Source organism: Onychostoma macrolepis, chromosome 14 (genome assembly GCF_012432095.1).
Source record: "Onychostoma macrolepis isolate SWU-2019 chromosome 14, ASM1243209v1, whole genome shotgun sequence".
Taxonomy (NCBI): Eukaryota; Metazoa; Chordata; class Actinopteri; order Cypriniformes; family Cyprinidae; genus Onychostoma; species Onychostoma macrolepis.
In genome coordinates, this window is record NC_081168.1 from 5,040,602 (window position 1) to 5,183,552 (window position 142,951).

Genomic DNA, 142,951 nt, shown 5'->3' on the forward strand with positions numbered 1-142,951 from the left:
AGCTGGGATGCCTTAAAGTCAGTTTCTCAATAGCATCAGTACTGCACAACAAACACAATGAAATGTAGTTGTTGCTGTCATAAAGCAGTCTGCTCTTTTCCTGGCTTTTGGGAAAGTGTCAAAAAAGAGCCAAGAGTCCGGGACTAATCTTGAAATGGGACGGGTTCAGGAAAGGACCTTGAGGCAGGATTCAAACTCTTGTAACCTCTACCCTTCCCATCATGATTAATGCACTAATGTGATTAATGATGAGCGATGCACTAATGTGATGCAGTGGCTAAATGAAGCCAATTCAGTTACTGATAAATAAAATATTTTGTTTAAATTTTTGTCTTAATTAACATTCAAATCAATAACAGTTTTCTGTATTATATTTTTCCCAGTGAATATGTAATGCTACACTAGTTATTTTCTTGTTATTTTCCTTTGTGCCATAGCTCTTAAATCTCATTTGCACAGCTGTGTCAGTGATGTCAGCGATGCAAAATGCCCAAATAACCAAAAGTTTAAATGTATGCAAATACTAATGAGATTTGAGAGCGGCAGTGGAGGGAAGTTGCTTAGACTGCTTATATGGTACTTTATTCTCTTTTTTTTTTTTTTTAGCTTGATTTCCCCTGGTCCCTTTATGGTTATGTTTTATGGAGCAAAGTGCACAAAATATTTTGCTTTCCACAGAAGAACATCAGTTAAGGCTGGAATAAACTACATGACTTTTAAAGCCCTATAGGCATCGTTCATACACTTTATGTATGACTTTAGACTTTAAAGTTGTTCTAAATACAACAAACTCATACAGAAACATGCACCTCATCGCTTAGAGACACATGAAAACAATATGAGTTCTAAAATTGGCTCAAAATATCAAACATGTTTGATATTCTCCAAATAGATAGAATAAGAGTCTAAAGCTAAAAAAAAAAAAAACACTTGAATCCCTGCCCATTAAACACTACGCAATTTTCTGTGAAATCTGTAAACTCCAGCTGTCTAAAATGTGGCTCTGACTTACAAATTGTATTGAAAATCAAAATATAATTTGAAATAATTTGACAACAGTGAAGATTTGTGCATTGATTACTTTACTTTCTTATGCCGATATACATGTTTTCCCCAGAATATGGTCAGCTGTAAAACATCAGCCAGGTTTGTTCTCCTCCTGTAAACATTGTTTGCATTCCTGATTATTCAGGCTGTCTTTCAAGAGTTGCACAGCCCTCAATCCAGATGTCCAGGTGGAATACCAACCACAGCAGATTTCCCCCGAGAGCAAGACTAGCCATGTTCTTCATTTTTAATAATTGCTGAACCCAGATGTGACATCACTTGTAAAACTTTCCTGACATGTGAAATGTGCCGTTTACTAAAAAGCACATATACACGCTTATCTCTGAAGTTAGGAGCCCTCAGCAGTACGTGAACAGCATAGGGTATTGTTATGGATAACAATGTTATTTTTACAGTTTTAATGAAACCTAACAGACAGAATTCTCAGTGGGACTTCTATGTTTTATTTGCCCTTTGAAAACGCGGAGGTTTTGCGAGGCCTTGAGGCTTACACCATGCCTGGGGTCGGAGGGGGAGCAATGGAAAGAATGTTATCTCCTGGCAGACTGAGAGCTTGCGTCTGGTTTTTTTAAGAGCTTTGTGGCACAAAGCACGTTCATAAAGCTTTGTGGCACATACTACTCCTGGCTGGCAGACTACATGCATGCAGAAAATCACACCCAACAATATTAGAAATGGAGAAATATACTACAGTATGTGAACTCAAATAAATTAACTTAAAGCAACTCCATGTATGTTTGCACATTTAAATATCAATTCAAAATCCATTCTGATGGTACAATAACTTCTAATAAGGCGAAAGGTCACATTCCCCCTAAACATCTGTTCTGGGAGTATATAAATGGCAGATTGCTTTGCACCAGTATTAAATGCATGTGTACAACAATCTATGGGATCCCGTTTTCGCTGGAAAAAAGAGGGTAATTGTGACTTTTTATTTCATAATTCTGACTTTTTTCTTGCAATTCTGAGGAAAAAGTCAGAATTGTGAGAGATGAACACAATTTTAAGAAACAAAGTCAGAATTGTGAGATAAAAAGTTGCAATTACCTTTTTTTCTGTGGTGGGAGACTATCTATCCACTGTAATTATGATAGTGATATATTTACAACAGTAAATTCCACTCAATTAACTGTGGGGGGCTCCAAAGTCACAAAACTACATACAGTTGCTTTAAAGGGATAGTTCACCCAAAAAGAAAATCCTGTAACCATTTACTCACGCTGTTCCCAAACCCATAAACCAGAACACAAAAGAAGATATTTTGAAGAATGTCGGTAACCAAACAGTTGACGGCAGCCATTGATTTCCACAGTATGGATAAAAAAAATACTATGGAAGTCTGTCAACTGTCAACATTTATCAGAATATCTTCTTTTGTGTTCAACAGAAGAAAGAATCTCATTTAGGTTCGAAACGTCATTTTTAAATTCCCATAGTCACAAAATACAAACCAAAAATCACTATTGTCCAAAAATGGTACCAAAACAATTCAGAATTCATGAAGGGAAATGTGTCCTGACGAGTGTTAAGGAAAACGGCTCGATTTATTATTCTCCCTTCAAACCCTGACCTCATGTGTGATAAGCCTGTTAACTTTGGCAAATCCTATGTTAAATCCAAACATACTGTTTAGTGCGATTGCTGTGTTTTTGTTCCTGTAGATAACCGGAGAGCTGATCTAGCAGACGGCTCACTTTAGTATTGCCACTACTAAACTGCCGAGTCCCTGCAGCTGCCTGTCAATGGAAAGTCTGTCATGACGCACACTTCTCAGCAACAACTGCTCTATCGTTTTTATGACAGATTAGAGACCCTACTATAAATAGACAAAAAGGAAAGTCTCAAATTACCCAGAAGATCTAAAGTCGCTGTATCATATTAACGCTTAATATATACCAAACAAGAGAGCCAAGAGGCCAAAGATAGATGCATCTCTGACACACTACTGTATGCACCATATAGAGCAGTGAATGTGATGAGCTCAGATGTGATGTTATGTTACAATAGGCAGTGACAGAATGCTAGAAAGGTTTAAATATCCATTTAAATTTACACTTAGTGTTTAACTCATTTGTCATTAAAATGACACTGGTGATGAAATCATAACTAGCAGCCAGTATAAACCTTGTAATGTTTACATTCAGCATGTGCATCCACATACCTCACCGCTGACTATGGATCACTGCTGTTTTGACAGTTTCTCTAAACAGAATTCCTCTACAGCTGCGGGATGACAATATGGCCGCTTAAAATACGTTACAACTTACGATTCACTCTGTTGACCTGTGAGACTCACATATTTACTCCTCATTCAAACCAGCTGGATAATATGGCCATTTTACTGTCAGAATTCATTTTAATTTAAAGAGAGCTGACTTAGGGAAAGAAACTAATGCTAAATTTGCTCATTGCAATGTTTTTCTAGCTGACCAGATAGTAACGATCTGTCTGTACGGCCTATAGTCTAGAATTAACCCTCAAACATCAAACTTTCCTTTTTAACCTTATTTTTTTATACAAGATACTTAAACTGTGATATTAACTGTAATGCACTGTGTCCATTACTTCAATGTGTTTGAACTACCATGTGACCTGTAACTATGGCCTCCTTATGGCATAAACATAAATTAAACTTTGTCAGTGAAAGTGGTTTATCAATAAATACCTAGATCCATACAAGCATAGGCTACATATATACAGGCATACATAAATAAATTTAAAAATATATATTTTAAAAGTACAAGTATATAAATAGATTTCAAAACATATATAAATATTTTGAAAAACTTCCATTAATGTTTTTTAATTGACATATTCATTTCCATAACTATAAATAATGTAACTCTTTATGTCTATTCCAAAATAAAAATATGATGCATTTTGATTAACAATGTATAATATTCATATTTCATAAATAAATATTTTGTTAATATTTCTATAAAATGTTAAATTAATAAACAATTGCTTTATTTAATAAAGACTTAATTTAACTGTATTATATTTAGGGACATACTTTTTATTTTATTTTATTTTATTAAGCACTTGCTCAGGAAATTTATTTATTTATTTATTGCCATTTATTGTTTGGAATTTGCTTGGTGAGCTCATCAACAATGATAACATACATTAAATACACAAGTACATACACATACATAAATCCAACTATACATATATGTCCTATCAGTTATAAGGAGTGAAATGCAGATGCATAGAGGAATTAAGAGCATAAGTACTGTTCAGAAAACGTGTAGACTTTTAATTGCCCTAAGGCGTCTGCCTGAAGGAAGAGGCGTAAAGAGGTGTCTGGCTGGATGTAAGGGGTCTTTTGGGATTGTTAAACCTTTTTTCTGCAAACGGGAGACATAGAGCTCATCAATAGTGGCAAGATCACAACCAATCATTTTTGAAGCAGCCTGAGTGATATTACAAATCTACTGTGGAGCAACCAAACCATACTATAAGTGAGAAAGTCAGCACACTTTCAATGACAGCTCTATAAAAATTGAACATACCAACTTTAGACACAACAAACTTTTCAAGCTGTCTTAAGAAAAAAAGCCTTTGATGAAATACAAATGTGACCCTGGACCACAAAACCAGTCTTAAGTCGCTGGGGTATATTTGTAGCAATAACCAAAAAATACATTGTATGGGTCAGAATTATCGATTTTTCTTTTATGCCAAAAATCATTAGGATATTAAGTAAAGATCATGTTCCATGAAGATATTTTGTAAATGTATTACCGTAAATATATCAAAACTTCATTTTTGATTAGTAATATGCATTGCTAAGAACTTCATTTGTACAACTTTAAAGGTGATTTTCTTAATATTTAGATTTTTTTGCACCCTCAGATTCCAGATTTTCAAATAGTTGTATCTCAGCCAAATATTGTCCGAACCTAACAAACATCAATGTCATACATCAATGTAAAGCTTATTTATTAAGCTTTCAGATAATGTATAGACCTCAATTTCCAAAAATTGACACTTAAGACAAATGTGAAAAAAAGCATACGCCAAGAAAAAGAGCCAAGGGTTCAAGGATGGCAATTAAAATTCAAAAGAGAGAGAAAAATACATTAAATAGAAAGAAAGAAAGAAAGAAATGAGGGGGGAAAGTGAAATAAACAAGCAGATCACATAACAATAAACATAATATTTAGGGACACTATTGCATTGACCAAAAACAAAACTTTTTTTTTTTTTTGCATTCGAGGAAGCTGCGGTGTGCATCAGTTTACGCAGCTGTGCACAGATTCACCAATTTCCCGCTTGTCTCGGCTTAAATTGTTCATGTAAATGCGGCCTGCGCTTTTGGAACGCCGCCCTGACTCTGCAGTTCCCGCCCCTCTGTTCAGTCTCAGCCTATTCGACAATGAGGGTCAATGAGAGCTCAGCTCATATTTGAACTGCTGCACACAACCAAAAACGTACCAGCGACACGGGGTAAAATACAGAGGCAGAGCAGAGGAGCATGGGTTGTCACAACAGCAAAGTTTGTGGTCGGGTCTCCCGGAAAAAGGTGGGTCGTTTTAAAAACCTTCTCAGGATGTTTACAATTAATGCAAACTTACAATGAGAGCCGCAGCAGCGAGAAATGTTGCAAATAAGACATATGTAAATGTGTCTGTATTATGAGAGCCCCTCTTGTTTTGTTCTCTCAGATCACTTGTTACTTCCTCTCTAACGCGCTAGTCAATGCGAAACTCTCATGTTAGTTTGTCGACTTGTGAAAGTTTTAATTAGAAACAGATGCCGGGTTGAACAGATGAGGTCTACTGTTGTTTAAATGTGCTGCTGATATCCGTTATGACAAATTAAAGGCTTGTTATCCAGCATAAGTGTGATCACTTTGTGCTCGCTTTTAAATCGTTCCGCATTTCGGTCAATGACAAATCAGGATATACGAGGTGAATAAAAAGGTGAAATCCTTTTAAATGTAGTTTTTTAGACACGAGACCTCTTGTATAGCTACCTGTTGGTTTTAGACGTTTTGGAAATCATTTGTTACACTATCTGTAAGTGTTATAATTTAGTGGTTTTAATGAAACCACTTTAGTGTTTTTTTTTTGGTACACAGGCTTGTAAATATAATTAACTTTTAGTCATAGCAAATTTTTTTTTTTTTTTTCTTAGGGTTACTCCAGTTGAACGTTTTCATAAGTGACGTGATATGTAAAAAAAGGAAAGAAAAGAAAAGGAAATCAATATTTAATGACCTGGTTATGTCTGTTTTATGTAGATTGCCAGAGTATTTATGGAAACTTAGTTTGGATATTTATGGGAACTTTTTTTTTTTTTTTTAAATTTAAGAATTTCAGTATTTTAATTGGACCTTTTTTATTTAGTATCATGTGTGTGTTTTTTTTAACCTAGTTATTTTGACTGTGAATTGCATTTTTTTATGTATTTCTGAATGTATTAAAGGGGAAAAACATGGCTCATACTTTTCAGTATAGAATATTTTTTTACAGATATTTTTTATTCTTGAGTACAAAGGCGTTTGCTTAGGGTTATACTATTTTACCTGAGGAAAACGTGATGTATTTTAACTGGCCTTAACACGCATGCGTGAGGGTCTGCAGAGGTCTTGTCTGTTTTATGTTGATTGTCAAACTACTTATTTAAATATTTGTTTTTCAAGAATTTCAGCATTTTAATTGTAATTTTCCACCTAACTCTGGGCAGTCGCACCACATAGTCATATTGAAAATGTTCATCATAAAAGAGGCATATATAGCCATTTATTTTAATAAATTGCATTTTAATGTTTGTTTGTTTGGTTTTTTTCATGCATGCATTAAAAGGAAAACCACTAGACCATCATTGGCACTTTAGATTTGACATTTTTAATGTAAATGCATGAGAAAAATCAATGCATTCCTGGGGCCTTCAAACATACAAGGAAATCTGGCTTTGATAGTAACAGGGTCAAGCTTTCATTAGCCCAGATTGCTGAAGGATTTAGATTCACTGGGCTTGGATGTGACAGACACAGGGTCCAGAGTTTCTCACTGCAAGTTTTAATGTGCCCTATAAACAGCCAGAGTTCATTTGGTCCTGTTAATCACATAGCCATGTGTCAGTATACTTGACATGGACAACTGGAGAAGTGTGAAAAGTCTCTGAAGACCAAACAGAGAAAGCCTTACACTCACTATTACAGCCTCTATTGGAGTTGCATCAAAAGCACATAGCCACATGACGGCGAAGTACAATAAAGCCACGGGTTCATTAAAGTTCCAGAACATTTGGTTCCCTGCCACAGAGAGCCGGCAAATGCATAATAGCGCTGTTGTGGATTAAACCGAATTATGAGATGGAAGCAGTTCCTGTTCTGGGTTTTTATTGCTGATTAATTTTTGAAAAGTAAGCCTAGCCTACTAAATTGTTTCACTATTAGAAAGTTGTAGACCTTTAAAATGCTATTCATAGTTTTCGGCCACATGACTGGCATGGAGACCTGGAGGGCAAAACATCCATTGAACTGCTGCACAACCCTGTCAATTTTCCATCTGTTTCAAGCCACACATTTAGATCACCTCTCAAAAGAAGAAAAACTAAGATATGTGAACAAACTGCAAGTTTTGGCCACTTTGCAATCCATATAAAACACCTGCTGCAGTATTTTAATGACTAAAAACAATGGCTAATTCTGTAAAAAAAAAAAAAAAATGCTTGATGTGTCCTAAGTAATATTGAATTCAGCATAAATCTTACTGATGATGCAAACTATATATAAGCAAGCGACTGAGCTCAAAATATGAATGCATTAATGCATTTAGGCATATTAAGTATTTTCTTTATGGAAAATGCTTATGTGCAAATTTAGCAAGCTGAATTCATATTCTGGCTGCATCTTTTCGTCTATACATAGTTTTCATTATTAATAAGGTGTATACTGAGTTTGCTCTTTTAATATCACTGTCTTAGTACATTAGTTCCTAATATAAACCTGGTAAAAATAAGTGGCATCCAGCAGAGGGAAGCTGAATGCCCTCCAGGTGGGCGTTTCTATACATGTGTACATGGGCAGGATGACATAATCTGTTGCTTGCATGAAGCTTAAGTGTCATGTTTTGGTTGGCTTGTGTCCCACCCAGACACTTAACCACACACGTCTTGTCATTTCTCTTTTAAACGGTCTCAAGTGACAGTGAGAATCTCAGTAGTTATTAACCAGGATGATTTGACATGGTTTGACTCTTTTTGTTCTTGAATGAGGGTGTTGGCTTCAAAGTGGAGTTGAAGAGAAGGGGCCATCAAGCCCCAAAAATCATGATGATAGAAGTTGAAAGTCCTACTAAGTGTGAAATTTAAGTCACTGATAGTCTTTGCTACAGCTCTCAAATCTTAACTGAGCTGTGAAAATTTGTTTTGTGTTGAGAAACACTTCTCTTACCTGAAGTAAACAGGAGATTTTGCTCTCAAAGGAGATACATTTTGAGGCTGTGTGTAGGCTATATCTCTGCAGACATTTGGCATGTAAGCTTCAAAACGTTAAATCACCTGTGAACGTTGCCGTCCTTGAGCTCCATCTTCAAACGTTCACACTGGAATGCTACATTCTTGACTCCCTATGAATGTATGAAAGCATTCTTCCTCAATTTCAGGGCTTGATGATAAACTGAACAACAAATGTATTAATGTTTTGAGCAGGAAGACCATCCGTTGGAGAAGTTAGAATGTTTGTCTTTAACTTTAGCTTCGCACTTTAATAACCCATAATAGGGGCGCTTTAAAGGTGCTGTATTTTCTTTTCTTTTTTTTTTGACTGTACTAAAGCATAAAAATACCTCAGTATATTTAGGAAACATGCTAAGTTCACATACTTGTTTCTCTGAAAAGCAATGTTACAGTCAGTTATTCTACTTTTAAATGTGTGTTCGGTGTCAGAATGTCTGTTTTTGTTTTGGTCTGTGTGACTCCGCCCACTGCGGTATATCGGTTCATACTGAATACCGGTGTTTATTTTTCTTATGATATGAATTTTTAAAATGCTGCAATACCTGTGTCATTTAAATAACGTTCAGAATGCGACACTGTTTGAGAGGGGTCTCTTTTCACTGTTGCATTGTGGCGAGGACACAGCTGTGTTTGTTACTAAGCGTGAGAGTTCTGATGCTGTAGAACTACTCATCCACAATATCCACCACCCTCACACGCACGAGTGCAACTTTAGCACTATATTTAGCAACTTTCAGACCATTTTAGTGGCTTTTTTCCATAGAATATACAAACTGACAAACCTAGCGACATTTTTGGATAAACCTGAGCTATGGTTCAGTTGGAAGCTGGCCGTACCGCAGCAGACTCCTCCGTAAATGAGTACAAAACAGGGTTTCCAAGCACCTGCCACTAACTGACTGTTTGGAATTATAAATATGAGCATAGTTCGTCTGTTAATATTATGCACTTTTTTTTTTTTTTTTTTTTAGTTTGTTACTCCGAAGCAGGCAGTGCGCTACATGAGATAAAGTAATATAGCCAAAACCACCGCATAGCCGCTCTTTAGTGTAATGTTGATTTTTATCAGACAATGTCGCGATTATAAGAGAGTGACTCCTGGTTAACATGTATTAATGAGTCGTGTTTAGTCACTACTTAGTGTGTAATTTTTTTACAATATTCGCTCATCATGACAGTAAAATAGGGCATTCTAAGTCAATCTACTGCAGTTTTTCCTCCCTCAATCAGTAGAAAATATGGTTAACACCCGGTCATGCATGAAAAAAATAAATACCGTCATATACCGTGAAACCGGTATAATTACCGAGAAATACAACTAAAGTTTTCAAAGTGTGCTGTACTACTGCAAGTGGTTTTTCAATGATCTCATGGTTGTGCAATCTCGAGCGCATATCTCACCGGTAATGTCAGACTGCTTTGGAATGCAACAAATATCAATTTATATAACACTTCTGTGAAATGTTAAAGTTGTGCATGTAGATTGAGTTTGTCAGCTAGTTTTTGAAATGATTGATCCTGTGTCTCCAATGTCTTTCAGAAAAAAAATAAAGCACAAGGAGCTGAGAAGCACATAAAGGACATCAAACTTGAAGATGGAAGTGGTAAGTGGTTTCTCTCGATCATGTCGTGTGAACGTGTGCAGATGTTCTTTAGATAAACGGAAAATGCATTGTGATTGAAAAGCTTGTTTTGAACTTCTAGATCGTGATGCTTGTGTGCTACGGTTATTATCTGTTAATGTGTCTTTTCAATGTCCCACGATTCCATTGTGAAGCGTGTTGTTCTTGGCAGAGTGCAGGGTTTGGTAGCGCTGATGTTGGGTTGCAGGGACCTGTTAATACTCTTGTGTTGCTGGCCGTGGGCGATCCTGGCTTAAGCTCATGGAGATATTGTTTCAGATGTACCACAGAGCAAACAGTGTAATGTTCAATTGCTCTCCCCCAGGTACACGCTCATCTGAGGAGAATCTGTTGGGGACTTATGAGTGTCAGCTAAAGATACTACATGTGGTTTTGGCGGCTTCAGGAGACCAGGAGAGAGACCAGCTCCTCAAGGACCATCCTGGAGACATCTGCACTTTAGTCCACAGCATTATAGAGAAGGTAGAGTTTGAAAGCTCTTCGTATTCACAGCCCTTTCTTTTTGTCTTGTGCATGGAATACATTGCAAGTACATGTAGCTTCATGTAGGCATTCAAGAATGACTAGTATTCTGATCCCAGATTATGTCAGCGGGTTATACGTTATGAAGCTGTCAGCGGCAATAAACAAGACATGCTTTTCCATTACAGCATAATTGGGAACAAGGCCGATTCTGTGCGCTGTTGTTCTGGTGTCTGTACAGGCTTTGGGAACGTATGCTGTGGTACATCTGTCCTTGTGCTAACCTCTGACCAACAAAGCTAAACCTGTTTGCAGGGAGGGATGTTATTCATTGTCCAGTAAAGAGGGCTGGTTTGTGTGTTTAAACACAGTAGATCACTGCTTGTTTTAACAAGAGAGAGCAAAGATGGCTTTTTTTCCCTTTTTTTTTTTTTTTTGTTTAGAACTTTGCAGACTAATTTATTATGTAAAATTATTAACCGTTAAACACAATTATATAGCAATATAATTGGGAACATTTCATAAAACATTCCATTGTTTGAATAAAAATCTATGTGTACATGATATAACCTATCCCTACTGGAAACTGTACAAAAAAAAATATTTTTTCATTTATTTAAATTGTTTTCTTGTTTACTTTTTAATAGTGTTTTTACAAGTAAATAATTCCCCAAAAGGAGGTTTTTGTCAGAAATCCAGCTCTGGCCATTATCTAAACATACTTTTATAAGGTGCCCATATATGCTAGGCACTTCTTCACTATAATGAGCTGTACTGGATAGTAAAGGAAAAGAAGTATTGTAAATTTATACTGTATTATTATTATTTTTTTTTTCTTCCAGATTAATTTTTTTTAATGAGAACTGTCAGGTTTGCTTATTAGTTTTATTGGTAGTTTGACACGTACAGATTTATTTTTCATTTTATAATTTTATTTATGCAATTTATTTTAATTCATCGTATAGTTAATTTTATAACTTATTTATTTATTGTTAATTTATTGCATATTATTTATCGATTTATTTTATTTATCCAAATTTCTGTATCATGTCTTAAATGGATTTATTTAAATTTCGTTAATGGATTTTTTTTTTTTGGGGGTAAATTTCTATCAAACTGAAAGATCTTATGTATATATATATATATATATATATATATATATATATATATATATATATATATATATATATATATATATATATATATATATTTTTTTTTTTTAAAGTTTAGAAGTTACATTTAACAAACACAAATGCAAAAACAGTAACCAACATAGGATAACAAAATACACATATTTACACCCACACAAACAACTGGACTGCCTCAATTAACAAATATATACAACATAGTTATTGAAAAGAATAAAAAAATTATATATATAATAAACATACATGACAATATTCACAATTGTTTTATAAATACAATACTTCAGAAATGTATATTTATTAATAAAAAAAAAAAGGGGAAGTTTACAGAATACAGAAATTAAATTTTCAAGAGTCTTAAGATAGGTCCCCATGTGGCTTCAAATCTTTTCTGTGAGGACAGCTCACCAAAACGTAACTGTTCCATTTGGATAATGTAGAGCATCTTATTCAACCATCTCTGAAAACAAGGGGCTTGTGGAGATTTCCAATTGAGTAATATCACTTTTTTGGCTGCAATCATGCCTATCATTAGAGCCTGTTGATGAGTGTGGGGAAGAGCATCCATTACATCAGAATAGCCAAAAATAGCCAGACTTTTCTACTACATCACCAAGAAAATAGCCTTTGCAGCTGATATGGTGTTAAATAATAAATAAATGCATCATGTCTTGTGCTAACAGGTAAAGACCGAGATAACCGCTGATCTAGATGATCTTCATGAAAAACAGATGAGGAGCACCTTAGAGCAGCATCAGAGCGCAACACAAGGTCAGAGCACAGCAGCACTGCAATACTAACCACAGCTGACAAATGCAGAAATCTGAAGTATCTTTGGCAAACACATTTTCTAAGAGCGTGTGTGTGTGTGTGTGGAGAGAGAGAATCTTTTGGTAAATAGTAATATTCAATAAATGTTTACTTCGCAGAGCTACAGCAATTACACAATGAAGAGAAGAATGTTTTAAATGAGTCTCATGCAGCAGCTGAGAATGCGCTGAAGGTAAAACACATCAATTTGTAACATCACTGCTCTGATTTGCCTTAATACATTTGATTGAGAGCTGATCTAATATACTTCCCACGTCAAGCTAGACATACCAGACTTGATTTTGAAGTGATTGTTCTGAACTTCCTATGAACTCAGGATCAGATTGAAGGGCTGACATCAGAGCTGAAGCTGTTCAACGAGTTAAAGCGCAGAGCGGAGGAGTCCATGCTCAAGAGAGACCTTCAGAGAAATATTGAGGTTTGTTATGAGAGTGGAGATCTGTTGGCAAAGCGTGCTTCAGATAGCTGCAGTATTGTATCTGTCTTTTTCGTCCCAGACTCATGGCAGCCCTGGTGCGTTCTGGGAGCAGGAGCAGGAGAGTCTGTTATTTGTCATCGAAATGAAGCGTGAGCGTTTACAGGACCAGGGGAACAAGCTGCTGCAGATGGAAACACTGGTATGAACTTCTATTGGCAGTTATTGTGGGCCAATAACTCGTGATCTTCAGATGAGCGGTCACTCAATATGTATTTTTCAGTGGCAGATTCTTACATTTGGTCCCTCCATCTAAAAAAATTACTGGTTATATCCACTTTGTTAAACAAGTCATCTGCTTTATACTCCATCACTGAGAACTAATGCGCTGAAATAAGAGCAGGTGCATTATTTGTGTATTCATGTTTATTTGAATGTGGCAAATTGACCTATTTGTTTGCATAAAGAAATCCACAAGTCACCAACTCAAACCAAAACACATTTTTTCCCCAATGTGTCAGCTATTTTGATAACCTTCTGCTTCTTGTGGTGTTGTGATTGTCAGGTGGAGAAGAATCTGTCGCTGGAGGATCAGCTTCTGCAGGCTCTCCAGCAGAGCGAGGACTACAGTGTGCGGATAGACAACTACCAAAGCCTCATACAGTAAGTGCTTACTTCAATCTGCAAACTAAGTGTTTTAAAATAGTGAAACCAAGTGTGCACTTCTTTCTGGGTGAAAAAGTTTGTCATCTTTCTCCTCTCAGCTTAATATGCATTTTTAGGGGTTGATCCTCTCAAAATGTGGAAACACCGTGACTGTGCTTTTGTAGTGCTATCAAAACTTTGCTCTGCTCATTGTGTTTGGGGCAGGACTATTTGTTTGTCCAGCTAATGGCAGGAATTACAGGAATAATAGTAAGATATTTTTAAGGGAACTGTTTATTGACCCTTTAGATAAAACATTTTTAGTCCTAAAAAAACACATGCAAACCTTTTTTAAAATCATATATCATACTAAAGCCTGATGTATCAAATAAGTGAATATGGAGCTCATACTAAAGCAAGAATATGTAATTTTGTGCAGGTGTTAAAAAGTAAGATAAAATTCAGATTTTTATAACAATATAGTGGACTCCTTGCATAAAATGCATACAAATACTAGTTGTCACTTTATATTTCTAAGTAATATGTTTTATGATTAAAGCTTTGATGGCAAAACGTAATGGCATGCAATACAACGAGGATAAAGAAATAAATAAATGTTCCTCAAAAGCCTGATGCATCATATGCAAAATAATTATAAAAAAGCAAGTGTTTATCTTGAAAAATGACTAATAATATAACAGTTACTCTTACGTTTACTTCATAAAAAAACAGAAATCAGCAAAGTTTTGATCATGTTGATTATTGAGAGGCCTGATATGATACAGTAGGCTTTCACTTGCTAGTCTCTAACTTGCTGTAGTCCAAATATAATAAGCTTTTTATATTTAATTTTGAAATCATGTTTTCCTGGTGTCATTTTATTCTTGCACTGATAGTGTCAGAGTGAAGGTTTGTTAGCTCAAATGCTTGTATGTGGCGCCACCTGGTGTTTTAGATGCTGTTACTAACAGTTCCATTGCTATTTCCAGGATTGCCCAGTTATGGGTTTGAAATTTTAATAAACTGAATGTATGTGTCTACATAATTAATATGTATATATATATATGTATGTATGACTTTTTTTTTTTTTTTCTTGATATATTATTTTCCACTTTTCCATGAACTCTTGTCATCCTCTTTCAGACAACTGTCGAAGGAGCAGAAAGAGCTGCAGGAGGCGCTAGAGAAGCAGTCTGTGCAGAACCAGAAGCTCAGCCAGGAGAAAGAGGAGCTGCTCTTTAAACTCATACACCGCAGAGACTCATGCTCCTCCTTCCACCTTCCTTCTGTTATACCCACACAAGCGTCTCCCAGCTGACTGCAAGCATCCACCCTCATCACTGTATCCTGCCTGGCCTCGGTGCCTTCGCAGCGGGTTTTTTTTTTTTTTAATGCCAGTTTATTATGGAGTGCTGTGAACATGCAGTGGTGATATGGACTTACACACTGCATTTATCATTTTAACTGGCCAAACAAATATTTTTGTACATTTTGTTTGAAGAGACGTTTCTTATTAGAAATTTTTGGTTGCTTTTTAAAATAGCTGTGGATCTATGCAGTAGTAGTTACTCATGTTAACTCTTTTTGTTATCGTACAAGGTGTAGTAGCAGTTCTTGCCAATTTTTGATATTGGTTGTATTATCATTTTTATTTCTTTCCAGGAAACAGCAGGTATTGTTAGCAAAAAAAAAAAAAAAAAAAAAGTTATATTTTTGCCTTAAGACATTGGAGCCAGAGCACTTGGATGTGTAGCATGAATATCTGGGATCTTTTCAGATGCACTTGCACTTTTATCAGCGTTTTATTTGTTGGAGAGATAATGGGCTTTTGGTGTTTACCAATATGCTTTCACCTTACACTTTGCACACCGTATTTCCACTTTTTAATCCTTCTGCTTTTCAGTGGTAGGTAAAGTACTGGGGTCCTATTAGATAAAATTTTGTAATTTTAGCTCAGGCAAACACAGTGTTGGCTCAAACAGCACACATGTATTTCAAGAAGAGACTAGCCATCTTCTGTTTTGTCACTCTGGCAAATCCAAACTTTAAAATAATAATCTGAAAATTCTGAACAATGCCAGTATGCTGCTTAAAGTTATTGGATAGGAATAGTTCGCACAGAAGTTAAGAGAAATGTAGAGAAATTTTAGCATTGCATCACTTGCTCACCAGTGGATCCTCTGCAGTGAATGGGTGCCGTCAGATTAAGAGTCCAAACAGCTGATAAAAACATCACAATAATCCACACCACTCCAGTCCATCAGTTAACATCTTGTGAAATTAAAATCTGTGTGTTTAAAATAAACAAAAATCCATCATTAATGCATTTTAACTTTAAACTTAAGAGGAAACGCTTATGCATTATCAACTTATATTTTGGCTGAAAGCAACAGTTTATTGTTGTGGTGTTTTTATCAGCTGTTTGGACTCTCATTCTGACGGCATCCATACACTGCAGAGGATTCATTGGTGAGCAAGTGATGTAAAGCTAAATCTGTTCTCATGACGAAATCTACATAATTTACATCTTGGATGACCTGAGGCCCGAGTACATTTTCAGCAAATTTTCATTTTTGGGTTTCATTTTCTTCTAATTGCAGTTATTTGATTTTCCGTTTTTAAAAGCATGAGTGGTAAATATGTTGCCTTTGTGCCCATATTTTTTAATCTCCCCTTTTTAAGCTATTGTGAATTATTGTAAATGTTCTGCCATATATGTTTACTTCTGAATCAGTGCCTTTGGTTTAAGGTGTTTCCTGGAAAAATCAAGCAATAAATGCTATAGCAGAGGGACTGTAAGTGAAATTCTGTACAGTTATTCCAGAACAAAATTGTTCAACCAAAGAGCTGCTTTGGGAAAATCCCACACAAATTACTCCAGAAATGACAACATAAGTATCCAGCAGGGTAATGTTTGATTAGAGTGGTGGTCATGGGAGATCACATGTTTTTCCATTTTACAGTCTTGTTTTTACTACAGCAAATGAATATTAGGCTTTCAAGATTAATGAAATGAATGCAATTCAAACATCCCAAAAGATTTTGCACAGATTTTGACCCTAGGGGGCGCAAGGAATCTAGATTAAAACAGGCGTGAGAATTGTTGTTGTTGCTCTGACAAGTTTGGGTGTTTCACTTTGGCTTGTCAATATGATTTGAATAACAGCTGCATGCAAGTCATTCTTCATTCAGCAATTCTTTAAAAATATTGGTTTACTATTATGTCAGTGTGCCTGGTCCAGACTGAAGCCATTTAAATAGCTAAATTATTGTATTAAAGTATTGTTTTTTTAACATTTCCCTTTGCTTTTTGGCCTATAACTGACTTTGCCTCTCATGTATAAGGTCACTCACCCCACAACTTTCACTGTTGCATGTAATGAGACACTGATTGGTGGGTGTCTCTCATGACAAATAAGAGCATAAAGCCTGTCTGATTGACAGACTGAGACGTTTGCCCCGTGGTGCCCCCCTATTAGACTACACAGCACTTAACGTGGAGAAGACCACAGCTCTTTTTGCCGCTTGAGCGGATGTTAGGTTCACTGCTTCCCTGACTGTTTGACATGTTTGGACAATACCTGCCTAGCCACTAAGATAAGCACAGGTCAGCCCCCTGTCGTGATGTCAGGAGGTTCCCAGAGCATTTAACAGCCACCTGGAGAATCTCAAGTGTTTTCAGCCCAAGTCAACATCCGACTCAAGTCAGGGTGTCAATAAAACAACTTTTTCCATTCAATCATTGTAAAGCAACTCTAGTAAGCATTTTTATATATTTGCAGCAAAATGACTTGGGTAGCCTATTTATTTTAATAATGCTATGTTGGTGAATGTGCGTTTAAGAAGGCTAGTGACTGACTACTTTATTAAATACAAAAGATAGCATATTTGTCAGAAATAACGCATATCAACCGAGGTTGCGAGGAATAATTGTATGGTCCGCTGGCCTTTTTTCTTTCAGCGAAAGCATGCAGCTTTATGTTTCTTCGCGAAAAATCAAATATGGCGTCTATGGTGATGAGGGTCCACGCTAACGAAAATTTATGAAATCTTATTACTCGTGCTAAATCTTTTTGTTATTGCACAAGGTGTAGTAGCGTGTAGTTTGCCAATTTTTGTTTTTATTATTATTTTTTGTTTCGTTTCAGGAAACTGTTGTGAAGCAGGTTTGTTGTCAAAAACCGGTTATGTTTTTACCTTAAGACATTATTAAAGCTAGAGCACTTGTACGCGTAGCATGAATATTAAGGATTTTTTAAGATACACTTGCACTTTTATCAGTGTTATATTTGTCAAAGAGATAAGGGCTTTTGGAGATTATATTAGGCCTATTGTAGCTAATAGGTTATAAATATCATAAACGTGCTGCATATACAAATTACCTACATTGTCTAATTTAATCAGCTGATTGTCTAATAATAACAACAATAACAATCCGAAACTAAACGGATAGTTCCGATCCTTGATTCTGATTGGTTGAGCCACGTTCGAAGCTGTTGTAAATTACACTACAAACCTACACCTTTCTTTACTTTGTGTGTTGCTTGGCAACCATTTTGTTCCAACCACAACTATTTCTGAGGAATTACATTGTTTTTATTGATATCATTACACTTATTTGCTCTGTTTTATTTTGTGAAACCTTTAGTATATGGAATAACGGTTTTATAAAAGCCCAGTGAAGCCGTGGTTTACAGTGAATTTATAACAGCACGACGCGAAGCGGTTATAAATTCACTGTAAACCACGGCTTCTTGGGGCTTATTGCTTTATTCGATAACACATTGTACCCTATTTAAAAAATGCTTGCCTAGTCCAGCAGATCAAGGTTACTTAACTTATTTAGTTATTTTTCATATAGCCTAATGCAGCAATGCTTGTTAACCTAAATGTTACCAACAATCCAATAGATATTGTCGCCTAATTGTCCCATTTTAAGAATGTAGGAATGTTTAGGCTTCAAACGGGTACAAATAGCCTAATTATAATTTTTAGGACTGAAAAAATAGGTAAATAATTGTTTAAATACTATATATAATTTTCATCATATTTTATATCAACTAAAACTTGCGTAAGAAAGCCGCCTTTTTAAAAGAGTAAATCTGTAATTCCTTCCTCCTCTGATTTGGCGGGAAGGCGCGCGGGTTTTGTCGTGTAGCCGTGCACCTGAGTTCACGCGCTGTCCCTCAGTGACATCAACCATCAGCCACATGAATGTAATACAATACCTGTCTTTCATTCCATTATCTGCTAATTGCCCAGCAGAAGCGTCCCCATATGCATTAACAGTGCGGAAAATAATGTGTTGCTATTAACTTACATCTGCTCTCGTGCACTGCCTTTGATAATGTGCGAAACGGGCGCGCATTCGAACGGTTTATTTATTACAATTTCAGTTTATTACAGCAAAGGTAACCTTTAAATTGTCAGGGGTTAGAGGCAGACACGAATTTTCTCAAATAAGATGATTGCTATTTGGGGCTGCTGAGTTGTTCCTTATCACTTTGACTTAGAACAAAAAAGGTGAAAATTGCACCCCGGGGAAAACAGCTTTGATTAAAAGGTGTGGGGCTGGTTATCACCCCACTTTTTTACACACCATAATCAGCTTTATTTCCTAAACTCCTGTTTCACTGCAGCAGTATAATATTTTAAACATGACATGGGTAGACAGATGGGATTTAAACCAGTGGATCATTTCACAAACAACAGTTAACGATATTAACTGAATTAGACATAACCAAGGCTTCATGCACTAATGCATAAATAGAGTTGCATGGAGATTTGCGTTTTAGCTAAAACTGGGTTTTGTCTGATGTCGGACCACTTTACACGATGCTTCCTTGTGTTTTACAGTGTATGTGTCAACGACGTGATATTAATTATAATAATTTGTTCAGATTTATTTTTGCAAATGCATAAAATTCATACAAAATAGCCTAACTACCTTTTCTATGATTAGCATGTTTGTAGGTTTTGAATTAAAATTCATTTTGATATTTTTTTTAAATACTGAAGACAAAAAAGTCTGTGGTTTAACTGTCTGGAGGTAAAACGAAAAAAAAAAAAAAGTCTGATTAAAAGGCTGAAATTATTGAGAGGGAGAAAATGTTTGCATAATTAATGATTTTTTTATAATTCTTTTTAAAACTTTTTTTTTTTACAATTAAAGACATTTTTTCTACTTAAGACATCGTAGATCTAAGTCTATATATATATGTGTGTGTATATATATAGCTATAAAGCATATCGTCGTGTATACGTTTCTGGGTTACACCACTTGACATCTTTAGAGTTAGGCTATTAAATGATGATTAGCCCTACATTTTTTTACCCAAACATGAATACAAAGATTTTATTTCTATAAACGTGGTACGTGTTTAAAAGTAGCCTAGATTATTAGAATATTTCTGCCTTATTTGTAGCCTATTTGATCCGTGCTTCACAGGACTTTACATCTTCACATTTCCGAGGGACTTAAAAATTACAAATAACCTCCCCGGAAAAAAAAAATCAGCAAAAAAGGGATTTGTTCTCACACATAACAAGCGGAATCGCCTGTCTTGTATACATGTTCCTCTTTCACAGGCTTGTGAAGAGCTGAGCGTCTCGTTGGAGCGTAATGCCATTAATCACCACGAGAGCGCGCTGTGCTGCAGTCACGCGCGCTCCTCCCAACGTTGGCTCCATTCCTAATTCAAATCAGATAAGATACAACATGTTTGCACTGACTACTCGTTGTAATTTGTCGAGATGATAGCGCCATGTGTCTGGCTGGTTAATAAATCACTAGATTTGAAGGGTAGAGCTGATCATTGAAGCGATATCACCTTTATTGTCAGGTAAAAAATGGTAAATTCCACAAAGACTTCAGACTTAGCTTATCTTCTTTACATTTTTATTCAAATGTGCGAATTATTTAAATGTGGAGGCTTTATTATGAGGTAATAAAAGTAGTGTAATGCGCTAGTTTAACTTTATTAGCCTATTATTATTTACGTCTGTGGTAGAAAGTTTGGTTTCTATTTGTAGCCTAGATATACTTTTCCTTTCTTTTAACCTTCAAACAAATTCATTATGGTTACCAATAATTAGATTTCCAAATGTCCCTCATTTAGACGGATAGATAAACTGACAGCTTCGATGAGGTAGTGAATGAGTTGTTTCTGTCACTTTGAAATATGTGCTCAAGGTCTTCAGAAACCCCTTCATATGTCTTCAGTTGCCCAGAGATATGGTGAGTTATGGCATTTTTTGCATAGCTCTCATACAGGTGAAAACATGCAGAAGAGATTCAGTTTAGTTAATGGTACACCACCCCTGAAGCAAAGTGTCCCCAGGAACAAAACCTAAATTATCGTCTAAAAGCTGACTATTATTACCTTTACTGCTAGACAAAGTCGGACATGAAAACGACACCAAATTGCATGGATTAAACGGCTTGCTTTTGCACACTATCACATAATTGTGCTAAATGCTCACAGTATAGACTGCAGTATTTCCCTTATGGGGTCAAGGACACTGGTGTGCACTTCAAAGGTGACTCCCTAATGAGTCTATATAGGTGTTCTCGGCTGATACAGGCAGACTAATTACTTAAAGCAGGAAGTCTGTGCGCTTTATGAAACTGCCACCAGGGATCTTCCTCATGAGGTTTGTTTTTTTGGAGGCACAATAGACCAGTGTGTTTAAAGTTGCAGAGCGCTGTGGTAGCGATCACTGAACGTTCCCTGCAAATTGGACTGTTGTTTAACGACACACATGGACGCTCACCTGTCCAAATCCCCGATTTATTATTTATATTAACAATATTTTTCAGGATTAGTGGCTTGTTGTTGTAAGCTTAGTCCTTCATCTGTGGGCATCAGGCATCTCTAAACCTGTCAGATGTGGTATTGGGTGAGGATCGCCCTGCGGCCAGGCTGAGAGCAGGAAGGAGCGTGACTGACATGTGCCTTACATCAGCGGTGGATGATGGACAAGAGATGCAGCTTAACCACATTCCTGCCATACACGAGTCCACTCTCTCTCTCTCTTGCTCAGTGGTATGTGGCATGTCAATTTATATCATATTTGCAGGAAGAAACAAATTTGAGTCAATCATCAGCGAGGATGCGTTTCAAAGTCAGTCCTCTGAGCAAACGTTTCCTGCCATAATCCATCAACCTGTTAGCGCTTTAGCTGAGTCATTCAGAGTCATTTAGTTGGAAAAAAGCCTCATACTTGAGAAAGAATTATACTTGTGCATAATGTTTGCTTTAGTTAATTCACCAAATGCCCAAAAAATTAAACCCTTGACATGATTTACTGGCTTATTATGTCTTTTAAAACCTGTATGGTTTTGTGGAATATAAAAGAAGTAGTGCTGTCAAGCGATTAATCGCATCCAAAATAAAAGTTTTTGTTTACATAATGTGTGTGTGTGTACTGTGTATATTATGTATGTATAAAGACACACACATACAGCATATATTTATGAAAATATTTACATGTATTTGCATGTATATATTTATATTCATATAAATTATATATATAAATATATTTAATATATAAACGTAAAATATTTTTCTTAAATATATACATGCATGTGTGTGTATTTATATGTACATAATAAATGTACACAGTACACATACATATATTATGTAAACAAAAACTTTTATTTTGGATGTGATTAATCACGAACTAAGAAAAAGATATTCTGAGGAACGTCTCAGTGTATTTATTTCAGTACAATTAAAGACAATAGGGTTTATTGTTGTTGTGCAAAAAATAAACTGACTCAAAAATGTTGCCAAAAACTAATTCCCAATTGACCGTTCACAAAGAGCTTGATTGACAGGCGAGCTGACCAATCGTAACGCTGAATCCGCCGTCTTGCCCGACAAACAAATCAGACAGGAGAGTATATAAACCCTGGTGGATTTAAACTTGAAAAATGTTGCGTATTGACATCTTTCCACAGTTTAAATAAAATATGTCATGATGTTCATTCATGTTTATTTTGTGCTTTAAGTAAATATGAAAAGAGGATCGGTTCACGTGCCGCTTGAACTGAGAAAATACAAAGATCTGTCACAACACATTAAAGAGCAACAAAACGGTATTTATTGTTTGAATTTCTTTAAAAAAAGATACAATTTTAAAGCTGAGACCTTGTTTTATACCAGAAGTAACCTGCTCTGTCTTGTCTGTCGGTGTGTTGTCAGTTTCCTCTTTGCTCCGTGATGTATTTTTTACTGCGTGAGAACATGATGTGTAGTGTGAGAGCGGCATGGCTTGTCGGACATAGCAACAGTAACTAAGGAGGGCAGGTTTTGGAGAAGGGTCAATTCCATATTTTATTTTTATTGATTGATTGATTGATTGAGTGTTTTATTTAATTGTTTATATATATATATATATATATATATATATATATATATATATATTATTTTATTTTATGGATCACAAATGAAGATATTTTGAAGAAATGTTCAAAATTTTGCCTAAAGATTATTCCCAATTCCTTTATTTATTTGCTTGTTTGTTTGTTTGTGTTTAATGTTTTATTTTATTTTATGGATCACAAAAGAAGATATTTTAATTAATGGCTTTTTCAATACAATTTAAGTCACTAAAGTTCAATGTTGTATTGACTTTCCAAATTTTGTCAAACGATCATTCACAGTTATTTATTTATTTATTTGAATTATTTATTGGATCACAAAAGAGGCTTTTTTTTAATATCATCTCAGTTATTTTTTTTATTTTTTTCATACAAAGAAAGGCAACGAGGCCCAATGCTGATTTGGATCCCATTGCTTTTCTTGGTAGTCATGACTTTCAAAAATAGAGAAATTAAATTTCAAAAATTTACCCAACAATTATTTTATTTTATTTTATTTTATAACACAATAGAAGATATTTTGACAAATGTTTCAGTGCATTTTTTCTGATACAGTGAAAGTTAGGAAGTTTCAGTGTTGTTTTGGACCCCACTGACAAAAAATATATATATATGGAAATCAATGCCCAGCTCAAAGATGACACCTTTCAGACATCAGAACGAAAGCTCTGAATGAAGTCGATGTCATAAGAACATAACATAACACCAAAACAAACAATGAATCAACATGAAAACAGGAAAACAAACAGAGATGTACAAAGGCTTAATTGTGCACACCAGGGAGCCGTTTGGGCTGGTTAAAGCCTCTATTTAAAGCCCCATCACCTTTAGGGATTTCACTGGAAACATACGCCACCACAGGAAGACCCCAGGGGCAACGGAGACACCCCCTCTTCCCATCAGCCCATCTCCCCTTTACAAAGCAGAGGCACCCTACCTTGACACCTGTCAACACATTAGGTGTCAAATAAACTACCTTTCAACCTAAGCCAGCAGGTAGGCAACTGAAAGACCTCACTTGACAGCATGGATCAGTGTTCTTAAGTCCTTGGGCACAATACTAATGGGCCTGTGTGATCTGTTGCCTTAAAACCTTTTTACAAAATAAAGTTCAACTTGAGACAGTCTGTAGGTAATTTGTGACTATTTTGCATTGATTTGATGTTTCAGTTGATCAGTGTGAATTAGTATGTAACTTTCTCAGTATTATTATTTTAGGCACACTGCAGTGAAGCTTCCAGCTGTTGGGATCACAGCAGTTTGACAGTAAATCTTCTTTTATGGCTACTTAGGTGGTAACTTATCTTTGAAAATTCTACAGGTGTCGTCTCAAAGTGGTCTGGATCAGATAAGGCCACTCTGACGTCCCTCCACCCCTCCTTCAGGGCCAGTGTGCCAGAGATTCACTATAGGCATTAAATGAGAAAGTAATTATATACTTAGCACGCTCTCTATTGCAGGGGGACCGGGGCTAGTTGTCACATGGAGATAAATTATACAAATGTGTGTTTCTCTAGCAGTGGTTTGTAGAGTGGTTTCAAACAGCTTGTTCAAAAACCCATTTTAATTTAGAATATATATATATATATATATATATAAATATAAATAATTTTTTTTTTATTATTATTATTATCTAAATTCATTCAAGCTAGAATTCACTATAGAATGATGGTGGATTTTAGTTGAGTTTACACAGGATAAGGGTATTTTAAATATTAGGCCAAGGCAAGTTGTCACGTGTTAATTGTTATAATATACACACACACACACACACATATACATACATACATACACACACACACACACATATATATATATATATATATATATATATAAATTCAAAATTATTTATTGTTTAAATTTAGCAGAAAAATGCCTATAATATCTGTTTAATGGCAGGTTCAACTTAACCTGCTGTAGGATCAACGTGTGTTTTCAGGGAAATAATGTAATAATTGATCAATAGTTTTATCTGTCTGTCTGTCGTCAAGACTTGGAGTGTGCCTAGAGAAAATGACCTTCAAAAAAATTGCCAAACAAGTATAAACTGTATACTGTATGTATGTTACATATGTATATATAAATTGTATAAATAAATAAATTGTTATTTTTATTTATTTATTTATTTTTAGTCAAGACTTGGATTGTGCCTATGGAAAAAAATGACCTTCAAAAATTCGCCGAACCATTATTTTAATTTAATTTAATTATTTTTTTTATTTATGATAACGTTTTGTTATTTTAAGGAAACAGCTTTATGCGTAATAGACTAATACCTAGTAGAAAGACAAAGAAAAAAGAAAGACGGACACATTGTCACTGAGCCAGTGTCAGTAATTTGTATTTTGTAATTTGTATTTTCTTTTCACCTTTGAAAAAAAAATAAAAAAATAGACTAACACCTAGCAACAAGTTCCTGTCTCTCCTGAATATAATAAGTAGTTACTATGTGAACATGCAATGAAAGTGCTTGACTGGGAGGTGGTTTGACATTAAAGTAAGTCTGGCTCCAGCATGGTCTGCAATCATTGTATTAGTCACAGAGTGCATTACCGAAATTTGCAGTTGAAATATTTCTTTGAAAGTTCAGTTGAAAGTCGTCCACCGTGATCGTTAACCACTAATCTACCGAAATAAAGTGCTGAAAAATGGCTCTTCAGAAAGCACTTTGGTTGATTTTTTTCTTTAACAGGAGTTTGAACCACTAATATTTAGATGTACGATCTGTACCACTGTTACTGACAACTATAATTCTGATGAAGTTGTTATGCCAGTTGATTTGACTGCAGCAGGATGCCTTTTGCGTCACTGGAGTGTTTTTAGAAACACGCAGTGCAGATGGTAACATGCTAGTTGTCAGTCACCTATCAGGAGGAAACAAAAACATACCGTGTCATAAACACTGACAAAGAGCATTTGTTTGATGTTGGACGCGTCCCAAAGCAAATAAAAAAACACGGATGAATCAAAGATATTGACATGCAGAATGTCATGTAACTGCTAATGGACACGGCCAGTTTCATAAACCCAAGATTCATCTCTTACACAGCATGAGGAATTATTTTTTTTCTGTAGGATGATTTGGCAGTCACAGCATACAGAAGGTACAACAGGTTTATGACGTGTTGGAAATCTGGAACAACATCCTAGAGATATCAGAGCTCAGTAGACCTATGTGGTGTCTGTCTTTTTATTTTTTTTGAATATTGACATGTTCAGTCAAGCAATTTGTATGCCATCATCCCTCAATGAATGGGAAAATTCTCCAACTTTGCTTCCTCTCTAATGACCTGTAAGCATGTCAGGACTTCAGACGTTTGAAAGACAGCGTTTCTGCGCACTCAGTACAGGCTGACGAGATCAGATATCTCTTAATGCTTGTAATTCACTGTAAATCAAGGTGACAAACGACTATTAGCGTGGATTTTGGGAAATGTGAAAACTCAGCATGCCAGGGGGAGCTGAGTCACTTTAACACAAACGCAAATAAATGTAGAGTTTATAGTGAGGGTGTTTCAAGTCCAAACTTGAATTACGTAGCCCTTCATCAGCAAATAATAGACTGTTTACCCAGAAATGTTTAAATTAAAAACTCCTCAATGTCAGGTGTTTCAGTGCCTGTCAGAGTTTTGTCACCTGAGACACTGCAGTCTGTCTCGTCTTGCTTGAGGCCTAATCATTTTGCTCTAGACTGCTCATTTGTCAGATTAGTTGAAATAAAATGCTGCATGCTTGAGTGATTTTCATGTCACATTCACAAGTATATTCCAGAAATGTCTTCTTGGTTGCAATGATGCATTTAGTCATATTCATCATATCATTTCAACATATTCAGAGTTGCTGATGTTTATAATGACATAGCAATGTTACTACTGTAGCAATATACAGAGCATAATATGATTTTGTAATTAGAGTTGGGAACTAATAATTGGTTCAGGCTACAGGGTGAAGCACTTGTTGTTTAGTATTTTTTGCTTAATATATTTAAAGGAATAGTTCACCCAAAAATGGAAATTTGCTCACCTTCATGAGCTTCTTTCTTCATCTGAACAGATTTAGATACATTTTTGTAAGAAACAAATTCATCATTAAGCCGTATTTCCAAAATACGAGACCTCTGTCTAAAATATTGCTTCTCCAGTGATAATGACATTTTGTCTGCATCAGGAGAGAAACATGCACAGAACAAACAGTTTCAAGCAAAAACAGTTCAAAACACTTCCAAACAAATATGTGAGAGGACAACAGAAGATGGACTTTTTCACTGGAGGAAGCATTATTATGGACTCATATTTTATTCAGAAGTGACGGTTTGAAGTTTAAACGCCTTAATGATGGATTTGTTTATTACAAACATGAAGATTTTAATGTCACAAGACGTTAACTGTTGGACTGGAGTGGTGTGGATTACTTGAGGATTATTGTGACGTTTTTGTCAGCTGTTTGGACTCTCATTCTGACGGCACCCATTCACTGCGGAGGATCCATTGCTGAGCAAATTATGTAATGCTACATTTCTCCAAATCTGTTCCAGTGAAGAAACAAACTCATCTACATCTTGGATGGCCTGAGGGTGAATACATTTTAAGCAAATTTTCACTTTCAGTGAACTATTCCTTTAAGGTTTGTTGTCGAACTGCATTTATGCCACCACTAAAAACACTGTGAAAAGTTATTAAAACATTATTTTGCAAGATTGTTTTATATGCATTTATTATAGAAAATATCTATTTGGCAGTGGAATGACATATTAGTCTGTTAATGTAGAACGGGGTTCTGTTGGTTCTATCCATTTGTTGTTGATTGGATGAGGGCAGATGTGAATGCAAACTTGCAGTTGATTGTAAGACAGAGACAGCCTAAATGAGGTCTGACATTGCCAGAGAATTATTGTTAATTGAAAAATGCAAGGATAAATTGTTCACAATAAGATCAATCAGATGCTTTTAGAAAACATATAGGGTAAATTTTTATTTCATGCCAACTTTAAAACAATGCAATTTGGGTTTTTTAGACCTATTTTTACCTTACTCAATCTTAGGTTACTCATCTATTATTTTCAGACAGGTGATGGGCAGAGCCCAGACATACGGGTTTATAGATTATAATTGTAACTGTATAATTAGACTTGAAAGAATCATTCAGTCCATGCCTGCAGGGACATTGATGAGAAATTAATAGAATGCCATGTCTCTCACTCAAAGAACTGAGTTGATGCCTTGCAATTTAAATAAAACTGGTATATGTCACAACAGATAGACACTGCAAATTATCAAGAGACAAAAAGCCTTGGCCACATACCAGACTTTTTATATAAAAAAGCTTAAGCCACGCCTGTCAGTATCACAGAAACAGACAGGAAATGGAAAATGACATGAAACATTTCCAGAACTCACAGTTATTATTATTTTTAATTCAACATGCAGAGGATCTGTAGAAACTAACTGACATGCTGCTAAAACATCATTTAGCGTCAGAGCAGTTTCAATGTCATTCGGCTTTGGTAACAAACCACAACGCTAGTGAGTTACAGAGACTAATAACACCTCAATTTGTGGTTGCTTCTCTGGCTTCGTTGGAAACAGTGGCTGCGAGCAAAAACTCACCCAAAACAGCCACACGGGAAAACGGTTGAAGGATTAAGGCATCAAGCATGTGAAAACTGATGCTGCCTTAAATGAAAGCCGTTCTGTCATCTCCCTTTACAAGAGTACACGTCAAAACCTCTCCTCGCAGAACACAAGAGAGAAAAAACTCCCTTGTTTTATGAGCACCAAATAAGTAAATCATGCACGCTAAACAATAAGAGAGTTAGCAAGAAAATCAAATGTATGAATATTGTTAAATTCCCAATGGGTGGGGAGGGAGGTGAGGGCTTGAGTCAAAGTAAAGCCTTTGGCCGTTGGAGGTAAAGAAATGTTAATCCTGAATTAAACGATCTGGCACTTTACAAAATACGAGACAATTACACGGATAATTATACCAAGCCTTCACACAGTGCCCGTGGGTCACAATTAGCATAATGCAGGCTTCACACAAGGAGCACTCGAGCGTCTCCAGGTGTGCCTGTTACAGTGCACAGACCTACTGGGGAGGTGAGGAGTGTGTGTGTGTACAGGTGTGTGTGTGTGTTTGTAAACGGGGTGAGTTTGCATAAAGACTTATTTGCAGCAAGACTGACAACTGGCATTGTGATTAATGCCTTGATCATTATTATTATTATTAAGTTATCAGAATTAAAATCTGCCTTTTTTCCTGTGTGTTCTGTCTTATTATACATGCTTCATAAGTGCATGTAAATAAAAATGTATAATATAAGACATTACAAGTAACGCAAGTTATGTAATCAGATTACTTTTCTCAAGTAACTAGTACACTGTAAAAAAAAAAGTTGAGCCAACTTAAAATTTTAAGGCAACCAGGTTCAGCAGATTTTTGAGTTTATACAACAAAAATTTGAGAATCTCCCACAAAAAAAAGTTGAGCAAACTCAAAAATCTGCTGAAGCTGGTTGCTTAAAATTTTAAGTTGGCTCAACTTTTTTTTTGCAGTGTAAAATAACACATTGCTTTTTAATTTACAAGAAAATATCTGAGTTACTTTTTCAAATAAGTAATGCCAGATACTTTGTTTCCCCGCTTATTGAGTCACAGTGCTCCTGTCCCCATGTTGAGAGAAATCGGGAGTAAGTGCAGAGACGTTGTGTGTGCTGTGTGAACATGATGCTTAGTTCTTGACTAAATGTGAACATGCATTTACTCATCTTGCACAAAAACAGATCCAATATTCCTCAAGTTGATTAAAAACAGTGAAATGCAAACTGCAGTAATTCAATTTTAAATAACACAAATATCCTTTATGTATTCAATCCCATTTTATTAACCAATGTCTTTCCTGCTGACCTTCAGTGATCCAATTCAACCATATTAATAAGCAAAAAAGACTTTAAATTTATATTTCCTTCAACCTGAGGCACATTCATTTCATTTTTAGAGTGACAGGGTTTTACATTTGTCAAAAATACAACTTTAAAATTTTTTGTTAAAACAAAAGCAAGCCTAATCCAGATGAGAAAAAGCAACACAAAAATGCATTATATTTCATAAAAAGTAACTAAGTAACAAAATTAGTTACTTATTAGGGAGTAATGCAATATTGTAATGCATTACTTTTAAAATTAACTTTCCCCAACACTGATAATAACAATAAATATATAAATTAGTCCTGTCAAATGATTAATTGCGATTAATCGCATCCAAAATAAATGTTTGTTTACATAATATGTTTGTATACTGTGTATATTTATTATGCATATATAAATATTCACACATACATGTATATAATTAAGAAAAATTTGTTATATTTGTATATTAAATATATTTATATATAATATAAATTATATACATGTAAATATTTTCAAAATATATATTGTATGATTTATATATACACATAATAAATATACACAGTACACACACATATTACGTAAACAAAGTTTTATTTTGGATGCAATTAATCGCGATTAATCGTTCGACAGCAGCACTAATATAAATATAAACTTGAGATGATATTATCATTCATTTTTCACAATATTTAATCAAAATATAATTACTTGTCTGGAAATAAACCTACTTTTTCACTGATGTCAATTAGATGTTGGCTGATGGATTATATTATTATCTTAGATGTTCTGTGCCTTATTGTGCACATTTTATGAGTACATGTTAATACAAAAACCTTGAGTGGGCTGATGGATAATGTTAACCAATAATTTAGGCAGCAAATTCTGGTTTGTAACGCCCAATTTTCAGGGTCCAATCAATTCCTGATGGATAAAATCAAGTCCCGATCTACATTTGTTCAAAATTTGAGGCAAAATAGGTTGCAAACTGCAACTGACATTGACTTTAGTCATTTCTAATTTGTACTTCAGAGTAAACACACTCATTATTTTTAGCTTGGTCAGGAGGAGATTTGGTTATTAAATTAAAGCTCCATTAGGAAACCGATTCGTCTTCTGAGACACATTAAAATTGCAATAATGAACATCATTTGAATTACCTTTAGATAATCTAAACGTACTAATTATGCAGTATTTTAGCACCATTTATTGGTGTTTAACTGCCACACTGCGTATACATATGTACCAGTAAGTTTCTAAATGGCGTTTAATTGTATGATTCTTCTAATAGGGGCCTTGGAGGCAGATCTTATGACATCTTTCTTACTGGATGTTATAGCCACCTCAGGACGGCCATCTGTACAGCCAGCTTGGCTTCTCTCATTAGATCACCATCATCTATTGCGGACGACGTGTTCACAGCCAAAACATCTGTCTTTACTGTACGTCGTGTTTGTTGGGGAACTATAATCCAAGCTGGTCTGTGGACACAAATAGAGTAAATCCACTAATAGGGGAACTCGTTTGAAGTTGTATCCTCACCATTTAAAGGGATAGTTCACCATGTCACTCCAAACCTGATATTCATTCCTCTGTGGAACACAAAAGAAGATATTTTGAAGAATGTTGGTAAATAAACAGTTGACCATTGATTTCATTGTACATGGACAAAAAACTAAATTTTCCAAACTATCTTCTTTTATGTTTCACACATTGTAAATAAATAAATAGCTGGGAAAATGTAAAAATCCAAGACAACTTGCAATTTATAAGTTCTCCAATTAATCCTTAATCATTTTTCGAAATAACAACAAAATAGACAATTTAAATTTGTTTGTTCACTAAATGCAAAAGCTTTGTTCAGACGATAAATTAAGATTTTATATTCAGCAATGTTTCAATTACTAAGACAATAAACTGATCCACCATTTTTAAAACCAAATAAATAGACTTACTAGACACTTAATATGTTAAGCAAACTATGCTATCTTTGTTTGTGAAAGTACAATCATCCTACTAAATGTTGTATAAAATGTTAAGACCTCGACACAAAACACACAAACATAAAAAACAGTGACAATCAACAAGGGCAAAAAGATGAGTTCTTAGCATCACAACAAACAGTGAAGCTCAATTAAATATATTTTTGAAACCTATTTAGTTAAATATATTTAGTTTAAACCTTCATAAACCAAAACATATTTACATTTCCAGTCTTACAGTAGACTGCATTTAGGCTAAATGCAAATGTGGATGGAATAGCCTACTAGAGATCAAAACTAGATTCATAATGATTTAACAATGTTAATTTTTAATATATTGTATTGGGTTTTTTTTAACATTCTTAAGTATTTTCAAATAAAGTTGTTATTTACTGTATGTGAATGTATTTTCTTGGATTTAAATATATTTTTACATTTTTTAAAATATATTTATATATTTTCAAAAATATATATATATTTCCCAATATATATATATATATGACCCTGGACCACAAAACCAGTCTTAAGTCGCTGGGGTAGCAATATCAAAAAATACATTGTATGGGTCAAAATTATAGATTTTCTTTTATTAGTATATTAAGTAAAGATCATATTCCATGAAGATATTTTGTAAATTTACTACTGTAAATATATCAAAACGTCATTTTTGATTAGTAATATGCATTGCTAAGAATTCATTTGGACAACTTTAAAGGCGATTTTCTCAATATTTTGATTTTTTTTGCACCCTCAGATTCCAGATTTTCATATAGCTGTATCTCGGCCAAATATTGTCCGATCCTAACAAACCATACATCAATGGAAAGCTTATTTATTCAGCTTTCAGATGATGTATAAATCTCAATTTCGAAAAATTGACACTTAAGACTGGTTTTGTGGTCCAGGGTCACATATATTTAGAAAATATATTTGCATAAATATATTTTAAAACATATTTTAGCAAATTTATTTTTTGGTCATTTTTGAGTTTTTTTGCTGGATAGGAGCATTTGTATTTGCTTTTTTCAGTGCAGAAGAAAGTCAGTCATACAGGTTTGTAACGACATGTAGGTGAGTAGTTATTTTTGGGTGAACTATTCCTTCAACACCTTCTGTGCAAATCTAATCTAAAAGTTAGATTCTACAAGATATCAACCTGCTTTCGTTTCATCTGCCTTCTATGGCGTTTTCCCTCCACAGTTGACCCCTTCAGTGATTTAAGGTTGTAATTTAAGTACTGTGAAGTCATTGGTCCATCTGAGTGCTTGTCATTATGGACTCTCTGGCTCCAGTCCAGGCCCCGAGGGCTGCTGTCACGGACATCATCAGGACTTCCTCTTCTTGAGCAGCAGGGCCCCCTGCCAACACTACAGCCACAACAGGGGGGTTAAACCAACTAAAGACTACTCAGCTTGTCAGCTTTGAGCTTATAGACTCCTTCGGCTTGACATTACGCAACCCTGCAATCATTAGAAATCTTCAAACTGACTCCATAGGACGTTTTCTGTGTGTCGCCAAAGCAATCAAGCTAATAAATCAAATCACCCGCTGCAATCACGCACACAATTCACTTCCATTGTATTTCAAATAATTGCGCATGGACAACGCATAGCCCTGTGTAGACATAAAAACGAGGCAGAGCAGTCTTTCTGCAGATAACAAACAATAGCAGCTCGCATTTGTCTCACCAAACTGCCAGGCGCGATGCTGCGCCTCCTCGCCGTAATTTATGCAGGGCTGAAAGCCGTTCCAGCGCAGATCAGGCCTTCTGCTGGTTTCACTCATCCTGGTGCCCAGACCTGCTCTCTTGTTCTTCCAAACAACTGTGACTGTTTTAATTCTGCTCACTGATTAGCCCGAATCAATTAAAATCGCCATGCTGGGCCCAACAGCAGCACAGCATGGGGCACTTAGAAACACATTCATCAGCCCCGGCCTCTTAATCATGCTTTAATTACAGCGCGGCTCTAGAGAGATGAAGGCTACATTAGTGCAGCGCTGCTTGTTCCCGCTACGCCAACGCTAAAGTTGCCTCACTTGAGCAAAATAGTTCACTTCTAATGGTTGTAATTGGCGAATCATTATTTTTCAGCCAGGTAATAAAGTTTGAAGTAGGAGCCATTAGACGAAACAACCTGGCATTTTCACAAAACGCTACTTCGGATGTTGAACTAATTTCAGATACATGTACACAGATTTTGCTAAACACAATCAACCTTGTTTGACTAAACATGAGAAACTCAGGATCGCTTTCAGAACATGAATACAACACACTTTGTTTCTAAAGCTAGACATTTATGTAGGGTATCAGCGAGGATAACGTTATTTGAAGGCAAATCGATAACGATTGTGGTTTGTCAATTAAAGCTGCTTTTACTCTAATCCTCCCCTCACTGTGGAAAGACTGCGGCATAAAAGGGAAAAAAGTGAATCGCTTTAATGCCATCTAATGACGTTACCTCCAAAATAGCCCCATACTGCTGGGAACAAGCTAATCCATGCCTGCTCCTTTTCTAGTGGTGGTTTTCAAACTAGCCGCCACTCCTCCCACTCCTAAACCTCTCCTGGAGAGCCAACACAATAGACACCTGCAGGAGCCGCCGTCATCCCAGGTTCCCAAAACAACTCACTCATTACGAGCGGCAGGACCAGAGCTCACGGTATTATCAGCAGTGATTAGCGCAGCGCTCACGATCGCTTCCTAGCCTTCAGCTCTGCGGCAAGGGGCATTCCGGCGTTTGCGTGGCCTTTCATCTGGTCATCGCTTTCATGGCATGGGGTGTGATATGAAAACATGCCTGCCCTGAAAGATTAGTTAAAGGTGCACGGATGTATCGTCCTAATTTTAACACGTAAATAAATTAATGGTACTTTCTAAAACTATTTTAAAATAACGTATATGAGATCAACAATTCAGTCTTTGTAGCTTAATAAAAACTTTATTTAATATGGATCGGGTTGCCTCTAGTGCTATTGTGAAATACTTTTATAGTTTTTATTCATATTTTGAATCAATTTTTATTTTAATATTTTTCATTTTAATTTTAGCTAAAGTTTTAGTGACTTTGTTGTGTGTTTTTCATTTTTGGTAGTTTTACTTTTATACATATACATATACATACACATATATATTTATTTTTTAGTTTTAGTTATACAAAATTAAAATGAGAAATGTTGCCCAGGCAACTAGCTGAAATAAAATGTTTTTCATACTTTATTTCAGTTAATATTAAGCAATGAAATGTTTTATAATAACATTATAACATTTTATAATAACCCTGATCTCCTCATGATGACAGCTTTGTTATTGTACTCTAAAACTGCTAAAAAATAATTTCAGGAACTAAAATAAGGTTGAAATAAAATAAAATAAAGGTATTAGATTTTTTTTTTAAACTAAAATGTAAACATTTAGAAATGTTGCCTGCGCAACTAACTGAAATAAAGTAAGCTGAAGTACTAAAACATTACTAAAATAGTTTTGCTATTGTTAATTAAAACCAAAACTGCTAAAATAATTTCAGGAATTGAAATAAGGTTGAAATACAACAAAACAAAAATTGATAAAAAAAAAAAAAAACGTAAATAAAAATTAGAAATGTTGCCTGGGCAACTAATTGAAACAAAGTAAGCTGAAGTACTAAATATTACTAAAAAACCCTAATAGAAACGACAAAAAGCACGTTAAATTAAAATGACCGAAACAAACTGAAATTAAAAATGAAAAATTTAAAATCTAGTTCAAAAATGAATAAATAGCCAACTCCTTTACTATAAATAATACTAAAATTACACTTTCTCATGCTGAGATCACATGACCAGACAAATACTCGCTTAATCTTTCTATTCTACACTATTGCTGAATAAATTAATCATGGCTGACTGCTAATAGCTCATTACTTTTTTTATTTAAAATTTTTTCTCATTTTCAAAATGTCTAATTACCTAGAGAAATGGGTCAGTTTTTGACCGTCCAGTTCGATCTCATTCATGCATCCTACTGCCACGGGCCTCTTTAGCTCTCAACCATTCAGGACCTGAAAAGAAGACAGATTAAAGCTTTCCTTTAGCTGTCCCTACATAAGCCTGTCTTCCTCTGAAAGCCCCAGGGCTTTGATGACTCACTTTTGTGACAGGTGGAACGGACATAAAGGATTCAGGAGATGAAGATATTTAAGAAGATATTCTTAGATTTGTCTTCCATTTTTGCATTAAAAGCTGAAACAGATTGAGAGTTAATTGGTCACATGAATTTATGCCTGAGAAAATATTTACTTCAAGTCATATGTTGGCAGTTCACTTTGTGTGACATTTAGTGTGAGATCTATGCTTCTCCAAATACTTTCAGCGGATTCACACACACAAGAACGTCCAATCACAGTCCATATCCCACCACTTTTGGGAGTTGTCTGGAGAGAGTTATTTCAGAGTGTCGGCGGTGGAGGTAGAGCATCCCTGTGTGCCAAGAAAAGCCCTCGCAAGGGAAGAGCGGAGGACAGATGGCCCTTCCATTTGAAAACAGTGCTTGGTGTGCTGCAAGAGAGACTCTGGAGATAGTTTGGACTTTTCAGCAAGTTAAGAGTCAGAGAAAGCAGATGCTTCTACATATGGTTTCATTCAAATGATTCATTTCATTAGTGGGATTAATGCCCTAAAAGTTATTAGGATTTATTTATTTACTTGATTAGCTTTTCCTGCCCTTCTCTCAGTGTGCCTATGTGTTTAGCAATCAGAAAATCACACCATTAGTTAGTTAGTTGGCTGGCTAGTTTGCTGGTTAGTTAGTTAGCTATTTTTCCTATACCCTTCTGCCAAGGTCACTATGTGTGTTTACAATCAGATCACTAGTTAGTAGGGAAGTTAGCTTTGCACTGTTTTGATCTTTCTGTCAGGGCCATTATGTTTTATCAGTATTTATTTATTTATTTAGTTCGTTTTTTCCTGTTTCTACACTTCTGTGAGGGTCCTTATATGTTTGTCGAGCAAAAACATCATCTAGTCAGTTATTTAATTATTTGGTTTTGCTCTGTTTTAATCCTTCTGTCGCTGATTAGTTAATTTTTTTTAGCTAGGTAGTTAGTCTTTTTTCTGTTTACCCTTCTGCCAGGGCCCATATGTATTTACCTAAAATCAGATTACTAGTTAATTATAAAAGGCTAGTTAAGTTAGCTTTGCTGTCATAAATCCTTCTGTCAGCGCCATTATGTTGTTATCAGAAATAAACCTCAGTACACTTAGTTAGTTTGAGCTATTTTTACACTTTTGTAAGGTTGCTTATGAGTTAGTGATTTCCTCTGTTTTAATCGTTCTGTCAATGTCTTTGCTTTATTAGTTCGATTTTACAGTTTGTCTTTTCTCTTTCTACCTTTCTGCCAGGGGTCCATATATGTTTACCTAGTATCAGATTACTAGTTAATTATATAATTAGCTAGTTAAGTAAGCTTTGCTCTGTTTTAATCCTTCTGTCAGTGCCATTATGTTGTTATCAGGATTAAACCTCAGTACACTTATTTAGTTTTTGTCCTGTTTTTACACTTTTGTGAGGTTGCTTATATGTTTATCGAGCACAGACATCATCTCACTAGTTATTTAGGTTTCCTCTGTTTTAATCCTTCTGTCAAGGTCTAGTTTTTATACTTAATTAGTTAGCTAGTCAGTCTTTCCTGTTTCTACCCTTCTGCCAGAGTCAGTATGTGTTTGCCTATGATAGACAGTTAGTTAGTAAGTTAGTTAGCTGTGCTCTTGTCCTCTTGTTTTAATTAAAAATAAACATCAGCTTACTATGTATTTAATTACACTGAATAAAAATGTTGTAGAATTTACGTTGAAAGATTTTCATTCAGAAATTGCTAGTAAATTTCACAAATAATTACAAAGAAACAGCAAGTATCACTGAATTAAACATGGAATTATTATTTATTTATTTTGTATCTCTGTAATAATCTTGGTTTTATTTTTTCCCCGTTTCTAGACTATCAAGCACAGATATCATCTCACTAGTTAGTTCATTTTAGTTAGTTTTAAACCTTCTGTCAAGGTCTATATATGTTTTATTACTTAGATCTTAGCGTTAGTTAGTTAGTCTTTCCTCTGTTTCTACCCGTCTGTAAGGATCCTTATGCATTTAGGGAGCATAAAGATCAGATCACTTTGATCTAGAGTGGCAGATTATAAAGAATACAACAAGTCAGAGACAAAGAGCACAATATCAGAGACAAGCAGGTAATGAATATGGCATTTAGCGCAGAGGAAGTGGGCGTCCCTCATCAAGTGGGCAAACTCTCATTAGAGGCAAATCCTTGACAGATCTCACAAAGCCCTCTTTTGAAGTCTTGGCTCACTCAGATACTGCCATTCAGAGGCTTCAGCTCTAAAGCTCCTCGGAGAGAGTGAGAAACCCCACATGAAACCATTTCGGAGTAAATCTAAACCTGCGACGGGAAAAATAAATGAGTTTAATTTTATATACACTCTTCAAAGTAAAATCTTTCGTGTGTGCGCTTACAGTTTATTAACACCGAGAGAGAACGAAAACACGTGCACATCTACAAAATACACAGTCATTAGGCAAAATATTATCATTCAGAGTTAACATGGCTGCTCTGGGCAAAGAGTGTGGAAAGTTGCACGCCGGGTAAAAATACCTTCCTCTCCCCGGCAGAGGTGCCAAGCCCCGAGGCAGAGGGGGCGTGGAGTTTAGTGGAGCACGCCGGCACCTCGGAAAGCCCAGAGCAAACAATCTGTCGTGACAACAAGATGGTACCTTCATTATCGGCTTCATCGCCCCACACCTTCTCCTCATCAGCAGAGCGGGCTGACAGCTGAGGTGCCAAAGCTAGGCGGGCACTGCTGCGCGGCACTCAGGGAAAGGGACCGTGCCTGGTGTGCCTGTTGTGCCTGTTGTCCCAGGTGCTGCAGATCACACATGTGTACACAAAAAAAAAAAAAAAAAAGTTACCGTGTGCATACACACACGCACACAGACCAGAAGCTACAGATACTGTTATTCCAAAAACAACAATTAATCCCGTATAAGCATCAAGCTCATTTTATACGGAGAGCAAAAACACTAAGGCATTCATTGGGATTGTAGACTAAACACCATTCCCTTATTTTAAGTGTGGCACTGTAAATTTGATTCTTGCCAATTTGAGTTTGTTGATAATTGGCTGGAGATGACAGGTTTGGTTGGTGTTTAAATGGAGCGGTGGAACTGCAGCGACAGTGTTTTGTTACGGCCGGGTAATAACTCCACACTCTGTGATCTCTGAAAGGTTCCTCACGTCTAAGTGTTCCTCATTTCCTCGAAGTTAAGAGCGTTAGGGGTGTGGGGTCTGAGCCGCGCTTCCCCTGGGGCGCTGCAGGTGTGTAAGCCGGACCGACAGCGCTAGCAGATTCCCGACATGAAGGAAGAGGAAAATAAACAAAATACGACGCAAGAATGTCACATTAAAAAGCTATGAAAGCCGAAGCTGTCAGGCCTCTTTGAGAAGCGAGGGCCCTGTAAATCCACATAGTGCTGATTCAGTGACTTCAGACGGAGTGAGAGATGCTTGGGGGAATATGTGTGAATCAGAAAGAATTCCCTATAGCATGGCATCCGGTGAGAGAGGGCTGGGCCTGCTTTACTAATGCGCCAAGCTTCGCACAGCCCATGTAACACCTTCACCACAGACACCTGAACTGGCAGCTGAACCCGCGTGAGTAATAAGAGAAGCTCAAAGTGCATTGTGTGAATATTGAGTTTTAAGTAAAAAATGAATTCGCTCTGATATAAACAGAAGCCTTATGTGCGAGTGCGTGTCGTCACTGCCATAAAAACAGCTTGCGAAAGCAGCACGTGCACGAATGTTAATACATGCTGAGACGCATAAACAGGGCACATCACATTGTGTTTGTCATCCAAGTCACATTCTCACACTGTAAGTTACCCATAAACCTCTGAGATATGTTGATAGGCCTGTCATCATCTTCGCACAATTTTCTTCGCAACTCCATGCAACCTAATTAGAGACCCAAATGTGCCATTGACAAATGCAGAACGTCTCGCAATATTTGAGTACATGAACAATAAATTACCATAAACAATACACTAATAAAGCACATTAAATTATGCCATAATCTCAAGCTAATTATGTACAGTCAAAACTAAATAATCACATCAGCCTTTATGAATTCTGAAAAGATAAATAAATTACTTCTATTCCCACTAACAAGGCAGACATGCTACTCACCGAAAACAGGTGAGTATATATAAATCAAATGCATTCAAAGGCATTGGAAAAATAAAGAAGACATTTCAAAATGTTAGTGTTTAATAGTTTGTCTAAATCTGACTAGTTTTAAAAAAAGATGAGAATTTTTTTTTTTTTGTAAAAATTCCAAGATTCTGGTTATAATTTTTATGTGGGTCATAAATTTAAATAAATAAATAAATATTTCAAAATTGTATACAAAATAAATATATATTTTAATATATTGTTTTAATTACTAAGGCTTGTTGTTTACATATATTTTACTACATTTCTAACATATAATATATATTTGGCATATATTTTGGCCAGAAAAAAAAAGAAAAAAGTGCCAAATGTGCTCTCTAAAGGCATCTATAAAAATAAAATAAGTTATAAGATGTAAATGTTCATAAAAAATTACATAATATATTGTTTTTATATATAATATGAAATATTAAGACAATGTAAACAGTAGAGGTTTACAAGGGTGTATAATCATTTTTCTAAATCCAACCGCAGAAAATGGCTATTTATGACTATAATTTTGTGTGGGTCTGGAAAATGTTCTCTATAGATTGAACTTTCAGTTCTTATTAAAAAAATGTAAAGATTAATATGATAAAGATGAATAAGAATTACGGTATTGAAGGTAATCCTCCTTTTAGCTCCTCAAAGTAAACTGTTTTGTAATTAGTGTATCAAAAGTATCACGAGCCGGAATCAAAGCTGCGTGTCTTGACATCCCTCATAGGAGAAGGACAATAAGTCTGAAGGAAAAGACTTGTCTTTGCATGCCATCTGTCCTCAGCTCTGACGCTTGCTCTAATTACTGCTTCTCCCTTGGCTAATGCTCCCTCATTAGGCATCGGGAGCATGTGCAATCCACACAAGCACTGAGAAATTTGCACTAAAAACGCTAGCTGGAGCCATAATGGGATCAGAAAATCTGTCTGGTGCGAAAGGCAATTCACACTCGCGGCTAAACGCTCATTTTGCTTTTCTGTCTCTCTTAAATTTGTGCATCATCCACTACAACAACGCTGCTGCAGTCTCAGATTTTTGCTCCAGCATTGAAGTTTCACTCATGTCCTCCCGGACAGCACAGTGCTTCCAAAGACATGAAAATCGCAATGAAAGTGTTGGCAGGTCTTGTTTCAGAGGGGATTCTTTTTGTTTATTCACCATGCAACAGTGTTAATTGATCACTGCTTAAAACATCTGAGAAGTTCTCAATGCTTTATGAGAGCAATTATGAGTTTTTATCTGGAAAGCAATCAGTGTTATTATCTTTAGAGTAGGTGACTTCTTGCACACCGCACAGCACTTTCATGTCTTGTTTTTCTTACTGTGTTAGATTTTTGTGGTTAATTTCTCCTGTTTTGGGTAACCAACAAAGAACAGAAGAAATGAAAAAAAAAAACACACACTGAATGTGTTGAAGTAATTAAAATTCACTATCAGTCGACGGATGCAAAGACTGCCTTTGTTCCTGTAAAGCTCACGTTTGTCATTTCTGCACAGCAGGAATCTGTTTGCTGTTATCTTTATAGCAATCAAAGCAATGGGAACGGTAACCGCACACGGCTTTATAACCGTAATATCAATTGTCATCATTAAATCATTGTAACATCATTGCTGTAATGTGAGCATGGCTCAAGGGTTTTCACTGCATTCCTCAGAAAGGACTGTTGGCATCAGCTGCCAGGAAAAATGTGATTTATATTCCATCAAAAAAGGCATAGTAACCACAGATATGAAATCTCTCATAGTACAGTATTTATGTATTGTGATGGATGTTGTATTGCATAAAACACAAGTTGCATCAATGAGGTTAAACACATCTGTCTTATTCACTTCCAAAGGTCATGAGGCCTATTTAAGTAATATCATCATTTCACCAAAACATTCAAACAGAGGTATTGTTTCATTGTGCTAACGCATTAACTTAGCGAAGCTCAATGTTTCAACTCTGTTAGATACATAAAATACTTCCTGCGGTATTCTGCTGTAATTACGGCAAAACGGCTTGTTTTCAATTTGTATTAACAGAAACTGGGAGTGTTGAAATATACAAATTAATTAACCAGTGCTGCAGGGATGACATATTTGTGAAAGGCTAAAACACGGAAATGCGCAAGCATTATAGTATATCCAGTTCCACTGTCCTGTGGTTTTTCGGTTAAATGCCTGAAATGAGGTTGGTGGTTAACACAAACTTCATTCTACCACATGAAATGCAGCAGTAATAGCCCACTCGTGATTTTCAAAGCTTTTACATGTCTTGAAAAAGGCGGTAGTTCACAAGTGTCTAAAGGTTAATCTACTTACTAGCCTTTATAATCATGCTACTGCAAACTATTCTATTCTAACTATTTGAAACATGTAGAATTTAAATAAGCATCGAAGCTAGTGACATTGATGTTGAAGTCGTGATCGTTGTAGGGGGCTGGGAATGATTTCAATTTACATCTTGATTTTTTTGTGTTTTTTAACATTTTAATTAAGTTCAACTATTTTAATACGATTAATTTAATTACTTGAAATCCTCCAGCAGCACCCATGCAAATTTAAGGCTCCTTGTTGAGAACTATACTGCAATAAAGGCAAAAATGGCAAATATTATACTGAAGCATTTTATGGTTAGTAAAATTAATATTGTACTTGGCAAGCCCTTAACAACACATTTAGTGTAGGGAGTTGGTGGTGTAGAATCAGCTACTGGATAATGACACTAATTTTGCAACACTAAAACGCATATTAAACTGAGTTGAATCAACTGAATTGAGCTGAATAATGACACTATTGTCTTCTGTGGAGCCTTATTTACAGCTGAAACTGACTTTGTTTCATAATTGATGAACTTTGGAACATTGACAGAGTTATTTAACTGAATTAACCCTTCACAAAGACCCACCCCCCTTTGTAACTGTTGCTATGTCCGTCAAGCCAATGCGCTCTCACGCCACACATCATGTTCTCACGCATGAAAAATACATTGCAGAGCAAAGAGGAAACTGACAATGTGCCTACACACAACACAGAGCAGGTTACGTTTGGTATGAAACAAAGTCTCAGCTTTCAAATTTTGTCATTTTTTAAGAAATTCAAACAATAAATAGCATTTTGTGCCTCTAATGTGTCATGACAGATTGTGCCTCAGTTCAAGCGGCATGTGAACTGATCATCTCCTCCTCTTTACTAGTTATAGCAGGAATGAACATCATATCATATCTTGTTTCAACCGCGTTAAGACGTCAATACACACCATTTTTCAAGTTCAAGTCCACCGATGGTAATCTACTCTCGTCTGGTTTGTTTGTTGGACAAAAATGGCAGATTCTGCTTTATGATTGGTCAGATCGCCTGTCAATCAAACTCCCAGCGAAGGCTTTACTGAAACAACATTAAACTAAACTGACCAGAAAATTGACACTATAGAGCTGCTTACAGCTGAAATTGAATTCGGTAATATTGACAGAGTTACTAAACTCAAATACTGGCATTATCGCCATCTGTAGAGCTTCATAACTGATGAATTTTTCAACATTAACACTGTTATTTCCCTAAGGTGAAACTGCTTTGATCTGTATTGCATATAAGTGCTATATAAATAAACGCAACTTGACTGAAAACCCATTTTGGTTTACCACTAATGGGATATTGGAACAGCCATGTCTTGCTAGGTCGGCCCCTCAGTGTTTATGTTGGTTACCGCTCTGGCACGCGGTGTCTGATGTGGGAAAATATGTTTTCCTGAAAGTTAAACCAAATCTTTCATACGATTTGGGCCTGTTATTTTCCAACACAGTGGTTTGCTCTTCCTTCAGAGGCACAGAGAAATCTTGAGAGGTGATCGAGGACTGAAGCACGTCTCCAGTTCTGTCCTGTTCCCAGCTCTCCTCTCTCCCACACAGAGACCCACACCCAGCCCCTGTCCATCTGCACCGGCAGGCACCTCAGCTGGGAGAGTCGCAAGCACCAGCCTCCCTCTTCTGTTCAGGTCAGAGTCCTTCACACGCGATGACATCATCGTTGTCTGTCAGTCACAGAAAGCTGTGGGCCTCCTGTCTCAACACAGACTTCAGCCATGCCAACAAAGTGCCTGCAGCACTTTAAGCCCAAGCATTACAGATGAACGCGGATCCGCTGTAGTGACACCGTGCATCGAGAGACCCGCTTTACGTGGGCTCCGTTTGTTTGCTGCGCGGTGATGTGCTGAGTAGCTGGCTGTCTTTAACGTGTGCAGACGGCGATAGAGAGATGTGAGCCAATCCAGCCATCTTGTACTGAGGATTCAGGGCTGGACAAGCATTTGCCATCTGTAGCTGCGGCAAAGCGTGAGTCTGCAGCCAGCCCACATTGTGTCAGCAGCAGCCCCGGTATTGAGGGCTTTTTAAGAGAGCATTTGAGATGTCGCAGCCCTTTCTGTTGTACACTATCACCCACTAACGGAGCATGAACTTTTAGGGGGTGACATCAATTACTTCAAAAGATTTAATGAGTGTAAATGATTTATCTTAAGTGCAAAAGAGGAACTGGGAAGGAGCTCATTATGTAGTCAGTGATTATCACCTGCATATTAAGTGTTGTTAATAGTTATGGAAATCCTTGTGTTACACTGCACTGGAAGTGTCATAAATGGGGGCTCAAGATACTTAAACTTAAACAATGAAGGCATTTACAAATTACATTTTTATAACATTTTATTTTAAAACTGAAGAGTGCAGTTTTGGACAAAATATGTAGAATTAAGTATTAATATAGTATTATATTATGTAGTATTAATATAAATACTAACTCTTCAAGCCATTTATTTATTTCCCTAAGAAGTGTAACACTTTGTTTTAGGATTCTGACCAGCCTACAAAGCAACATTGGCACAATCAATGGTGTAATTTAGGGGGCAGGGCTATCAGTTTATCCAACCAATGGCAGACAGGGGAGTATTTGGGGAAACCTGTTTGAAGACAAGCATTAAAGCCCAAAGTACGCATTCCAAGACGGTCCACACAACTTAATTTTCATGATCAGGAGACAGGAGTGTCTGCGGACATTCACGCCTGCGCTGTTGTACGCACACCGTTTGCGAAGAAAGAAAAATTGGGCTGCATGTGGATAAACGTTGAGACAGAAGAGTCCACTAGGTGGTACTGCGCATGTGTCTAATTTGTTAATCCGCGCATGAGTATATTATAAAAGCTGTATGGACATGGTTGAGTATACTATAAAAGCTGCATGGACATGGTTGTGCGCATGAAAAAGAATTATACCCGGACCTTAAAGGCCTAAGTATACTTTGGTTTTGACTCGGTTTTGCACTAATCAGTTGCTCCGCAAGGTGGTAACGTTGGCCTGGGCAGTTGTTTCACAGCAGAAGACGAAACTAAGGGAAAAACAACAACAACAAAATAGAGACTGGAACGACAACACATGCCTGCTTTGACTAGCGCTTGTGTGAGGAAGTTATGAGAGAGCAGCAACTTTTTAAGTTAAGTTATGACATTTTAATCAGTTATAACTTCAGGAGAAAAATACACCAGACGCTGTACAAAGATGAAGCTTTCTAGAGCACCTACATCGACTGCCTGCATTTGAGCACCCTATCAAATGGAGTAGCCTATACTTTAAAGGCTATGCATTGGACTGTAAACATACGCTAGCGGTTGCATTCAAAAATATACTTTGGGCTGCATCTGAATTTGCATACTTCCCTACTATATAGTAGGTGAAAAACAGTATGTGAATAGAGTAGTATGTCCAAATTCACAGTATTAATAAAACAGTAGGCCCTAGTCCCAAAAATGATGATCTACTACTTCCGGTGAAATTCTGAAGTGCACATCAGATGAACACTTAACATTTAATTAAGTGACGCAACTGACGCTGTAGGTCACATGCCAATAACAACATGACGAAAGTAATGTTTGGATTAAATTCATTCTACATGCATGCATACTATATACCGTAGAACTTACACACTATATAGATGCTTGTTTAAAGGCTGTTTAGTAATTATTTATTCAAAAGAAGTACCCATGGAATATGATTTTGGACACAGCCCATGTGTGTTTGACCTCAGGTGTGGCTGGCCTTATCAATGAGATTTGCTGTTTGCAGCAGAGAAAGAGATGAAAATTAAGCCAGAAAGTCAGACTTTCTGCTGCTTATGGTGATGCTCACATGGTATTTGCTGTCTATATAGCAGATTAAGTGTAATAGATGCAGTATTTGTCAAATAAACAGACGTTTCAGACATTTATATGTAGCAAAAGACACACTTTTCATTTAGTATTAGTGCTTGATACTACACCTGACACCTGTATGCATAAGAATAGCTCAACATATGCAATCTAACATTAAGATTACATGGAAAGTATTTTTATTCTTATAAAGACATGGATTGAGACTGAGACTGTCCTGAATGGGACCACCAAAATAACTCAGGAACAAGTCCTCAGGTGTTACCATAGCAACCCAGACCTCCGTTCCTTTCCTCAGTGTCACCCTCAGGGTCTTCCAGCTGACAGTAAGGTGCCTTAAATCACAGCTCAGGCGAGAGAGACACATGCTAAAGCTTCTAAAGTTTGCTCCTCTGAGCCATTCAGAGCATTCATTTCTGTTCCTCACCTAACAGTTCTGTCATGTCACATCATATCACAGCGACCGCCTCTGGTCCACAAGACTTTTGCATGTTAAGCCTTACTTAGGATTGGAATGAAGTCTTCATATGATGACTAAATGCTCATTACATGAGTCACATGTTGTCTTTTGAGAAAATAGCTTTTAAGTATAAAAACATTTCAACAACTTTCAAAATTCAAAACTTCCTTTTCAGTCCAAAAAATGCATTTATTGAAACTAAACAGCTAAAATGACTTACTCTATGATATTACTAAAATACTACTATAAAATGACACTAACAATATCATATTTATTAGTAGTATTTCTATACTAGTATAGTTTATATTAATAATTTGAGTTAGCTTTCATTTTCATATTTTCTGTTTTCATTTAAATTTTTATTTACTCATTTTATTTACATTTTATTTATTTTTTTATGGGCTGAATTTATTTTTATTTCAGTTTTAGTTTTTATTTATTTGTAACTTAGTTCAGTTAGCTGCCAAGGTAACATTCCTAATTTCCCAATAATTTACTCAGTTTATTCAATTTTAGGCTATATTTCATGTTTTTAATCGTGGTTTTATTTATTTATTGTAACCTTGGTTACTGGTTCGTGAGAAACGTCCTTTAGTAGCATCTAAACCGAATACAGTGATTATGTTAATGTCATTATGCTCATAATTACAGTAACCAAACCTATTAAGCTCATCGACAGGTTTGAAGACATGACAGAACAGAATAAATCTAATTTCTGGAGCTCATGCAACAGCTTTAAATAGACGTAGACATTAGGCATTATGTTTTTATTATTTATGTATGGAGGCGCATACTACCCACTGAGCCACATTTATTCATTTATTTATGCTTAATTATGCTTATTTATGCATTCATTCAGCATTTATAGAATTTATGCAAGCTGTAAAAATCTGTAAAACGAATCGAACCATGTACCAGTGAACCAATTCAAGAACTACACAACTCTTACTGAATAACTAAAATAACAGCAAGAAGCACGTAAACCAGATTGAAGAGGTTTGTCCATTTCATGCATACATCTTAATTTGCTGAATCCTTAAGCTGGTTATTAACAATAATCAGACTGTAATTAAGATGTATGCGTAAATGTAGCCAGTGATCATTTCAGTCTGATATTAACAGTTTGTGCAGCACATTTCAGCCTGGATTGTTTTATGAATCTGTCACAATTTAAAACAGGCTCTGCAAAGAGGGTGTTATTGAACGATGGGGAGGTAAAAAAGATATTTACACAAGAGCAAACACACAGCCAGTGTGTGAGTGGAGCTGGAGAAGGTGCTCGGCGTCATAAAGACAATACCAGCAAAAAATGGTCTGTTTAATGACAGAAAATAAAATATATTCATTTTGATGTCATCTCATGGGACTGTACGTTTTTTTAATGAGGAAAACTGACTAAACTATGAACTATGAATGTTCTTTCGCCTCAAAGATGCATTTCAAGAAATCAGCAAAGCCTCAGTAAAAAGTTCTGTTCTTTGTCTCATCTTTGTTTTCAACCCAGTTTTTGATTGTAAGACACCTACCAAAATGGAAAGTGCCACAAACACGCAAGAAACAAAGCCACAACAACACACGCATTCGCACACAAAAGAAAGTCGACATCCTTCCCACACCTGAAGTGGTGAAGCTCTCACCTCCCGATCACATACAGGTGTGAAAGCAAATACAATGGATCTTTATTCAGGTTGAATCACGTGAAGTCTCATCAAGCCCGACGCAGGTGTGCAACAGACTTTTGGATCATCAGACACTTTAGAAGGTGGATATTTGGTCTAATCATTCCATCAAACAGCATGAGAAGGAAGAGCCTAATCGTTCACTTCCAGAAAGCATCAACAAGGGTACACATCTGTAACAGGCCTGTGAATTTGTGTCATTTCATTAGGGAAATCAGCTCCGTATTTAACCCCACTCGGCAGCAACACCAGCCGCGATATATACGAGCCCCACAACCCCTGCGTCTCATTTTATGCAGTGCTGCATCATAAGGGAAAAAGAGGATAGAGTGATGTTTACCTATTCACACCTCTGATGAGTGCAGGAGAATTGAATTCATGCTGAGAGTGGAATAATTGATTTGGACGGCGGCCGCACCACGAACATCTGGGGTCGTTCTCACTCCGGCACACCTTCTGATGACATAATAAAAGAAGGATGAACTGCGAGGCGCAGTCATTTACACCAATATTTCACCGCAAATGCATTAAAAGCTTTCCCCGATGAAGCGAATTAGCCTTTCTTTACAGCTGTGGTGTGACTTTGATAATCGGATCTTCAGATATATTATTTAAGTCATCTTTAATTATCTGATTACGCCAAACATCAGAGTCAACATCGCATTTAGAGGGATTATCACTTGAATGGAAGTGAACGCGATGTAAACCATCTAAACGGGGCGCACCGGCCGACATTTGCGCCCTAACTTGGGGCTCTTTCCTTTCTGGCATCTGGTTCACTGAGTAAATTGGCTGCACAGACACCCTTCCTCGCTCTGCTCGGTTCTGTGGCGCTCCCATTTAAAAAGTGAGAAATTATAATTATCAGAATTATGCTTTTAATGATGCGTTAATTAGACTCCTACAGTGAGATTAGCAAGTGCTTATGAATTATTAACTGTGAAGTCTTTCCAGAATTTTAACAGGCAGGACGCACTAAATTTGCTTTTTGGTGATTAGCGTGCTGGAAAATAACACAACAGACTGTGGTGCATATGCTTATGATTACAACTTTAAGTGCATTTATTTAACTCTATCACACACCGGCAGTTTCGTGCCAAGATTCTGTGCAACCAACTTCTCGGGCAAAGAGCCTCGCGGATTTCTACTTTCTCATTAACAGAAACATATGATGAATCATTCTCTGCCAAAAGTCTTTTTTAGCACGCGGCTGATATATATGGCGCGCGCTCTTTTTGTTTGGTGTTTTCACTTTGATGCTTTGACAAGGTCACTGTAATGATGTATGTGCTTTCTTTGCTAATGCAGTCATCAAATCTTCAGCTCCTCTCTGTCAACAGCAGTGAAAACAACGAGGACCGGTAGCGCACCTTACCGAACCCCCTGCGAGCGAGCGCGGAAGACGTTAAATAAACAAGCCTCCCCGCAGCCAATCCCGGCCGGTGTTACATGAGCCAAACCTAACAGAGCATGGTAAAACTATTTGGGTAATCCCTAGTTGTAATAACTAAGTCAACTGTTTTGAATTGCGAGAGCAGCCTCTGGCCCAACCGCAGTGGTCATGGCCGCCCTCTTTAGGCCCGCTTGCTACGCTTGGTCTGAGCTGTCCAAACTTTCCGATGGAAATAAACCTGCTAATTTGCAGGACGCGGGTACCACACCCCGCTTGGCATGCATGAGTGCACCGTGCACCCAGGAGACATCGCACAAAAGACAATTTAAGGGGAAGGAAGAAGCCTGCTCTTTGCCCGCAGTCCATTTTAAACAAATAACCAATAAATAAGCCATGTCCAAATGGCCAATTTAGACAGCGCCAGTACCAATTGGTCTGAGGACTATTAGAGTGAACAAAGGAGATGCCTGATTGACGCCTCAATCTGTGATGCCATAGGGAATGATTGAGTTTTTGGACAGAGATGAACAAGAGAGATCTTACTCTTGTTAGTAATTCATAGGAGATAATCAGACGGCCAATTATTATGGCAAAATAAACCCAACACGAAGCAAGCAAATGGATCTTGTATCATTCTGAAAGGAGTTTTTACACCTGAAAAATAATTAAATAAACTGACGTGAAATATTGATTCGAGTGGACACTGAAGAAGATCGGTTGCCTGAGACAGCCGGCAAAAATAACTGATCACAGAATGCCGCAAACGACTAAAGAAAATCGAGTATTCCAGAGAGTTGTGAAATATGTTGCAATAAAATCAGTAATAAATCAGTGACTGGGCTTTTTAACATTTTATAGTGACACAAACCATGCAGCATCAGTCATCTACTGCTTTTTCAGGACCCTGGTTGTTGTTTTTTGGTAACGATTTCAATTTTGCATTGTTAAACATAAAAGAATTAATAATATAATATAATAATAGTAATCATTTATCTTATAAAATGAATAGTTATTATTTTGTAAAATATATAAATATTATTAAATATAATATTATCTATCTATATATGTGTGTGTGTATATATATATATATATATATATATATATATATATATATATATATATATATATATTATAAATAGAAAATGTAATATTTACATATATTTAATATAGTTTTAAATATATTTTTATATTTATTTTTACAACATATTTTTTCATTCTATGAGTGGGTGGGTGCGTGGGTGTGTATGAGTGTAAAATGTAAACAATATATAACAAAAATATAAATATATATATATGTAAATATAAAGACACAAAAATATATTTATATATACAGATGTGAACTTTTTATGTAATGTTTTAACATTAATGTTTTGTTTTTTTGAGTTATTCAGATTACAGGATTGAGTTATTCAGATTCCTGTGATTCAGAGTCACCGGTAACATGCCTGTGGCAATAACGGATTAACGGCTTGCAAGTACCTCCATACATAATGCAGTGGATCACTGACAGTGCTCAAAAAAAAAAAAAAAAGAGTTCATCATATCAATTTCCTCTCTGACAACGTGTGACTTATGAAGCGCATTTTAATGAACCATTGTTTCTTTGATTTTTCCTGCTATACGTTTTTCTCCACAGGGCATCAGTAAGCGTTAGTGGGCCGGAGGGTAGAAAATAACACAATGCGCTGTATTTTATGAAGAGGCCTCCGACAATCGCACAGAGCGTATATTCATCGGCAGGTTTTGTTTTTGCACAGGTTATGCAAATCAGTCCTCGTTGACTCACCGACTCGTTATAACATTAATTAACACAGTGCTACCTTGCTCAATATTTGGTAACAGAGCCACTGTCTGCGGATGTAAAAATTTACAGGATTCCAATTTTAATGAGGGAGCAGAGCACAGGTGTGCTAATGAAGGGATTGGCTCATTTGAATAAAACCATCCTGTTTGGGAGAAAATTAATTAGCAACACTGGAGTAAACGCTGACACCTTTGAACAGAGATGGTGAAATTATACCATAATGCAAATTTGCCTTTGATGACAAAGGTGCTCCTGCCTTATTATATCTGTTTAGTAAAAGTTTGTTAATCAGCATTAATCACTGTGTTATTGGCTACATTAGAGAGGTTAGTTACTTCAGACGTTTCTAACTGTGGGGCTGAATTGCGCTAATAGTCACAAGGTCGAGTTAAAAAAACAGCATTTACCAAACAGCTTTCCCTCTTCATGTTTAGTCTCCATTTGAGGCTAAATTTACGTGATGCTCATCTCAATTTTCCTTCCTGGATTACCATGTTTAAGCCTTATTTTCAGCAGACAACACAAGCTAACTGCAGCTTATTAAAACGTATGAGGTGGAATTTTACAGCGACATTCAAGACGGAGCAGATAATAGGGAAATACCATGTCTTTTCATGAAGTGTAGAGGAACGTAGTCTTTAACCCGAGGCCTGATATTAAAACGTTCTTCTGCGCTTAAAGCAGCAATTAAGGAGCGTTGTGAAACAAGTGTTAGATACTCAAAAGTCTCTCACACGATACCTCCGAGTTTAACACTTTGAATACCCACTTGAGGCTAATGCTTTACATAGCTGCCGTTTCATCCGTTCTGTCTTGGTGGGACCACACATTTTCCACATCTACTGAAAACTATGGCAATAAATCTAGAGCTTTACACAGAGCGAGCCTTTAGCCCCCAGCTAAATAGATATCATCCTGCACAGGCTGAAATAAATCAGTGACTGGGCTTTTCCGTACTTTTTAGCAACACAGACCAGCAGTCAGTCATCTGCTTTTTCAGGATCCTGGTTGTTGTTTATCTTGCAAAGATTAACATTTTGATTTGTTAAACATAAAGTAATTAATAATATATTAAATTAAATAGTATTATATTGTAAATAAATAAATATTCTATTATAAAATACATAAATATTATTAAATACAATGTTAAATTTAATATTAAAATTATTAAAATAACTGCAATTTATTTAATACTTTTTTCAGCTCATCTTTAAGAAAAGGGGGGGGGGGGGGTAATTGCTATGTGCAAAAAACATGCACTTTCATGAGTATGCACAGAATTTGCTGAATTAACTTCTGAACACTTCATGAAGTACACTCTATTCTACATTCGCCATGTGGCGTGATTGATGCCATTGATATTTCTCATACTAAAAAAAGCAATGTTTCTCATACTAAAGAAGCAATGTTCTTGGTACTTATAGCACTTCCATAGGCTATATATATATATATATATATATATTGCTTTCTGGTTTTTAGCTTTTTTAGATCCTGTGACATAATGGAATAGGACAAAGGTTATATCATGAATACTAGGTCTTTGAACAGCTTCCTCAGCTGACATAGGCCTACTGCTTTTTGCATACTTTATCACATGGAAATATGTATAGGCCTATTCAGAGACTGAATATGTAATGAGAATGTCAAGTATGAAACACATTTTTCTATACATTTAAATCAATATCTTGTCACAGAACGCGCTCTGTAGTGCTCTGCGTTTTATATTAATATTTTTAATATAATAACTTAATAATAGTTGCCCACTGACTATAATAATATTAAAGCTGCTAGATTTTTGGCCAAAAAATAACGAAATTCTATTGTTGGGGAAGTTCAAAACATAGTGCTGTCAAATTTACTACGGTAAATCTATTTATTTATTTCATTTTGATCTGTCGGGTCGGATTTCGCGGTGACTTCCATGCCTACGTCATTCGTTTGGTCTTCAGGTAATGTTCATAAACACAGAAGTTTGGAGACTAGACTGTTGCTACAATAAACAGTTGTTTGAACTAGTCAACAGGTTAGCAATTAACACGGACAGTCCTTAACGGCAACTCTCGCTGATGACCTCTTGAGAATCACCCTTTCAAAACAAACAAACAAACCTCGAACTGCGGAAAGTCTGTATTTAAAAAAAAAAAAAAATATGGACAGCTAAACCTGTGCCAAAAATAAAACCTGAACCACAACGACAGATATGATAGTCAACTTACTTGCTCAGATGAGGTCTTTTTGTTTTATACGCTTTGTTGGAAATTTTTCGCACAGCATGACAGATCCGCGCTGATATGGCGATTACCGGTAACTATGGAGACTCTGCAAACAATAGCAGAAGCACAACTGACGTAAACTAACGTAATTTTATGTTTCAACCACAGATGGCGATGGAGGCCGAAGTTTAAGTAGGCAATAATGCTAAAGATATCTAATACAATATTAAAGGTGCAGCGGGTAATATTGACAACTAACGGTTAAAATGAGTGCTGCAGTCCAAATTGAAAAAAAATTTTTGAACCTTTGTTTCCCGCGCCTTCCTCCTCAGACTGGACGCTTACGCGGGTTGCCAGATTGAGGACAACCCAAACAATCAAATGGATTGAGGACAAGCAACTGGAACAAGCCCAATTGACAAAGGAAGATTATTTATTTGCCTTATCTGGTCATAAAGCTTTTTAGAAAGAAGCTTTTTTTTTTTTTTTTTGGTCGAGCAGAATATGAGTTCGTTTGCTGGATTTCATGGCTGCAATTTGCTGTGTTTTCTACCGACTGGCAACCCGCGGTAAATTGGCATTGGGCTGACAAAAACAGATATTCCGACACGGAATGCACATTTCAAAGTAGAATTACTGCCTGTAAGTAACAATGTTTTTTTGAAGAAACAAGTATGTGAACTAAGCATGTTTCCTAAATATCTGCAAACATATTATGGTATTTTTATGCTTTAGTTCAGTCAAAAAGAAGAAAAAAATACATACAACACCTTAAAGTTGTAATAATAATAATAACAATTATTATTATTATTAGAGTTTAAGATTCAAAAGCAATACATTTTTGAATTTACAGTAGGGATATTTCCAGGGCCTTATACTGATGGCCCTGTGGGGGCGGACAACACATAAGGAACCTTTTTTTTTAATCTCACTAAATTTTTCAGCAGAGAAGTGTAAGCTGCTGATGCGGTGTAAATTTCTCATCTCGCTCGGTCTGATGTGACAGTCAGTGGTCAGTCTCCTTACTGTCATCTGTAAATATAGGGATTGATAAATATAGTCACAGCAACCGGATGCCCGTGATGCTGATGCACCGCTTTTCATCATAATTCTGCACCCAGAACCAGACTGGGCCCCTTAAATAGTAATGTGCTAGAACACAAATAGGGGATGCGTGATCACATTGGAGAAAACCTGCTGTCGGGTGTTGATTCGCGCTGTCTGGTGAGTGCCAATGGGGACGCGCGTCAGTTTTATAGCTGAGCCGGGAGGAGAGGCGTTGGCAGGGAAAGAAATGCACTCATCAATGTTTATTAATCATCGGCGTGATATGATACTGTAGAATTGCGGTATTTTTACACACGTTGAGCATGCACAATCGTCTTTGGCTACAAGTCGATTAACTTAATTAGTCACAGGTCTGTGTGAAAGCCATGCAAAACTGTTTCTGGTATAAGCAAAAAGCCATAAGTGTCATTCTATCAGCTGTCAGTCAAAGTCATCTGCTGGGCCTGCTTTTTCTGTTTTTAACACACAAGTCGGAGTGTCTCAAGCTGTTTGCAAGGAATCAAGCGTCGAGTTTTCTACATGAACCGCATGAAACAAAGGAGCAACAGCTCACACATCAGAAAACCCACTGTGTATCTATGAAAAGGACAAAAAAAATGCACGACGAGAGCGATGGGGCCAGGACAGCGATACAGCATTAGGAATAACTTGCTCTGCAGTGAATGGGTGCCGTCAGAATGAGAGCCTAAACAGCTGATAAAAACATCACAGTAATCCACACCAGTCTATTAGCCTAACGTCTTGTAAAGCGAAAATCTGCATGTTTAACAAATCCAGATGTTTTAACATTAAACCTATATCATCTGGTCAAAATATAAGTTCATATTCCATAATAATGCTTTCATATTTGTTTAGAACTGATTTGGACTGTTTTCACTTGCTTGATTTGTGCATATTTCTCTCCTGATTCAGATGAGACGACTAGGACTTTCGGCCGTATTTTAGCTGGAAGCAATCATTTTAAGTTAGAAACCTCTTATCGGTAGGTTTGGACTCATTCTGACGGCACCCATTCACTGAGGAGGATCCATTAGTGATCAAGTGATGCAATGCTACATTTCTCCAAATCTGTTCTGATGAAGAAACAAACTCGGATGCCCTGAGGGTGAGTACAATTTGTCATGATTGCTGGTTTGATATTACTTTTCTTCAATATTTAATATACAGTTAATATTAAATGTTAAATAACACACAAACAAGAGCTTTGAGTGATGAACAAAGGTGCTACATGTTTCATCAGCTCTGACATGCGAAAGACAAAGTAGATATCGCACATGAATGATTGTTATGATTCTTTTAACTCCCTCGCTGTCTTTGTCCACTCAACAAGCTATTAACTGATGTTTCTGTGTAATTACTCTGTCTGTGTGTTTTACAAACATGCAGACACTCACAAAAGAGGCTGGTATGTTTTCAAAGAAGCAAAGCGGCATGTCTGCAATAATTTAAATATTTGCAATCAAAACAGAAAACTCTCACTGACTGTTTTGGGTACACAAAAAAGCCTCGCCAATCAAAATATTGTTGCGAAAGCACAATGTCAGAAGCAATTTACTTTTGAAAGATCGATGTAACCGCTGATGAGCGTCTTCGGTTTAGCTCATGGATTTTGGATCGGCAACAGTCATTGTGCATTAATTAGAGCTCCTAACACTGATTCACAAAAACCAATCAATTACTCTTCTAGACGTGACTGGCAGTACCCTATAATTGGGTGACTGCTTTCCTTTTCTCAAGTGCCCCGCAGCCAATCGGTGCAGACCAAACAGGTGGCAGCAGAGGAAACAAGCTCTTCCAGTCCATAAAACTGGCTAACTAGCTCTTGAAAGTTGCCAGCCTGCAATTATCATATCATTTGTGTTGTAAATCACACTGCTTCTTGTCATGGTATCATCACATGCAGCACATATAACCTCCCCACCACCCAAAAAAGTTTTGAAAAAAAAAAAAAGAGTAAACATATTTCAAGCCATTTTCAAAAAGAAGTTTGATTAAACGTTTCATCTCAAATATACCGAAGTAGTTGTGAAAGCGGTTCATAAATCATTAATATGTGTGACATATTATGTGTGACGTTGCACAATAGACTCAAACGCAGCTAGTATGTACTTCCTCCTTCTCAAGTCCAAACATCCCCAATTCCAGCTTACCCACCCACATTCAAATTACTATCCTGTCATTTAGACACAAGGATTTATGACATTTTTATAATGCCTTTTGTCCATCATATCCCAAATAATTCTGCTTGGAAAAAGTAATACACCTTCCATCTGGTTTTTGTTTTCCATTGGCTGTTATAATCGTGACAACCCATAATAGCAGCATGTTGTTTAGTTTAATCATTTGCGCAGTTATTGGATAATTTTATGAATACTTGTAATTAAAACACATACAACATTGAACTGTGACACTGTTTATAGCCTCGCTGAGGTACTGTATGTTCTCACCCTCTAAAGACATGGTAATTGCTCAGCTGCAGTTGATACAGCCACAAATGAGGCAAATGAGTCACTGGTAGAGAGATAAACAACTAGATAAGGTTTTTTTTTTTAACTAATGGAGATCACAATTTATATAGAACACCAACTTCAAAATCAATAACATATTCAGTAAATGACTATCAATTTTTATCTTCCACACTGAAAAAATAAAATTGGGTGTAGAATCAGTTTTCACTGAATTTCACAAACATTACCAAAGAAACATCAAGTAACACACTGAATTAAATATGACATTTTGAAGCAGAAAGACATAAAACATACAACTTTGAAAATTATTGTAATAAATATATATTTTTTAAATATTTTTGATGAATTTTGTATTATTATTTAATGTTAAAATTAATTTTTTTAATAATTTTAAATTTTTTATATTTATTTAGTCATTTAAATAAGTATCGCCAAACTGGAATAAAAGTTAATAAAATAAAACAATTTTCACTAAGAAATTGCTTGTACATTTCACAATGAAACACCAACTAACACACTGAATTATATGTGAAATTTTAAAGAATTAAAACTGAAATAGTATTTTTGTTGTTGTCTTTGTCAGTGTATAAATTATAAAAGTTATCAAAATGAATGGACGTGCTGCAAATTCATAAAATATACCTGCTGTATATTTATTTCTCAAATGTATTATTTTAGTAATTGCACTCAATGACCAACTTTGCATTCAAAATGAATAGGAAAGAGAATTGACACAATGACCAAAGTTTGTAAAAAAAAGAAAAAAAAAAGATTATGTTTTGGATTATGTTTTATAAGAAATTACTATTTCAGTCTTCGTACTTCAAAATGTAATGTTTAATTCAATGCATTACTTGCAATTTCTTTCTAATTGGTAAAATTTGCAAGCAATTTCTGAGTGAAAATTATTTCTAGAAGACAAAGACCAATTATGTACAAAAAAAATTGAGTCATCTCTATCATAGTCCTCATGGACAGGAGAAATAAGCAGCAGCAGCACTAGTTTTGATTAACTCGATGAAGCCAAATCAGTGGCCCACTCCACGCTTGGCATCGGTCCAGATCAAATTACTGTAAGTTAGATGAATTATTTCACTTAACATAGTTGGGAAACATCACAGACTGCTCTCTACACCTACATGCTTTCAACCATCTGTTCTTTTGTTTACACCTCTTCATTTCCATGGCAACAACATGGGGGCAGGTAGCTTGTCGGAAATATTTGTAAGTAACATAGCCCTCATAAGATTAATGAGCGTTTGTGTGCTTTGACACAAAGAAATATTCTGAGACAGAATGGCTGATATAATACACAGTGACTCCAGCATATTAGTCAGTCTAAACTATTTTACACACTTAATTTCTTCTTGCGCTGGGTATTGAGCCATTTGTTGCATCATATCTGTGTTGAAATCACACTTGCTGTCTTCAAAGTTATCTCAAGCTCCTATTTATCATCATGTGTTTGACAGCGATAACGTCCTGTCTATGCCATCATTACTCATGCAGACAGAGAGTGGTCATTTTGCATACACAAACACTGTGACTTTGCTGGTTACGTTGCATTAGTGAAGTTTGACTACCCACACAGAATTTATTACGGGGTCACACACAATCATTCATTGTTTGGAATTTCATTTAATTTCGGTATACAGAACTAAATACCTGGCTGTCTGAAACATAATGGGTATGATAGAAACAGCCTTTGTTTACACTATAATGTTTCATGTAGTGGGTGTTTGAGTTTAAATGAAGCTTATTATATCTTCCTGAAGCGTTGCGGCGTATGTTTTTATCCTTGTCTTTCAGAAGTGTTGTTTCCTGGAGACTTTTCCATTAATTAAAGAGAATATGAATAGACTGTTCTTATATTATCTTTCACAGTTTATAGGCATTGCGACTGATAATGAGGCTTGTATTAACGTGTGTGTGTACTGAGGTGATGCAGAGAAGCAAAGTCAATTCATTTCTGTCACTCTGGGCCTTAAGGATTAGCAGGTGTAATTTACAGCACATAAAGGTGACATGGATGCATTTCCAGCTGACTGAAATATGTATGCATATATATATATATATGTACATTTCAATGAGCAAGTAGAGGAGGCACATGATCAGATGCACATAAGTGAACAGATAAATGCTACAAAACGCACATATTAAATTAAAAAAACTTCCAAAGTGAAGGTGATGGTGTTTGATACTGCACTGTTTTGCTGCAGTTTCGGCGTGACGCTGACTGTTTGCACATGGAAATCCAAAGGTGGAGATGTTTGTGTTCATGTTCAAGCACTTATATGTTGTGTGAGCATGTAAATACACTATTATTGGGAGTATTTCTGAGGAACGATACCCGTCTGCTTTGCGTAACAGAATTAGTTAAGCTGCAGTTGCTCAGGAATGCAAAAGCAACTTATAGTAAAACTGCTAAATAAAGCTCATGCATTAATCAAATCCATTCAATATAACATAATAGCAATAAAAACAATAATGGAACAAAGGAATAAATCACTTCCAAACAGACATTAAGTTAAAGTTTTATTATCTAATAGTCTGCAGAAAAAAAGTTAAACAAACACATAACAAAAAATGCCTGAACAATGAAGACAAACAGATGGGATTACAGTGCTTTTCACCTTAAAGGAAACCCAATAAAGAAACAATCTGCTATGAAGTGCTACAAACCATTCTGGGTCTTGGAGGTTAGACTGAGATTTTTTTTTTTTTTTTCTGTTTTAATTGAGCAAAGAAAGAAATTCAAGCATTTTCTAAGCTTCTCTAGTTCACTGATATTTGACATCAGTTCAAGAGCCATTAAAAAAAAAAAAAAGGAAAGAAAAGAAAAATAATTCTCACGCAATACAAGTAAAACCTTTTGTAAGCTTTAACCCGGATGTAAAACGCAAAATAAAATTTTGGGTTTGGAGCTCAAATGCATAGAAAAGTCCACTCATTCAGAATAAATAGAACCATTTCAAATGTCAAACTGCACTAGTGATTTTCTAGAAAGACCGCGAGGGTATTTCACCGCTTTTAAATTTGCCCGGTTCATAAAATAATGACATTTTGTCAAATACAAACATCCAGTTTTTCAGAAGTACATCTATGAGTGATATTTGATTCGCACACTGGATCGACCTATTGTTGTTAGTCTGTGGCCGTTGAATGTCTAAAGCAATTTAACACTACAAACATTTATCAATCTATTCATTAAGGTGGTTTTATTACCTTTGTCGTCCCATATACTACTTTATAATGGAAATGTTCTGACTGATAACAAAGAAGCAAGAGAGAAGTGTAACAAAAGAAAGCATACAAAAAGTCTTCATTGCTCTGAGATGGAACGTGATCCAAAACGAAGAGGTCCATGTGTATTGCATACAGTAGTCTTCCAGTCGAGTCTTTGTTCAGCTGTGCACGATCAGCCAACTGTGACTCAGTTCCTTAGTTTACAAGCCGAGTTCAATTCATGACAAAGTCTGAAGAATGTCTTGCTTCTTTTTTTTTGTGTGTGTGGCAGCATGAGTGATGTTTATTAGGCGTGTGATATCAGTCTTCTGAAATGACGTCAATGTCCTCAGAGCTGCCCTGCTGAGTGGCCACCCTCCAGCGGCTCACATGCTGACTACCTTTCCTCTTCTGCTGCGATTCCGGCGACTCTTCCTCCAGCTTCTGTCTCTTGTGTTTGGTCCTTCTGTTCTGGAACCAGACTTTCACCTTAACAAGAGTGACAAAGAGAGGCCATCTGAATATATCACTTAGTAAAAAAATATATCTTTTTTGATTAAAAAAATTAATTGGGAAGCAAATCTCGCCCGTACTGTGCTAGCTATTAAAATACTTTCACGGCACATTATTATGCCATATTTAAAAACATGCTTATGCCTGCTGCTCATTTGAAATATGACTGTTGACGTAATCTCTCAATCTGGTGAGGAAATCACGTTTCATTTTACAATCTCAATATGTGAAAACATATATATGTTATGTTACATAAGTTTAATTAAAAATTTACATTCTTAATTTAAAAACGTATCAGAATAAAGATAAAATAGTGTGTTAAAAACATCCAAAACAACTCATTTAAAACATTCCCAGCAGGCGGCCAGCAGTCTTAAGCCAATAGAGAAAATGCTTCTGTTTTGCATTTTTATAATTAAAAACAATTCTAAATTATATTATCAGCTTAAAATATTTGAAATAAAGGTGAAAAATTAACATTTAAAACAGTGTTAAAAACATTTAAAATAAGTAGATCATTTAAAAGCAGGTGTCTGAAAGTCTGAAACTACTAAAGATTCTTTGCATTTTTGTAATTAAAAATAATTACAGATTATATTATCAGTATGAAAGTTTGAATGTAACGCAAGCGTAAATTTTAAAAATGTAGCAAAATATGGATAAAACAGTATTTAAAAAACATCCAAAATAAAAGTAGCTTTAGATTTAAAGTTTTGTTTTAAAAGATTCACAGCAGGTGGCTAAAAGTCTAAAACCACCATATTTCTTATTTTATGTCATAACATTTATTTAATTCTTTTTTATTACATTTTCCCACTTGTTTCCAGGTTCAGATTTTAAATCCCAGGTTTTCAAAAGTGCCTCAGACTTTTGGACCCCAGGTATTGCTCAAGCCTAACAATCCTACACAAACATGTATGTGAATGTATGTACAGACGATTGTGAAAATAACCAATTATTGAGTGTTGCATACACGCTTTGGAATTTATATGGCCTATCCCAAGGCAAGGAATGATGAATTACTTCCGTCTTGTGAGGAAACTAGATGAGTAAATGTGTGTTCACGTCCCGTGTGTGTGTGTGTGTGCGTGTGTGTGTGTGGTGGAATGCAGCCGTGTTCGCCGGAGGGATGGACCCTGACGCCTCTGTCTGCTTACCTGCGTCTCTGTCAGGCACAGCCCGTTGGCTAACTGCTTCCGCTCGGCTCCCACCACGTAATGGTTCTTCTCAAAGGCACGTTCCAGCCGGAGCAGCTGCGACGGGGAGAAGGCTGTGCGGATGCGCTTGGGCTTGCGAGAGAAAGGTCCGTGTAGCAGCAGGTTTTCCGGGCTACTGTCATCACCTGGAGACAAGAAATAAAGGGTACAATGTTAATTAGGAAGTCGACAATTTTATTTTGTATTTTAAATAAATAAATAAAAATCTAAAACTTTCTTTTAAAATAATCTAAAGAAATCCTAAAAAAAAAAAAATAGCAAGAGTATTAGTAATAGTAAGAAGTAAAGAGTGCAAGTTAATTAGTTATTGGATTATTTCATAGTGTGTTTTTAAATAAATGAATAAATACAACTCTAAAAATTTCTTTAAAAAATAAAAATACAAAATAGAGAAATAAAGATGCATGTTAATTAGGAAGTAGAACATTTTATAGGGATTTTGAATAAATAAATAAAAATGTAAGGCTTTCTTTAAAAAAAAAACTGAGAAATAAAGAGTGCACGTTAACTGGGATGTGTACAATTTTATAGTGGGATTTTAAATAAGTAACTAAAAATCTAAAAATGTATTTAAAAATAAAAATAGAGAAATAAAGATTACATGCTGGAAGTGGACAATTTTATATTTAATTAAATAATCATTTAAAATGTACTTTACAAAAATGCTTAAAAACAGAAAATATAATAAAAAAATCTAAAATGCACAAAAAAAAAAATCTACAAAAAATAAGGACATTCATACATGCAAACGTTTTAAAGATTTTTAATTGTGACCTAAGTGTCAAAATACGTTTTTTGTGTTACATTTTTAGTAACCTTCTGCTGATATCGCAATGACATCGTTGCATTGCTTTTGAGATGTATCTATTTGAATGCCGCACGTGTGTGGCATTACATGTGCATTCATTAAATTCTTTTAGAGTTCATTAGAATATTAAAATATCTGTCTTACGGCAACATGTCTTCATTTAGCAGATGTATTATCTAAAGACTCTGCTTTTATACAAAATAAGTGCTTTACATAGGCACAGCAGTGCAGACATTAGGTGCAGGACTGCATGTCTTAATTGAGCCACATGAGTCGATTTGAATAATTCCAGGTCTGTTCCAGACACGGCTGATGGAAAGTGTGTTCACACCGCATCATTCATACCAACCCAACATCTCCGTGCATTCACAGACGAGTCTTTAACCTTCGGCCCTCATAATGTGGCATTATCCTGATTTTCATACAAATGCAAGGCTTTGAAATATTGCTGCTAAAATATAAATAGACATCCGTGGCTGAAAAGATGTAAAACAATTGTGATGAATATGCTAATTGTCAGTTAAGCAAATCTAAATCCCTTACATTTGGGTTGATTATATTCAACATGAGGGAATAGTAAAATTTCGTCTCCATCAGCGTCAGGGCAAACGTGATCTTCGCGCGACCCCAGACAACATCTGGAGGGCAGAGTCCCAATGCCGTTTATTGCAAACACACAAAGAGAGAAAAACATTTTTCATAAACAAATGGATGTGTAATTTACGTGACCACTGTAGTGTTTGGAGAGCTATGCCTGAAAGAATCTTCAGAAAGATGATGACCGCAATCACGTATAAACAAAATATTCTCGCGGAGCGGTTACTGGGAGGATTGTGAAGCGTGCAGAAGTGACAGACCATGATCTTTTGTCAATGAAAATATAACCAAAATGTTTCAACGTTCGCATCAGGTGTGCAACCGCAAATGTACATCGGTAACATGCAAACGTCTCAAAAAGATGTTTGCTTCAATAACGAGCATCGGCTGGAGTCGTGAATGCGGTTGGTAGGCCACAAAGACCGTCAACTGCAATTGCTAGAAATATATTAACATATCAAATGGAAGTTATTAAATATATTCAGTCATCCAGACATACTTTCACAATTCCAAAGGGCGACTAAATCCTCTAACCACAAATTTAGATAAACTAATTGAACCCAAATCCAAATAGTAAGCCATAAGAGTTAAGTTTACACAGAAGCCATTCAATTTTAACACTGATCATCAAAGAACGCACAGCGATGTACCAATTCTGAGCACAATAGCTCACTAATGGCATCACCAGAAGATGAAAAGCGGATTAGCATAAGGCTGTTCAGACTTTAAGTCTCTTTAAAAACTCCGAAACCAACCCTTTATCTGCAGACAATAGCTTTGAACTGACTCCTTTCAGAGGAGCGTTAAGCCATCACACAGAAGCAACTTCAACTTTCAGCCTCAAACACAGCAGCTCCTGCTTAAAAATAATATGTCGTCTACACGCATCTCAATGCGCAAAAAAAAACACATTTTTGGCCAATTGCAACATACAGGCTGTTTGTTACAGGCACGCACAGAACGACGCAAGCCTTCATTAGCGGAGGCTTCCCAAAGGTCCTAATAATGTACGACCTTTACTTCTATTTTACTAAAAGGTGCATATTTTCTGTCACAGCACTGTCATTGACAACTGCTTTCAGCTGGCGTGCTGAAAACGCTTTGAACACCACAGGCAAAAACAATGGAGACACCTCCGTGCAAAAATGAGGGGAGCCGGGTGCAAGAATGTAAATAATGAGTTCTCCGCGGTTTGAAGGTGTTGAAAATCTCTCCTTAAACCTTCCTCAAGGTGCGCTGAGCGCCAACCAACCGAAACTCAGCTCGGTGGCAACTTTTCCAAACTTTCGCATCAAAGTGTGCGCTCGGTCTGGCATCATCAGCATGTGTGGCATCACCTCGGCGTCTCTCTCGAGAGGTGGTGGATCAGACTGGCAGGCCAGAACACTGACTGAGACTCGAGCCTCCTGAAGAGCTGGGAGACCCTCCGGGGCTTTGGACTCAAACACACACTGGCCTATCCATGGCAAGAAAGCCCCCAACATGAGGAAAAGGGAACCAGATGGCACCCAGATCAGCTTTACTATCATTCCCTTGGCACAAACAAGCTTGGTCTTGTCAGTGCTGTTCTCATTAGAGGCAGGGAGAAGGGTGGCCTATAGTGGGAAAGAAAGAGACTGGACCCTTTGGTCTCTCCTACAGAATGTGTGTTCCCTGTGACGCTGCCTCCCTCCAATTTTTCAGTCTTGATAAAACACACACACACGACTTTAATGCTAGTATGATTTTTATATTATTACATTCTTATATTATTTTATTACTTTATACTTTTGCACAAGGCCTCTAAAAAATGAGTCAGCAGCGTTAAAAGTCTGCTGATGACACTGTTTGTTAATGTCTCTCGCTCCCTCCCTCTTTCTGTCTCCCTCTCTCCTTACATATTTTTTTTACATTTACAATAAAATGATTGAATAAATCATATATATATATATATATATATATATATGTGTGTGTGTGTGTGTGTGTGTGTGTGTGTATAATTACTATTACATTATTTATTACATTATGCTATGGTATGAAGCCTCTAAAATATTTTTTTATCAAACTCATCTCAAAATAATCCCTTTTTTTACAAAATTATATTATAATATGTATAATACGTAAAAACATACTTAACACTGTTAATACATCTATAGCCTATATCTGTCTATTCACACACACACACATGTATATACATGTACGTCTATATATACATCTTTACACACATATGTATATATATGTATGTGTGTTTATGTATATATATATATATATATATATATATATATATATATATACACACACACACACACACACACATACATACATATACTGTATATATATATATATATATTTTTTTCCTAGTTTGATTACTCTTTTGAAGAACATGACTATCAAACCTATCAAATTATATTTTACAATTTGATTTTTAGTAGGAATAAAAATGTTTTCAAGAAATTTGAAAAAACTAAATCTCAATCAATAATCCTTTTTTCATTATTTTTTCATCTTTTCAAAATGCAGTTATAATTAGGCCTATGTAATTATATACAGTGCATATATAGTTCTTAACTGATATGATCTGCTTTTATATTATTACATTGTTACATTATTTTACTACATTATGCGTTGGAATGCAGCCACTAAAAATGAAAATCAGTAGCGTTAAGAGTCTGCTGATGGCGGTGTTTATACCTCTGAAAGATTTGTATTGTAACCTGATCGCACACAAATCTCAGAAAAGTGCATCAGTGTGGCACTGTCACAGTCTGTGAAACATACCCATAACACGAACCCCTGCTCATGTACAACAGCAGGCCGCTCTGGGATCCTGTTTACCTTGTCCCGCATGACGGATCCGAGGACATGGACACATCTCTTTTCCCATTCAGGAAGCGGCAGAGTTAAAACCCATGGACACATTAGGCCATCCTTTCCCACCCAATCCCCACGGCTGCATTTAGTCTTGTCTAAACAGTAGTTTTCTGGGTTATTGGACACCATCAGTGAGTGGATCGGCTCTGTGTGTAAACAAAGAGGCTCTATCTGAACCCCGGATCTGAGTAATAGTGACAACAACCTCTGACTTCCACCAATTACCTGAGCAATGCCCTCGAGGACTGTGGAGCAGCTCAGGACCCTCACAGACCGGCCAGAGCTACTGATAGCTGCTTTAACAAATTGCCTGGTAAATAGGACCTCCCAGTATCGATTACACTTTTTAAGGACTCTGCAAACAGGGCTATCAAATCTATCATATTACAATTTTTTTTTTTTTAAATAAGTTTGAAGAAAAAATCTCATCTCAAACAATAATCAATAAGTGAGATGGTGATACATTTACTACATTTAAATCAAATTAATAATTAAACTCTTAAAAGAACATTTCAAGGCAGATTTTCTACAGTTACCTAATAAATCCATAAAAGTAAATGCTTGTGCAAATAATTGCTTAAAAAGCTAACATATGTCCTTAACAGTATTATAAATGTTTGCTTTTTATTATAGTATAATTTTAAGAGCTGTAAATGTTTATGAGCCTTATAATAACAAGATTTAATAACAAACATAAAAGAGTAGCTGCATGCAGCAAATTGACCTCATACCAGTTTCCACATGTAGTAGTAATTCATTTTTGTCCCCTTAAAATAGTTAAATAATAATTATCATAATATTTATGTATATCCAACTTTTTAAAAATCGATGTAGAAATACAGTGCATAACAGTACAATGTTAGCTTTCATATATAAAAATTAGATCAGATGCTTACACGATTCTATTAAATGTAACATTTTTAACTAAAATAATCCTAAAAGGCAGAACTAAGTTTAAGTAAAAGCTTAATTATAATAAAAGGCGGTAGCTACATTTTGTATTATCAATTTATGCTTAAAGATTATTACAACTGCGATAATGTTTTAACAATCAGTTATTTATTATAATAATATTGCACATTGAGGACTGAGAATAATTCAAACAGAACAAAAACGATTTGTATTTATAATATTGCCTAAATATATAGGCTAATCAAAATAAAGCAGCGGTCTTTCGTAATTTAACGATTATTATTTCGCAAGTCGTGTTTATTGGTTAAAGAGGTGAAAAAAAACAAAAACAATTTGCGCTTCAAACAATTTACAGTCAATTTTTTTATAACAGAAATATCTATTGCACGGCGTAATTTTCTCATGATTTTGAATATTTTCGATAAAATCGATAAAAATAAATAAATTCAGAACAACGTTAATAAAGGACAATGTTAAGACTTCTCCCGTGCGCATCACTAGCCTATATAGCTTATATATAAATATATATATATTAAAAATAACAGCCCTATTGAAATAAAACATTGAAATCAATACAGGCCTTTGAAGTGCTGAAAAAATCGACTACCTCATAGGCTACTTAAAATCTGTTCGTTTTTGTTCCTTTTTTTAAATTATTTTATGCATGAAGAGGACAAGCTGTTTTTAACTTCGTAGGCCTGCAATGTTTCCAATATTTCGAGATTTTCTCTGCATCCTCGCCGGTTGCATAACTGAACACAGATCCTCACCTTGGAATCGATGTCCCAGATATCTGTTCCTCAGCACCCACGGGTAGAAGTTCAAGGCTTCCCTCTGATGGGGGCTGAAGAAGGGCTGTGTGGGGATCTGGAGGTGCCGCAGAGACAGGCCGGAGTTGGTGGAGTGAGTGGCCGGATCTGTGAATATCATCTCTGGGCTGCTGCTGTACAATGTCCTGCCTGAGTTCTGGAAGCAGCTCCCAAAGGGAGAAGGATGGATGGATTCAGTAAACCTCAGAGCAGTGGGTCTGATGGGCTCGTCCGCGGCGGCACTTGAGGGATTGGAGTCTTTACCAACAAGAGATTCAATGGTGAAGCACTTCTTATTGTGCTGGAACATTGTGAGGGGTTATATATATATATATAAAAAAAATACTCAGTCGATTAAATAAAATAAACAGTTAAGTCAACAAGTAGGATATGTCACTCCGAAACCGATGCTGGGGTGTACCCACGTTTACAAAAAAAAGTCAAAAAGATAATATTTATATAGTCCATCTACAATCCATAACTTCATACGTTTCCTTTGGTTCCTTCAATTTCGTGGGTTGCAACACACTTCCAACAGCTGCAAATAGGCGCGTGAGTTATGTTCAAATGAATTCAGATCTCATCTCATTCATGTCCTTGTGAGAGCAAAACTCGTGCACCGTCAGCTGTGTCATCTGAAGCAGGCATCAGCTCCTCCGATGCAGATCGCTGTGAGCTCTGATGATCGATGATCCGTCAGCTTGTGCGCCGAGGATTGTCATGAGCCAACTTCAATACCTGCGCGCGGAGCTCCGACAGCGAGGTGCGGTGCGCATGCGCAGATCGCCGAGCGGCGCACTCGCACTCAATTACAGCCATTTTGTGTTGAAATTTAGGATTTCACTAGAAAGAGTTTAACAACAATAAAACAACATCTATAAATCCAGGGTAGACCTAAAATTAAAAACGAGCCAGGCGGAACCTCAGTACTGAATCTTACAGATGATCAGGTCGTTGGTTATGCGGTGCATTAGCCTACAACTTCTTTAATTGTATTGCATTATAAGTAGTATTTTTTTTTTCTTTGTTATTTTTCTTTTCTTTCTATTATTATTATAATCTATTTATTTTTATTTTTGGCGAAATAAGCTGAACACGTGAAATGGTTTCATAAATGTGTTCTACAGGCTATATAGTGTAAAAGAAAACACATTTACTATCTCTGTAAATGAATGGTCGCATAATTCGTCACGATATTTATTATTTTTTTGTTGTTGTTGTCTTATATATGAAACGTAGCCTATCCATTTTAATAGAAATAGGCCTAGTTATTTGCGTTCATAATTATTCACACACACTGTAAAATGTTTTGTTTAAAATAATATTTTATTTGATTATATTAGGCCTAATTATCTTAAATATTTTTAAATATTCTGAAGGTGTTTATATGATAATGCACATTCGAATGATCTTTTATTGATTTTGCGGTGTATTAAAATAAAAGCGCCTAACAGCGTCACTACCAGTAAGAATTAAAGGCTACAAATGACTAAATACGCTAATAATAATAATAATGATAATAATAAATGTCATTAAAATATCATTAGCAGCATTAGTAGGCTACTAGTTCTATTATTAACCCTTATTGCTCTTGTATCAAATTATCTTCTCTAGTAAGAAATATCCTTTAATTAAAAGATGTTCCTTACAAGTGAAGATAATAATAGAGAGAAAGAAATTGAGTGATCATAAAGAACTAACTTTCACTTGTCAGTGAAATCTTAAATGGACACATCCAGCACTCATTTCTATTTTATGGATGGAAAGAGAACTCAGGAATCTGAACTCGGTTTGGGAGTTTCTGAAGGTGTCTTAATGAAGCAGACACAGATCAAGGCAAGCGGGCATTGATCTCGCGGCTTGACATGTCTCGAGTGCCTCTCCTTGTCTCATTTGTCAGTTACAAACGCAATAAGTTGTTGAGAGAGGATGGAGGCTAATGGGGTGGATCAGAGTCTCGGAAACCCTGGACAGATGTCACCCTTTTGAGAAGGAACAATCGTGGCTCAGGAGCCACACAAAAGCCCCCCTGCTCAGGCCTTTCACAATCCACCCAGCGGAAACCCATGTGAACCACGCAGGGCACAGACCCCATTGAGCCCCAAAGCAGCCCGTCTCCAGCCCTCTTGTGCCTCCCTTCTCAGTCCCTCTGCATATAATTAATAGCTTTCTCTGGCCAATTTTGTCCCCTTTGCCTCAAATACAAATGGCCATTAACATCTATTAATTTTGCCTCTGGCAATTGATTGCAGATTGTGCAGAGCTGAAAGGCTATAACAGTTGGAGTTTTTGTAAGCACTCTGGGTGTGAAGGCGAGTTAAAATGTGATTATTGTTCCCCTGCCTGGAACTAACTGGTGTTAAACCCTCTTTGAACATGGAGAAGCCAAGATTGGTTATTTTACTATAGTCATTAGCTGACTCAGAGAGCCTAAATTAAATGGACGACCATCAATAGCTAGCTACTGACTTGAGGAACATGATGAAAAAATAGCACGTTCGTCAATTCAGCTATTCACGATGAAAAATGTACAGGACAAAGATACATTACAAAAAGGCTGAATTAAGCTGTAAAACTTCTTAAATTATGTATAGAACTCGGATCTATTAGTAATGTTAATAGACAGCCACAGTAAACTCTTTTCTTATTGCTGTGAATGCATTATTTGCAGAAACAGAAAATTAAATACTTTGCATGTAATATGCAATAATGTAGCCTAATTACTAATACTAAATGATACAGATATATTACATGATGACAAAGAAAGCCAGAATTAGTAACACAATTTGTAAAACAGGACAAGTCCTCACTGTAAAACCATTTTAAGTTTGAATATAATCATGTTAAATCATAGTATGACTGAAAAATACATTCAGCAATGTTTGCATGGTGTAGGCTACAGCTATGTAAACTAAAGGAGGCTATAAGGATGCAATGGTTTAAGCACACAATCGTTGTTTAATGTGGCACTAGTCATAAATGTAATACAGGTCTCAATATGATCAGTGACAGGCTACCAGAGCACAGGTGGACGCGCGGTGAGCCTTTCTATACAAATAACGCCCTCTAGTGCACCAATCTGTTAAAGACACAGAGCACGTTCAGTTAATCTACTGAATGGATTTAGACATTTCAATGTAAACCAACTTTTGCACATTTTATAAATGACTTTAAATTATATGTAAATCTCTTGGAACAAACATAAAACAAAAAAGCACTGAAAGCATTGGAATTTATGTAATTTTCTTCCCTTTTTTTCTCTTTCCTTTTCTCTCTCTCTCTCTGGCAGCTAATATTAATTTGATTATGTGGATATGTAATACCTCTTGTTCTTGTGGCATTGAATCAATAAAGCGCATTAAAAAAAATCGATGGATTGAAAGATATTGACCGCACTTGAGAGTCGCTTAAAAATGAAATCAAATTAAAATGGCGTGCTATGAACATAAGTTCACGTCTAGAGTCTTTATGTTAATTATTAACTTTCTCCATCTGTTGGAGATTTTCCGGAGCTCGGTGATTTTATTTGTTTTCATCAGATACAATAAAATTTTTCTCAAATATTTATTACAATATCGAATATTTATTGAATATAGCCTACATTCAATTCAGTGGTAGCCTATATGATGACTGGATGCTTTCAACTTACTATTGAACTGTCACCAACTGAATTTAAAGTGGTCAAACTATTTAAAATATTAGGGATGTAATGTTAACGATTAACCGCGAGCCGGTTGAAAACCGATTCAAATATGTTCAAATAGATGCTAAACAAATCGCGATACAATTAGGGGTAGGAGTTTATATGAATGTGTGTCTGAGGGGAACTTACTGTCGTTAGAAAAGTTTAGATGGTGTTTTTTCTTTTCATCTTGCCTCTGTTTAATGCATATTAAAGTCCATAAGTGCAGCGCTGTGCTTTGTTTACAGCGGAAACCATGGAAACGCTTTAACCCATAAGAACCCAGACCAATTAGCCTTTTTCACACTTCCGCGTTTCTGGCTTCCGGATTGGCGCTTGCTGGGTAAAAGTTTTTCCGGTGACAACAGCGGCTGTACTGAACAAGAATGAATTCGAGAATCAAAGTATTTTTTTTACAAATTAGATCCTATGAAAATGCTTGAACTGCCGGTATTGTACTCTACAAAGCCCAAACATTTCACAATTAACTGTTTGGTCAGCTTTGAAATGAGCAGCAGAATATATATAACACTAAAATAATTGAATCAGCTAAATTAATTGAGCAGCTCATTACCATTTTTCTTAATGTGACAAGTGTTTGTGACACCCGCATCACCTGTTCTTATGGGTTAAGCGCCACCTGCTGGCAGAGAGTGAATCTGCTTCTCATTCAGCTCGTCTGCTGTTTCGGTTTCATGCAAATATTTTTTTTTTATGTATAGTTTCACAAAACTGAAGTCAGACCATTCTGTTTTTGCTTCAAATTTCGAAATAATACTTCTAATTTAGATTAAAAACTGCTCATGTTGCATGTATGCAACATCTTTCTTTGGATCATGATTAAAATGCAGTGGTTGCCCTTTAATTTTAAATGAAAAGAGCACAGACAAAGCCTTATTTTGTTTATATGAAGAGATCTATTTTATTTGGGGTTTGTTTTATTTCAATTTAGTTTTATTAACATTTTGTTTTTTTAGCAGACACTTTTATCCAAAGCGACTTACAAATGAGGACAAATAGAAGCAATCAAATTCAAATCAAACACAAGAGCAATAATATGGAAGTGCTATATTAGCATATTATTATAGTGTTATATTTCAGTTTCGCAAAGAAACGTGCAGCATTTTGTCCAAGCAATAATAAAAGGACACAGTTCATTTATAATTTGCCTTAAATCTCATTTTGTTAAATCGTGAATCGAATCGTGAGTTGAGAGAATCGTTACATCCCTATAAAATATAGGCTAGTGAATTAAGCTAACTCGATCATAGTGCAGTTTCATCTATCATCTCGTCATATTAAAGGTGCTTTCACTAGTTAGCAGTAGATTTGTGTTGTTTCGACGTGGAAAGCATATAGTATTTTTTTCCTGTCATCTGCCAATCCAAATTCACACTAAAATACATATACTCAATATCTGCTAGTTAGACAGATGGACACTCACTAGGACAAAGGAGGAGAGATTGAGGTGTTATTCTTTAAAGTGACCATTTACTTACACTTTTGAATGGATTTAAGAACGTAAAATTATTTCAACATTTTAAGAGTAAAAGTCATTAAAACTATGAAAAACAAAACAAACAAAGTGTGAAAGAATTAGCGACAATTAAAAAAAAAAAAAAGTTTAAAATCAAAACTCCTATTTGAGCTTATTCTTCTTATCAAAAAAAAAAAAAAAACAAGTGAAGAAATTCATACACGGGCAAAAAAAATGTTAAATGTGTTTAATTACTTAAAATTATAATAATTATTTCAAACATTTGAACATACAACTTCAGAAGGCTTGTAAGCTCACGAGAAATTTAATTAAGTGTGCCCAAACTTTTGACCCTTTGGTCAACTTACCTGGCTTAAACGCCCATTAAAATGACAATCAATAGCCATTCATTTGCTTAAAAAGAAATTACGCAACAGCTCACTAAAACCCAGCACCGTAAACTTCATTAACAGTACAATGTTGTGGAGCTCAAGAGCATCGTGCATGTACATAAAAAAAAATCTCCCTCAAAATGCATTTTTTTTCCATGTGTGAAATAACACTCAAATAAATGGGAAAACTGCATGCATTACAAAGTGTTATTGACATTGCTCTGCTGGTGAATGTGAAGTAGTACCCTGTATTTTAATAAAGACAGTAATTGCAATGGCATAGGGTCATATTCTCTTTATTTTTTGGCAAACATGTTCTGTGCAGTTGTGCAGCAGCTTGTTGCCACAGGCACAATAACACTTTAGTTTGGACAGAGTACTGATTCACAGTTTAATTTCAGGCATTGCCAATAAAAAGTATGTAGAGTCCGAATTTTATTAACATTTGCGCTGCAAGATGTTTTTTTGGATATAGCTTCATGCCTCCAGTTCATAAGATCTGTATATAATCCTGTGAGTGTAAGTCGTAACAGCATTCCATGCATCTGAAACATGGGAGAAAAGTACAAAGACTGAAACTAGGAAACCTTTGCTTTTATATAAATACTGAATAATGTGCAAATACAATCCAAGTACCCTCGAAACCCTTTCATATATATATATATATATATATATAAAATTGTCCTTTTCAAGACATGATTTTGAATTTAAGCGAAAAGAAACAGAATTCTGTCAAGACACGGCTGAGCAAAATACTCACAATTGCACTAAGAGAAACGGTCCAAAACAGGCCACTGCTACAACTAAAATATTATAAAACTCCTCATTAAAAATCGGACATTTGGATGCTCGTATTTGAAATGTAGATGATGCAAACTCAGTGCAGTACCTGACATTGGTCCATAGTTCAATTCAAAAATGAGGCAGCGCTTCATCATGGAAGAAGACAACAACACCTTCCTATAAAAATAAAAACTTAGAGAAAAGTTCTTTTCCCACAGTCACATATTCAAGTCCTTTTGGTTAGCCGATCAGGGTGATTTTTCAAGTGTGACTGGCAACAGTAATCTGTGAAAGCCTTCCTGGCGCCACAGAAGGAGAATGCGAATCATTCTGGCTTTACAGGCCCTGCTTAAGCATATTAGCTGATCTGGCACCATGGGGTCAGGCTGAGGTCACACTCTAGAAAGGTGTTGATGACAGTACATGGAGCTCCGCTGATGGTCACTTCCTGTCTGGACTCCACCTTGTAGCGGAGGTTGGTCAGGCCACCCTCTGGGTCCACCTTAAACTGCTCCTGCAAACGCAGACGGACGCAAATCCAAACATTAGGACAGGGGTCTGCATGACAACAATGTGTCATGAGAGAGCAGAGATGCAGACAGGTAAGGGGGGTATTTGCTTTGCATGCTCATTTGTAGTTACTTTAAGGTATGTGTGTCCAAAACTGTAATTTTTCACAAAAAACAACAACAAAAAAAAACATTGTTGCAACATTTTACAAAAATCAAGATCTAATATATTTGGTCAAAATCCCACGTTATAGAAAAATTGAAGTGCTATGCAGGCTATTTAAGACAATATTGGCTGATTAGGCGGCAATGCTGACGTAAAATGCAAAATGTTTGCCCTCTCTCTCTTCACCGTTCCCACATCTCAGACCTCAAATACATAAAATACCACCCTTTTAGACATAGTTTTTGAAGTAAAATAGTACTATACAAAACTTATTGAAAACACCAGGGGCCAGATGCATAAACAAAGAACTAGTTTGACCAACTAGCAGTTGCCAAGGGGTAATCGGTCTTATTTTTCCAATACAAATAAGACCAATCTACCTTTTCATAACTGAATTTAAAAAGTTGACCAGTCTTGAGGAAAAAGAATTTTAGTTTAGAACAGTTTATGCAACCGGCCCCAGTTACCCTTGTAAAAAGTTTGTGGTTGGTACATTTTTTTAAATGTTTTTGAAAGAAGTCTCATATGATCGAATATACGGTAAACACAGAAACGTTGTGAAATATTATCACAATTTGAAATAACTGTCGTCTGTTTTAATATGTGACCCTGGACGACAAAACCAGTCTTAAGTGTCAATTTTTTTAAATTGAGACTTATACATCATCTGAAAGCTGAATAAATAAGCTTTCCATTGATGTATGGTTTGTTAGGATTGGACAATATTTGGCCGAGATACAACTATTTGAAAATCTGGAATCTGAGGGTGCAAAAAAATCAAAATATTGAGAAAATCGCCTTTAAAGTTGTCCAAATTAAGTTTTTAGCAATGCATATTACTAATCAAAAATTAAGTTTTGATATATTTACGGTAAGAAATTTACAAAATATCTTCATGGAGCATGATCTTTACTTAATATCCTAATGATTTTTGGCATAAAAGAAAAATGGATAATTTTGACCCATACAATGTATTGTTGACTATTGCTACAAATATACCCCAGCGACTTAAGACTGGTTTTGTGCTCCAGGGTCACATATATTTAAAATTTTCAGCACCATTACTCCAGTCTTCAGTGTGACATGATCCTTCAGAAATCATTCTAATATGATTTACTGCTTTACTGCTCAAGAAACATTATTATTATAAATGTTGAAAACGGTTGTATTGCTTTTTTATTTAGAAACTGTTACACATTTTTCCAATATACATTGTTCAATATTGTTGAACGATATTTATTGTTGAATATACTGAAAGTTCAAAAGAAAGCATTTATTTTAGAAAGCATTACAAACCTTTCATAACATCATAAATGTCTTTACTGTCTCTAGTTATGCACTCTTGCTAAATATATTAATCTTACTAAACATCTAACCTTTGAAAAGTAGATCAAATATATACTTACTAGACCTTTGTCTGTTAAATGGCATCAAAAGATATCAAACCAATTTTAATAAAGCAAAAGCAAACTCTTTTTTTGAGGTAGAAAAATGTATCACATGATTAATACATAACTATAATGTTGCTGAATTTCATGAGGTAGACATATTTTAAAGTACAGATTTTTTTTTTACCTGCTTTTGCGCAGCGATCCGCTTCTGATCTCTCTTCCTCCAGGCTGGATCATGGATGTGTCGAAATGTTTTAGTTCCTGTAGTAATACTTTTTGGCCTAAAAAGCTGCAGATATTTGAATGGTAAATACAAAATGATTATGAAATCAGAAATATTTTTTTTCAGAACATTTTTTTTCCCAGTACCTTAAGATCAGCTGTTTTTAGTCTTCTAAAAAACTCGTCATCTTCTCTTCCCCATCCCCAGAAGCGGTTTGACATCCCATTGCACTTCAGACACACATGACGATTGTATTTGTAAGCGATTGTAATTTGCGAACGAATTCTCTTCAGAAGCAGTATTCAATACTCACAAGTATTCAGGATTCTTACCAGCTGATAATGTTTCTTGGTAAGCAGCAGGATTCCTCCAACATACGTCTTATAATGATATAAGGGATGAAGCTCTGGCGAGGCCACATGGAAGGGACCCTCCTTTGGGAATCCATAGTCCAGATCCTCATTTTGAGGCAACAAGTCCACATCATGCATTGCAATGTAGTCTGTGTCATTACCGCTTTCCATAAACCCAACGTTAATAAGAGAGGCCCGATTGAACCTGAAAAGCATGAATATAAATTGTTGTGCAATGGATACTGCTTTCAATAAAAGAACAAATACAGTGGCATGCGAACGTTTGGGAACCCCTTGCAGAATCTGTGAAAATGTGAATAATTTTAACAAAATAAAGAGAGATCATACAAAATGCATGTTATTTTTATTAAGATATTTTACATAAAAGATGTTTGCATATAGTCCACACGACAAAAAAATAAATGAAAGTATTAAAATAACCCCATACAAAAGTTTGTTTGGTTCTTAATACTGTGTGTGGTTACCTGGATGATCCACGACTGCTTTTTGTTTTGTGATGGTTGTTCAGGAGTCCCTTGTTTGTTCTGAACAGTTAAACTGAGCTCTGTTCTTCAGAAAAATCCTCCATGTCCTGCAGATTCTTCAGTTTTCCAGCATCTTCTACATATTTGAACCCTTTCCAACAGTGACTGTATGATTTTGAGATGCATTAAGAGCCGGGGGGGGGGGTGAAAACTTTTGAACAGGATTAAGATGTCCAAATATTTCTTATTTTGTTGAAATATCATTTTTTTCCATTTAGTACTGCCTTCAGAAGCAACAGAAGATACTTGCATGTTTCCCGGAAGACAAATTAAGCGCAATTTACCTTGATCTTCAAATTCAAAAAGTTTTCACCCCCTGGCTCTTAATGCATCGCGTTTCCTTCTGGATCATCAGTGAACCTGCTTGAACCTTTTTTAATAGTTGTGTTTGAGTCCCTCAATTGTCCTCAGTGTGAAAAGATGCATCTCAAAATTATACAGTCACTGCTGGAAAGGGTTCAAACATGCAGAAGATGCTGGAAAACTGAAGAATCTGCAGGACATGGAGGATTTTTCTGAAGAACGGTGCTTCGTTTAACTGTTCAGAACAAACAAGGGACTCCTGAACAACCATCACAAAACAAAAAAAAACAGCCGTGGATCATCCAGGTAACCACACACAGTATTAAGAACCAAGGGTTCACAAACTTTTGAATGGGGTTATTTTAATAATTTCAGATTTTTTTTGTCTTGTGGACTATATGTAAACATCTTTTATGTCAAATATCTTACTCAGGACAGGAAAATAACATGCATTTTGTATGATCGCTCTTATTTAGTTAAAATTATTCACATTTTCTGCAAGGGGTTCACAAACTTTCACATGCCACTGTACATACATATGAATTCAGCTCGGGGAGCTACACTATTCCAGCAACGAAAGGTACTCACCGAAAGTGATCCAGTTGGTTTACAATAAATATTTTATGCCGTATTTTCTTTTTGTTGAGGAAAGCGTGCATATAAGGGACAAATATAAGCAGCTCTTCAAAGCGCTCTCTGAATGGCACAATGAGGGCCATTTTGTGAGGGCCCCAGGATGGGTCATCAGCAGACGAGGAGTGTCTCTCTACAGGACAGGGCTGGTGAGGGAGGTGACTGTACCCAGCCGTCTGGCTCATGTCTCCTGAACAAGTCAGCTGCACCCAAAGAAGAGAGCCCAAAACAAAGAGCATGCAGAGCCCAAAGAGCTTCCAGACGGTGCATTTCCTCAACAGAAAACTGGAAACATAAATGCATTTTGTGAGAAACCTCAAAATATTTCAGCTCAACCTGACATAACTGTGTTCAAACATTGAAAAGATGGCCAACAACAGTCCCTGCAAACAAAAAGTCAGTGTTCAATGCTTATTAATAAGTGGATGCAGTTCCAGATACACTCCAAACACTTTAAAGACCGCATTAAAATGTTACGCAACTGATGTATTTCCCTTTAAAACAGGAGTTAGTGCTGGGACAAATCAAACACAAGTCAGAATTGAGGTGCAATCACATTCATCACTGTTCTGGAAGTTCCTATAGGAATCCAAGCAACTGGGAATTTCAAAGATTTCCTTTATTATGGAAATTTGCGGTGATGACCGACAGAAAGTTGTGCTTCATACATTGCTACAGTTGACAATAGCCATTTTTTCCCATTGAAATTTCACTAATGTGATTGCACCCTTAAGCAGTACTAGTGGGAGGGACATTCACATTCTAGAGAGCATTTGATTGGACAAAAATGAATGAGTGCAAGATGAGTCAATACTTTGTTAGTTTTCCAAAAGGAGAAATACTGTCGATTTTAAATGTGTATGCCTGCAGAGCTAACAGAAATGGCCTTAGTGTCATAAAACGCTAGTTATGATTTCATAGGGTTTTTGAAGTACATTACAAAAAGGTTACATTAAGAGTTTTAGTGAGCCAGTTGATCAAAACTAATTAGCATAAGCAACTTACAATATACAACTGCAAGCATTAGCTACATTGGTTGACAAACGTATTGTCGATCCTCAGGGACCTCATGCATCTTGCTCAATCAGACTTAACCCTATAAAGCCTAAGGTATCATCTCTGATACATGAATTTCTAAGGCCTATAAAGTACCAAAATGACTGATAGTTTACACATTTTCAGCCAATAAATGACCTTTTAGTCTTTTTGCTGCAAAATCTTTACAGATTTTATTTTATTGTTTTTTCCTATGAAGTAAGGAAAACAGGCCTATTGTTAATATTTCAAAATGAACATTTACTGGCGCAACTTGCGTTTAATTGATTATCTAGAAAAAAAAAAGTTAAAATATGAGTATCAAAAGTCTGATGCATCATATTTGAAGGAAGCTTTGCCCCCCAAAATAAAAACTATAGAGCTTTGATCTTTGAGATATAGAGGGACAGCTGATATTTCTATTAATTTTATGTAACTAATCATATTTATTGTTATAATAATAATAATAATACTACACACTCTGGATAAAACTGATGTGTTGAGCTCCATATTCTCACTATATCATACAATATGAGCCATAAATGCATCAAACATATGCAAAAATGTAAGATTTTCTTTCATATTTTGTCTACAGGTCCATTACAAATGCCTATTATTTCATATGTCAGGCTTTACAGGGTTAAAACTCTACAAACTTCTCCACACACGCCTCATACTCACTGAACCTCTCCATGTCGCTGAATCCTTTGACTTTCACTTCTTGAAATGATGAAACACATGAAGCAACAACTACTAGCAAGCCAAGATCTCTATTCAAACCCACAGACCACCACCTGCAAATGACTACAACAATGCATCTACTAGGATTATGATGAAATCAAACACACATTAGCGAGGTCACGTGTTCATCAGCATGTTTACCTTCTATCATCTTTGAAATACAGCACAGGTTTTCTCCGTGAAGAGTACATCATCTTTGAGCCTTTGAGAGCAGCGCTGTACCACGCAAGCAGATCGTAATATCTTCACGAATATTTCACCGATGCAGTCTTGAGATAGAGATCATGTCATCTACATGTTAAAATCAAATTCCTAGTTTGCAACAGTGTCTTTCGTCTCTTTCCATCACAAAGGACTTGCAACTTTAAATCCCATTCTTCCTAGCGGTCGGCTTGAATGATTTCTTTCATAGTAGGTACGATGCCAATCGCTCAATCCTCCGTAAAGCACAATCGCAAACCTAGTTCATGATTGTTATGTTATGTTATGATTACACAATTTGGTGAGTTCAGTTAACGTTACACGTCACTCAAGACGGTACGACAAAAAAAACAAAACAAGCGCACGGCACGAGCTCGCGGTAATTATTTAAGGTTAACACATCCGTCTGAATTACTTAGACGTTTTTTACAAGCCTCAAAAATACTATATGGTTTCCGTTTGTTTTATACGGCGCGTCATTGCCGATAATCGTTAAAAAAACTTAAGTGACAACTGTGACAAAAGAAAAAAAATCACACGCTGGCTGCAACCGTCCGTCTTTGAAATATTCCTCTGGAAACAACGTACAGAACAACGTTCCTATGATTTACTGACCTGACCGGTACAATTAATTTAGAGGCATTATCAGAAATATTTTAATACAGTTATATGCATGAAGCGAAGTTAACCACAGGACAGTGGTGCAGTGGTACAATAAATAAATAAATTACAAATATGACTAACGAGCAATTGTGATGGGAAGTTCCGAGAGTCGGTTCTTTAGAACAGTTCATTTTAATGAACCGGTTAAAATGATTCACTGACTATTTTACGCTTTCGTATTTTTTTTTAATCAACGACATTCCAATAGAATATTACATGCTCCATTAAAGCTTCACGTAGGCACAAAAACAGTTTGTTATGTTTATTACTTAAGTTAAGGTGTTTACTTTAGTTATTCGTGTCTTGCGTTCAGTTTGTTGCAATCTTCATTTAGCTCATAAAACAGTTCTTTAAACGTTGTATTTACATTAAACTAAATATTTACATTTAATAGCTAAAACAAAATACGTTTTGCACGTTTTAATCAAAAAGTTTTGCAGACCGCCAAGTGAAACGGTTCAACCGGGTTCAACCGATTCACTGAAAAGATCCGAACCAAAGAAAGATTTGATCACGAATCGGACGTTGTTAAAGGGTGATTCAGCTTAACTCAGGTGCTCTTTGCATAGTCTAGTAAATAAAATATCATACATCCAATTACATTTTTAAAGTTCTGAATAGTTTAAATAATTAAATGTATATATGTAATGAAAATGACAGTTGATTTGGCGTATATGTCCATTTTTGTAACGTACTGTATGATGACTGGCAACAAGAGTTTTGTATCATTAGCCACATATGGTCGAGGTTTATAACACTCCTCTAGTTAATTAATTCCTCAAATTATTATCTTGTAGAAGTTGTTTTACCCAAACAATTACGAAGACAACCAAGCCAATGTTGGGGAGAGTGGGAAACTTTATTTCTGAGTGCAATTATGGGGTATATTTCTCACCAACAAATTTTCCCTCCCCTGTCCCTAATTAAAAAGGTAAACCCATGTCCCTGTGGCTGGTCATAAACTAAAATGACAAAAAAAAAAAAAAAGGTAAACCATACAAATATGATGGCAAAGCAATTCAGTGAGCAGTAATCTGTGCAACAAAACACTCAAAACAACATGCATTCTTGTTTTGTTTTTTTTTGTTTTTTTTAAAGAAAACATGACATTATGACACCAGCTATGGTATCTGAAAAAGCGAGCAAATCACAAATATCGTTTGCTGTTTTTACAGTGTATTCTGGGCAGATCAATTTAAGAGTGAATAAACCATTGAAAGCTCTAGATCAACCTGAGGAGTTTACAATAGGAAAAAAGATGTGAAAAATATGATAATGTTTGTGTAAGATGGTTAGACGGCTTTCAAAGGAAACAGAAAAACTCAGTCAGAGTCATAGGCAATAGCTAACGGGTATTCATGTTCATATTCAAATATAAAACCTTTTGATATCATTTATTTCAATGCGCCAAGTACTCATAATTTAACATTTTACCTTTTGATAACTACATTTTGCCATTTATTTGGATATACACATTTCAAACATGTACATGTTTATTCAAAATCACTGAGGTCAACATCAAACTGTAGCTATCAAAAGGGAAGAAGGCCTAATACTAACTTGATCTGAGCGTTCTTGACAGCAAAAAATAAAATGGGGTTATAGAAAAGAAAACATCAACCAATTGTATAAAGAATAAAAATTTAAACACCAAGAAACATTCACTCTGAGCAAAACTTTAAATATCATACTAATTACTGCATAACCAAACAACAGAATACATTTACACCTGCCACCAGGATAAACTCGGTTATTTTTGTCTTGTAAATGTTTAAGCAGATAATCCAAGGTCATTTAGGAAAAACATCACACTCGCAGCCCAGTTATACATCTTCATCAGCTTTCTGAAACTAATGTCAAATATTATTAAGTTACGGGGCCATAACAAGCGGCAAGGCAACCACTATGCAATTTGCGTTTTGAATCCAGTTAACTGCTTTGTTGAGTGCCTATCACCTCCAGACAGCAACGAACTGTAATGTGTTTCTGAACAGAAACTAGGTTCACATTACATGGGGTGTGGCACTGAAACGAGCAGCGTAAAACAAATCTCAATGCAGGATAAAAGAGGGCAATTTAGGGAGGGAACTAAACTGAGAGCATGTTGACTTTTCAGCAGTCTTGACCACACATGAAGCAGGCAATCTTCAAAATGCTGTGTGTACTGTATCAACTGACAATCATCACAACTTTAAAAAAAAATCCGACTACAGTTCTATACTAATTTCTTGGCCTCAAAGAAGCTCTTCAGATGTCTCATTTGCCAAAACCCAATGGCCACCAGGATCAGCGTCTGGACGATAGACCACCACAGGACCCTCTGATTGGTGCTCTCGCTGGTCTGTCTGAAGCGCTCCTCACGATACTGGAAGAACAAGAAAATTCAGATTAGGATCACTCTCGTGCACATATGACAGAAAACTACAGAGCACTTACCCTCTGATAGTTCTGCTCTTTCTGGACCTGATCCACCTGCTCCATCAGCTGTCGCACCCTCAGCTGCAGCTCCGACAGCTTGTCTTTGGCAGCGATTTCTGCATAGTTGTTTGTATGCTCACCAACTTGGATGTCCAAGTGAACACGCTGTATGGAAAATTAAAAAGCAGAAGCCGTCTGAATTGGTAGCCACTGAATATTAGATGGTGCTCTACACCACAAAAAAGAAAAAATTATATATTTCTAATTGTGTGTGTGTGTGTGTGGGGTATATTATATTTATATGATAAAAAGGTTTAATAAAGCTTTAACATTTTTTGTGCATATGAGTGTGACCTGTGTAATATTTTTTTTTCTAAGCAAACAATAATGACCATCATAAATGTTTACCATGATTTACAGAAGACACTTCCACTAAAATGTCATTCAGTGTAACAATACCAAAAATCTTGTCATGGATAATTAGTAGAATCATTAGATGACATTAAAAGCCTCTATTTAAGGATCACAGTGCAGCCCCAAAAACTATCTTATTGTCATTTTAAATTATTACCAATCTATGACAATCTCCTAAAAAACCCACTAGGTTTTACCCATCTATCAGCAAGAAGTTTTTAATAATTTAAAATGTAATAAAATTTATTATGATCACTTTTTCTTCTATATATTTTAACAAATACAGTTCGGAATAATAATGTTGTTTTATTTCACCCATATTTTGTTATTTGAAACATTAAAAGAGACACTTTCCTTGCATTTAATATGCTAACATTTATTTAAAGTAAAATGTAAAATTAAATAAAAATTGAAAATAAAATCTAATTTGAAATATAAATATAAATTATTCAATTTTTTATGGATTAACACATTCAGTTCCTCACAACAATGTTTTGTCAGTTTGTGTGGAACATATTTGCATGGTGTATTCTGCAATATTTTACCTGTCTTAGTAATGTATTTATAAATATAGTTTAAGGAGAACAGAAGCAGCAGCGCACAAAATAAACTCACAAGCATCCCTCCAGCAAAAAGTGCAAATTTGGAGGAATTTGAGTGCAAGCAGATTTGATGCTCTCCCGGTGTGTGGGAGGTGAAGATAAACCTGCCCTCAGATCCATACTGGCGGGACAGGATCACCTGAAACCCAAAAAAAGATAAGCAAATGAGAACAACGAAATGCAAACATGCTTGACTTTTATTACTCACAAAACCTTTAATCAGACAGACCTTCTCATCGGGATCTTTCACTTCCACAAACATCCCAAGTCCTTGAGTTGCAGGCAAATACTCTTCTTTCTGCTTGTCATAGAGCTGCGTTCGGTAGTTACCTGGTTAAGACAGAGTTACATAGTTGTAAGAAAAGAAACTAAAGTCCTTTCATTCTTTCATAATAAACCACTGACAAAAATACCTGACTAAACACAGTAAGTCATTATCTTAGAGTGAAAAGTTGTCATATTCACATGATGTTGTGTCACTGCATTCAGGATATTTCAACATCAGATTCTTGTCTCATAATTCATCTCTTCATCTAACTTAGCCAAAGTCCAGCAGGATGGATCACTACAGCGTTACCTTAAAAACTTCATTCAATGTTTAAAAAGCGTATTAGTTAATACTGTTGCTTTCTCGGTGCAGTATGCAACTACATGTCTATTTAAATGTTATTTTGTCTAGGTTACGGTAAAACCTACAAAAAAGCTCGTTTGTAACTTATATTTAGTTTAGTTGAACTAGCTGAAGTCAAGCTGGTTGCCAAAGAATGAACTCTATCTGACAAACCTGCTAGTTAGCACTAGGCTAAGCATTAACGTGCACTACAAAGTTGGCTTAATCTGTTTTTCCTACTCACCTATTATCATGGTTTCGTCCGGTATTTCTTCTATGAAGCATTTCTTTTCAGTCTCGCCGATATGAAAATACAACGCGGACACAAAACTGTTGTAAATGTTTAACAACAACACCAAATAAAGTGTAAACTGCATTGTGACTGCCACCATCTTGACACTGCCGGTGAAACGCGCACTGCGCATGCGCAGAGACTCCAATGCCACGTAACCCATCGCCGGCCATCGTCCAATCAGATGCGGAAAGCGCATTCCCCAGACTGCTCATGGTCATTGTAGTTTTATTTAGTGGTGGGGCTTTTGATTCAACCGAGTGAATTGAAACTTTTGCAGCTTTGAAAATTATTTATTTAGTTATAAATGGCCATGTTACACCCGTTACGCCAGCAGGTGACGACAAAAAGCCCCTACCATCCGAACATACCTCGATAAAATGAGTATAATCTCATTAACTTCACATTCTTCATATAACGTTAAAGCGTGTTATTGAATGGTGAACTACGATGCGTTCAAAAACATTTTTCCTGACTGTAACAAAAATCCATTTTTATGCCTTATGGGAAAACTAAGTTGAGAAACGACTTAACAAGCTTATAGGGATTCAGCGCGATTACTTGCCACAAGGTGAGTTTATAAACTGAACAATAGAAGCCCAATAGAAACCATCACAGAAATTCTAATGGTTTCCATTAAAATTTAAATTTATGACGTCACAGGCATTCCTTTTTTCTTTTGCTGCTGAGAAATGTCACGTAATCCGTGACGTCACAGTTATTATAATTTTAGAACGTTCTGGGGCTTGCACAGCACTCGGTTTATATCATTTGCTTGACTGATTGCTCTGAGTGAAGCATCTCCATAGCATTTGTGCTTATACTAATAGCCTTTTTAGATTACTCTTTTTTTAGCTGTTTCTTCTAGAATCTTCTCTGGCAGACCATCAAAATGGCAACGTCCTACAATTGGTCTTCAGATGAAGATAACGGTCAACCAAAAGACCAGGGGTCATTGCTTGTCAATGATTTGCACCCAGATGTGACCAAACAATTACTGTATACAATATTCCAGCCATTCGGACCCATCCGTTCTGTACAAGTGTGCAGAGACAGAAGAACAGGCCGTTCTCGAGGCTATGGTTTTGTGACCTTTGAGCAGCGCCATGAAGCAGAAAATGCCCTCGTGGCTCTGAATTTTTTGGAGATCTTGGGCAAGCCAATGCACATCACATGGGCCCAGTACATGACTGTTAAGATCCTGGGAAGACACAGGGATAGGTTTGCTATATGTGATGCCCTCTCAGACTTTGTGGAACTCCAGCCGCGCAGAGAGGTCTGTGACGCGAACGGCAAACCTAAAGACCAAGAACAGACTGAGAACAGCTCTGATGAAGCAAGGTCATTGCTTGTGAGTAATCTGCACTCAGATGTGACCGAACAAGAGCTGCATGCAGTATTCCTGCCATTCGGCCCCATCTGTACTGTACAAGTGTGCAGAGACAGAAGAACCAACCACTCTTGCGGCTATGCTGTTGTGACCTTTCAATGCCGCCATGATGCAGAAAATGCCCAAGCAACTCTGAATTTTTCAGAGCTCATGGGCAAACTGATGGTTATCATGTGGGGCCAAGACATGACCATTAAGGTCCTGGCAAAGCACAGTGAAAACAGCTCCAGTAACAGGCAAGAAATAGCCCGGACTGAACCCACTGAGCAGTCACGGGGAAGAAGGCTGGCAGATACTGTAAAAAGTTATTTTACAGCAGTCATGAGCAGATACCTTGCTTGGCATCAGCCTGTTGGCTCTAGCATGCACTGAGAGCTTTATTAGAAGCCTATAGAACAATTATACAGTTCTAACACGGCACTTTCTGCCATGAAAAAAAAAAAGTCCAGGTAATGCTGGGAAAACAGCAGTCCAAAACAGAGAATCTAATCACCATATAGGCAAGAAAGAAGAAAGGGGTGATTCTTCAGTCTACCTACATGGTGATTAGTGGCCTCTGTACATATCCCTTCCCTTGTGCAAAATAAATAAATAGACAGATAGATGAAAACAAGGTTGACTGATACAGTCCATGATTTTTACAGCTGAGGATTTTTTTCTGTCTGTTTCAACATCACTAGATTGTTCTGACTGAATCTGATGCTATCAAATTAGTAATGAATGCTTAGGTACAAGATATTTAAACGGTTTCATATTTCTGTGCACAAAAGCATGTTTTGGGACGAGACTCTGAAACGTCTTGAGATAAACATATCATGATGCTGCTTAACAGTGACAAAACTATATGAATTTGTACCTGTCCTGAATCCTGACCATACTGTTGTACAAAAACATTGTTAGTGACACATTTTTATTATGAATTATTTTTGAACACTAATGGTTTAATATGAATATGGCACAAATTGGGTCCTAACAATTAAGGGCAAAATAAGAAGAAAAAAATAAAAATGTTCAACTGTTAAAAACTGAAAAAAAAAAGGAAAGCCAACATTTGACTAGTTAACTGTTGTAACTGCTTTATTTTCTCACCAAAAGCATCATTTTACAGTCACTGCCCATTTAAATGTGAACTTCTTTCAGAAACAACTGTAAAATCAGTGCATTGCAAAAACAGACGAGCAAAAAATAGCAAAATGAACAGAAAGATGTAAGAAAAACAACTCAACTCACATAAGGCTGAACTCTTGTTACCCTGCAGTAATAAAACAACTGAAAATGTATTTTTTGGTTCAATATTTTCAAAACTCCTGTGGTTAAAAAACAAGGCTCAATCATTACGCCATAGAGTAAAGGGACTAGGTCAGCAACTTAAAATATTTACATTGATTTGATCAATTTAAGAGGACACTTTTCATCAGTCTGATTTGTTGTGCAGTCCATTAAAATCCTCTTAAGTAAATCACACAGGTTATAAAAAAAAAAAAATCAGCACTCCAGAGCAGAACGAAGCAATGTGTAGATGGAAAAGAAACACAGATAAAGGGTCAAAACAATAAGAAAATAAACCACCAATGATTTAGAGAATGAAGCTAAATCAAGTATACAAAGGCTACACACAAAAATTAAGATGTAGTACTGTAGATCGCACTGAAAATGTGTCATTTACTTCGGCAGACCCAAAATCAGAAAGACCAACATGAAGAAACGTTTCTTTGAAGCCACAAATCCCACTCTTTAGACTCAAACCATTTTTCCTTCCAGTCGAGCAGTTCAACAATATCCAGCTGTATACAGCTGTTCAAAATTCACATTAATGTTTTGTTTTTTTTCCACAAACAACCTCCAGAGTTCTTTGAAATCCTGTTGTTTAGTAGAACCTCTTGTTCCTCTCTTGACGCTTCTCAAAGACTACGGTGTAAGGGGAATTTACAGTAAAAACCCTCGGACCAGGTGTGTTGAATGAAGACCAGAAGTCAAGAGATTCAATCGAAAATGAAGAACATTTACTGATGATAGTTTGCAGTTTCATCAGCAGAAGTCATCTTCATGACTCGCAATCGAGCTCGTAGGCCGCTCTGCGTACATGTCAAAAACACCAACAATTATACCCTAACAGAGGTTGCTAATTGCGTCAATGCATAAGTCATCAAAATTCTGATAGGTTCTAAAACCTAGATAAACTTAGACAATCTCCACATATGGACGTAAACGCTTCAAACATATCTCCATCAGATTGGGCAGACGTCAGCGATCAGGGATCATACAAGATAGGTGTCTTCCGGAAACCTATTTTTGGTCAGGATGGCGGTAGCTGACAGAGACAGTCTCCTAACACACAGAGAGAGAGCTACCAGCACACACATACCCACAGAGCACTTATCAGAACTTCAAGGCCTCCTTGCTTTCGTTACACACACACTATGAAGTCATCATCTTAGAGAGTAGAAGTACAGCATAAAGCAGGATTCTTTAATATCTCATACGCGCACATAAGGTTACACGTTTCACTCTTGCCATAACTTGATTAATAGTCAAACAAGAAATAATATAATTAATATCAATTATGAAGGATAGGGCAGCTCGGCATCCACTCCTTCAACGGTACCAAGAACGGCGCACACCACGATTCCCAGCAGAGCACACAGAAGAAGCAGGAAGACCTTCCAGCCAGTGAGGGGCGTGCTCATCAATATTGTCTGTTTTGGGGGGGAGATGTGAACATGACCACTGATTGAATGAAAAATCCTTCTGCCAACAGTTTGAATATGTCTGTACCTACATATCAGCTGTGTTACCTTTCGGTGACTTCAGGAGACTGACACTAGGCTCGATCTTGGTCCAGTCCTGGTTGTCCTCCTCAGGAGTGTGTTCCACCATCAGCTGGTACATCTTCATAGAGATTATGTCATGATTATCTGCAAACAGTATCGGTGAGGTCTGGCAAAAGGCATCAGAATCACTGTGGACATCTAGGGGAGATTCAGAAGTAACACTTACCAGAAAGATCTCCTGTGGCCGCAGAAGCCCCAAAATAGTATCCTGTAGGGAGGCGGACGCCTCCGAAATCAATGCATTCTTTCCAATCGTTCCTGTCATCCACATCTACCATAATCTGTGGAAACAGAACATAGGCATGATATACTTATATCACCGTTTCCACAAAAATATTAAGCAGCTCAACTGTTTTTAGCACTGATAATAATAAGAAGAATGAATAAGAAATATTGGTAACACTTTACAATAAGAAAACATTAGTTAACGCATTAACTAACAATTACTAACAATGAGTGATACTTTTGTCACAGTATTTATTCATCTTTGTTAATGCTATTTAATAAAAATGCAAATGTAGTTTGTGTTAGCTCAAGTCCATTAAATAATGTTAACAATACAACTTTAATGTATTAGTAAATGTTAAACTTAACATTAACTAGAATTAATAAATACTTTAAAAAGTATTTTTGTTAGTTCATGTGAACTATTTCAAGTTAAATGGAGCCTAAAGGTCATTGCACACCGAGTCCGAAATTTTTGCGTGCGTTTTTCCGTTTTTTTTGTATCCCTCATCCTTTCCTATCAAATGGCAATAGGCAATAGCTAACGGATATTCATGAAAAATATAAAACCTTTTGATATTATTTATTTCAATGCGCCAAGTACTCATAATTTAACATTTTACCTTTTGATAACTACATTTTGCCATTTATTTGGATTATATACACATTTCAAACATGTACACGTTTATTCAAAATCACTGAGGTCAACATCAAACTGTAGCTATCAAAAGGGAAGAAGGCCTAATACTATCACCTCCAGACAGCAACAACTGTAATGTGTTTCTGAACAGAAACTAGGTTCACATTACATGGGGTGTGGCACTGAAACGAGCAGCGTAAAACAAATCTCAATGCAGGATAAAAGAGGGCAATTTAGGGAGGGAACTAAACTGAGAGCATGTTGACTTTTCAGCAGTCTTGACCACACATGAAGCAGGCAATCTTCAAAATGCTGTGTGTACTGTATCAACTGACAATCATCACAACTTTAAAAAAAAAAATCCGACTACAGTTCTATACTAATTTCTTGACCTCAAAGAAGCTCTTCAGATGTCTCATTTGCCAAAACCCAATGGCCACCAGGATCAGCGTCTGGACGATACACCACCACAGGACCCTCTGATTGGTGCTCTCGCTGGTCTGTCTGAAGCGCTCCTCACGATACTGGAAGAACAAGAAAATTCAGATTAGGATTACTCTCGTGCACATATGACAGAAAACGCCATGTTCTATCTCTAGTTCTGCAGAGCCTGGGTTTCAGCTCTCAAACCTACAGCGCACTTACCCTCTGATAGTTCTTCTCTTTCTGGACCTGATCCACCTGCTCCATCAGCTGTCGCACCCTCAGCTGCAGCTCCGACAGCTTGTCTTTGGCAGCGATTTCTGCATAGTTGTTTGTATTCTCACCAACTTGGATTGTGAAGTGAACACGCTGTATGGAAAATTAAAAAGCAGAAGCCGTCTGAATTGGTAGCCACTGAATATTAGATGGTGCTCTACACCACAAAAAATAAAAAATAATATATTTCTAATTGTGTGTGTGGGGGGGGGGGTATATTATATTTATATGATAAAAAGGTTTAATAAAGCTTTAACATTTTTTGTACATATGAGTGTGACCTGTGTAATATTTTTTTCTAAGCAAACAATAATGACCATCATAAATTTTACCATGATTTACAGAAGACACTATACTGACACTATATTTACAGAAGTTAATATACCAAAAATCTTGTCATTTTATAGATAATTAGAAGTAGAATCATTAGATGACATTAAAAGCCTCTATTTAAGGATCACAGTGCAGCCCCAAAAACTATTTTATTGTCATTTTAAATTATTACCAATCTATGACAATCTCCTAAAAAACCCACTAGGTTTTACCCATCTATCAGCAAGAAGTTTTTAATAATTTAAAATGTAATAAAATTTATTATGATCACTTTTTCTTCTATATATTTTAACAAATACAGTTCGGAATAATAATGTTGTTTTATTTCACCCATATTTTGTTATTTGAAACATTAAAAGAGACACTTTCCTTGCATTTAATATGCTAACATTTATTTAAAGTAAAATGTAAAATTAAATAAAAATTGAAAATAAAATCTAATTTGAAATATAAATATAAATTATTCAATTTTTTATGGATTAACACATTCAGTTCCTCACAACAATGTTTTGTCAGTTTGTGTGGAACATATTTGCATGGTGTATTCTGCAATATTTTACCTGTCTTAGTAATGTATTTATAAATATAGTTTAAGGAGAACAGAAGCAGCAGCGCACAAAATAAACTCACAAGCATCCCTCCAGCAAAAAGTGCAAATTTGGAGGAATTTGAGTGCAAGCAGATTTGATGCTCTCCCGGTGTGTGGGAGGTGAAGATAAACCTGCCCTCAGATCCATACTGGCGGGACAGGATCACCTGAAACCCAAAAAGATAAGCAAATGAGAACAACGAAATGCAAACATGCTTGACTTTTATTACTCACAAAACCTTTAATCAGACAGACCTTCTCATCGGGATCTTTCACTTCCACAAACATCCCAAGTCCTTGAGTTGCAGGCAAATACTCTTCTTTCTGCTTGTCATAGAGCTGCGTTCGGTAGTTACCTGGTTAAGACAGAGTTACATAGTTGTAAGAAAAGAAACTAAAGTCCTTTCATTCTTTCATAATAAACCACTGACAAAAATACCTGACTAAACACAGTAAGTCATTATCTTAGAGTGAAAAGTTGTCATATTCACATGATGTTGTGTCACTGCATTCAGGATATTTCAACATCAGATTCTTGTCTCATAATTCATCTCTTCATCTAACTTAGCCAAAGTCCAGCAGGATGGATCACTACAGCGTTAACCAGGGGCGTAAATTTCATCTAACAGTAGGGGGGGACAATAAACATAAAATGTCTCAAGAGAAGTTTTTGAAGGGGACACAAATAATACAGCCAAAATTGTACTTGTAAGGATAGCTATGCGTACATGTGCATGTGTACATAGCATGGAGACCGTGTTTAAATATGAGTTCGGTTCACCACACGGTCATATTACAGTTTTTCTCGATTGCTAACAGACTATAACGGATTCATTTGGCCCAATTTTCCAAACCATTCATACAGTTCTCGAAACAAAGACACGTTTCTCCACATTTAACCTGCTTTCACACCTGCTCCAATTTGCTCAATGTTTTCTGCAAAACTCTACACAATAACAGCATCATTTTGCAAAGGTTTAACCATGTTATCATTTAGAAAACACAAATACACAATATAACTAGCTCAAGAATCACAAAATGAACACAAATAGCACACATTTATCCGTGTTTCAACATTCAGTAGCAAAACTAATGACACAGCAGTCAGAATCTCAGGATGATATGAAAGAGCACAGGTGGTTATGTGTTATGGAAAATGAATCCTGGTAGTGGGAGACAAAAAGGAATAGGAGGAGAAAAGAAAAATTAAGGGGATGAGGTCAAAGGTCATTTGTTCCTGATGAACTGTAAAGCACTATAGTTGAGCATGTTCTTGTGCATGGAATGAGCAAAAAAAATGCTGCCTGCAGGCTCATCTACTCACATTACAATTACAGTACATAGTAGCAGTATTTCAGATGAGAGGACTTTCACTATTCTTTGTACTGTTAATACTGTAGCACACACCCTCAAACTCGTAATTGTTGAACTGATTTGTAGCCAAGTACTTTTTACATGTATTTGTGCAAAACTGAGAGTCGACTGTCTAGGGGAGGCAGAGAAGACTAAGAAACTGCTATAGTATAACAAATAAGGATATTACCAATACTGTAATGCAACTTGGCAGAGGATGCTGTATTTATTTATTGCTGTACAGAAACTTACAGGATATTCCAATGTGTTTACTGTATATTCAGTTGTTTGGTTTATGTACTTTTCTCTTCTAGTGCTTTTCATCTACTGTAAGATAACTTTACAGTAGTGTAATGAAAGTAAACTTTTCTTAAAGTTTATTGGTGAATTTTACTGTATCTGCACAACTCTATTTATGCTGCATACTGTAACAGTTATTGCAGGATTCCTGTTTCCCAAAAGGAGGTTTCTGTAACAGTGTTTTGAATTGATCTCACTAGTGTTCTCTAGTCAGTAAAATAGTCTGTGTATTTGACAGCTTTGTGTGTCATCTGAGGCCAAAGATCAGATTCTGACAAAAGATCATATGTTTTGGACTAAAATGTTTGACTTTGACCTGGAAGTTTGAAGTTTTCACAAGTTGGTGTGTAGTTTTGAGATTGTGTTTATAGTTGTGAGAAAATGGTGAATTGTTTCATGAAGTGTGTTAGCAATCGAGAAAAACTGTAAGTATTATTTTGCGTCATCCACAGTATTTTAGGTTTCGTCTGAAACCGAGTAGGTCTCTTTAGATATTCAACCGCATTAAGCCCATTGATCTGCCACTTAACATCATATTTAGCAAAATCCAACACATATTTAGGTCTACAATATAAGCCTAATATCAGTTCACACACAGGCTTATCGCCGTGTTAGTTGAAGTGGGTGACAAGCTACTGTATTAAGCTTGTTAACCTTATAATCGCTCATAGAAAAAACATCAGATATCATAATTTTTTTGTCATGACTAATTTATTAATGATCCAGCCTCATCTGTATTAAAGAGAAAGAATCATTTCACCTGATGTTTAAAGAGAATAAAATAGCCTTGACAGCCTAAGTTACTTACACATAACTAACTGTTACTGAGGTACTTGCTCTCTCCCACTGGACTCGTGTGTGTGTGTATCGGTAAAAGATTAGGTAAAAGGGAGGGGGGAATCAAAACATTTCTGAACTTAAAACGTTTTTTTGTGTTTATTTTATTTTACTACTCACACAGTTATTTTAAGTATATGTGTATTATATTATTTTTAATACACAGAGTCGCTTGCAATTATATTTGTAGGGGGGACAACCCTCAGATAGGGGGGTCCTGTCCTACTTACCTATTATCATGGTTTCGTCCGGTATTTCCTCTATGAAGCATTTCTTTTCAGTCTCGCCGATATGAAAATACAATGCGGACACAAAACTGTTGTAAATGTTTAACAACAACACCAAATAAAGTGTAAACTGCATTGTGATTGCCACCATCTTGACACTGACGGTGGAACGCGCACTGCGCATGCGCAGAGACTCCGCATTCCCCAGACTGCTCATGGTCATTGTAGTTTTATTTAGTGGTGGGGCTTTTGATTCAACCGAGTGAAACTTTTGCAGCTTTGATGATTATTTATTTAGTTATAAATGGCCATGTTACACCCGTTACGCCAGCAGGTGGCGACAAAAGCCCCTACCATCCGAACATACCTCGATAAAATGAGTATAATCTCATTAACTTCACATTCTTCATATAACGTTAAAGCGTGTTATTGAATGGTGAACTACGATGCGTTCAAAAACATTTTTCCTGACTGTAACAAAAATCCATTTTTATGCCTTATGGGAAAACTAAGTTGAGAAACGACTTAACAAGCTTATAGGGATTCAGCGCGATTACTTGCCACAAGGTGAGTTTATAAACTGAACAATAGAAGCCCAATAGAAACCATCACAGAAATTCTAATGGTTTCCATTAAAATACCATTATAAACCATTAGCTTTTTCCAGTAAAACCATTACAAAATTCCTTTTTGTAGTGTGTTTTGGGGATCCATCACATACCAGTAGACACCATTATAGTTTCCATTAAAACCAATACATTTTCTATTGTGTTTTGGGCAGGGTTCTATTGGTTTTTTTCAGCAGGGTCAATTCGCTTTATTTAATTTTGTTGCATATTTCAGGTGTCAATCAGAAAGTGCAACACATAAATGATAACTAAATAGGACAGTCTTTATCTAGCGATTCTGAATTTTTCAGAGCTCATGGGCAAACTGATGGTTATCATGTGGGGCCAAGACATGGCCATTAAGGTCCTGGCAAAGCACAGTGAAAACAGCTCCAGTGACAGGCAAGAAATAGCCCGGACTGAACCCACTGAGCAGTCACGGGGAAGAAGGCTGGCAGATACTGTAAAAAGTTATTTTACAGCAGTCATGAGCAGATACCTTGCTTGGCATCAGCCTGTTGGCTCTAGCATGCACTGAGAGCTTTATTAGAAGCCTATAGAACAATTATACAGTTCTAACACGGCACTTTCTGCCATGAAAAAAAAAAAGTCCAGGTAATGCTGGGAAAACAGCAGTCCAAAACAGAGAATCTAATCACCATATAGGCAAGAAAGAAGAAAGGGGTGATTCTTCAGTCTACCTACATGGTGATTAGTGGCCTCTGTACATATCCCTTCCCTTGTGCAAAATAAATAAATAGACAGATAGATGAAAACAAGGTTGAGTGATACAGTCCATGGTTTTTAGAGCTGGGGATTTTTTTCTGTCTGTTTCAACATCACTAGATTGTTCTGACTGAATCTGATGCTATCAAATTAGTAATGAATGCTTAGGTACAAGATATTTAAACGGTTTCATATTTCTGTGCACAAAAGCATGTTTTGGGACGAGACTCTGAAACGTCTTGAGATAAACATATCATGATGCTGCTTAACAGTGACAAAACTATATGAATTTGTACCTGTCCTGAATCCTGACCATACTGTTGTACAAAAACATTGTTAGTGACACATTTTTATTATGAATTATTTTTGAACACTAATGGTTTAATATGAATATGGCACAAATTGGGTCCTAACAATTAAGGGCAAAATAAGAAAAAAAAACAAAAAAAAACAAAAAAAAGTTTAACTGTTAAAAACTGAAAAAAAAGGAAAGCCAACATTTGACTAGTTAACTGTTGTAACTGCTTTATTTTCTCACCAAAAGCATCATTTTACAGTCACTGCCCATTTAAATGTGAACTTCTTTCAGAAACAACTGTAAAATCAGTGCATTGCAAAAACAGACGAGCAAAAAATAGCAAAATGAACAGAAAGATGTAAGAAAAACAACTCAACTCACATAAGGCTGAACTCTTGTTACCCTGCAGTAATAAAACAACTGAAAATGTATTTTTTGGTTCAATATTTTCAAAACTCCTGTGGTTAAAAAACAAGGCTCAATCATTACGCCATAGAGTAAAGGGACTAGGTCAGCAACTTAAAATATTTACATTGATTTGATCAATTTAAGAGGACACTTTTCATCAGTCTGATTTGTTGTGCAGTCCATTAAAATCCTCTTAAGTAAATCACACAGGTTATAAAAAAAATAAAATAAAATCAGCACTCCAGAGCAGAACGAAGCAATGTGTAGATGGAAAAGAAACACAGATAAAGGGTTAAAACAATAAGAAAATAAACCACCAATGATTTAGAGAATGAAGCTAAATCAAGTATACAAAGGCTACACACAAAAATTAAGATGTAGTACTGTAGATCGCACTGAAAATGTGTCATTTACTTCGGCAGACCCAAAATCAGAAAGACCAACATGAAGAAACGTTTCTTTGAAGCCACAAATCCCACTCTTTAGACTCAAACCATTTTTCCTTCCAGTCGAGCAGTTCAACAATATCCAGCTGTATACAGCTGTTCAAAATTCACATTAATGTTTTGTTTTTTTTCACCTACAACCTCCAGAGTTCTTTGAAATCCTGTTGTTTAGTAGAACCTCTTGTTCCTCTCTTGACGCTTCTGAAAGACTACGGCACCAACAACGGCGCACACCACGATTCCCAGCAGAGCGCACAACAGAAGCAGGAAGACCTTCCAGCCAGTGAGGGGCGTGCTTCGGAAATTCCCCGTCGGGTCATCAATATTGTCTGTTTTGGGGGGGAGATGTGAACATGACCACTGATTGAATGAAAAATCCTTCTGCCAACAGTTTGAATATGTCTGTACCTACATATCAGCTGTGTTACCTTTCGGTGACTTCAGGAGACTGACACTAGGCTCGATCTTGGTCCAGTCCTGGTTGTCCTCCTCAGGAGTGTGTTCCACCATCAGCTGGTACATCTTCATAGAGATTATGTCATGATTATCTGCAAACAGTATCGGTGAGGTCTGGCAAAAGGCATCAGAATCACTGTGGACATCTAGGGGAGATTCAGAAGTAACACTTACCAGAAAGATCTCCTGTGGCCGCAGAAGCCCCAAAATAGTATCCTGTAGGGAGGCGGACGCCTCCGAAATCAATGCATTCTTTCCAATCGTTCCGGTCATCCACATCTACCATAATCTGAAACAGAACATAGGCATGATATACTTATATCACCGTTTCCACAAAAATATTAAGCAGCTCAACTGTTTTTAGCACTGATAATAATAAGAAGAATGAATAAGAAATATTGGTAACACTTTACAATAAGAAAACATTAGTTAACGCATTAACTAACAATTACTAACAATGACCGATACTTTTGTCACAGTATTTATTCATCTTTGTTAATGCCATTTAATAAAAATGCAAATGTAGTTTGTGTTAGCTCAAGTCCATTAAATAATGTTAACAATACAACTTTAATGTATTAGTAAATGTTAAACTTAACATTAACTAGGATTAATAAATACTTTAAAAAATATTTTTGTTAGTTCATGTGAACTATTTTAAGTTAAATGGAGCCTAAAGGTCATTGCACACTGAGTCCGAAATTTTTGCGTGCGTTTTTCCGTTTTTTCCGTATCCCTCATCCTTTCCTATCAAATGCATGCTACGGATGCGAAAACGCAGAAAACCGAACCTGATCTGAATTTTTTTTATGATGATGGATGAAAGTTTCGGAGGCAGTGTGTAAACATGATCGACACAACGTGAGGTCGTATTTATTTTTTAACATGCGAAAAGTTCGTACTCGGTGTTCAATGACCTTTATTGTAAAGCTTTTATTAATTAATTAATTCACTTATTTTTTAACACCATGTTAGAAAACGGAATACATAACAATAGTCATACAATTAAACAGAAACTAAGATATTTAAGGTTAATACTAGACAAAAAAAATCTAAAATACAATAAGGTGATTTTCTTTTTTAAAATACATTAGTTAGTTAAACACATTTCTGAATAAAATCGTTGTCTACTTGTATTTAAAATAGTACAGTCCAAATGTAAAGGGTTACCAAAATGTTTTTTGAGCACCAAATCATATTAGAATAATCATGTGACACTGAAGACTAGAGTAATGGTTGCTAAAAAAAAAAATTCAGCTTTTCCATCACAGAAACAAATTGCATTTAAAAATATATTAAAATAGAAAACATTTATTTTAAATGGTAAAAATATTTCACTAAATTACTGTTTTTACGCTTTAAAAAAAACTTTCTTTATCACTGTATTTGCAGTATCTTACCGTGAGTCTGCCTTTGGAGTATCTAATGGCCAGGTATGTGTCATGATCTTTGTTTCTGACTTCCACAGAGCAACCTCCCAATTCAGTAGACCGGCCATCTTTCCCGTGGTCATACGGCAGGGAGCCATTATTCACCATCGCAGAAATATAGGGAAATGAGCGCTGGAGGACCAAAGATTATGAATTAAATTTATAACATTGATTTTTGCCTATATTGTATTGTTTTTTTGACACAAAAAAGCAATGTAAATTACTAAAGGATGTCACATTCTACCCTTATCCATCTGTTCATGAATCAAACAGAATGATCTAAATTCATCAAAAGGTCACTGCATTCTACTAAAATCAAAACAATAAGCACTGTAAATATTTTTTATGAAATACTTCAACAAGTAATGAATGATGAGGGTAACAACAAAAAAAACAAAAAACACATGGATCACATGATGCAGGCAAAACAAAAGAAAGCATTGCTTATTTGTAGCGCTTGGCAAAATTGTTGAAAAAAAAAAATTGTTGCTATATGTTGATTATTCAGAACATATAGCAAATAAAAAGTGAAGGGATAGTTTGAATAAATGACATTCGTCTCTACTCAAAGGATTGTTTTTCAGTTTGACCTAAAATACCTGGCAAATAATCATATTCAAACTATCCATTTTAAATCGTTTTCTGTGAGAGGATAAAGCTGAAGACCAGAAGCAGAACAAACATGCCAAAAATAAAAATACTAGCTTTTTTGTATCTAATCTCAAGTTCATCCCATAATAATAAAGCAAAGATTTCGCTCACATGAAGGTACAAAGAAAAGACAAATATTTTACATCTCTCAACTCACATCCGGAGCCTCATCGTTAGGGTATGTGTCTATAAAAATGGCCAACCCAAGGAAATTGGCACTACTGCCAAACACGGTGCCTGCAGAGAAAGAAGGACCCATGAGTATGGCACACTTACATCCATTCCTTGTAGATCATTACGGAAGGTATCCACAAAAATAGCCAGGCCTACAAAATGGTCTTGGTTTCCAAAGACTGGGCCTAAATGAAAGTATGACACAATCAACTGCAGGGAAGAAAGAGCAGACTTGCAGATGGGACTACACACACATATATAGACAGCATTGTAACTCATCACATTTAAATCCATGAAATGAACGAGAAAGGGATCTAAACCTTCAGGTTTCCCTCACAGACTTACCTTGATGTAGCCTCTCTTTCGTGTACCAAACGGCAAAACCATCTCCATGCAGATTCTTCTTTCCTGATCCATGAATTTTAAACTGCACATGCATCTCCCAATCCTTCAAATAGCAGGGCTGCAGAGGGGAAAATTAACATTACTCAACTTCATTTTGCATTAAGGTGCATCACATTAATCATTTTTTAGAGAATTTTCATGTTCAAAGTCAGAGGATGAAAGATTTCGTTTGGTAGGTTTTAGTTTTACTCACCACTGTATTCCAGATGGACCCCTGTTTGCTCCTCTCATCCGGAGTCAGACGCACATACTGGCTGGTTACTAAAGTACTTCCCCAAAAGTCCCACTGACTTGACGGACTTGTTCCAACACCTGACATTTGATACATAAAGGATCATATAATTTTTGCTAAATTTATTTACAGTGTATTGGTAATTTGGAGTGAAGCCTATACACACGCTATAAGCCATGAGAACATTCATAGATAAAAATGAGTCTCATCGCATACACTGGGGTTCAAAAGCCTGAGACCACAATGAAAACTTAGGATTCAAAAATTAATTAATACACTGTAAAAAATAACAAATAAAATAAACTTTAAAAATGCTACAGCAAAAAAAGTTAAAAAAAGTTAATTAGTTAATTGTAAATTTTGTTTTTGCAAGTAAAAACTATGAATTACCATATAATTTACAATGAAAAACACTCCTGTGTGAAGCATCACATATGATTTTTTTGATTTAATAGTTTTGTTATCAGTAATCTACATTAGGGGTTTTGTTTTACAAATGTTATTTAATTAATATGCATTGCATTATTTTTTTGTCCGGTGTTATTCTGATGGTGTTTTGTGTGTATGACCAATACTCCTACGAGAACTGGCCATTTTTTATTGACAGGACACTTATAATGAACGTTATATCACTTCTAGTAGCAGTAGTAGTAGTAGTAATAATTTATTTTTATTGCCATGTCAGCATCTAAGGCTATCTTTATTGCAAAAACTGAGTTGCAAATAAAATATAAAAAGTTGCCTGCAATACTGGAAGCATTGTCAGTATTTTTACAGTAAACTCACAGTTTTTAAAGTCAATGTAATGAGATTTTTTTTTTTACAGTGCACCAAAGGATTAAATGTATTTTTTATGATATAAAACAAATACAAAATATTTTGTATCTGTGACACTGTTGTGTCATAAGATACTCTTTAGGTCCTCCTCACATAATGCTGGAGAACAAGATCATCAGGTTTAGCACAAACCTGTGGAGTAAACGTGTCATTTGTGTGCGCCTGATAATGTAATAATATCATTTTTCACTGCTTTTCAGATATTTGGACCCCAGTATTATGACAATACAAACAGTCATCAAAATCTTAACTATGTAATATATATACACACTTTTTTTTTCCAATTAAATAGTGTACTGACAATTTGCATGCTCTCCCTGGTAAGGTATTATTTCTTTATAACTTGCACTTTAAATGCAAACTGTCCTCACCTGTTCAAATAAAGGCTGACTAGTTTTGTTTACATTGAGTTGTCACTGTTAAGACTCTACCGTAGCCTACTTATATCCCCGATTACATGTTCCCAATTAAATACATGACCCATGACATTACAAAATAACTTAGGTGACATCCTAATTTTCGTAGTGAACAGAAACTTAAGACACTTTAGTGACCGTGTGGCTAAAGGACGTCAACAAACACTAGCAGGACAGTAATTGCTCGCACTAGCAGGCGGCTACAGCAGCTACTCACCCTGATATGGCTTAATGAGCGAGTGCTCCCGCTTTAAGTGCTCCGCATTCCCGTCCGTTATATCGGAATATACGGAAGAAAAGTGGAGTAGCCATAAAAGTAAGAGTATTCTGTGACACACCGGCATTCTGAGAGTTACACTTGTTTGAGGGTGAAGCCAAAAAGCTGGGCTTCTTTCTCGTGCCATTTTTAACGTCTTCCTTCCTCCGCGGCTTCACTTCCTGCGAGGAGACGCGGGCTGTGTTTCAAAACCTAGCGAGCTGCCTGCTTGGACAGCATTATTGGGGTTTATAAGCAGCGTAATTTGTGCATTATAGCCCTTACGAAAATTAACCGTGGTTTTACTACAAATAAAATTTTTAAAAGCATGGTAAGCACAAATTAAACATGGCTTTGCTTCTCTAACCATGCATTTGTAGTAAAACTGTGGTTATACAAGTGCCGCCAAAACCCATGCTTAGTACGCTTTTATTATAATAAAACCACGGTTCGTTTGAGACCAAGGGTTTTTCATGTTAATTTATGCTAAATAATAAAATGTCACATGTACACATTCATGGGCTTTGTAACTTCTCTTTTTGTTGAAAATGTCATAAATTATTAGTAGAACTGAATAAGTACCTGTGACACCTGACTATAAATATATATATGTGTGACCCTGGACCACAAAACCAGTCATAAGTGTCAATTTTCCAAAATTGAGATTGACTGAATAAATAAGCTTTCCATTGATGTATGGTTTGTTAGGATAGGACAATATTTGGCTGAGATACAACTATTATACAACTAAAATCTGGAATCTGAGGGTGCAAAAAAATCTAAATACTGAGAAAATCACCTTTAAAATTGTCCAAATAAAGTTCTTAGCTATGCATATTACTGACAAAAATTAAGTTTTTATATATTTACAGTAGGAAATTCACTAAATATCTTCATGGAACATGATCTTTACTTAATATCCTAATGATTTTTGGCATAAAATAAAAATGGATAATTTTGACCCATACAATGTATTTTTGGCTATTGCTAAAAATATACCCCAGCAACTTAAGACTGGTTTTGTGGTCCAGGGTCACATATATAATAGATCCAAAAATGACTTAAAAATCTAAATATTAAAAACATCAGAGCACAAGCATTTTCTTACTGAAAAGGCAGTTTAATTTGAAAACAAACTTTACAGTCATTAAAGCCAAGACACCTATTACAACAATATTTCATTTACATGCATGTTTAACCACTTCAACATCAGAGATCAGTGCTTGCTCAAGGACCTTGTCCTTATTCTGGCAAATGTCACATAATGCAAATATACAATAAATGCACTTGAAAAAAAAAAAAAATTTTTTTTGCCATATTTATAACAAACATTAAAAATGCACAGCATCCTTTTGGCAAATACATCGATCATAAATAAGTTATCAGTAGGCAGGAATGCCGCAGGGTTTTGAGTTTTTGGTGTCTGATGTTTTTATTTTTTTTCAATCGTAGTGCCTAGCAACATAACAAATAAAGAGTGTGGTATATTATGTAAGCTTTTTTCCGCTGCAGTGCTCGGCGTGAACATCAGTGAGGGTTTGAGCGTATTCTGAATGCCAGTCCCTCTGGAAAATCTCCTGCATCTGACTCTGAATGGTTTTCTGGCCCTGCCCTACTGCAGAGCCTGTCTGATTCACAACAAGCCCAACCCCTGCCGTCTGGGTGAAGTAATTCTCAGACCAGTTGGAAGTTCCTGTAAAACACAATATAATAGCAGGATTATGAAACTGACATTCGCTTTATTCCAAAACTCATATTCACAGGGATTCAATTGTAAATGTAAACATTGACTGTTTTTGTTGGCAGGTTTTTTATGATGCAGCGCCAAACCTGCCATCAGGTTGCTGGAATATGGAAAAGCATGCTGTGAAATTTGTAGAGAGAAACAGCGAACATACCAATGTAAACAACTCGATCAGTCACCATGTATTTGGCATGGTTAACACGTGCAAACGGGATCCTCTGCTGCTCTCGTGTTGAAGGCACCTCAAAAACTTTCTGTGAAATTAAACGTTTTAGACATTAAATCACCAGTGATGGCTGGATGAAAAACAATACATGTAGAAAATGTAAAGAGCACAGAGAAACGTACAGCATGAACGTTGCAGCTCAGAGGGGGCTTGTTGAGGACAGATAAAGACTGGAGGAAAACAAACATGGCACCAGGAGAATGACTCCAACAACTGACCAACAGCTTCACTTCAACACCTCTCGTACAAGCCGCCTCACGGAGGGCCGAGTCGATGACAGGCCAAAACCTAATGACATCAAAGTCATTCAAATTCATTGAAAACATCACAATAATCTTCCACATGCCTTATGAACTAAGTACATGCAAATGTTTTGAATTTTCAAAATTACCCCCAGTGGTTAGTATCACTGAAATACTACTGTTTTTACTTTTTTTATTTCTTACATTTAGTGAATTGTTTTAGTCGTTTTATTTTGTTTTTGTTAATTTTTAAAAATGTCTATATAGTTTTTTTTTCATTTTAGTTTTAGTTATATAAAAACATAGTAAAACATAGTAAATCATTGAAAACATATACACATGCACAATAATATTTCACATGCTGTTTAAACTAGTCAAATAAAATTAGGTTTTATTTTTGTATTTTCCATTTTTAGTTTAATTTCAGTGAATTGTCACATTGTGACAACACACACTTGTTGTGTTTTATCCATTTTTTAAATGTATATATAATTTAATTCATTTTTGATTAAGTTTTAGTTTTAGTACATCAAAAAAAAAAAAAAAGCTGCTTTGGCAACCAGCTGAAATAATATTTATTTTATTTTAGTTAACTAAAATAAAGTACAAATGTAAAAATAATTATGGTTTTAGTTTTAGTTAACTATAATAACCCTGACTCAGTATCAAATGGTAAAGATTACCGAATGGGCTCCATGAACTGGGACATGGGAAGGTAGTCCATCACAGACACATAGATGAATCGCTCAGCATCAGCAATTACTGACAGGATGCTTGAAAGATCGTCAGAACGACCATGTGATGATAAAGGAGGAGGAGAACTCTACAAGAACAAGTCAAACACTGTCATGTAATATTTAGAACACATTTCTGCACACACTAAAAATGCATGTCACGTTTAGAAATGAATGAAAATGAACAAGATGATATAGGCCATATATATTGTCCATGCAATGTATTCATTAAAAAGCACTGTTTTTCTGCAGTGAAAAAGGTGGTAATATGACGAAAAGACAAAATTTCTACACAATCCATTAAATGAAAAATAGACATGTATAAATGAAAAAATGAATAAAAAATGAATAAATGAAAATCAGCCAGCACAAAAGCCAGAGAATAAGTGGAAATGTGAACAGGTTGAATAAAATTATTACAGAACATGCAATGAAAACATATTATGATTGTGGTAAACAAAAACCAGAACAAATCAATGAAGTCAATTTGTGAGAGAAACACAACTCACAGACAAATAGACACGTGCAGGGACACCGTTGAATTTAACAGCTAATGGGTACTTAGAACTGGAGAGGGCGGAGAAACGGCCCGGCCAGAAAGGAGGTAGAGATCCATTCTTCTGAGCTCCAACATCCCAGTACATGTCAAATACTCGTGAGGCGTCCTGTGCTAGACAGCTGCAGTCTTCCACAGACACTCCAACTTCTTTCACCTATTAGAAAAATTGATATTACTGCATATGCATGTATACTTGGATTGATTATTTGGGTTAATAGCCATTTTGACATTACAGTCGAATAAACTGCACTGGATAATGAATAAAAAACTAATTAAAAATAAATTAATGTAAAATAAAATAATTAATAAAAAACTAAATAAAATAAAATCACAAACACATTTACATGTCAAAGACCTGCATGCACAATGACCATGCATATTTGCATGTCAACAGAAACCTTTTGTCCAGTCAGATAATGACACACAATGTCGCTTTATTTAGACGTACCTGGGTAAGGGAACGCCAATCCATGTTTGCACTCCCTAAATACATGTGTTTCTTATCCACAACCCATAGTTTGGTGTGCAAAATGCCTCCAGTGATGCTCTGCAGGTCAACTCCCCTGACCTCAGCCCCTAAAAGAGAAAGCACAAAGCAAGAAAGCTAAAGGAAAAAAGCTGCATAACATCCATTCCAAACCATTCTCAATGTATACGTTTTCACATGCTGCATGTGCAATAGGCACGTTGTTGTACCTGTTGCTGCCAGTTCATCTGTGTCTGCGATGTATGGCTGAGGGGCGTTTACGGCGATCCTCAACTTCACTCCTTTTGGTTCCAGCTGCTTCAGTTGTTTGAACACGTTTTCGCCCTATAGAAAAGATTTAAATCAATCGCCTTAATATAATCTAAATGAATATTATCCTATTAGATAGTATGCAGGTAACAAATGTTCTAGAGACTTCAGAGTGCGTAAAATGTCCACAACACAACGTACCAGCACAGACGAGGGCTCCGTAAGGCCCGAATCTGAATCTCGGAGTGTGAAATAGAAAGCACCAATGTGGACAGAGCGGTTTGCTCTGTTTAGTAGATTAGTCCAAGTGTCTGAAATGCTCGGCAGGTGTGGCGAGCCGGATGGGAAGATGAGACCCTCAGGGACACTCTCAACAAGAGTAACCCTGATAAGGAGTGTTTAGAAGCACATTAACATCTCAAACTCTCCATTTGAATACTTAAAAATATGAAAAGGCCCTGTTTCCCTCACCTACAGTCAGAAGTGCATGTCTCTTGAGGCATCCAGAAACTTTCCAACCAGTGCAGCTCCAGTTGTGACATCAGGTGTGACACAGATTTAGGGACTCCATACTGCCAGACGTGCGATGCAAATCCACCCAAAAGGAGGAGAATGGTAGGCAAGACACAGAAAAGGGAAAAGCTCCTTCCTTTTGTCTGCTAGAACAATAGAAAATCAGTGATAAAAAATTAAAACAATTAAAGACTTTGTTTACTCATGCAAACATCTTTCCAACAACATAATGTATATGTCTGTTAATGATGAAATGACTGTTTTGTGGCTGTTTAATTTCACATATCCTCTTCTGTTGAAATTCTGTTGTGATTTGATGGCGAAACAAATACTTGTCAAGGCAACTAGTCTCATAAATTTGTATACGTATGCAAATCAAAGAGGACAAATCAGTCCAGAGAAAAACATTCTGGTCTGTATATATGGCTTGTACTGCAGTATTTTACTTTCTTACTAGTTTTGTCCAATAAAAATATCTAAACAAGCGAAATGACTCATGAATGAAAATGTTTATGCCTAAATCAAGAAAAATACCTTGGGTATGATGGGTTTTTTTTTTTTTTTTACTTAATTCAAAAGGAAAGCAAGATTATTTTTCTTATCCCATTTTCTTGTTTTAAGCAAAAAATAAATAAATAAAGATAAATTAACAGTTATTTTGATCAATTTTGTCAGAAAACAAGACTTATTATCTCATGTAATTTTGTTTCTCAAGTACATGTATCTTTTAGATATTTGTATTGGAAATCAAGACGTTACGGAGTAAGAAAATCATTTTCCATTTTTCAAGGTGGTTTTTTAAAATCCATTTTATTGTCCACCAGGAGAAAATTGTATGTCTGTTCACTTAAAACAGTAATAACACGTCTCTCCTCAACAAAACAGCGCTTGATGAAGTTTACCATTTAGGATTAGAGGTGTGCTAAAATCCCTAACTCTTAGTATGAACAATAATAGTACTCTTGCTTTTGCAAACACCATTAATTTTGTACATTGCATGTTACAAAATATGATTCACCTCACCTTGGAGGGTGTACACGTTTTGGTCTCGGCATGTTTTGTCTGAGTAGTATTGGCAGTTTTGCTTCCCTGTTGTGTTTCATTAAAGCATTTTTTACTATCTGAAGGTTTCTGGATCTTAGCAGTTTTATCTTGACCACTAAGTATGGATCCATCATCCTTATCTGGAACACATTCCACATATTTTACATCATTCTCTGTGACACTGTTTTCTTCTGTCCAATGTGATTGGATTCCATTATCAAAGTCGTCTCTCAAAGTATCTTCACAAGCTTGATCAGATGCCTCATGCTGATCAACAGAGGAGCATGAGCTCAGATCCTCTACGACGGCATCCTGCGCCGACATCTGCTCATCTTCTGAGACGGTCTCTACGCTTGCAGTTTCAAATTCAGAAACGGGCTCCATGACAAGATTAGAGGTCTCATAGACAGTCCTGAGTGGGGGTCGCTTTAGTGACACATCAACCTGATCAGCGTCTTTTGTAATCTCAGGCGTTTGATTTAATTTCGGAGACAAAAGACCCGAGATATCACCTTGAGAGAGAACATCAGCAAGGCTTGTGTGTAAACGAGCCGATGGCATAGGCAGTCCTTTTTCTCTCCCTCCAGATCCTGACATTTTCACTCTTCCAGCCTCTGTAGAGCCAGCTCTCTCTTTTTGGCCCTGCTGGATAGATCCATCCGTCTTCGGTGATGACTCTGCACTCTGGACGGTGACTCGCTTGCGGCCCTGGGAGCTTTGAAAGGTAGGGATGCGGGACAACGGTGGTCTCCCTGCTTTACGGTTTTCCTCTCCATCCTCCTTCCTCTCGAATGATGCTTTCTCATTCTCTTCCTCACCTATCAAATGTTCTGCTGATCTGAAGTGTACATCCTCTGGTTCCTATAGCATTAGTTGAATGCAAAAACATTATAATGTAATGTATATGTAAATTTATCCACAGTCTTTACATTTTGGTACAAATAGTGTATTTAAGGTGAAAAGTCTGTAGAGATATATATATATATATATATATATATATAGTATGTGTGTATACACACAAAATGTAAAATGTTGTTTATATACACTATATTTTGGTACAAATATGTGTATGTTATTATCAATTATATTGTATTTAAAGGGCAAAGACTGTAGATAGATAGATAGATAGATAGATAGATAGATAGATAGATAGATAGATAGATAGATACAATTATCTCTATTTCCCTTTTTCTCTTAATGTCAGACTGGTTAGCGAGTAAGTAGCAATTACTGAAACAAACGTTTGTCTAACAAACCTTCAGAAAAGTGCTTAAACGCTAAATAAAACTCTTCTAACCTTTTTTAAACACTAAGCCAGCAAGTTTGAGACATAAGTTAGCAAGCAGGCTATACTCACCATGACTACAGCGGAGAACTACTCTCAATTTATCCGTAACCAGTAGCTATTTTTCAAATAAAAATGTGTAAACACGCTGTCTGACGACCTGTACGAGGAGATAAAGTTGTTGTCGGTCCAGTTGGGCGGCTGCAGTTGAAGACAATGAGGTTTGTAAGGGCGATGCTGTCTCTGTCTGCGACGTGGCTGCAGAACTACAGCACACAGTGCGGTATAATGAAGAAAAAGAGAGAGAGAGAGAGAGAGAGAGAGAGAGGGAGGAAAAAGTGAGGAAGAACCTCGCCTACTAACACGCTATGAGTTACATTACAAACCACCTCTGACTCACAGCCTGTGAATATGTACGTACTGCTGCGAAACATAACACATAACAAATAAAGTTATGAAACGATGAGCTCATCTGTTACATGTGTAACCAATAATTTTGCCATTTGAACCAGAATTTTGATTTGCGCTTCTTCATCAGTTCGTATAATGAAATACATGTATAAATGATGATGACAGATAGAAATGACAGCAGAAGTGACGGTTATTGATGGTTTAAAATTGAACTAACCGCCGTTTCCTGTTCTCAGTACAGTAACAGCGCGGTAAAGCAATGGGCGTGTTTTCGTGATAGGTCTGCTAACTTCCTGCAAGACTGCAAACCACGCCCAATTCATTGTAAACCACGCCCACATAGCCCACATACTAGATAAAGCTATCGGTTTTCCAGATGGCGGAACTCTCTCTCTTCCTCTTTCTGCTTATTTTAAAACACTGTAATTTTTAAAAGTCTTCTGTACTTCTAAAATTTCAGTTAGGAAGTTAGGAAGCGTGTGGTGGGCGTGGTCTCGCAGGAGGCGGAAGACGCCTTTGTTTACATTTTTCTTTACCAGCATGCAACGCTAGATGTCGCCAACAGCGATGAGTTGCTTTGATAACGCAGCGCATAAACACGAACGGGACTTTAGTGATGAGAGAAAGGATTTATCGGATTTGTTACGTTGATTGCACGATCTTAGTCATTTGTAAGGTAATGTTGATTTCAGTTTAGTAATATTTAAAGCAGTTTTTAAAAAATTGTGTCGCATATTAATAGCAAAACCGATCCGACCTATGAACTAGCAAATCGATTTTTAAACTCAATCCAGCAATGTTAGCCACTCAGCTAGCTACTTTAGATCAGTCTAAAGTCAGTTTAACATCAATGTTTGACTGTTAGAATTAGTTAAACAGTTTAAAAGTGTTATAATTTGTGCGATATAATCCATCCGGTAGATGAACAACAGGTCTATCGAATAACTACAACAACAAAGTCGGGCTGTCATCGCGGCTGTCAAAAGTCGTAATCAGTTACAGTTACACTAAATGACTAGTTTCAGACAAAAGCTGCTTTTGTTTTCGATTATGGAGATGGTGTTATTGATATCAGTGTGAATGTTTTGAGTTGTTGTTATGTAAAGCTTGGCTGTGTTTACTTTAGCTCCATTTAATGCTTTCATTTTATTTTGCAGGTGCACATCCAGGTTGATTGATTCGGGGAATTCTGAGAAATGACATTTCGGACTTTTGTTTTGTTTTTTGTTTTTTTCTTCGTCGTGTAGTTTGATCCTGGTTTCATCAAATGTGACAGAATCTTACAGACTAATGATAATTCTCGCATTCAGGAAATTAGTTTTTCCTTTTTGTTAGTGTGATTAATTGACATTTTGCACCAGTTTTGTTTGGTTTGCTTTTAAAGCTTTGATCTGTGCATTGTATTATATTATTTTAATCTTTTTTTTTTTTTTTTTTTTTTGACATCCATCACCATAATGCACACTCCAGTTCCACCTTCCCCCATGAAACCAGCCGTGGCCCCTTCAGTAGAGCTGGGTGTCACGGTTCTTTACACTTGTCTTTATGGGGGTCTGTTTTTAGTCGTATATGTTCAGCTTTGGCTGCTGTTACTCTGCCGGCATAAGCGATGGAGTTACCAGAGTATTTTTCTTTTTCTTTGCCTATTCTGGTCAGCGCTTCGTACAACGCTCTTCTCGTTTTATTTTCGTAATGCCCTTGCGGCCAACCACCTGCCCACTCCAGTCTACTGGCTCCTTTACTGCTTCCCAGTGTGCTTACAGTTCTTCACGCTGAGTCTCTTCAACCTTTACTTCACTCAGGTAAGACAAGCTGTCAGGAAAGATTCATAAGAGTGTATTTTATGTGTATGTTTTATTCATATGCGTAGTTGAGAAATCAGTCCACTTCCTTAATAACAATGTTTCACTTTGGCAGGAGGTGCTCAAAGTTCGAAGCGTGTTCAGCATCGAGCCCAGGAAAGGACTGTGAGTGGATTTCCATACTAGCATGTTAATGGATAACATCTGATTGTGTGTTTAATGAGAATTGTGTTTGTGTGTAAACTTTGATTACTTTGATTCTAGATGGGTGGCTCGGTGTGTGTATGGCGCCATGAGCATCATCTTCCTGTGTGTCAATATAGTTTGCGCAAGCCTCGGACAGCACGGCGCTTCCGGTGGAGCTGGTGACAATGCTTGGAGGCTGGTTCTGGTTCGAGTGCTGGTTAATGACCTACTGTTCATTCTGGAAGCTGTGTGTCTGGCCACGTCTCTGCTCCTCTTAACTCAATCCTCGCCTCCTACCACCCCTTATCTACGCAGCAAGGTACACACTTTGCAAGTGCTTAAAGAAATAGTATCCAATCCTCTAAGCCTCTGCAGTGAATGGGTGCCGTCAGAATGAGACTCCGAACAGCTGTTAAAAACATCACAATAATCCACAAGCAATCCACACCACTCCACCCCATCAATTAACATCTTGTGAAGTGAAAAACTGTGTGTTTCTGAGTTTGTAATTTATAATAACACTTCCTCCAGTGAAAACGTCCTTCTCCTGTTGTCCTCTCACACCAACTTTGGTACTAAAAAGGTTATTTGCAGCTATTTATGAAGTCTTCTGCTTGCAGGGGTTTTGTTGGACTGCGGTGCTGGGGGCAGGTGTCATCTTGCTCTTCTTTAGCAGGGCATGCTACAATCTTGCTGTGCTGATTTTGTCTCAGAATCATAAAGTCGAGGCCTTTGACTATGACTGGTACAATATTTCTGATCAGGTGGGCTGTTGCATTACATTGGTTTCTAATGAAAAGGTGTTCCTGTCGCTGGTCGGTTTGTGATGTTTGGTGTTGTTTTCAAAGGCTGACCTTCAGAGTGAGCTTGGAGACAGAGGCTACATTATCTTCGGAGCTGTTCTCTTCATTTGGGAGCTGCTTCCTACCAGCCTGCTCATTCTCATCTTCAGAGTTCGCCAGCCTCCTCGAGAAAAGGTTTGCTGATTATGCATTTTTCCATCCCTATTGCATGTAATATTAGTTTGTTAATACACTACCGTTCAAATGTTTTTTAAGATTTTTTTTTTTTTAATCAATAATGCATTAAATTGATTAAAAGTAACATTTATGTAGTTACAAAAAAATAATATTTTAAATAAATGCTATTCTTTTGAACTTTCTACTCATAGAATAATCCTGAAAGAAATGTATTAAGGTTTCCACTAAAATATTAAACAACGATATTGTTTTCAACATTAATAATAAGTGTTTCTTGAGCAGCAGATCAGCATATTAGAATGATTTCTGAAGGATCATGTGACACTAACGACAGGAGTAAAGATGCTGAAAATTCAGCTTTGCATCGCAAGATTTTTAAATATATATATTTAAATATAAAAGTTTTTATTTAGTTTATTTTTAGTTAAACAATTTAGTTTTGCATCTGCCAAATGTATAAAAAATTTCAAATTTGTATTCATGCTGCTCCCCCGTTTTTGAAAAATAGGTTTTGATTTAATGCTTTAAAAATATTTGGGCCCATAAACGAGCGTCCCATCATTGAGCTGCTTGCTTGATGTATTTCAGAACTACAGCCCAGCGATGCGCAACACACGAGGCTCACGCTCGTATTTCTTTGACGATCCTCGTGGAATGGGAGACGACACGGGTTCTCTCTGGAGTCATAGTATCAATCCTCATAGCAGGTATCAGACTTTTTGACAGCTCAGATATTTAACATTAAAACAGCTTCTGGGAGCAGTTACAATATAGTGATTAAACCAAGACTCCGCACCCAACAGCTGGTTTGGATCTGGTGAGACGACTCCACTCCTCTTCAACCGGACTCAGCAGAGCAACCAGCACCACTCTCTTTACTCCACTCCACAGACCTGACCACTATGCAAAGCTGCAGAGATCTTCTCTGACCTTCTCAGGCAATAGTACAGCATTACCTCTTCCTGTTGAGTAGCTCAATAGGTTCATTTGCACTAATATTCATCAGAAGCATTTGTACTTCTGAAGTTGCACCTTGACTTTTTAAAGCAGACCACAATAGACTAGATGCTTGTGATAAAAAAGGGACCAGTTAATGATTTTTCTATAAAGGAGGAGTTATTACAACATTTATTTTCATCATTTATAAGGGTATCCTTGAAATGTATTAACAGATGTTATTTTTGTGTGAGATGATGACCTTCCATTTTAAATGGTGCATAAGAAAGCAATCATTTTGGTACTAACCGTGTGCTGATATTTGACATTGTATTTTAATAAACTAATTTAAAGTTTCATTTGTAATTTGCTGTTTATGTATATATGTGGTCAAAGCTGGGTATATTACTTACAAATTGTAATCTGTTACTGAGTCAGTAACGTAATCCGTTACATTACACATTTTAGGTAATATAATCAGATTACTTTTAGATTACTTTTGATTTAACTCGTTTATCACATACCATAATGATGTAAAAAATGCAAAGAGTAAGAAAACTTGTTCCATTCATTGTAATTTATAACACGAAGAAGTGCATTAAACATTAAATTACATTAAGGTTTCCCAAACTAGGGTTCGTAAAGTAACTGCAGGGTGGTTGTGAGTTTAATGAAAAGCTGACAATTAATTAAATCATAAAAAATAAAAATAAATCATTTGAAAACAAACTCCCTTTCGAGGAAAGTCAATTCACTCGGTGGCCAGTGAATTGTCAAGTTCGTATAAGACCGATCTTAATGAATGGGGAATCCTGAAATCTCAAAAACTGCTCGCTGAACTCGCAGTTAAATTACATATGTCAAATCAGCAACAAAAATCTGAAATTAATTGCCCCATGAATGTTGTTTCTTATGCTCAAATAGCGTTTAAAAAGCTTATTTTTCAGGCTAGATCGTCAGGTTTCTATGGGGAATTTGGCTCTTTCATTTAGAAGGTGGGACTATTCCTCCATATTGTACGTTGCAGTTTCTCCCATTCAAAAGTATAGGAGTGAACCGTCTTTGTATTTCTATAGTCTTTGTTTTAAATAAAACTCTTACTAAAAACGATGAAATATTTTTATTTACCTGCATGCCATGTGATCATTAATCAACATCAAAGAAACCATGAGCATGCAAATGTGATACTTAATTATTGAAATATTTATTTTAAAATCTCAGGGGTATAAAATCTCAAATATATTTGGTGAATAAGGTTTAGATGACAAAAAGTTTTGTAATACTGCATTACATGTAACTAAGAAATAACGTGATTATGTGCATTTGAATTAGTTATAATTAATAATACATGGTTAAAAAAACCTACTGAGTGATAATTCAAATAAAAATGAATGTGTTCATCAGTAGTTGATGTAATGCTGAAACCCTTCTTAAACCTGAAATGATTTTTGTAAATCCAGTGGTCCAATGCTGTCGCCACCTGACTAATGACTGATCTTTGTGTGAATGTCCACAAAACTGGACTATATATACACATACAGTATATAATCGGTAGGTTATTTTAGAAAGGATGAAAAAGAGAAATTAGGGAGAATCAATGAATTATGAGTAATTTATTGCTATTGTGTGAATATGTAATCATGTAATCCATAAAAAAGTAACTGTAGTCTGATTACGAGTATTTTAAAATGTAATTTACTCTGATTACAAGTACTTAATTTTTGGAATCTGATTACGTAATCCAGATTACATGTAATCAGTTATTACCCAGCTCTGTATGTGGGGCATTCAGAATTTGTCTCATCAGGATTTCGGAAAAAAAAAAGAAACTCTTTAGAAACTCTTAATATTTGTGAAAAATGCATTTCACTAAAAAAAAAATTAAAAAAATTCACCATGTGGTCATAAAAATCTAATCCAGTTCAAATAATTGTTTTATTTACTTTACATTTCTTTTTTTTTTACTTCACAGTTTAGGGTGGGTATGATGTTTAAATCCTTTAAAATAAGTATCTTATGCTCACCAAGGATTCATTTATTTAAAAAATGGAAAACAATATTGTGAAATATTATTTCTATTTAGAATAATTGTTTTCTATTTATAATTTATTCCCGTGATCAAAGCTGAATTTTCAGCATCATTACTCCAGTCTTTAGTGTCACATGATCCTTCAGAAATCATTCTAATATGCTGATTTGCTGCTCAGGAAACATTATCAATGTTTTAGCTTCCACAAAAAAATAAGCAGCACAACTGCTTAATTTTTTTTTTTTTTTTTTTGTGGAAACTGACATTTTTGTTCAGGATTTAAAACAATAGCATTTATTGGAAATAGAAACCTTTTGTAACATTATTAATATATTTTTATTAACTTAATTAACTGAGTCCTGGCTAAATAAATGTAGCCTATTATTTAAAAAAACAAACAAAAAAAACAAACAAACAAACAAACTGACCCCAAAATTTTGAATGGTTGGGTATAGTTGATAAACTCACTAGACATAATGTCTGTTTTGAACAATTTATTGTGCAGTATGTACAGATCCTCCTATTAAAACACTTTATACATTATGTACAGTAAGTTAATTTAGATATTTGGTTCATGGATATCTTTTAACCATAACCAAAGTTGATCTAGGAAAAGAATCTATGATGTAGCACTAGAAATAATGAAAATACACAAAGAATGGGAAAACATCAAATTTTAAGGGCACACAGGAAATCAACAGACCGTGTTCCTCTGAGAGACAGAAATCACATTCAGAGAGGAAAGTCTCACCATTACTGGAGTCACACGTCACAGCCGACTTTCAAGGTGCAAGGCTTTTTATCCTTTCTATCTTCACGCATGGTTTCCCATCGCATCTTCCGTACACATTACACTGACAAACCCACCACACAGCGGGAAGTGCCTTGATGTGCCTCATTTCAATTAACATCTAAGAACTCATGAACTTTCCTCAGATAATCTGACATCTCAACATGCCAAGTGCCCAAGAGTCTGTAAGAAGCATTTCTACTGTCAGAAGTCAATTCACGATTTAAATGGATCACGTCATCAGTGGTCAGGAGTGTTACTGGTCTCCAGTTTACGCAGGCGACGTCGTCTCAACTCGGCGGCATTTGGCTCACCATCATCCTCATCTTCATCTCCCTCCTTCCTGTCTTTGTCCACTCCTGTGGTTGAGTCTGGTGGAGAAAAGCCTGTAGCTCCATTTCCAGATCCATCTATGAGCAAGAGAATACAATGACTCTACATATACATATAATAAAAAAAAAAAAAAAAACTAAAATTTAAGCCTGGTCATTCAAGAAATTGTGGCATCATTCTACTCACCGCTCTGAGCCTCGTTCTCCTGACTGGGAGTTTCCGTGTTGCCTGTGGAGGAAGAGGACTCCACATTCACAGATGTACTCGTCTCACCAGTGTTGTTTTCTGATCTTGGAGGACTAAAAGTAAAAAAGAAAGAAAATACGGGGATTTCAGAAGTAGGAACTGGACGTGCCACTTTTTAAATCACACCTCAGGCCATGTTTGCATACCTTAACGTAGCCACCGTGCTGAGGTAGTGGTGAATGTTGAGCATAGCGGCATCCAGCAATGTGTGGATGTTGTGAAGGCACTGCAACCTGGCTTCCAATCCTTGCCTGCCCTCCTGCTCCAGTTCTCTGAGCTCGGCCTCTGACATGGTGGACAGAGTCGATGGAGGCGGTGGCATAGATGACACTAATAAACACAGGGGTCACAGATTACTCAAATATATCAGTTTTTCAATGATGTATGATATTATAATGCCGCAATTTGACCGCTCTGACATACTGAAGGGTGGAGGTGGAGGCATCGGCAGCCATGGAGCTGATGGGAAAGGTGGAGGCATGGAGAAGGGGAATCCAGGCATTGCTCCGGGAGCAGTAGAGGCACTGTCTGCATTCGGCTGGGTCGAGCTGCTGGCTCCTGATTCTACAAAACACCATGTGACAATTATGATGAGAATCATGGGTATTCCAGTTTTTCACAGTGAGGCAGAACAGATGAGAGCTGCTGACCTGCTCCCTGTGCCTGTGTTGCAGCGGTGCTGGTCTGTGGAGCGTCAGGAGCTGCCTGTGCACCTGGAGCAGCAGGAGGAGGCGCGCCTGGGAAGGGACCCCAAAAGGGAAACAGACCCGGAGGAAACTGAGGCATCATACCTGGAGCGACTGCACAGAAAAGAAAGCATGGTTTACGGTCTACAAACAGCTAAATATCAGCAGCTTTGATCGGCCTGGTCTTGGTGTTTTTACCATTGACAGGTGGAGGTACGGGGGCATTAGCAGCAGGAGCAGCAGCAGCAGGTGCTTGTGCAGGAGCTGGGGCAGGAGTCTGGTTTGGCTGGGACGCTCGGAGGACATCCATACGACAGGTCGGACACGTCTGCTGTCTTTGGAACCATGAGCGAAGGCAACTGCAATGAGAGGAACAAACTATTCAGAATATGCATGCAGATGTCAACCCCAAAGAGAGATTTTTTCCATAAACAGTGGAAGTGAACCTTGAGTGAAAGATGTGATTGCACGGCAGTTTCTTGGCTCCAGTCACCATCTCTTCTCTGCAAATGATGCACACATTGTCGGTGGCTTGCAAGTCTTCAGGGGTGGCATCTGGATAGCTGTAACAAAGCATGGCAGACACTGATAAATAATTTCAAAGTATTACTAAACTATTAAAATTTACTAAAATTAAAAACACTGCACAACATAAAAAACGAAATATACAATAGAAATAGATAAAATGTTGCAAGAATAATTAAACTGTAAAAAAAAAAAAAAAAAAATTGAATGCTACAAATATTAAGCATGGCCCAATATTAAGAACAATAAAATAAACAAATACAATTTAAAAAAAAAAAAAACACGAATAAAGAAATGAATACTAAAAATATTACACTGCACTGTTAATTAAAAAAAACTTCAAACTATAACACTTGCACATTAAAAGATATTTCAGAGATTACAGATACAGAGTATAAATACAATTTTAAATTTTATACTGTAAAAACAAATTATTAAATACTGAAAATATTAAACACGACAATACTAAAATACTAATAATAAAATACTAATAATATTACACTACACTATATTAGTAAAAAAAAAAAAAAAATTATATATGTAAAAGAAAACTTCATACTATTACACTTTAAAAGATATTTAAATTATTTCAGAGAGATACTCACAGAGTATTCATATTACGAATGGCTCGTCGAGACATGATGGCGTCTGTTACTGCCTTCTTGAATTGCCTGAAAAGACAAACATATTGCACACGACAAAAGAATAAGACAAACTGTTCTAATTGTTGACAAAACACACCAGCATAGCTGGAATCTGATGATTTATCACTCACCTCATTGCGAGATACATGGGTCGAATGGCAAACAGAGGGAAGGTGTGCACTTTTATCATTATGGTCATGAACGCCATATACAAAAGCACCTTGATGAAACCTGAAGGATAAATGTAACATCAGTCAATCTGTGAATGGGTAATTTGGAAACATAACCATCCAAGTTATGGCTCTCTAGGATGTACCTGTAAAGAGCTCCGTGTACAGCATGTAGACGGCCTTATTGTCCCACGGATTCTCACTCTGCAGATCAACTGTGTGTAAGGTGTACTTGATGAAGGTGGTGAGGACCATAGTCATCAGAATTGCATACTGAAAGACATGCGATAAGGTTTAGGTCAATAGTCCTTTCATTAATGAAATTTATTTTGCAGGATCTCACTCAAGCTGAAAGTAGACTTAAAATGTTGCTCACCTCAAATCCAAAAACCAGCTGCACTGAAGCTCCTCTTGTTATAATGCTGTGACACGCATGATTGACAAACAGAAAGTCCAACACTCCCAGCAACACCATTAAAGCTGCAGCAGAGAGACAAGAACATCAGTGACACACGCTCATGAAATGATGCAATAACCACAACACTGAGTGCAAATAAGGCAGTCTAACGTCAAATGCCATTAAATTCAAGATACAGGTGCAGCTCAAAAATTTGCATGTCCTAAAAATGAGTTAGCAAAGTAGTTTCATATACGAAAGGGAAGTAAGAGATAAATTTGGTGTTGAAGCAAATCCAGTGCTAAATTACTCACAGAGAACTCTGAAGTGGAAGACCCATGAGATATTTGGACTTCTTTCCATCTAAAAATAAGATAAACAATGAAATTGAAAACGTGTATATATATATATATATATATATTTTTTTTTTTTCAGATTAGACATAACCTCTCAGTGCTCGCATCTAAAAATAAAATATTTTTTTATTAATAACATACAAATATAAACTAATATATAATAATACTTTTTCCAAATTAGATGTAACCTTTCAATATTTACATCTAACAATAAAATACGAAAACAATACTCAAAAACAACAAATTAGATATTTATAATATTATATATATATATATATATTTATAATAAAGTAAATAAATATCTAAAATACAATATAAAAATATATAAATATAAACTTTAATAAATAAAAATTTCCAAATGAGATGTAACCTCTCAATGATCTAACAATAAAATATGAAAACATTATATTCAAAAACAATCAATTATAATAAAAATAAATATAAATATATATATATATATATATATATATATATATGCATGTATATATATATGAAATATAATAAATAGTGAATTTGTTTTTACAATCTTTGTTCACTCACAAAGTCCACCCTGTCTTCAGCCAGCCAGTGAAAGCATTTGAGGAAGAGCAGCAAAGTGAAAAGGGCCACAAAGCGAGGAGAGAAATCATCCCTGAAGACTGTAAAGGCTAAACAGGTCTCTGTCACCGCATACCAGGAGCGTTCAATCAGATGCTATAAACATAAACAATATACAAAGGAGTATGACAAAAATATTTTCTTCTGCCTTTCCACACTTTGCAAATTTAAACACCAACCTCCATTTCAGCAGCTCTCAGTTGCCCAAAAAACACCTTCCGCATTAATTTCCCCAAAAGGAAAACCAAAACGAAAGCCTGAATGTATAAAACCTGCGGAAGAAAGAGTAGACAAGTCAAATCACAGAGTTTATAGATCTGTCTTTCCATAAAGATATTAAATAAACCGATGACAACTTACTGCCATGCTAGGGCTGCTTTTAGTGAGGTACACCACAGTTGGGTAGAACTGGTTCTTGAGGAAGTAAGCATGAGCAACCACTGCACCAGTCAGCACCAAACTGGTGCCTGTCACAAGAGCGGCTCGCACCATCTTGCACTACAGAGAGAGAGAACAAATAAATCATAATGAACTGTATTCAAAACGACATGAGCTTCATGAGGGCAAAAACATTTCATGAAACAATATTGACAAGCCAGTATTATGATGCCATCTGCATGTCTGGGAAAGACATTTCCAGTAAACTGAAGTGAAAGTAAGGGCCCAAATTACAGTGTGCACATGCATTAAACAACTAGGCCTATTATACACATTCCTAAGAGCACAAATGAGTTGAATTAAGCTTTAGTTACATTGTATTATGTATAAAGTTTGTCTGTTTAATGCTTGGCTACAGCACCAATTAGCTGAACAGCTGAAGGCTACGAAACTGACAGCTGTAATTAATCTACGATACAGATAATAAACCCTACCTAAATCCGCCACAGCATGTTTTATAACCTACCATATGCTGATATGTATTTAGTAGGGAGTGGACTGGCCGACTAGCTAACGTTAAAGCAGTCACGACTAACATGACACGTCTTACCTTCAGCCGCAGGAATCCGCTATTTCTGCTTTAGATAGAGAGTTTTGCTTCTAATAACTGCGTCTTGTGTCTATCCTCCCATCTAAAGCAATCGTGCCGCTTCCAATCTCTTGTAGTCGCAGCCGCTTGACGGTTACGTGTTTATTTTTCGCTTGCTCTCGAGAAAGGCCACCTCACTTCCGGCGAGCGTTCATTCCTGCCAGTAGAGAGGAGACAGCGCAGCGGCTTTGAGATGACTGAACCGGTCAGTTTCGCTTTCAAAATAAAAGCTTATGAAATGTTCATCAAATACATAAATCCGAACAGACAAGTTTGCTCGTTTCCACGAATAGGTCCTTTCGTTTCAAAGAAACATTTTATTTTTTATTTTTAAATATGTACAGCCGTACATTAAAATAAGCAAACAAAAATAAAATAAAATAAAATAAAGTGTTGGTTTCTTGCAAATTAATTAACTACAACATTAACAGTTTTTTTTTTTAAATTTAGGTATTCTTCTTCCGTTTTTTTTTGGCGCATTACGTCCTGTGTGCATATCGCCACCTGCTTTTGCTGTTATGCAGTTATGATTTATTTAAAATCCATTTCTTCCTTGTTTTAGCTTTTCCTATTTCTTACACACTTATAAACATAAATATTCCTATATTAAATATTCATTCTATGCTCCATCCCAGTATGCACCTGGCGCTGCGTGTTCAGCTCCTCCAGACTAAATCCGCATTCTATATTTAAATCCTTTCACTTAATCCAGTAGTGTATATGTATTTTATTAGTATCCTGTACCCTACTCTATCTCTATTAAAATCATATCCTAAATTCTTATTTACCCTACCTTTTTTGTTTAAGTACACTCTCAGAAATAAAGGTACAAAAGCTGTCACTGGGGCGGCACCTTTTCAAAAGTTACACTTTTGTACCTATTAGGTTCAAATATGTACACTTTAAGTACTAATATGTACCTTTAAGGTACCAAAATGGACCCTTTAGGTACAAACATGTACCTTTTGAAAAGGTACCGCCCCAGTGACAGCTTTTGTACCTTTATTTCTGAGAGTGTATGATATTAATTCCTTCCTTTCTTCATCATACCTTGTACAATTATATATTACATGCTCCACTGTTTTCCACCAGTCTCATGTATTCAGTGAAGCATTCAATCCCGAGAGTCCAAATCTAATTCTAGTTATTATAACCTCTTCTTTTCTATTTATACTTCTTTTATTATTGACCATTTTGTAAATATGATATAAATGCCGCCCCTTATTATCTGTATTCCATATTTCCTGCCATTCTTTAATAATATTTTCCTTAATAACAGTTTTAATTTCACCTTTACTTAAAGGAACATTACTTCCCTTTTTAAAGCATTTTTTCATTCATTCATTCATGCACCCAGCAGAATCCAACTACCACCCCTTTTCTTTGTATACGCCACAATAATGTAAATATTTCACACATCAAATCTTATCTAGAAGATTGTTGAGTAGTCAATGATATTAAAACAGAAGCAGAGTCAGTGCATACCACTACTCTGTCCCATGTTAGTCCTATTATGATAGCAACCATTTCAACAGCATATATTGACAATTTAGATGTTAATCTTTTAGTTATGGTTATTTTAAAATCTGGAATATATATTCCTACTCATGTAAGCCCTGTTTTGGGGTCTTTAGATCCATCATTATAAATGTGCATACTTGCATAAAATCTTTCCTGTGTACATTATATTTAATATTACCCATTACTGTATCCTATCTAGACTCCTTAATAATGTTTCTGATGCTGAACCATAAGTCATGCATCCGTAATCTATTATAGATCTTATCAAAGCTTAATATATTGTTAACATTGATTCTTTTTCTGCTCCTGCCCTCGACACATTTAAAGTCCTCCTGCATTTGTTGTCTATTTCCTCTTTTTCCAGGTATATTTCCCATCTAACCAAATTCCTAGATACTTAAAAACCTTTACTTGTTCTAATAGTTTCCCATACAATAATAGTTCAATATCTTTAGAAACTTCCTTTTTTTTTCCTACTTAAGAGCATATAACATGATTTATTTGTTGACATTTTAAAACTCCATTCTATACTCCATTTTTCCACCTTTTTAATAGCTATTTGCATACTTGAAATCACTTGGCTTACATTTCTACCTCTCTTCCAAATAGTACCATCATCAGCATATAACGCACATCCCACACCATATCCTAAATTGTCAAAAATATCATTAATCATAATGTTAAAAAGTATTGGACTTATTACACTCCCTTGTGGAATACCATTTTCTGCCTTATGACTGACACACTTCCACTTGTACAATAAATGTTCTTTCAAATAAAAACTGAGAAAACCAATTATACATTTTACCATCTATTCCTATCCTTGATGCTTTAACTAACAACCCTTCTCTCCATATTGTGTCATACGCTTTTTTCTATATCAAAATAAACTACTGCCATAATTTCTTTCATTTTTATTGCCTTCTCTATTTCATTACTGACCTTTATTAATGCATCCATTGTTTATCTTTTACCTCTAAATCCACACTGATATTTACATAATTTACCCTTCTTTTCTAACTCGTAAATTAATCTATGAATGTAATTTACATAAGTTTGAAGTCAAAGCAATTAGTCGATAACGATAGGAATTACTACAGCTCGCTTCCATATCTTTGGAAGTATTCCTTCTATCCATATTTTATTTTATAACTTAAGTATCATTAATAATACATTATCTGATAGATGCTTTATCATTATATGACTTATCCTATCACACCCAGGGGCAGTATTGGCACATTTTTGTAGTGCTGTTTTCAGCTCTGTGATTGTAAACTCTGGATCCAACTATTATTACTATTTCTCTTCTTCATTATATCTGGATTTTTATCTAAAATATCTCTTCTTCTTATTCATATTCTTCTCCCAATTCAATTCTATGTGCTTTTTCTAAAACCTTACCCAAAATGTTTGCTTTATTTATATGTGACCCTGGAGCACAAAACCAGTCTTAAGTCGCTGGGGTATATTTGTAGCAATAGCCAAAAATACACTGAATGGGTCAAAATGATAGATTTTTCTTTTATGCCAAAAATCATTAGTATATCATATTCCATGAAGATATTTTGTAAATTTACTACTGTAAATATATCAAAACTTAATTTTTGATCAGTAATATGCATTGCTAAGAATTCATTTGGACAACTTTAAAGGCAATTTTCTAAATATTTAGATTTTTTTGCACCCTCAGATTCCAGATTTTCAAATAGTTGTATCCCAGCCAAATATTGTCCGAACCTAACAAACCATACATCAATGGAAAGCTTATTATATTCTTGTTCCATATTTTATCAAAGGAGTATCTTTTCCAATGGTAGAACAAAATTCTCTCTAACCTTCTCTCTTGGCATTCTTAATTATTCTTCTTGTATTAGCCCTTGCTTTCTTGTATTCCACCAAATTACTTATATTCATATTTTTCCTAAGTTGTTTAAATGTCTTATTTCTTTCTTTTATTGCTTTACCGCACTCCACCATGGACTATTTTTATTTTTCTGTCCTGCAATTCTTTGTGGTATATATATTGTTGCAGCTTCCATTATTAAATTCGTAAAAGAGTTGCAAAATGTTTCTACTGAATCTTCTACCACTATATCCTTATATGTTTCACAATACTTGCTAAATGAGTTCCAATCTGCTTTCTCATACATCCATTTTCTTTGCAAAAAACATCCTGTATTACTACTATTTACATTTATTTCACAAACAATTGGAAAATGATCACTTCCAATTGTATTCTCACTACTTACTTTCCATTTACATATTTCAGCCATTCCATTTGATATTAATGTTAAATCTATACTTGATACCGTATTCTCTGTTATATTAAACCTAGTGCCTTCTCCTGTGTTTAAGCATATTAATCCTCTATCATCCATAACTTGTTCTATTACTTCCCCATTGTGATCTATTTTTTTACTTCCCCATAACCAATTATGAGCATTAAAATCACCACACCATAATACCTTATTTCTTTTTCCAATCTTTTCAAACAAATTTATTGAAATCTTCTTAATAATAAAATTATATATCACAATTGATTCTTCTCTAAAATATACTTAAACCACAACACATTCATTTAATTCCCTATATATAGTTCCTTCTTTTATAAATGTTACAACCCCTCCCCCTCGTTTCCCCACTCTATCTTTCCGAATAGACTTATATCCTGGTAATACAAACTGCAAATTTGGCTTGAGCCATGACTCTTGTACACAAATAACATTTGGCATATATTCTAAATCTAATAAAAAAAAATTTGAATTCTTGACCATTTGCTATGAGGCTCCTTGCATTCCATTGTATTACGTTTATCACCATTAAGCTACTCAGAAACCTGGGAAGATTCTACTGTTGTTGATCGAGTAAGAATCTCATGTTTCATGTTTACAGAGATCCCTAGAAATTCTGCTGCTGCTTCAAGAATTGTTTTTATCTTGGCTGATCTACTTGGCAGCATAGCAGTAACATTAATTACCTTTACAAAAAAGGCTAGAAAGTTCTCTTTTGTCATTATTAGTGCATTTTCTTTTATATCACACTGATGTTTACATTCAGACTCCTTTGTTTTCCTCTTTTCGATGTTCCCTGAATCTTGTTTCATTTTGTCCCTTACCTCTTCCCTCCTGTCCTCCTTACTTCCGCAGACCTTCACCGCTTCAGCATAAGTGACTTTATGCTCAGCCTTATATTTTTTAACTTCTCTTGCTTTAATTTGTACCTCACATCCCCCATATGCTGCACTACGAGGACCACCGCAGTTACAACATTTTAGTCCATTCACCTCTGTACATTTGTCAAATTCATGTTCTCCTCCACATTTTACACATCTTTCTTTCCCCCTACACACTGCAGCCACATGTCCAATTCGTTGACATTTAAAACATCTTAATAGCATTGGGACATACACTCTTACTGGATAACTAATATATCCCATTTGTACCTTTTCAGGCATTTTCCCTTCAAATGTCAGCAAGATACTCACACTTTCCTGTCTTTGTCCTGCCTTATTTTTATACAGTCTTCTCACATTAACAACTTTACCTCCTTTTATATTTTCATGGATTTCATCAGTGGATATATACTGTATGTTGGAATTCCATATATTACCCCCTTTTCAACCTTAGCTACTCCAATCTCTTTGGCTTTCATCTTCAGTAGTTTATTTTTTTGTTTATTTCTTTCACTATTATCAGAACTCTCCCTTGTCCTAAACATTTAGCCAAAACAACTGCTCCAATGATTTTATCAGTCGCTTTGGATGATCCTATTGGATGCAAATGCTTCCCTGAACTCTTTTCAAATGTCAACATAACTTTGAAACCATTCTCCTCAGTATTTTGAACTAGTTTGTTCTCTTGGATTTTCCTGATTTGCTTTGGTCTTTTTTTTTAATTGTATCTTGTGTAGTTTCCACCAAATCCCCACTATCTTCCTGGTCCTTCCTTTAAAGCTGTAGTCTGTAACTTTCTTTGGTTAAAAAATATCCAAAATCAATATTTGAGCAAGTACATAACCAGCCAGTGTTCAAAACTATCGTCTTACTTTAGCCCGATTCACAACGCTTAGCTTATAATAATGTTTTCTAACTTGAGTGGTACAGGTAGGTTTTCGCGGGAAATTCGAGCATGGCACTGCGTCATTACGTCAAGTCTGTAAACATAAAGAAGTTGTCCCGGCTACTAGGCTTTATCGCATGTGAGGATCCTGCAGGTGGCGGATCGTTTATAGCATTTTCTCACAGCAGCTGGAATAATTAAATGTCAAAAAATCATTTTGATGGCGGATTGTAATCCAGAAAGGATTATATGAAACACGTGTGAATGACATTAAATTATATTCCAGTTTTAAATGTGCTTCTGATTACAGAGAGCCAGGGATTACACAAGATTTGTATTTCAAAGACAACCAGTTTGAAGGGAGCATAGTTTGCTTTTTGGGTTAAAAGAATTTCTTAAAATGAAATTCGAATGGTATGACAATTAGAGATTGTACTGTACATAAATTGGAATCTACAGGCTAATAATACACACTATACTCATATGCAGGCAATGCTGATGTTGTTAACATTAATAATTTGAGAATAAAGTATAACAATAATAATAATTTGCATGGTTTGATGTGATATGAGCTAATCAATCGTTAGATTGAAATCACAATTGGTAGTGCAATTTATTGTAATGCGTTTTTCCTCAGTTGGTCAGAACAAACATGGCAGACTTGTTACTTACTGGTTCAGATGACAATATACAGTGAATATTCTTATTTGGGTCACATATTCCAAGGCGTAGGCTAGAATCTGTGATTACTAAGAGGCAAAACTAACGGACTGCAGCTTTAAAATGAATTAGTCTGTCCAAAAACCTGAAGGACAACTCCAAAATAAATGAAGCCACAAAATGTACAAAAATATCAATATCACAATTAAGATAGATAGATGTTTAAAGATTTTTTTCTTTGTAATGTTTTACTATTCAAAATAGAATATGGGAAAATTGTACATAATTTATGTTTCCTGTTAGCTTCACATTCATAAAAGTTTCATTTTGTGTTTTACTTTGAAAAGTAAATACATTAATAAATCGACCAATCCATCCGGACATTATTGCGTTTTTAATGGTTATTATTATGCATAAACTGTCTCAGTAACACTGTAATACTCGTCAAATGCACACTGATGTCTACACTTCTCACTTCTGTATTTAGAAAGCATTTTGGTCTGATTGTTCTCATGCAAACAGAGTTACAGCAGGGTCACGAATCTGACAAGAAGATTCTATTCTATTCTATACAGAATGGCTTTAATGTGGTCTAAATTCACTGTTGATGTCTAAACTCCACTGTTTTATATCCTAGAAAGCATATCGTTTTGATGTGAACAGCAACATACTAGAATGACAGGAAGAGGAGACGAAGTTCAAGAAGTGTAATTCTGTCCAGGAAACGTACAAAACTATTGGGTCACAGATTTTCACAGGAACTTGTCTTGTCCAGTAGAGGGAACCAAATAACAGACATCAATGTCCAGTTTAGTCTCCATGAGCACTGATTCCACTTTCAGAATCTGTTTGTATAAAACAAGTACAATCACGTAACACTTATGAAATCCACTACACTATGCACTTTTGTGTTTTCTGTGTTGGAGAAAACAGACATGCAAGGACATATTGTGCTAGCCAACAGCTGTTAAAAGTTAAAAGTCTAAGTCCATATGGCTAATATGTAGAGCAACAGCTTTTATTTGTCATCACAAAACATATCAAATGAGCACAAATGTATCAGATAAAAGAACTTTATTTAAAAGCAGTAACTTTGATTTGCCTTAAGGCAACAGATGCTATAAAAAGGAAACATTTGTAATGAGCTTTGAGTAAACATATAAAGGAAAATATGCCTTGCAAATAACAGGGATTAGACAACATAGCAATTAAAAAGATTCTCATAGAACTAGGAAATTGCTATTTTCAACTGGTGTAAAGTGAAGTAGAGATATGAAAGCATGTCAGTTTCATCTACTAGATTACCTACAGTTAGAGAAAATCAGTCATACAAGCATCATTTTAAAACAATTGTATGCAAAACAAACAAACAAACAAACAAACAGAAAGGTAATTGCTAAAGCAGTAGTTAGTCCATTTTGTGTCACTGCCTAGAATTTTCCTCAGCTAGATGTGCTTGTAGCCCCAGTTCATTCTTCTCGTTCTGACTGCCGCAGGATCCGGTCACCCTTCTGCAGGTAGTGTAAACAGTTCAGCCCTTAAGATCTCCTTTTCTTTCAAAAGTGAAGAAAAAAAGAAAAGAAACAACCAAAAAATAAAAAGCTAAAAAAAAATAAAATAAAAAAAATAATTCTCCCAGCCCAGCAGGGCCCTTCATTATGAGACAGAAGAGATGGGGTTCAGAGGAGAACCCATTTGTGTTAGGACTTTATCCAGCCATTGGAGGGGACCGTGAAGATGCACTTCTATCCAGCAAGGGGTGCTCGTCACATCTTGTCTGTGATACTCTGCGCCCCAGCCCTAAAAAAAATAGAGGTAAGAAGTTACACAAGGATAGATCTTCTATTACATTTTTACCCCCTGAACTGTCAAAGGCTTGTCATCTGAAAGCTTGTCATTGGTGGTGATACTCGTACCTTTACAAAGCTCATGCGGATGGTGCACATCTTGGTGAGTTCGTAGACGGCCTCGAATCCGTGGTTGACAGACTGAGCGAGCAGCTGAGCGAATTCTTGGTTGTTGAAGATCTTGAGGCTGCAGCCGCTGGGGATCTTGCAGACAGTTGTGGGGTGGAAGCCATGGTGGTAGTTGCAGTTTCGACTCTGGACGAAAATGCTGGTGTCACTCAGACACTCTGCATACACTTCTCCTCCAACATAATACAGGTGGACACCTGAGGGAGAAGAGATTGTTGTAAATGCACTTCTGAAATATTCTATTATAGAGTAAAACACAAAATAATTAACCTTTTGCTTTATAAGAATCTGCACATTCTGTGCAAGATTAGAAAAAGATGGTCTTCCTGTGATTTATTTCAATAGTGAATCATAATACAGTCCAACAATGATTCACCATTGTAATCAAACATGTTCACTTGGAGAACATTTCACTTTTTTAGGTGTGGAGATGAGTAATTGTTATCATTGTAATATTAACACAATTGCCTTCTTTGTTACTAAACCAGATCATCCCACCATAAATCATCTAAAAACTGACGGAAAAAGTCTTGCTTTTAAAGGGCCATGCACACCAAGGACAATAACTATAAAGATAATTATAAAATGTAATAATCAATCTAATTTCATGAGAATAGAGAAGTCCACACCACAGCTATAACAAGAGGAACAATATCATTCAAATCACTTTCAAAATAATTTTTATCCACCTGAACGCTAAAAATCACTGACAATCAGAATCCACCCAAATTTAAAGATCTCAAGCATTCAAACTGGCAAAAAAAAAAAAAAAAAAAAACATTTAAATAACAGCACATGCTTATAATAAACCATTAGACCATTATTGTCAGTTGGTGTGCATGCCATATAGTTATCGTATATAGGGATGCACGATATTATCTGAATCGGCCAATAATGGCTTTAAATGTGAATATCGGCATAGGCCTGATATGAAAAATTATGCCCATATGTCATGCCGATAAGAGGAATAGGTTACCTCACATGTGCTCAGGGTGTACTAGTGATTAGATCAAGTCAGCAGTGTGGTTCATTCTTGAAGCAAAGTTTTGTCTGAATGATGCTTTCGGTGTGCCATAGAGTAAACAGTAATAGCACGTGCAGCGGCAGCAGTGACAGCCTCCCCGGGTTTCAATCTGTAGGGGGCGCTGTTGGCCTACTTCTAATTAAATTAAAATAAAGTAAAATAGCCTGTGTTTTGATTTAATGGTCAGAAGCTATAGCTTACATGAAAAAAAGAGAAAGAAAACGATACTTGTAAATTAAATAATTGTATATATACTGATTTATTCATTAATGTGTAATGCGTTTTATTTTTTTAAACAAATCATGAGCTCTAAAAGATTTTTAGAATTTTTACAACTCTTTTGTTTTAGACCATCTACAAATGTTAAATCTTAAAATGTTAGGGTTAACACTGCATCTTACTGGGGGAACAAAATGCAGCGATTGATAGTTTATTTATAGTTATTTTCAAAGCTTCAATGTACTGTTAAAAAACCATTATTTTTTTATTTAATTCTAATAAATAAGTTCTTGCAAAAAACTAACCAAAATTAAAAATATTTTGCTTATAATTTCTGCACAGGAGAGACTTGGTGTTGTTTCCAAACAAAAGGAAATATATCAGTATCGGCCAAAATGAGTTGAAAAATATAGGCAAAAATCCAATATCGTGCATCTAATCGTACAGTTATCTTTTTTGGTGTGAACAGGCCTTAAACAGGGTAAAGGTTGTCATTATAGGTCACCATGCTGACAAACCTTTGCCACTGTGTTACACTGTGTGTATTATTTATAGTTTTTATACATATTCTGAATTACTTTTATATTTTGAGTTTTCACTTAAATTTTAGTTTACTTTTTTGTAATTTTTATGTGCCTTGGTCATTTTATTAGTTCATTTTTTATATTTTTAAATGTTTAAATGATTTCAATTAGTAATTCTAGAACTTCAACTTCAGCTAGCTGACAAGGCAAAATTTCAACTTTTTCACCTAATATTTAACCTAATATTAAGCTATATTTGAATTATCAAAAAATGTTTTTAATAGCTTTAGTTAATGATAACAACACTGCTTTGCTGAAGGTTAAAGTCAAGTCCCATTTGGGTTTCCAGGACTAAGTGACAGCAGAGTTGCGGTGTACAAGATCTTTGTGCATAATAAGCGCATGCATACCTTTGCCAATATGGCGACGAGTGTTTTCAATAGTGGAGTTGCGATTGACGTTGGAGAGCAGGCCCAGGCAGAAGCGGTTCTTGTTGTTGGATGGGTCAGTGAATCCATCAACCAGCACGCTGGTAGAGGAAGCGTGGTAAGCCTCTCCTACACGATTATTCAGCTCATAGTACACAATAGAGCACCAGTGACTGGGCTCCTCATACTCCACTGGCTGCACATCTGAAAGTGGAAAATAAAACAAGACCTTGAGCTGAAGCCATCTATTGTTTCAACTTGCTCAGATACTTCACCACATCAGCTAGATAAACATTCTGGAGAGATTAGAGGGGGATACCGGGCCAAAAGGATTTAAAGATTACAACAGGCAAACGGCGTTAGAAATTCAGGCTCAGTCATGATGACAATGTGTTTAACTACAGAGGTGTGACTTTGCTTTAAAAAAAAAAAATGGCAAGAGCTATCTCAATGTTGTGACCTCTAATCGGACTGTCTGGCTTTACACAATTGCAATGCACAGGTTTTATTTTGGTCTGACGCAAAACAAACTTGTGTTTCCAAAGTACCAGGTTGTTGGTCTGTTGTTGGTCATTTTACTACAGATTTCTTCAATTAAACTGATACTCATTTTGATGAACCAACATCAATTCTCAAATCTTAAGATCGATATTTTAGTCAGTGCTGTTTTCTGTTTATGTATGAACAAAACTTCACTAAACATCATTTGAAGCATGCCTGCCATGCACCAGTTGCAATGAGCTTTGCATTGTTACCTTTATATCAAGTTTTCAAATTCTTGTCAATTTAAATCACAAAATTAAAAACACGCTTTAATATGCTGTGAAAAATCCCTCCACAAATTTTTGAACAAGTTGGAGTAGAAACAAGCATATCATTAAATAGACCTAAATTTTTAACTGTGTTAATTACTATATTTAAAAATAAAAAAAATCGCAATTGGATTTTGGACAGTTGTGAATTTTAACCTCTTACATTTTATTCCCTGTCTAACCGCAAGAATGGCCAAAATATTTTTTACTTTTATGGCTGTAGGCAAACATCTGTTTCTGCAAGGCCATTGGCAATATAGGCCAATATTTCCTCTATAAAACATGCCATAGACAGACATACACACATACTTCTGTAATGAACAAGCTACATGACGATGTTCAGATTTGAGGGAGTTTTCTTTTCTTTTTTTTTATGTTCTTTGACATCACACCTGGATCACTTCTGAATAGGACGTTAATAGTTTCTTACCCCCTCTGGGCATGTTCTGAGGAACCATGCTGCTGCCAGTCTCCATGGACTGAGACCCGTCCTGTCCCATCTGTTCATCTGGAGGCATGTAGGCAGGAGGAGGGGTATCAGCTGGTAAAGAGACACCACAGAGAGAGAGCGGTCAGACAATGAGGCCTTCTGCAAACAAATGGGCTTCCACTGCAATCCCCTGGAGCCTGAATTCTGATGATTCTTTACAGGAAGCCGCTTCGCATCTTATGGAAACCTTTTAGTGTTAGATTTCACAAATCCCTTACATCAAACACCCACCTCTGTACAATAATACAGATATTCATTACGTGGAAACAACAGCTATTTAAAGCGGACCTTTTTTGTTGACCATCATCTGGGCAAGTTTAAATATGTGGCAGAGCTGTTTATTATTTGGACACGTATACTGCTTTAGAAGTATCTGTTTTACCAATAAAAAGCAAGCAGAACAGCAAAATATATTTGAATGCAATCTCTTCCAGAAGCGGTTTATGGCTAATAAAAAAAAAAAAAGCACCTCTGGCTCAAAAAAACAATCCTCGGAAGACATTATCTAACGCAAGAAGTATTTTAAAAAGGCTTGATAAATTACATTTCCAGACAAATTCAATGAAGCCAAAGGAGAAGAGCGTTGTCAGAGTGCTTGTCTGGTGCATCAGTCATATCAGATGAGTTATTTTTTTATTGAACATATAAGAAACAAAATTATGCTGTATTTCCTTTGGATTTTCACTGCAGAAAAACGGATCCATCTGAATGAATCATTAGTCACTGAAAGTTTGGGGTTGGTAAGATTTCATGGTTTTGAAAAAGTCTCTTATGCTTACCAAGGCTGCAGTTATTTGAGCAAAAAGCAACATTTTGTAACAGTAATATTGTAAAATATGAATACAATTAAAAAAGGAAAAAAAAAAATTATGAATACGTTATAAATTGTAATTTATTTCTGTGATGGCAACACTGAATTTTTAGCAGCACTTAATCCAGTGCTGATTTGGTGCTCAAGAAGCATTTCTAAATATTATTTAATAATTATCAATGTTGAAAACAGTTGTCCTGCTTTATATTTTTGTGGAAACTGCAGTACATTTTTTTCAGGATTGTTTGATGACTAAAAATGAATTAATCTTTTGTAACATTATAAACATCTTTACTGTCATTTCTGATTAATTTAATGTATCCTTGCTGAATAAAAGTATAAATTTCTTTTGTTGCCAAACTTTTTCATGGTATAGTGTTTCAATCAGGGGTGTCAAACTCAGTTCCTGGAGGGCCGCAGTTCCAACCCTGCTCCAACTCACATACCATGTAGTTTTCAAATAAGCCTTAAAGACTTGGACCAGCTGGATCAAGTGTGTTTAATTAGGGTTGCATCTAAACTGTGCAGGGCTGTGGCCCTCCAGGAACTGAGTTTGACACCCCTGGTTTAAATATTGAATTGTTGATGCTGTTGCGACTGCACTAGTGATTAGCAGACACAAAACAGCAGCTCATATTGTAAAACAGTTATTCATTCACAATGTACATGTCAAAGCTTCAAGTGCTTCCATCACTTTAATCACTGAGGCAGATCTGAAGCTGTGATGAATCAAGCAATTTCTATGAATAAAACCAGCTTTAGTTCTAACCCACAGCGCTATAAAACATTTGCTGTCCTTCTGCCTGAGTGCACCCAGCCTACGGATGCAGGCATCAGCAAATCACTCGATACAGAATAGAGGGAGCGCGGGCCGGTGCCAAGTGATGGGCACCCAGCAGCAGGACTGAAGTCACCGGGCTTTGGTGTGCTGCTTAGCTGGCATTTCCATTGTTTACTGACAGCAATCGACACTGCACAACTCACCGTCATATCACAGGTTTATCATTCAGCGTCACACATCCGTTTGCAATCGCAGCAGCAAAGAAAATCAACACATCAGTTTGCCACTGGCAAAAACATCCCAAAAGAGCTATCAATTTCATGAGTGGTAGAGCTGCACGATTCTGGATAAACTGAGAATTAATATTTTTTTGTCTCCAATAGTGATCACGATTTCCCCACGATTCTGAATTAAACAAAATAATGTGACAAAATATTATTGCTGCAATCTATTTAAAAGTGTAATTAGTTTACTAAACAATTTAAAATATATATTTAAATATATATATATATATATATATATATAAAAAATATACTGAATACACCAATTTTTAATATTAATTATGAAAAAGTGGTCTGAATGTATGATTCAATGACTCGCTAATAAATACTTCACTTGTTTCATTACTAGATGAATAAGCGTTTTTGAACGAATCTCTTGAATGAATGATTCAATGACAAATATTTTTTAAAAGTCACTTGGCAAAACAACGTAATCGACACAAATGTTATTTGAAGCGCCAGTTACTTTTAAAAGGGGATTTACTCAACTTTGATAAACTTTCATCCCAGTATGTCTGTGATAATATGAATGACTTTAAGACAAAAATAATACTGTGTAGTTGAAAAGACTGTTTGTGAAGCTGTTTCTTACCTAAACATGTTATATGTCTGCTATCTCTGTGTTGGCGGCAGTGCCAACGCAGATTTGAATGTTCCGGTAGGATTTTTTCAAAGGTTTAATAGACACGGGTGAATCGTTATTTTTTAAAAATGGACTGGCATGGGTGTTTGAATCTATCTTTTAACGATTAATCGTGCAGCTCTAACGAGTGGTGTTGTGTGTACCTGGCAGCTGGAAGGGGCTGGATGGCCCAGAGCTTGCAGGAGAGTTGGGGTAGGTGCCGCTGCTAGCAGGAGACGGAGGGTAGGGCGAGTTCGGAGAGATGGGGAAGGAGCTTCCTCCGCTGTGCTGCTGGAAGGACTCTGGGAAGGTGGCGTTGAGAGGCATGTGAGGCTCATTGTGACTCAGGTTGCGGAACTGCACCAGCAGACTGTGCTGAGGGTTGAACTCGCTGTGTCGTGGCACCAACACCGGAGGAAGCACTGAGAAAAGATACCAGTATTTTAAACATTCTGATTTAAATATTTATGGCACAAAAAAAAAAAAAAAAAAAAAAAGAGCACTGCATCCTTGACATCTTTGTGCTGATTGGCCGACTCTGGCTCCAAGGTAATAGCTAAGGCACAACAGATCAGTTTTCTGGCTTCAACAGAAATGTTTTCTCTCCTGAGTGACATGTGATATCTGCCCTTGAAAAGCTCAATACAGTGCACATCTCAATCTAAGCAGAGGGCAACAGAGGTTACGGAGATCAGAAGGCCTCTGGGGGCAAAGGATATCTGATAGTCAACACAGTCTATACTGCTGGATATGCAGAGGAAATAATAGGACACATATCCTCGCAGGGGACATATACAGTCAGGTCCATAAATATTGGGACATCGACACAATTCTAACATTTTTGGCTCTATACACCACCACAATGGATTTCAAGTGAAACGAACAAGATGTGCTTTAACTGCAGACTGTCAGCTTTAATTTGAGGGTATTTACATCCAAATCAGGTGAACGGTGTAGGAATTACAACAGTTTGCATATGTGCCTCCCACTTGTTAAGGGACCAAAAGTAATGGAACAATTGGCTTCTCAGCTGTTCCATGGCCAGGTGTGTGTTATTCCCTCATTATCCCAATTACAATGAGCAGATAAAAGGTCCAGAGTTCATTTCAAGTGTGCTATCTGCATTTGCATTGCAGGCTGAAAAAACAAAACAAACCCATCAGAGAGATAGCAAAAACATTAGGCGTGGCCAAAACAATTGTTTGGAACATTCTTAAAAAGAAGGAACGCACCGGTGAGCTCAGCAACACCAAAAGACCCGGAAGATCATGGAAAACAACTGTGGTGGATGACCGAAGAATTCTTTCCCTGGTGAAGAAAACACCCTTCACAACAGTCGGCCAGATCAAGAACACTCTCCAGGAGGTAGGTGTATGTGTGTCAAAGTCAACAATCAAGAGAAGACTTCACCAGAGTGAATACAGAGGGTTCACCACAAGATGTAAACCATTGGTGAGGAAGGCCAGATTAGAGTTTGCCAAACAACATCTAAAAAAGTATTCTCAATTCTGGAACAACATCCTATGGACAGATCAACTTGTACCAGAGTGATGGGAAGAGAAGAGTATGGAGAAGGAAAGGAACTGCTCATGATCCTAAGCATACCACCTCATCAGTGAAGCATGGTGGTGGTAGTGTCATGGCGTGGGCATGTATGGCTGCCAGTGGAACTGGTTCTCTTGTATTTATTGATGATGTGACTGCTGACAAAAGCAGCAGGATGAATTCTGAAGTGTTTCGGGCAATATTATCTGCTCATATTCAGCCAAATGCTTCAGAACTCATTGGACGGTGCTTCACAGTGCAGATGGACAATGACCCAAAGCATACTGCAAAAGCAACCAAAGAGTTTTTGAAGGGAAAGAAGTGGACTGTTATGCAATGGCCAAGTCAATCACCTGACCTGAATCCGATTGAGCATGCATTTCACTTGCTGAAGACAAAACTGAAGGGAAAATGCCCCAAGAACAAGCAGGAACTGAAGACGGTTGCAGTACAGGCCTGGCAGAGCATCACCAGGGATGAAACCCAGCGTCTGGTGATGTCTATGCGTTCCAGACTTCAGGCTGTAATTGACTGCAAAGGATTTGCAACCAAGTATTAAAAAGTATTAAAAAGTTTGATTTATGATTTATTATTATTTAGTATTAAGCTGACAGTCTGCAGTTAAAGCACATCTTGTTCGTTTCATTTGAAATCCATTGTGGTGGTGTATAGAGCCAAAAATGTTAGAATTGTGTCGATGTCCCAATATTTATGGACCTGACTGTATGTTGACCAATCCGCTGTTATTTTGCCCGTTTTTTGTTTTCTTGTCATCAAAGACAGCTTATCGGAAGAACACTGCATTGGCAGAGAGATGAAATCAGCTGATAAGTATTTAATGATGTGTGACTAATCAAATGAGTTTTAACATGGTTCAACAAAAAAATATTAAACTGCTAAGACTGGTGATATACTGGTTGAGAAAAAAAACAAAAACAAAAAAAACACTACACATTCGAAAGTTTGGGGATTGAGTTTTTAAATTTTTTTTTTAAAGAAATTAATTCTGTTATAGTCAAGAATAAATTATATTTTCAAATATATTATAAAATTATTTTAAATAGTAACAACATTTCACAATATTACTGTTTTTACTGTATTTTTGATTAAATAAATGTAGCTTTAGTGAACATAAGATTAAAAAAAAAAACATTACCAACCCCAAATTTCAAACAGTAGTCTACAAGGTGTTATTTTAGTATTACTGAAATACTGTTACGTTACAGTTTTTTTTTTTAAATTTAGATTTTTTAAATTTTTTACATTTTCATTTGAATTTTAGTTTAAAAGTTTTAGTAAAATTTTTTTGATGAATGTTTTTATTACTTTATTATATTATTATTTTTAAATATGTCTATATTATTATTATTTTTTTATTTCAGTTTTAAAACATTTTAATTATTGCAGTAATTTTAGTACATCAAGTAAATAAATGATCAAATGAAAATGAAAGTAAATAAAATGAGAAATGTTGCTTTGGCAACTAGCTGAAATAAAATAAATGTACGTTTTTAAATTATTTTAAATATTTTTAATTTTATTCCTGGTCACGATTTCATTTCAAGTAACAAAAATGCTTTTATGGTTTTAGCTAACTATAATTACCATGTAGTGAACTTTAATCACTTTTCCATATATGTGGCAAGAAAATCTTAATATGAAAAAACATTTGTGTTGTAAAACATCTGTCATGAGAAGTAATATAAACATATCAGTCATGACTTACCAGGACTTTCAACTCGTTTGTAGTGATATGGGTTGATACACACTTCTTTCTGTTTGGAACCGAACGGATACTCGCACACCTCTAGGGGTTTGAGCTCGTGATGGGACTGCAGATCAGGCCAGCGCCACACGCGGCAGTAGATGACGTGAGGCAGTCCTTTCCTGTGGGACACCTGCAGCCGCCCATCCAGCGACCGGGGGATGGTCACACATTTGCTGGGCTGTCCGGGGCTGCTGAGGGCCTTCTCCAAGTCCTCCATGGCACCCTTTTTCTTCTTCAGCTTCTTCACCAGGGCGTCCACAGCCTTTTCCGCCCATTTTTCCTCCTCGTCGCCCTGCTTCCAGCCCAGCAACCGCTTCACCGCTGGGCTGGTGAAGGAGAACAGACTGGACATGGAGGTCATAGTGCTGGGCTGCACCAGGAAGCGGGATCTGAAGCGCTCTCGGCCCGCAGTGTGCCAGGAAGATGATTATGTGTGTGTTTGTGTATGTGGGGGGGGGTAGGGGAGTGGACAAGCTTAGCCTTGCACGACCAAGGACAGGAAGTTGAGGCAGGACGCAGCTGCTGGTGCTCAGGGTTCAGGAAGGCCTGCAGTGAAGCGGGAAGGGGGTGGAACTGGGTCACAACCACTCCAAGAATTAGTGTAAAGGGCAATTGAGAAATTAAGGCTGAAAACAACGATGAGATGACTATTAGATATTAGAGACTAATCCATGCCAGATACTGGCTGCGGTCAGAGGCTGACACTTCGAGAAGGGGCACCTGCAACAAAAAAAGAGAAACTGACATCAGTTTGGAAATAAAATGCGATTCATAATAATGACAAATATCACATGGACTGTCTATCTCCTATACTATATACTTTTAATTTTTTTTTTTGTTCATGACCTTATATGTGACCCTGAACCACAAAACCAGTCATTAGGGTCAATTTTTTTAAATTGAGATTTATACATCAGTTTAATAGGATAGGACAATATTTGGCTACAATACAATTATTTGAAAATCTGGAATCTGAGGGTGCAAAAAAAAAAAAAAAAAAACATGTTGAGAAAATCACCTTTAAAGTGGTCCAAATGACATTCTTAACATGCATATTACTAATCAAAAATTAAGTTTTGATATTTACGGTAGTAAAATTTACAAAATATCTTCATTGAACTTCATCTTTACTTCATATCCTAATGATTTTTGGCATAAAAGAAAAATGGATAATTTTGACCCATACAATGCATTGTTGGATATTTCTACACATATACCCGTGCTACTTATGACTGGTTTTGTGGGCCAGGGTCACATGTTATCATCTGACAAGATACATGGAATATTTGTACTTCATTTAAGACTTAAAATTAAGTGGAAAAAGATGATTAAAAATGGTTTTAAAAAAAAAATGGTTCCAGTAAACAGTTCCAGTAAGACAGTGTTTCCCCACCAGAAGGTAAGGACCAAACTTCCAAAGGGAGCCTCAAGATGTTAAAATAAGACAAAAGTAGTACTAAAATTAGATAAAAAGATTGAAAAATCAAGATTTCTTATTTTAATTCATCTCATTAATATATGTTTCCTTTGAAGAACCTATGAGGTAGCCTAATTTGAAAAGTTTAGTTTCTAGACCTGAAAAATTAATGTAAATTAATATCTTAAAACATAGGCATTTTTATACTGAATACACATTTCCTTTTTTATTTTTTTAATACTTAATCGCTATAAAATAAAACAAACAACTGGAAAAGTCATGTAAATTCACTTCTTAAATTCTTAAAACTTTTGGAATTCTGAAATGGAATTTAATTATAATTACTTTATTTACTTATTTTAATCTATGAAGTAGGGGTGTGCCATATCATACCGTCCACGATAATACCAGTATAAATTTTTATATGATCAAAAAAGTGTCATCGCGATATCAATGATATAGCGACTTTATGACGTATTTACTAGGGATGCACCGACTGTTCGGCAGCCGAAATTATTCGGCGCACTAATGCAGCAAACATGTCAGCAGTGTGGAAACATTTAAAACTGTCAGAAAAAGATGAAAAAATCATTACAAGCACCGACAGCGAGAGACCGATTAGTACCGCATCTCATGTCTCCGATGAGAAGATGATTAAAATCGCGAAATGGCCTTAAACAATTAAATACACTGCAGAACTTTGTTTTCTAAAACACGCTGCAGGAGCTCGCGACGCTGTCTCGTTAGCCAGGGTTCAAAGTCCAAACCACGAGGGAAATCTGCGCTGAAACTGTATTAATCGTCATTTGCTTAGTAACACTTTTATGAATTTTTACAAGGCATGTGACAATGTGATACGTGCATCTTCCCAAATTAGTAATGAGAATAATTTATAAATCTGCTGCGGCCAACAAAAAGTACTGAGGACTTCCTGCAGGTTTCCGTCAAAATAAAAGCTCCATCAACATTCATAAATGTTAGTATTGTAATATTACTGTTGTTCCGTTAAATAAAATTAAAAAGACAATAATAATGATAATAATTACAACAGCTCTATTAATACATTTATTATAACGTTCACACAGTGTTCAAACTGGGATCTGTAATATTTTCTGATGTTTTAGAAGAATTCCCTTCTGCTCAGCAAGGCTGCATTTATTTGTGGGTCTCAAAAATGGCCACAAAATATTGTTTTCTAACTTATTAATTTTAAGTTAAATTGTGCTTTGTTGGTATAATGTCTGTTAGAATGTTAAAAAATGATCAGTGTTAAATAAGTATTTTTAAATAGTTTTGTATGTGTACAATGTTTAAAAATAATCATTTATTCCATGTAGTGTACATTTCATTCATTTAACATTTAATATTGGAGGCATCCAAGTTACTTGACTTTTTTTTTTTTTTTTTTAAATAACTCAGTTACTTTCCCTGGTAATTGGTTACTTTTATAATGATGTAACTCAGTTACTAACTCAGTTACCTTTCGTGAGAAGTAACTAGCAACTATGACTAATTACTTTTTTAAAGTAACTTGCCCAACACCGGTCACTACTATTGCACTATAATGCTGCTTCTGCCACCTTATGACAATAGATTTACACTTCGAATTAGGTAGCAGGGCTCTACAGTGCGACCATTTCAGTCGCATTGCATATTTCTGAAAAAATATTTAGGAGCACCTGTGCGACTGACCCGATCAGCATATGTGTGTTTGCGCTGAGGGAGCTTCTAAGGTCTCTAACGTACTTGCGTGTTTTTGCAGTGTTGAGTAATGTATCACAGATGTATCCTCTCATTGTAACAAACAAAGTGTTTACAGAGTGTAAATAAGAGATTCACTGTGCAGTGTAGAGAGCTGCGATGATTATAATGGAGTTTTGTGAGATCGCGATGAACTAAGGAGAGTGACGGCTTGCAAAAGTGATCTTGTTTAAAGAACTGTTGTATTAAATCTTAGATTGTGGACGACGCGTCTCTGCTTCCTTCCACTATAGAAAAGTGAAGCCAAAGGATCTCAATGTGGCCGTTGCCATCTTGAGAAAATGACGTCATTTGGAGCCCTAGTCTGCACAGTAGAGATTCGTTTGGAGCCCGAGTCTGCGCAGTAGAGTTGTGAGGTGGAGCCGCGGAATCAAACTCCCCGAGTCCCGCCCAAACTCCCACAGACCCAATCAACCATAACGACACGCCCTGTTTTTATACATCAAATTACTAGCTAA

The 142,951-nt window shown here is 36.1% G+C and overlaps 10 protein-coding genes and 2 long non-coding RNA genes across 25 annotated transcripts in view; 3 read left to right on the forward strand and 9 right to left on the reverse strand.

Annotated features, from left to right (window-relative positions):
• Window positions 1-5,528: 5,528 nt before the first annotated feature.
• On the forward strand, window positions 5,529-17,503 carry ccdc69 (coiled-coil domain containing 69). Its single transcript, XM_058797684.1, has 9 exons — window positions 5,529-5,596; window positions 10,082-10,145; window positions 10,489-10,646; window positions 12,475-12,562; window positions 12,721-12,794; window positions 12,939-13,040; window positions 13,120-13,239; window positions 13,603-13,700; window positions 14,826-17,503. The coding sequence occupies exons 1-9, from the start codon at window positions 5,549-5,551 to the stop codon at window positions 14,998-15,000; spliced, it is 927 nt and encodes a 308-aa protein (XP_058653667.1). The 5' UTR covers window positions 5,529-5,548; the 3' UTR covers window positions 15,001-17,503.
• LOC131553211 (uncharacterized) lies at window positions 13,213-54,398 on the reverse strand. Of its 3 annotated transcripts, none has more exons than XR_009274129.1 (7): window positions 53,934-54,398; window positions 48,861-48,976; window positions 38,711-38,859; window positions 36,309-38,378; window positions 36,073-36,165; window positions 35,893-35,984; window positions 13,213-13,349 (listed from the first exon to the last, which is right to left on the reverse strand). It is a non-coding gene; the product is annotated as an uncharacterized LOC131553211 (long non-coding RNA). The 3 variants fall into 3 exon arrangements; XR_009274128.1 differs by having other exon boundaries at window positions 36,341-38,378; window positions 53,934-54,397; XR_009274127.1 differs by lacking the exons at window positions 13,213-13,349; window positions 35,893-35,984; window positions 36,073-36,165; window positions 36,309-38,378 and having other exon boundaries at window positions 38,386-38,859; window positions 53,934-54,379.
• A 14-nt stretch (window positions 54,399-54,412) lies between these two features.
• Window positions 54,413-62,437, forward strand: LOC131553212 (uncharacterized). The gene is made up of 4 exons (XR_009274130.1): window positions 54,413-54,572; window positions 55,911-56,103; window positions 62,032-62,085; window positions 62,317-62,437. It is a non-coding gene; the product is annotated as an uncharacterized LOC131553212 (long non-coding RNA).
• emx3 (empty spiracles homeobox 3) lies at window positions 60,178-72,551 on the reverse strand. The gene is made up of 4 exons (XM_058797683.1): window positions 72,230-72,551; window positions 68,359-69,240; window positions 62,362-62,546; window positions 60,178-61,180 (listed from the first exon to the last, which is right to left on the reverse strand). Exons 2-4 carry the CDS (start codon window positions 68,705-68,707, stop codon window positions 61,013-61,015), a joined length of 702 nt encoding a protein of 233 aa, XP_058653666.1. The 5' UTR covers window positions 68,708-69,240; window positions 72,230-72,551; the 3' UTR covers window positions 60,178-61,012.
• Window positions 72,552-74,226: 1,675 nt separating this feature from the next.
• On the reverse strand, window positions 74,227-81,493 carry b4galt7 (xylosylprotein beta 1,4-galactosyltransferase, polypeptide 7 (galactosyltransferase I)). Of its 3 annotated transcripts, XR_009274285.1 has the most exons (8): window positions 80,772-81,493; window positions 80,571-80,693; window positions 78,810-79,139; window positions 77,353-77,578; window positions 77,167-77,250; window positions 76,982-77,086; window positions 74,838-75,245; window positions 74,227-74,493 (listed from the first exon to the last, which is right to left on the reverse strand). XR_009274285.1 is itself a non-coding variant. In XM_058798830.1 (7 exons), exons 2-7 carry the CDS (start codon window positions 80,627-80,629, stop codon window positions 75,090-75,092), a joined length of 960 nt encoding a protein of 319 aa, XP_058654813.1. In that variant the 5' UTR covers window positions 80,630-80,693; window positions 80,772-81,493; the 3' UTR covers window positions 74,227-75,089. The 3 variants fall into 3 exon arrangements, 2 of the variants coding, with proteins under 2 accessions (XP_058654813.1, XP_058654814.1); XM_058798830.1 differs by having other exon boundaries at window positions 74,227-75,245; XM_058798831.1 differs by lacking the exon at window positions 80,571-80,693 and having other exon boundaries at window positions 74,227-75,245; window positions 80,772-81,479.
• Window positions 81,494-82,332: 839 nt separating this feature from the next.
• Window positions 82,333-86,008, reverse strand: LOC131553934 (transmembrane emp24 domain-containing protein 9-like). The gene is made up of 5 exons (XM_058798916.1): window positions 85,783-86,008; window positions 85,158-85,258; window positions 84,942-85,067; window positions 83,931-84,077; window positions 82,333-83,859 (listed from the first exon to the last, which is right to left on the reverse strand). The coding sequence occupies exons 1-5, from the start codon at window positions 85,991-85,993 to the stop codon at window positions 83,710-83,712; spliced, it is 735 nt and encodes a 244-aa protein (XP_058654899.1). The 5' UTR covers window positions 85,994-86,008; the 3' UTR covers window positions 82,333-83,709.
• A 2,271-nt stretch (window positions 86,009-88,279) lies between these two features.
• Window positions 88,280-95,424, reverse strand: LOC131553882 (transmembrane emp24 domain-containing protein 9-like). 3 transcript variants are annotated; one of them, XR_009274287.1, is made up of 8 exons: window positions 95,258-95,424; window positions 92,793-92,893; window positions 92,579-92,704; window positions 91,562-91,708; window positions 91,309-91,440; window positions 90,218-90,332; window positions 90,016-90,109; window positions 88,280-89,916 (listed from the first exon to the last, which is right to left on the reverse strand). XR_009274287.1 is itself a non-coding variant. In XM_058798840.1 (8 exons), exons 1-8 carry the CDS (start codon window positions 95,403-95,405, stop codon window positions 89,816-89,818), a joined length of 990 nt encoding a protein of 329 aa, XP_058654823.1. In that variant the 5' UTR covers window positions 95,406-95,424; the 3' UTR covers window positions 88,280-89,815. The 3 variants fall into 3 exon arrangements, 2 of the variants coding, with proteins under 2 accessions (XP_058654823.1, XP_058654824.1); XM_058798840.1 differs by having other exon boundaries at window positions 90,016-90,135; XM_058798841.1 differs by lacking the exon at window positions 95,258-95,424 and adding an exon at window positions 93,029-93,477 and having other exon boundaries at window positions 90,016-90,135.
• Window positions 95,425-97,096: 1,672 nt separating this feature from the next.
• On the reverse strand, window positions 97,097-102,830 carry lman2 (lectin, mannose-binding 2). Of its 3 annotated transcripts, none has more exons than XM_058798899.1 (8): window positions 102,559-102,829; window positions 101,050-101,168; window positions 100,797-100,914; window positions 100,435-100,514; window positions 99,597-99,758; window positions 98,371-98,485; window positions 98,169-98,288; window positions 97,097-98,069 (listed from the first exon to the last, which is right to left on the reverse strand). In XM_058798899.1, exons 1-8 carry the CDS (start codon window positions 102,743-102,745, stop codon window positions 97,909-97,911), a joined length of 1,062 nt encoding a protein of 353 aa, XP_058654882.1. In that variant the 5' UTR covers window positions 102,746-102,829; the 3' UTR covers window positions 97,097-97,908. The 3 variants fall into 3 exon arrangements, with proteins under 3 accessions (XP_058654882.1, XP_058654880.1, XP_058654883.1); XM_058798897.1 differs by lacking the exon at window positions 100,435-100,514 and adding an exon at window positions 100,554-100,636 and having other exon boundaries at window positions 102,559-102,828; XM_058798900.1 differs by lacking the exon at window positions 100,435-100,514 and adding an exon at window positions 100,554-100,636 and having other exon boundaries at window positions 97,927-98,069; window positions 98,153-98,288; window positions 102,559-102,830.
• Window positions 102,831-103,702: 872 nt separating this feature from the next.
• Window positions 103,703-110,334, reverse strand: pld7 (phospholipase D family, member 7). Of its 4 annotated transcripts, none has more exons than XM_058798605.1 (12): window positions 110,309-110,334; window positions 109,753-109,946; window positions 108,375-109,256; window positions 107,310-107,497; window positions 107,040-107,223; window positions 106,799-106,913; window positions 106,551-106,678; window positions 106,053-106,256; window positions 105,493-105,632; window positions 104,690-104,855; window positions 104,496-104,595; window positions 103,703-104,290 (listed from the first exon to the last, which is right to left on the reverse strand). In XM_058798605.1, the coding sequence occupies exons 2-12, from the start codon at window positions 109,753-109,755 to the stop codon at window positions 104,085-104,087; spliced, it is 2,316 nt and encodes a 771-aa protein (XP_058654588.1). In that variant the 5' UTR covers window positions 109,756-109,946; window positions 110,309-110,334; the 3' UTR covers window positions 103,703-104,084. The 4 variants fall into 4 exon arrangements, with proteins under 4 accessions (XP_058654588.1, XP_058654587.1, XP_058654589.1 ...); XM_058798604.1 differs by lacking the exon at window positions 110,309-110,334 and adding an exon at window positions 110,081-110,293; XM_058798606.1 differs by lacking the exon at window positions 110,309-110,334 and having other exon boundaries at window positions 107,310-107,494; window positions 109,753-110,294.
• A 261-nt stretch (window positions 110,335-110,595) lies between these two features.
• On the forward strand, window positions 110,596-114,354 carry gpr137 (G protein-coupled receptor 137). Of its 2 annotated transcripts, none has more exons than XM_058798608.1 (8): window positions 110,596-110,767; window positions 111,249-111,893; window positions 112,009-112,058; window positions 112,158-112,398; window positions 112,700-112,843; window positions 112,928-113,056; window positions 113,648-113,766; window positions 113,847-114,354. In XM_058798608.1, exons 2-8 carry the CDS (start codon window positions 111,549-111,551, stop codon window positions 113,878-113,880), a joined length of 1,062 nt encoding a protein of 353 aa, XP_058654591.1. In that variant the 5' UTR covers window positions 110,596-110,767; window positions 111,249-111,548; the 3' UTR covers window positions 113,881-114,354. The 2 variants fall into 2 exon arrangements, with proteins under 2 accessions (XP_058654591.1, XP_058654590.1); XM_058798607.1 differs by having other exon boundaries at window positions 110,615-110,767; window positions 113,863-114,354.
• Window positions 114,355-116,503: 2,149 nt separating this feature from the next.
• Window positions 116,504-121,988, reverse strand: syvn1 (synovial apoptosis inhibitor 1, synoviolin). Its single transcript, XM_058798017.1, has 16 exons — window positions 121,757-121,988; window positions 121,129-121,266; window positions 120,948-121,040; window positions 120,712-120,864; window positions 120,130-120,178; window positions 119,795-119,898; window positions 119,565-119,691; window positions 119,380-119,479; window positions 119,210-119,275; window positions 118,526-118,642; window positions 118,278-118,438; window positions 118,044-118,193; window positions 117,817-117,957; window positions 117,540-117,723; window positions 117,334-117,446; window positions 116,504-117,224 (listed from the first exon to the last, which is right to left on the reverse strand). Exons 2-16 carry the CDS (start codon window positions 121,258-121,260, stop codon window positions 117,055-117,057), a joined length of 1,860 nt encoding a protein of 619 aa, XP_058654000.1. The 5' UTR covers window positions 121,261-121,266; window positions 121,757-121,988; the 3' UTR covers window positions 116,504-117,054.
• Window positions 121,989-129,091: 7,103 nt separating this feature from the next.
• Window positions 129,092-142,951, reverse strand: part of smad5 (SMAD family member 5) — a 23,288-nt gene continuing 9,428 nt past the window's right edge. For both annotated transcript variants that reach the window (XM_058798162.1, XM_058798165.1), the window contains 6 exons: window positions 139,274-140,035; window positions 136,167-136,424; window positions 133,448-133,558; window positions 132,188-132,409; window positions 129,951-130,207; window positions 129,092-129,834 (listed from right to left, as the gene is read on the reverse strand). In XM_058798162.1, the coding sequence (XP_058654145.1) occupies window positions 129,691-129,834; window positions 129,951-130,207; window positions 132,188-132,409; window positions 133,448-133,558; window positions 136,167-136,424; window positions 139,274-139,676 (1,395 nt within the window). In that variant the 5' untranslated portion in view covers window positions 139,677-140,035 and the 3' untranslated portion in view covers window positions 129,092-129,690. The remainder of the gene's footprint in view (window positions 129,835-129,950; window positions 130,208-132,187; window positions 132,410-133,447; window positions 133,559-136,166; window positions 136,425-139,273; window positions 140,036-142,951) is intronic.

Coding starts and splice junctions, on each gene's coding strand:
- ccdc69 (XM_058797684.1), top strand. CDS start 5,549: ATGGGTTGTCACAACAGCAAAGTTTGTGGTCGGGTCTCCCGGAAAAAG. Junction 10,647..12,474: donor TCCACAGCATTATAGAGAAG/GTAGAGTTTGAA, acceptor TTGTGCTAACAG/GTAAAGACCGAGATAACCGC. Junction 12,563..12,720: donor GCATCAGAGCGCAACACAAG/GTCAGAGCACAG, acceptor TTTACTTCGCAG/AGCTACAGCAATTACACAAT.
- emx3 (XM_058797683.1), bottom strand. CDS start 68,707: ATGTTCCAGCACAATAAGAAGTGCTTCACCATTGAATCTCTTGTTGGT. Junction 62,547..68,358: donor TCTGGGACATCGATTCCAAG/GTGAGGATCTGT, acceptor TCTTGTCTCCAG/GTGATGACAGTAGCCCGGAA. Junction 61,181..62,361: donor TGTGCCTGACAGAGACGCAG/GTAAGCAGACAG, acceptor ACTCTTGTTAAG/GTGAAAGTCTGGTTCCAGAA.
- b4galt7 (XM_058798830.1), bottom strand. CDS start 80,629: ATGTGTTTCATCATTTCAAGAAGTGAAAGTCAAAGGATTCAGCGACAT. Junction 77,579..78,809: donor AACCAACTGGATCACTTTCG/GTGAGTACCTTT, acceptor CATGCTTTTCAG/GTTCAATCGGGCCTCTCTTA. Junction 77,087..77,166: donor TAAAAACAGCTGATCTTAAG/GTACTGGGAAAA, acceptor AAATATCTGCAG/CTTTTTAGGCCAAAAAGTAT.
- LOC131553934 (XM_058798916.1), bottom strand. CDS start 85,993: ATGGGTTACGTGGCATTGGAGTCTCTGCGCATGCGCAGTGCGCGTTTC. Junction 85,259..85,782: donor GGACGAAACCATGATAATAG/GTGAGTAGGAAA, acceptor TGTCTTAACCAG/GTAACTACCGAACGCAGCTC. Junction 83,860..83,930: donor AAGAGCAGAACTATCAGAGG/GTAAGTGCTCTG, acceptor TTGTTCTTCCAG/TATCGTGAGGAGCGCTTCAG.
- LOC131553882 (XM_058798840.1), bottom strand. CDS start 95,405: ATGGTGGCAATCACAATGCAGTTTACACTTTATTTGGTGTTGTTGTTA. Junction 90,333..91,308: donor ATCTGAAGAGCTTCTTTGAG/GTCAAGAAATTA, acceptor CTGTTTCCACAG/ATTATGGTAGATGTGGATGA. Junction 89,917..90,015: donor TCTCCTGAAGTCACCGAAAG/GTAACACAGCTG, acceptor CCCCCAAAACAG/ACAATATTGATGAGCACGCC.
- lman2 (XM_058798897.1), bottom strand. CDS start 102,745: ATGGCACGAGAAAGAAGCCCAGCTTTTTGGCTTCACCCTCAAACAAGT. Junction 100,915..101,049: donor GGTCCATCTGGAATACAGTG/GTGAGTAAAACT, acceptor TCCCCTCTGCAG/CCCTGCTATTTGAAGGATTG. Junction 98,486..99,596: donor ACTCCAAAGGCAGACTCACG/GTAAGATACTGC, acceptor GTTCTGTTTCAG/ATTATGGTAGATGTGGATGA.
- pld7 (XM_058798605.1), bottom strand. Junction 106,257..106,550: donor ATTGGCGTTCCCTTACCCAG/GTACGTCTAAAT, acceptor TTTTTCTAATAG/GTGAAAGAAGTTGGAGTGTC. Junction 104,596..104,689: donor TGAGCTGCAACGTTCATGCT/GTACGTTTCTCT, acceptor TTAATTTCACAG/AAAGTTTTTGAGGTGCCTTC.
- gpr137 (XM_058798607.1), top strand. CDS start 111,549: ATGCACACTCCAGTTCCACCTTCCCCCATGAAACCAGCCGTGGCCCCT. Junction 111,894..112,008: donor TCAACCTTTACTTCACTCAG/GTAAGACAAGCT, acceptor TCACTTTGGCAG/GAGGTGCTCAAAGTTCGAAG. Junction 113,057..113,647: donor GCCAGCCTCCTCGAGAAAAG/GTTTGCTGATTA, acceptor GATGTATTTCAG/AACTACAGCCCAGCGATGCG.
- syvn1 (XM_058798017.1), bottom strand. CDS start 121,260: ATGGTGCGAGCCGCTCTTGTGACAGGCACCAGTTTGGTGCTGACTGGT. Junction 121,041..121,128: donor AAAGCAGCCCTAGCATGGCA/GTAAGTTGTCAT, acceptor TTTCTTCCGCAG/GTTTTATACATTCAGGCTTT. Junction 120,179..120,711: donor CTGAAGACAGGGTGGACTTT/GTGAGTGAACAA, acceptor TCTTATTTTTAG/ATGGAAAGAAGTCCAAATAT.